This window comes from Trematomus bernacchii, unplaced genomic scaffold (assembly GCF_902827165.1).
Source record: "Trematomus bernacchii unplaced genomic scaffold, fTreBer1.1, whole genome shotgun sequence".
NCBI classification, from domain to species: domain Eukaryota; kingdom Metazoa; phylum Chordata; class Actinopteri; order Perciformes; family Nototheniidae; genus Trematomus; species Trematomus bernacchii.
The window spans coordinates 8,465,757-8,583,882 of record NW_022987547.1 but is presented as its reverse complement, the minus strand read 5'-3'; the positions used below and the strand labels follow the sequence as shown (position 1 = coordinate 8,583,882).

Genomic DNA, 118,126 nt, shown 5'->3' with positions numbered 1-118,126 from the left:
TATCCATTTACAAATAATTTTTCAAAAGTATTGTAGTAATTTTTACATTATTCATTTAAATATTCATGCAGACAGACAGTGCATTTAAACGTGAACATTCTCATGTATACATGTAATTTTTACGGAATGATATCGCATTGAGATGAGTAGCATGAGTTAGATTGCCATCAAAGCCACTGAACAAAACTATTTGGAACATGTCACATGAAGTGACATTGAATACTAAATATTGTTTTCAGTTCAATCTTATTTCTGTATCTTTTACAACCACACTCCGTTCCCTTTATCGCTTTGCGTTGTCATTTTCTCTCCATCAACCAGATTCCCTTGCACTTGTTTTTTTTCCTCATCTCTGGATTTTCCAGGCCCACCTTCCACTTTCCTCATTAGTCCTGCAGACATTGAATCAGTCTATATTGCCACTGACTCCTGGACAGTTTATCATAGTTGCAATGTTTCTTAGTCCTTTCTGTCTTTGGCTTTCAATACTCTGACACACAAAGCCCTTTACCGGTCAGACCCACAGACTAATGCTTTTTTTCACAACTCCTTTGGATAAGTTTGGACTGCCTGACTTGTGATTCTCTGCCTACCTGCCTGCCTATAGTAAGAATATACAGTATGTACCTCCACTTAAATCACTGATCTATCCACATCTGACTCAGCTCCAAAATCATTTATCTGGACATGTGTCTCCCATAGGGGATGATCCCGTATGTTAAGATGAACCTCAGCCTACTGCCATCTTGTCAACGTCATCAGACATCCCTGGAGAATGATAGACCTGAACTGTCAGCATCTACACTCACCTGAATATATCTCAAGGTGGGAGCTTTTCTCTCCCTAAATCTGCTGCTTTGACCGACAAACAGGTTCTATTTTGGTGAAAAAAGCTAACCACAGAGACAAAGGGAGCTTTGTTCAAAGTATAGTTCTGTTATGTTTTGTAGTTCAAAGCACAGATATATTACACAGCATGCATTAATTAGACTAAAGGACTGCAGTGTTATTTAAGAGCCTCCTTGAATTTAAAGTGTTTCAAGACATAAACAGAAGAAATGCAGCAGCAGCTTGTAAATAGATCAGCTGATCCACGTTGTGCAACAGAAACAATGCAGATCCTGATCAGTAATGTTTGGTGATTTATGTGCAGCGGTCATAGTGGCAGACACACAGTGATAGTAATCCCCCATAATCCTTTGCTGGCTATATCTACAGATGAGAGTGCTGTTATTAAAGCCCCATATGTCCCTATACCCGAGACCACCCAGTGTGACTTATCACTCACGATAAAAAAAAAACTGTTCATGTCATCACTCCAACAGATTGTTATCTCGTTATATTATAAGAATAGATTTTAAATTCTAATAAGGACTTTGTGGCTTTGCAAATGACTTGACGTAAACACTTATTTTACTTGAAAGCTTAACCAATTGATTTTTAGTATATAATCAATGATCGAAATAACAATGTTTTATGGTAAAAGTGTCGCTCACATTGAAAATATGCAGAATGTGCAGTTCCCCTCAGCTCTTAAAAGCCTTTTTATCATCTTTCGTTGTTTTGGTTTCTTTATATAACTTTACTGTTTTGCTTTAGTATCGCGTTTCTTATCAGCATTGTTTCCTTCAGGCTATGACACGGTTTGCAAACACATTTCCCACAAAACTTTTTGTGAGTTATTTTTCTGATCATCAACACTAACCTGTTCATATTATTTTACGTAGTGTATTTATTGGACTGGCACATAACAAATATTTCATATTTAAATTTGCACATAATATATATTTGCAGTTTTAACTAGGGAGGGAAATATTAAACTCCTTACTTTTATATATTTCTGATAACTGTAGTTACTTTTCAAATTAAGATTTAAAATCAAAATATAACATTTCCAATTAATAGTTTGGACGTTTCATTATCACCTTTTTGAATTAATTAATAAAGATGTGTGTATGCAAACTTAGTTTCTTCTTATTTCCTTTCCCATTAATCATCAAGTCCTCAGATTAATTTGGGGACCCTTGGAGGGGCCTGAACTTGCTGAAGTGACAGATCTGAGTGCTTCTTCACACTTGGTTTTCTGTTGCAAATCCTTGTCTTTTCTTTCTCATGTTATTGTAGTGTGCTTTTAATACATGTACAGCACTTAGGCTCGACCAAAAATCGTTTTTAAATGTGCTCTATAAATAAAACTTGATTTGATTTGATTTTGATTTGGTAGGTGTGCAGATTGTCGAACTGTCTCCCCTTCAGGCTGAAATGAGTGTAAACTGAGCATCGGTCTGGTGCAGCAGTGATGCAACATGTCCTTGCCCTCTCCTTTAACCTCGGGGGATTGTTTCTATCTCCCTGCGGCTCCGCTCATGATATTAAGCTGCAATGAGACTTTTTCATTTGTCAGCATTCCCAATGTTTGCCTGTGGACGCTGGATGTCTGTCTGTAAAGCTTTGAATCTGATAAGACGCGACAGGATGAGGTTAATCTACCTCAGTGGTTAATGTGTTTGCCCACAAAGACTTTATAGGTGCCTGTTTACCTATAAACCCTTGATTGATACATCCACATTTCAATCTTTTCGTTTTATTAGAAAAAATGAACAATCTAAGACATTATTCTATTGAGCGCTGGAACAATACATTATGTAATCATTTATCCTCAAATCAAAACATTTTAATTAGCATTTTAGATTAAAACAATGTAATTACTGAAAAATGCAATATATCCTGGGGTTTAAGCTTTAAGTAATTTTGCTGTTTATTATTTTTTCTGTTATTATATAAATAAATGAAATACATATTTTTGAGGATATATGAAGCTGGTTGATAAAGTTAGTTTCGGCAATTAAAAAATGATGGCCATTTTTCACTATTTTCGGTGATTTTGTAAAGACATTTTTTATCAAAAGATCATCAAAAGATCATATCCAGATTATACAAAAAATAACATAAATTTAACTTTCAGCCCTGTTCTTATTCAAAATCTAAATATCTTATCTGTGTTATTTTAATTCATTCTTTGCCTTTTTATATTCAACATTTTGCCTCATTTGTCCTTATTATTTCAACCCTGGTTTAACTTTTTAAAGCTCTTTTAAACAGTTTTTTGTGCTTAATATTTAAAATGTATAATTCATATTTTGTTGTTTCTCCATTACTTTCCTACAGCATGCTTTATTTGCATCAGAGCATGTGCAGAAGAGTTTGGGGATCGGGGGGGGGGGTTACAGGAGTTGGTGTGCAGTCCCTTACTGCTTCCTGTTTGAGCAGCTGGGAGCAGCTCTGCAGCAGCGTGGGTTTCATTATCCTCCGTCAGCACTGCTGGTGTGGGTGGGATCTGCTGAAAGATATACTCTGTGACATTTTCTGTCTATGAAATGAAAGTTGTGGTCTGCAGTTGTGGAGGAAATATTCTGACCCTTTACTTTGGTAAAAGTAGTATCAGGATACTGAAAAGTCTCTGTTAAAATTCCTTCAGTGAAAATGATACATATTGTGAGTATATTCAGAGTACTCAATGCAGAACTAAATGTCCCCATTGACTTTTATTCTATGATATATAATATCATTAGATTATTAAAAGTGCTATTATCAAAGCCCCTGCTAATATTTTTTACTTTATTTAGCATAATTTTGTTGCTGCATTTTACTGTTGTTCATGGTTAATGGGGCTGATTTCACTATTTCATTTAATGTCAGTTAAGATTGTAAAAAAATAAAAAAATATTTACAATTTCTTAACATTTGTAGTGCAGACCTAAAAATGATGGAATATTAATTTAGATCTCTTTTAAGAAAAGCAGTAAAGCTTTACATTTGATAAGCCATACTCATATAACATTTGTAGTTTCTCCTGCAGAGAAACACAACATCTGTATGTTTTGTGTTAAAAAATCTGAATCTGTAACGTGCCTAAAGCTTCCAGACAAATGAAATGCAGTAAAGTATGAAGTGGCGTTCCCACCAATCTGAACCTGAGTGCAGTACTCGAGTAAATGTACTCAGTTACATCCCAGCACTGTAAGCAGGTCAGCGTGGAGTCGGGTTAGACTTCATCACAGTAAACTGATACTAAGCTGCCTAACAGATTAGACTGGCATCGTCTGTGCGTGACATTGTGTCTTTTGATGGTGTGATACATGTGTTATCTGTTACACCAGGTCCACCCCAGTTGCATTTACCCGACCTCAGCCAGACCCTGACCTCTGCGACTGGAGGGTTGAGGGCTGGAGGGGGGGTTAATACTCCTCCGTCCCTCCAATCAACCACCACATCATGCACAGTGAACAGAAGTGAAACAGCTCTGTGGAAGCTTAGTAAAAAAAAAAACACGAATGTATGCACATTTAACATCTGTCTCCATGCATTTACACACACACACACACACACACACACACACACACACACACACACACACACACACACACACACACACACACACACACACACACACACACACACACAGACATCTGCTTGTGCATTCAGGCTGGATGTTTCAAAGGCAGTTTCAATACAAACACCCGTCTTCTGAAGCATATCATACATTTACAAAAATAGAAACTTCTGCTTTTGTTCTGTGTGTGTGTGTGTGTGTGTGTGTGTGTGTGTGTGTGTGTGTGTGTGTGTGTGTGTGTGTGTGTGCATGTGTGTGTGTGTGTGTGTGTGTGTGAAGACTGAGAAAGATGCAAAGACCTCTGGTACGCAGGGATATTGTGTGTATCGCAGTTTAAATGACTGTATTTCCAAAATGTCCTCAATTTAAACTAGACATTTGTGTGAAATTGTCATAGTTAGAATTTGAACAATTTAGCTTTGGCCAACATTTTTTTGTGAAGTCGGTGACCCAACAGTTAATGTGGATTAAAGGATATATTCACATGTCTGTCCTAAAACAAAACTCACGTCTATATGATATAAGAGATGGTAGAGTTGCTGTAATCATTTATTTTGTTCATCATGGTCCTCGAGTAATAGGTTTATAAAATAATTTCAATGTGTGTTTTTATCTATCTTGTACATTGTATTAAGCCATATTACATTTTACAAATGAAAAGAAAGGCAAAGTTACTTAAGGTAAGCCTACTATGAACGCAAAGTTAGAAGGAAAAGAAAATTAGGGAGCATCAGATGGCTGCAAGTCAAACTCTGTGAACGAAAGCAATTTCAATTTTAGTCAAAGTTAATATGAAGGTTAAGTAGTTGGAGATAGAAAAAACAAGTGAATGTCATCATACGTTGTTTTGAGATACTTGTGAGACACAAAACGAAAAAGTAATGCACTTAAATTACTGTAACCTTTATTTGATTTGTCCAGCTCAGACTGCTAAAACCTCAAATAAGCTTTAGTCTTCAAAAAGACATTTGGACTGAGACTGCTTTAGAAAAACATTTGGACTGAAACTGCTTTAAAAAGAGATTTGTTTTTGTCCAGTTTGGACGAGAGTGACGAATGCAACAGACAAAAAACAATTGAACAAACAAAAAGCTAAAGAAAATATGTGTATCGCTCCTTTAATCCAACATGGATGTCAGCCAAAACGCCTCACTGTGATACTAGTGTACACTTTTGGCCCCTTCACGCGCCCCTGCACCTTGGGGCGTTCCTGGGCTCGTGCGCTCCTGTGAGGCGCAGCGGCAGGCTGCAGCGACCTGTCTCTTTAAATTGGTGTCAAAGCCGATTACCGTTGATCTCCATCGTGATTCTGTTTTCACCGTCTGTTCCCTCAATCTATTTCTGTTTTGCGTCGCTGCCGGGACGATAAGCTTTCTCGTTTTGATACATTTTCGCAGGTAACTCCTGCAAACTTTGGAGCATGCTGAAGTGTTTCCTGCAGGCTCTGCTTTTTCTGGGAAAGCCGACATTAGAGCTGTAATCTGGCAGTGAGCTGCTGAGTGTGATGTGAGCTGCACCGCGGACTAACTTTTTGTACCATGGTAAACCTGGATTACCTTTCCCTGCTAACGGAGTTTTGAAGCGCGTTCTACCCACGGCAGTGAGCGCCTAGTGGGGATGTGATGTGATGCCTCGGGTTACTGTTTGAAAGTTGGCACCTAAAATAAAAACCTAAATCCGGGTGGACATAAAATGCAGAAGGGCGTGCGGTACAACGAGGGCCACGCTCTGTTTCTGTCTGTGGTTGCCCGTAAAGAGGGCTCAAAGCGCGGCTTCCTGAGCAAGAAGACCACGGAGAACAGCCGCTGGACCGAGAAGTACTTTGCCCTCTACCAGAACGTGCTCTTCTACTTCGAGAACGACCAAAGCTCGAGACCCTCCGGGATATACCTGCTGGAGGGATGCACGTGCGAGCGGGCACCTGCACCCAAAGTCTCCGCCATCAGCAAGGAGCCGGTGGAGAAACAGCAGGTGAGCCCCACTAAAGAGAGCGGGAGACAGGGGGCAGTGGAGATGGAGCACAGTTAAAAATTAAATAAGGGTGCTGTTGTATTTCTTTGTGATTTAGGTAATTAAGTTATTCCTTTTTCTTTTTAAATAAATGTTTCCTCTTGAGCCTCATTTGCTTCCTTTCGGCCAACGTTGTATGCATTGATCTGTGTTTGTTTCCACTTCTACAATAGTATTTCCTCTACATTCAGAATGCACATTTTCAGCACTTCTGTGATTCTGACAAATTCATTTAAGTGCAAAGCAGCCAGGAACCCAACATACAAGAAAAGGACATGCACTACTATAAATTGTATATATCTTCAGTGACAATTATTCAAAAATATTATTAGAGAACAGTTAAAGGTTGTGAAATAGTTTCACTATAATACTATAGGTAAAAACAGAATAATAATGTAAGAAATTAAAGTATCATACAGTTTGTTTATACGCCTTTGTCTTTAAAAGCCTAGAGTTTTACATTTGTAATCACTACAAATATGAATTATTTATAATATCAAAAAGTGTTACGGTCTACAGACTTCAATAAGATATTTTCTCAGCTAGAGTCTACCTGATTATAAACTCTGTGTTGTAGTTTCATGTTATGTTTGGCTTAAAGTCTAAAACCCTAAACTTAAAGAAAATATTCACATCTGAGTGGATTTTTCCTACAAATGACTTCTATCTAAACCGGTGCTGTTTCAGTTTCGGTCCACTGATTATTTGAAAAAACATTTGAGCTCTAAGGTTCACTTGATCCTCCTCTATTGAGTTTATACAGACTTCTCTTATGTACAACTTCATGTTCTGCAGTATAGTCATTTACATAATACGTTCCTGAACATATCACACCAGTCTCTTGTATTGCTGTGAGATCCTGTACTCTGTATCGTGTGCAAAGTAACACGTCCTATATAAAGATTGTCTGTATAGATGTAGACATAAAGGGCCTGATACTATTGATACACTTGAGTTGTCAACACAGTTAGCCCCTATGAAAATATCTGTTCTCTGAGAGCTAATTTTAAATGACCCATATTGTGCTGCTGCAGGCTCTGAAGATGTGTTTCATCTCATCAGCAGCAGGCGTGATATAGATGAGTGTTTATTTTCAAAACTATAATAGCACTTGAATCTAATGTTCTCATCAAAATGCAGGTTATCTGTCATGCCTCTTTGGAGAAATGCTGCTTATGACACCCCGACTCAGTCATGACTTCACATTTTTTAGAGGCAGAATAAAACCATACTATATATACTTTTTGGACATTGTCCGCCTACACTTTGTTCCCATTTTTGGGGTGATTCTTTTGCAAGTATGGAGTTACATTTGTCATTGAAACTGCCCTAATAAGTCTGTTCTCAAGTCTATGTATTTCATTTTATTGACATTTTAAAACTGTGAGAGATCGTGAAGAGAACACAAATACTTTCCTACCTTATTAATGAAAAATAAGACTCTGCCTATCACTACAAAACATATTGCAGTTATGTAATGAATATTGTTTTAAAAATGTCCTTTTTTATTGTTATTGAAGAGAGGTAGTCTGACAAGGGAGTTTCTTTAATTGTATTCCTACCTCATAGTTTTATTTCATTTCAGGCTTCCCCCTGTGAGAGCTGTTTATATAAAAGAGATTACATATTTTTGTGTGCACTACAGGTTATTAAGGTTTTTGTCTATAAAAGAACGATATTCCTGTCTCTGTATCGGAGCTTTATTTTCCTCATCACAATCCAACATGAGGTAATGGGTCCAATATGTCAGTACATGGATTACTGTTAGGGATTTATCACTGCCTTTAGCAAAGAGTGCATCCCTTTTTGAAATTCCCTTTTTATACATATTTAAAATGTGTTGGGGGCTTTATATTATAGTGGAGACTAAGGTACAATGGCTCAACTAGGTGATTTGGATGTGTGCTAAAATGTAGTCTGCATCACATCAGAAAGCAAAGCTGCTGTTACAGAGAAGTTAGCACCTCTGACAATATTTCTCTGTAACATTGACATACTGCTAATTTCCCTCATGCCCCGCCATATTGTGAAAATCAATGTCTCTGCTGAAATTAAATGTTTAAATTGGTAAACACTGTCCAACAGGGATGCTTCTCATCATTGCAATATAGAGGGGAAATCTCATAACTATTGGATAGATTGGCACATCATTTTGTAAAGACACTCATATTCTCCAGTAAACTAATTGAGATGACTTTGGTGGTCCTTACCAACTATTGGATAAATCGACATGAAACTTGACAAAGACAATCAGACACAAAAGGCTTCATACAACAGACATTTTTCCCACATTTGCATTAAATCCTGGAAAACACTTGTACTTGCAGAGCTCCAACATGTTGTTTAGTCAAAGGGAGTGTTCCAAGGAACTAGTAACAGTTGGGAGAGTCCTGCTTCTTTAGAAAGAAAAATAAGAAGTTCAATTCTCCCCCCCACCCAAATATGTTCGTACAAACCGAAAAGGCACACTTTGGGGAAACCTCAAATTCATCTTCTTTTTTTTTCAACACCTAAAAATCCCCTTATAAATTCAGTCTGGGTTGATCGTCTGTGCATCCCCACTTGAGAGCAATCACTGTATTCTCAGCAGAGTCGGTATGTGTCCATTGTAGTTTCCCTGCAGCAACACCTGGTCCTTTCTCCCGCAGAGAAACACTCATCACTGCATCTCTGCAGATAAAGGAGTTTTCAGTAATTGTACTTGGCCGGGAAAAGAACAAGGAGGGCAGTTTTTACTCCAAATACCCAGTTTGCCTCTGGTTGTTTTTTTGTTGCACATTGTCATTGTTCATTTGTTTCATTACAGGCCTTTTTAAAAGAACATTTTCCCAGAGTAGAGTGTTTTGTGTTGTTGGACTTTTGCAGCTCACATGTAAAACCTGTTACCAGAGAGGTATCGTTAGCAGGAGGCAGACGAAGAAGAGTGAAATCTGTCAGTATCATTTTAAACACGCACACTTGTATAGAGTGTGATGTCATGTTTCATAATGCAACATAGAAATCATGAACCATTACGAGTAGAAGTTCTTCCTCTTTCTTCATGTAGATTTCAGGGTTCCTTTTTGTTAGGCCATGTAAAAGATCTCCTCATATAAAGTCATTTGTATTGGTATCTTAAAAACTTCTAAAACAAGTAGAAACCATTCCTCTGTTAATGCAATAAGACTGCCTAAACGATTTTCTAAATAATTAAACTCACTTCGAGAATGTACTACTGAAAATAAAGAACACAGTCACTAGAAACACATGATATGAATGTAGACTTCAGACAACAATTTGATTTGCATTTGGAGTTGCAAATGCTTGTTTTAAGATAATTCAAAGACGGACTTACAGTTTAGGAAATAAGTTTTCATGAGCTACAACCAAAAAGAGAAGGATTTTCAGCATCTGTAACGGCTCTTTTTTTGGTGTTTCTCTATGACAGAGGTGGGTAAGGCTGACCCATGCCATGCAGGGTGACAGTTTGGCATTAGAGGTGCGGGGGGGCTGTCTGCTCTGAGGTCAGCACTGCCAGCAGGAAACCAGAGGGGACAGTACACACAAGCCAGATTCAACACCCTCTAAAGAAGTCATTTAATAAGGCTTCAGGTCAGGTTAGGTTAGAAAAGTACAATGACATGTTGTTTGAAGGCCAAAGTGTTTCACTTCTGGTGGGAGTGAAAGGAGTGATACAAGTTTGTACTGGGAAAACCCAATGAATTGTACACATGAAAAGTGATAGTAGTTCATGTTTCTGCACAATACTACCACTTATGAAACAGCACAGCCCTTCCACTAAATCTAATGCAAACATTTTTCACAGTACTTTGACATATTGTTATTGTATTCCCATTTTTCTACATTTACATTTCCTGTTAACATGTTTTAATGATTTGTTATCTGCTTTTAGTATTCATCTTAATTTGTCTTGTTATTTGTCCTTGTATGTGTAAACCGGAGTTGGTTCTGATTTCTTAATGTATTGTTTATTCCTTAACAATCAGAAATCTGAAAATGTACATCACAATTATTCCTAAACTCCAGATGACTTCATCAAATGTCTTGTTTTGTCAAAGCAAAAGGAAAATAAAATATCTATAAGGCATAATGCAGCAAAAGCCACTGAGGAACCATCAAGTGTTTGGCATTTTTACGATTAATCCATTATCAAAGTAGTTTCATTTTTGAATCAACTAACTGTAGGAGCTACAGAGAATACAGCTGTAAGAACATGAATACTTTAATTAACTTTTAATTGCCATTTTACCATAGTTTGTATGCGTAGAGATGCAGTTCTGTGTCAGAAGAAACTCATAACATCCAGACTAACAGAAGCCTCTCTAGAATCACGACACACAGAGACTCATTGTTTGATCTCCGGCTGATGGAGGCCAGTGTGAGCTCGATCTAAAGCCGGTTTCTAATGCAGCAACATTAAAGTCGGATAAAACATCAGAGAGTATCAAAGTACTCTTGTGAAATTGGTAACTCGGCTCATTTGATGTCCAGTCTCTGCACAGATATGAAATATTCAGTGTCCTGTTCCTGTGTCTGGTCATAATAATGCTGTTCATTAACATGTCTGTGATCAGGTCTGTGATGTCTTCAGTGTTCCTCTCGTCCTTATTTTATTTGCAGTTAGATTTGAACTACTGAGAGTGAGTGACTTTAATGAGGAATTATTTATTTTAGCAAATAAAAGCCATAAAAATACAAATATAATAGGAAACGGTCCACCGAACAGTCAGTTAATCACTTCACAATGGTTACATTTAGAACACTTAAATATTTTATTTATACTCATCTTTGTGAAGTTAAATCTTCCGATTCGGCTTTGCAAATTCAAAAACATGAATCGCAGTATATTGTGAGGTTTACAAATTCAAAGAATTAGATTAAACTATGCAAAAGAAGTTGTCTATTTGAATAGTTGCTGATTGATATTCAAAGTAAAATATTTCATGATATATATATTCATATTATTGTATATTGCTTAACTAAAATACAATTATCATTACCACTCAGTGGAAAATTCTATGTGGTAATGTGTTGTATCTAAAATCAAAGCGACTAAAATTTAAATAAATATTGTTCAGTTAAAAGTACAATAGTGTCCTCCAATATAGTAGTGGAGCTGAAGTATAAATTGGATGTATAATTATCAGTACGTACTCACATTCCACATGTCATTTTAAATTATTATGGCTATTATTTGCTTTCATCGTTTTGTTAAGATAAACGTACTTCTTTTATTGTTCATTATATGAAGCGTAAAGGCACATTTTTGTTATGAGTTCTTCTGGGTAGATGATTGTACAAGACTTCAGTTGTGTTATACGCCAGGTACCATCTTTTTGTGGCAAATCTTATTTGTAAAGCCGGTGAAAGGGAGAGCTGCCATTCTTTGTTTTCACTGTGATGTTATACAGTATAAAGGCAGTATATTTTTGTTGTCTGAGAAATGTTTCACCTCTGCCGCTGCATTATTGGTTTCTTATTAGTGCTTGTGGATATGCGAGACAAAATAAACAACTAAATACCCACAAATACCATAACAAGTATTAATCCACATGGAGTTGTTTACATCAGTTTCAATGTTGTTCTGGAAAGCTACAGTAGTGTTTACTCACTGAACCTCACTCACCACATCCCTCTTAATTGGATTAGTCTGAGATAAATGGGCTGTTGCGTATAAACAACAGTGAGTGACAATATAACTCTCTGCTGTGAGTTGGTGCTTAATTCACTGCAAACATTAAAATGCAGGCTCAAAGTAACTCAGTGAAACCTATGGTTGTTTCTGAGCATGTATTGTACTTACATCATGTCAGAACATATACAGACAATAAGGCAGTGATCTATGTAAGACCCTGAATTATGATCAATTCAAGCATTAATCTAAATGCATAAAAGCATAAATCCCTGTGTTCCCTCCAGAAGGAGTTTCTCTCCCACACACCCCGCCCCCTGTCTGAAACGCCTCCATTGGACTCCTTTGTAAACTTGAGTAACACAATGACATCACTACGTAACACTTGCGCTACTATTGGCAAGCAAAACATTGTACATGAAAGGCTAAGGGGTGGGACATCTCTAAGTGGTTGACCAATCAAACAGAGCCGGCCAGCTAACCTATGAGAGCAGACTGGGCTCTGGTTTCAGACAGAGGGTGAAAAGAGTTGCTGCAGCACAGGCAGTATGAGAAACCTTTTTGAACATTAAAGCATGTCAGAGTTGCACAAAATACAAATATGAACCTGAAACTGAGCATAATAGGGCCCCTTTAAATAAACTGAATTGTTACTTTTATTTTGTAAGGTCTGACCACATTTGAAGTCTTTTGTAAAAAATGTTCTTCCTCCTGCCCACTGTTTTAGCTTTATGCTAATGCTGCTGCCCACTATAGGCTATCTGACTGATGTGTTTCCATGGCGACAAGGGTTGATAGTTGGAGTGGCTAATGTAATTTTGCACTTATATAAACGAAAAGGGGCGATCTGTGATGGACAACATGAGGGGATACGATTATGAGACGTGTGCTAAGTTAGACTTTTAAAATATTGTTTGCAATTCTTTGGGTTTGACAGCTTTACTCTTACAGTTATAGAAATATATAATCTGAACAGCCCTCCATTTTAAGATACAATATACTGCAGTTGCTCATTTATTCATTGTACTTCGTTTTTTTGTTTATTTTGTTTATTTACATTTGGTGTAAATACTTGTCTTTATTTTTTATTTTAATGCTTTATAGTTTTTCAAAAATATTTATTTTGTATAATCGTTATATTTTTGACCTTCTCTTACACCTTATTTCCTCATGTGGTTTTTGTTTACTCCATCATACACTAAAGCAAATTCCTTGGATGTGTAAACGTACCTGGCAATAAACTTGATTCTGATATATGAGAACAGTTGAGTGTTTTCAATTAAAACCAATTATGTTATTGTTAGAAGTTGCATTTAAATGAATACTAAAGCAGGATTCTGTCTGAACATGCAGTCCTGTCTGAGTTTGTAGCTAACGTGTGGCGTGGCTCTGGGAGGCTGCTGTGCTCGACTAAGAATAGCCTCCTTTCTGGTCCTTTTGCCTGCAGTCACTGTCTGAATACAGAGCCAACACCACTGCACACAGACTCCACTACACCCTGCTGGTCCCTGTGCTATTTGTAGCCCACCTTTAACTGTACTCAGAGTGGATATGCCTGTCTATCTGGGAGCAATACTTGTGTTCATCCCTCCAAACAATGGGCCAAATTGGTGTGTGTGTGTGTGTGTGTGTGTGTGTGTGTGTGTGTGTGTGTGTGTGTGTGTGTGTGTGTGTGTGTGTGTGTGTGTGTGTGTGTGTGTGTGTGTGTGTGTGTGTGTGTGTGTGTGTGTGTGTGTGTGTGTGTGTGTGTGTGTGTGTGTGTGTGTGTGTGTGTGTGTGTGTGTGTGTGTGTGTGTGTGTGTGTGTGTGTGTGTGTGTGTGTGTGTGTGTGTGTGTGTGTGTGTGTGTGTGTGTGTGTGTGTGTGTGTGTGTGTGTGTGTGTGTGTGTGTGTGTGTGTGTGTGTGTGTACCTGTTGGTCTACAAAGTGGCCTCTAATCTTGATACTAGTTTCCACTGTACTACTTAAACACACTTGCTTCTTGAATAAAAAGAAAATAAGAGGAAATCAATTCCATAATTCTTTCATAAAAAAAAATTGAACATTGAAATTAACTAAAAAAGCATAAATTAAATAGTTAAGTCTGGTCTCATCTATACCTGGAAGACCCAGGTGCCATTTAGGATACCATGTTTCTACAGTGAGTTGGAAAGTCTCCCAATACTTTCAATGTTGTGGCTTTTCAGATCCAACCCCACTGGTACATACTTAAGACATACATCTTAATAAACTACACTTCAAAAAAGAACACTTAAAAAGGCTCAGTACCTTCCTAAAACAGCTGGGGCCTCATTTATAACGCCTTGCGTAGGATTGACGTGAGAAGGTTGCTTACGTAGTACAAAGCAAAAAAATAGGTACAGAGATTTTCCGACATTTTCCGATTCACAAAACATTGCGTACCGGTGAGGGAAGTGCGTACCGGCACTTCATACGCCTGTTTCCCTTGATAAATCACAATCGACTCGAAATGCGGCGCAGCTTTTGCAGGCTTCACGTAACGCCCATATTTGCCTATAAATAGTCAAAGAAACGCCCATTCATTCATTCATTTTTGACTGACTGCATGAAGAAGATCGCAGGAAATTACGACCGAACAGCTAAAAAAGACATCTCACACCGTGTCAGATTTTGGTTATTTTGGGGAGGTCGAGATAAATCATATTGTTTGGTGGATGCAGTTTGAACCAGAGTAGCAGCATGGAGGTCGGATCGTCACCAAAATAAATAAATAAGTGGTCCGAAAAAAGTTAATGACAAAAAAAATACACATAACCTTCCTCAGGCAGTGTGTTTGTCCCGGGGACAGGAGACACCCCCTTGATGAGAAACTGTAAGAAATGATCGGGGAATCCCTCCGGAGTGGAGTCATGACGACTGGATCTGAATTATTTTGTTGTATTTGGTGGTTTGTGTTCCAGCTGTCGATCAGCAACTATATATCCATAATCCACCAGTTAAAGGAAATACAACTAATGTGTTGTGTTATATTAGCTGTACAATTTACCGCACATGGTGTTCTTAGTTTCCATACCTCCTGTGTTTTACGAGCGACTTATCAAGTCTTGGCAAACGGCATAAAACACGATTAAACGTGATAGTATATAAAACCATGCTCGTATCTACAACCTATAGAAATGCAAAACGGCGTCAGTTTAGACGTTATTCTGTCCTCCTGCTTACCGCATCATTTATGAGAAAACATTTCATAACATTAACACAACATATTCAAGGTGGTTTTAAATAACATATCCGTATTTATTTATTTCCCCAAGTTATGTTTTTGTGTGCACTGAGGAGTCTCAAACAGGCGTTTGTTTAATCATTTTAAGATTGGCATTAATCAATGTTTGAAAATGAATTCTTCATATGATAAATGAGAGGTAACATTTTATTTATTTCCACATATTTCTCTCCATTCTTCCTTCTGCCAACGGTGTCGCAGTTTCTCGTCTCTCCCGTTGTTGTGCTTAGTGCGTACGCATGGGTTACAGTTTGCGTGGAGGACCGCACATTTTCCCGTCAAGTTAGTATTTTATAAATCGCAAACATTGCGTAGAAACTGGCGTACGGCATTTTTTGAGCGTATATCCCTTTATAAATGAGGCCCCTGGTCACTGTAGTCTTGTATCATAGCAGACAGAAGGAAATGTGATGAGGACTATTTTCAAAGTACAGTGTGTGTGAGTTCATGGTCATTCAGGAACATGTCAACCAGTGAGATGTGTTTTTTATAGTTCTTGGACACGGTGCAACTCTATGGCACAGAGGGAAGAGATATCGGGCTTTGATGCATGTTCTTCATGAGTGTTTGTCTTATGCTCTCTCTGTAAGTGGAGGAGATGTGAAGCGAAATAATTCAAAAACAAAACCAATGTCCTGCGGGTCGTGTTGTAAGTGAGTCTCAAACATTGTGAGAAACCAAGCAGGAGCTCGTACATTAGTGTCTGTGCACGGCAGACAGATGAGATGATGATTTTTGTGACGCGGCGTAGTGAGGCTGAGTGCGGGGCGATGCTTGGCTTAAAGCTCCCTGTGTCTGTCTGTCCGTCCCTCTCATTGTTATCCTCTAGCTTAGAGCAGGCTTGTGGCCGAGCAAGCCGCATTAGCAATGCGAGGAGCTGTACGAGCCCTGATGGTTATGTAACCCCTCCCCTCCCCCCAACACACACACAAACACACATGCATTCATGCACGCACACACACAAACAAACAAGCCCTTAAGCCTCTCTGGTCCGTAGCAGGCACACGCTAGCAAGTGTCTCTCACCCGCTTATCGTTACATCATTACTATACAGGCCTACTTTCTCCATGCAGCAGCCTCAGTGTAAAGTATACTGTCAGATGTTAAATGCAATGCAAAAAATATATATGCAGCAAGTTACTGCCTTCAATGCATGGCTTACTTTTCAATAGGCAAATCTACCAAAATGCATACAATTATTTCTTTATCAGCAGAAAAATAGCTACATTTCTTTATGTTTAGCTAACTCTCTATCAACAATTGCAAGTAAGTTTTTTTTTTATTGTATGCTTTTTCCATATAACTTTTATAACTAATAAAACAAGTATTTATACCGTTTGAAATCTGCTGTCCATGCTATGCATGCTCATCTGTGTGCAGTGTATTAGGGAAAAGGATTATATAATGTTTGTGGTGGCTCTTTGTGATGCTCACAATATCTCAGTTGTTGACCTGTCTGTTCAGATTCTGCTGATTCTGGAGAACAATATTAATGTAGTCATTACTGTCTGTGCTTATTTCCATTATGTCTTTGGATGTAGTGAAACATTGTGTGTTACATATATTTGGTGTTACAACCAGCTCTGTAGGAGAAAGGGGAAGTGTGTGTGTGTGTGTGTGTGTGTGTGTGTGTGTGTGTGTGTGTGTGTGTGTGTGTGGTGTGTGTGTGTGTGTGTGTGTGTGTGTGTGTGTGTGGTGTGTGTGTGTGTGTGTGTGTGTGTGTGTGTGTGTGTGTGTGTGTGTGTGTGTGTGTGTGTGTGTGTGTGTGTGTGTGTGTGTGTGTGTGTGTGTGTGTGTGTGTGTGTGTGTGTGTGTGTGTGTGTGTGTGTGTGTGTGTGTGTGTGTGTGTGTGTGTGTGTGTGTGTGTGTGTGTGTGTGTGTGTGTGTGTGTGTGTGTGTGTACTTTTTAAATTGTGCATACCATGATTTAAACATAAGTTGGTAAATGGATGAATTAATGATTGAAACAAAGTCCCTGTTGAGCCTAAATATTGCAGCAAGTCACATTTATCATTTGTTCTTTTTACGTTGAGGAAAGTGAAGCAGCTGGCAAAAGGTTTGCTCATAATAAAACATGAGTATGACATGAGTACTTTTTGAATTGTATAACATGTTACAAATGTAGCTTTAATGTCTCCTTAATCTTTGATTCATTGCTATGTATGAGATTTGTGATGCGCATGTCTTGTTGTTGAGACTCGACAAAAGTATGCAAGGTAACGCTGCTTTGAAATTTGGACTTCTGCTTTCTACCTTGAAACAATATCTGTCAAGTTTCATGATCAGGAAGTGAGGGCTGTCTGCTAAACAACACTGCATTGTTTGTTGATTCTTTGAACAACAAGGCACCAAAGGTATGGCTGTGTTGATCTACGAGGATCAGGTTACTGTATCATTTTAATGCAATAGACATTAATGTTGCAGCAGGAAGCATCGATCCTCACAGTAATCATAATAACACCAAGGTTGTAGTGATGACATTGCACTTAGCTCTGGTATATTCAGCATTTTTTACTATCAGAGTGCTGTGGCTCCACACATGGTATTATAAGCACTATTTAAGTTAATCTCCCATGTTGCTGTGAGTCACTGTTTCATGCATTGTTGATATTGATGTTGGTGATTTTTAAGCTTCTCTTGATCAAATTAAAATGACGGATGGAGTTTTGTTGAATGTAAAATGGGAAACACTGAGTGATGGAGGAGAATACAGTTAGTGTCTTTACTGGAAGTTAAAGCGATGATGGATAAAAGACACTGGAAGACAATAACCCACTCTCTCACTGGTTTTCACTTATAATGAACAAGACTGCTGAGTAAGTCCTTACCCAAGAGGTAATAGTGTTTTTAAAATGTAGAACTCAATAAAAATACAATAAACACAATAAACGGTGTGTATAAAGAAGTATAACCCAACTGTTTATTGATGGTTTAACACTAGATGTGTTAGTGAGTGGTACACTGTGGTCATAAAGGGATGGACATGGTCAGCAACAATACTCAGGTCGGCTGTGTTGTTTAAACCATGCTCAATTGGTACTATTGGCCCAAAGTATGCCAAGAAAATATCCCCCACACCTTTACACCAGCCTGAACCGTTGGATGGATCCATGCTTTCATGTTGTTTGCGCCAAATTCTGACCCTACCGTCCGAATGTAGCAGCAGAAATCGAGACTCATCATACCAGGCAACATTTTTCCAATCTTCTAGGGTCCAGTCTTGGGGAGCCCGTGTGAATTGTAGCCTCAGTTTCCTGTTCTTAGCTGACAGAATTTGCACCCGGTGTGGTCTTCTGCTGCTGTAGCCCATCTGCTTCAAGGTTTCCTGTGTTGTGCGTTGGTTGAAACTAGTGGTTATTTTTGTTACTGTTGCCTTTCTATCAGTCTGGCCATTCTCCTCTGACCTCTGGCATCAACAAGGCATTTTCGCCCAGAGAACTGCCGCACACTGGATATTTTCCCTTTTTTCGGACCATTCTCTGTAAACCTTAGAGATGGTTGTGCGTGATAATCCCAGTAGATCAGCAGTTTCTGAAACAGACCAGCCCGTCTGGCCCTTAAATCACCTTTTCTTCCCAATTCTGATGCTCTGTTTGAACTTCACCAGGTCGTCTTGACCATGTCTAAATGCATTAAGTTGCTGCCATGTGATTGGCTGATTTAGATATTTGCGTTAACGGGCAGTTGAACATGTGTAACCAATACACATGTTCAGCCAGTGAGTGTATTATAGCTCTTGTCTTCCTGGCAAAAAAAGGTTGATCCTGATTAAGTCAAATTATATCCAAAAGTTTAAAAACATTAATGGTGTTGTGTGTACTTTATATCAACAGCACCTTTGCTCATTCTCACCTCATGTCAATATGAATCTTATAAGAAATGCATATTAGAAATTATAAGAAATGCATATTAGAAATTGAATCATTCTCCTGCACATGTTTTATAAAAATAAAATAATTTAACTATGTTGTATTTGTGTCTCTTCTGCAGCACTACTTCCTGGTGGTTTTTGGCCACGATGGACAGAAACCTCTGGAGCTGCGGACGGAGGAAGAGTCCGACTGCAACGAGTGGGTGGAGTCTGTGCAGCAGGCCAGGTAAAACACTAAATAAAGAATTTCACTAAGGTTTAATTTTATAGTGGTGTACTTTTATTCAGTAGTGTACTTGATTTTGAACAACATATTGTATTTCTACCTCAAGATGCAACAACAGTAAAAAGCTTAAAGTTCCAGTACTAACAAACTAATAATAAAATAATCAGACATCAGTAACTGGCAACATTTTAATGCAGAACCAGTACTTTACCTGTAATGGAGTATGTTATGTTATGATATTAATACTTTTACTAAGGTAAAGGATCTGAATACTTCATCCACCATGGTCATCTCCTTACAAATGAAGTGTTTTTCATACACAACACACAGTTATTCTTTATCTTTCATGACATAAGGTGTTGAATAACTCTCAGTTTTTCTACTCTCTGCTTGGCTTTTGTGCTGATGCACGTTTGACATAACGACCACGTGTTATTCCATATTTGTTTAACATCTAAGAGTGTGTGTGTTGTGTGTGTGAACGTGGACGTGTTCTGCTCGCAGCGGTTCACATTTAGGTCACACTGGTGCTGTATGGTTACACCGGTTACATCACAGACCTGATCTAGCCACTCGACCTCTAGTCCTCTCTTTTCACTCTGTTTATTTCTCTATGTGAACATTCAGGAGAAAATATAAAGCAAACCAGCTTTATTTCATATTTCAGGAAGACATATCACACATAATGTCAGGTGTTTACTTTTTGACGGAGAGAAGAAGTTCTCAGATACCTAAAAGTAAATAAAAAATATAAATAACCCTTTAATGGCCAGACCAAGAAAAAAGCGATGGAAAAATTATTTGTTTGCATTTTTGTATCAAATGGGACACAAATAACCACAAACAATTTTAATTTTTTTTACTGACCACACAGTTTTGCTTTTATGAGCCCCTATGGTAAAAGTGCATTTTCAACAATCATCATATACAGTACAGTATTTGTATGCATCAAACTCAAATAAAACACAAACTCAAATACATTTGTTTCTTTTATGGAAAATGAGCAATATATACAATCAGATATATTCATAAAAGATAATAAAAATAAAAAAATGGAAAAAAGTAATGTAAAGTGTTTTTCATAATAAAAAAAAAAATTGCTCATCTTACTGTATATGCTGAATTCATTTCATTTCATTTCAAACCTTTATTTATTCAGGTTGTATCCCATTGAGATCATTGACCTCTTTTTCAAGGGAGACCTGCTCAAGTAGGTTCCACATGAAACATTAAAAACATAAACAGAACAACAAAAGGACATCATACAGTAGCATTACAGGGATTACAAATTACATACTATCCACATGCACAGAATTACATACTATCCACATGCACAGAATTACATACTATCCACATGCACAGAATTACATACTATCCACATGCACAGAATTACATACTATCCACATGCACAGAATTACATACTATCCACATGCACAGAGAGAATTGGCCTAACAGGAAACCACTGGCCTAACAGCAAATGTCTATATCCTGTGTTGGCCTAACTTGCTCATCTGTGTGCAACTTTGGGCTGAATGCCATGCATGAAAGGTGCTATATAAATTATTATCACTCTTTCACTCTGAGACTCATAAGGCAGTACTAGATTTAGTAATATTACCATGAATCTAGCCATTTATTTACCATATTTTATTGAAAAACATCTCTGAAACTCTGAAAAAGTCATATTGCTAGTTTACCATAAAAGGCCAATTCGACCGTTTGGTTGAGCATATTTTCCAAAAAATAATTACACCCTTGTTAAAACTTAATTTGTGCATCAAGTTATCTAATTATGTTCAGTAAGTGCTCTGACACTAAAATATGTCAAAATGATATGGTTACCTTACAAAAGTTGACCAAAAAGAGTGATTTCTTCAGGAGTGATTTTTAGCATAACTTTCTCAGTTGAAGTTAGCTGAAGGGCTTTCTGTTCGAACCACAGTGACATCTAGAGGTTGTTTTGTGCATAACATGTCAACCAAAGGGTAGAGCTGGCTGAATCAGATGGAGTAAAACTTTTTTATTTATTTTTCAACAAGATATCAAGACACAAAATGAGCTCTACCAAATGGTGGCGCTGGCAGTTAAAGGCATAAAGGCATTAAACTGTTGTCTGAAAATACTCATTAAACATAAAAGTCTAATGAACTTATGGTAACCTATCAGAAGTAAAGGTACTCATTGCTCAGAATTGCTCCTTTCATAGTATATCATTATCATAGAATAACATTCCGTTTTTTTTTACTGACACCTTGAGTAGAAGTATAACGTTTCTTACATTTATAAAAACACTCAAGTAAAGTACACTTGGGTCAAAATGGTACTTGCTTGAGTACAGTATTTAGGTAAAAAATACTATATAACATATACAAACATGCATTCAAAGTACAGTACTTGAATAAGTAAGTGTTTTTATTCATATCTTAGTATAATCAGCAAAATACACTTCATATCAAAAGTACTCATAATGCAGAATGTATCCGACTCCTTATTATAATATTTTAAGAGCCAATTTGAGGCATATTATTTATATATATATATATATATATATATATATTTCTTTTAAATAACTAAGTGTTAAGTACATTTAGAGTAGTAACGAGTTCAATCATTCCCTCTGAATTTTATTGGAGTAAGAGTATTGGGTAAAAGAAAATGTAAATACAATTCTAGTTTGTGATAAACATGTCAGATGAATCTCTTTGTTTTATTTATCTCACACACGTCTCGTTTCCCCACTTGCTTGCTGTAGTTACTCTGACATCATCATCGAGCGTGAGATCCTGATGCAGAAGTACATCCACCTGGTGCAAATCATGGAGACGGAGAAGATCGCAGCCAATCAGCTCCGCACTCAGCTGGAGGACCAGGACACGGAGATCGAGAGGCTCAAAGCTGAGGTATGCATGAGTGCATCCACATCTGTGTGTGCATGCATACATAAACACACACACACACATGCATGTGCTCAGACACTCGGATGCAGATCAAAGCATGCAATGCATCTGGCATGATGGGAAAGCACTTGAGTTTGGAGCGCATGTGTCTCTTAAATGTAAACACAGCAGGGCTCCAGTGATTCCCAGAACATTACTTCCTCATCATGCATCAAGATATTTGTTGTTTTCAGCCTCTAAAGCTGTTTCATGAATGTTTTAACCTCTGGGCCCGTGTATTCACATGGAGACTGTTGTTGCCAGATTGTTATGATGAACAAAACCAAGGAGAGGATGCAGCCTTACCACAACAACCAAGAGGAGGAAGACCCAGATATTAAAAAGATCAAAAAGGTACATTGATGGTTTCTAGTGCTGGAATGCAGGTTCCACAATGCATTTCCTCAACTACTGTACTTGAGTTTATATTCAAGGTAGTTTGCTTGTTTATTTCCATTTAATACAACAGAGAGAAATATTTAGAGTTTTACTCTACTTCATTATCTGAGCTTTAGATAGTTAACAGAATAATGTTTTATACCCTTCCTGTCCAGTGTTAACCATGTATCTCCAGATGTGTTGATCTTTATTGCAATATTCTGAAGAATTAAATATTCCTTAATTCTTCTACTTTTTAAGCATAATAAACTATTTAAAAACCTATTTAAAAAATCAGCTCAGTTATGATCTCATAAAGAAATGTTACTTTAAAGGTCGTTCTCACAAGACAGCAACACTACAAACATATGATGATTGTATAGAATATGATAAATTGCCATAGATTTAACCATCTATATTGTAAGTATAGAAAGGCATTCAAAATAGCACAACCTTTACAATTGTAAGCATTAAAATATAACATACACACAAGTGCAGAAGTAATATCTATCCAAAAATGTTATAAACGATAGTTAAATACTGCACGATACTGCCCCTTTATGTACATCTTGCTTACACATACTTTACTTAAAGTGGACCTATCATGCTATATTTGAATAATATAGTGTAGGACCATACCTATATAAGGCATATTTATATATATATATTTTTTCAAAATACCAAACAGATCATGCATTTTAGCCATGCCTCATTTTGCTCAATTTGACATTTTTTAGCTCTGTTTTTGCAAGGGCAGATTCTGTGAGAACAGCACCATCTACAGGCCTGGCATATGTACTACAGCGTCTCCAGCGCTTTCGAACGGCAATGGCCGTGGCTGTCTCCTCCTGATTGGTTGAGTTGGCCCAATAGCCGTAGCGCCACCGTCCTGACGTCAGGACAGTGTTCAAATCTGGATCAGTTTTTATCAGATCCGTTGCAGCCCCTTTTTTAGAGATTTGGGTATGGAGGAAAATAGAGAGGGTTGTGTTTTCTGACACTTGGTGAGTTCCCTGGAACACCGGGGACACATATTCATGTATAAAAGACGTACAAAAGTGCATTTTGCATGATAGGTCCCCTTTAAGTAAGGTTTTGAATGCAATACTTTTACTTGTCGTGGAGATTTTTAACTGTGTGGTTTTATGTCCTTCACTAAAGCAAATTATCTAAATACTTCTGCCACCTTTGTTAACTTCACAAAATAACGAAGACAGGAGAACAAAAATAGATCTTATTGTGCTGTGGCTGTGCAGGTTCAGAGCTTCATGCGAGGCTGGCTGTGTCGGAGGAAGTGGAAGATCATCGTCCAGGACTACATCTCCTCCCCTCACGCTGAGAGCATGAGGAAGAGGAACCAGATCGTCTTCAACATGGTGGAGGCAGAGACAGAGTACGTCCACCAGCTCTCCATCCTCGTCAACTGTTTCCTGCGGCCGCTCCGCATGGCGGCCAGCTCCAAGAAACCTCCCATCAGCCACGATAACGTCAGCACCATCTTCCTAAACAGGTATCTTATTATAATGTACTGTTCATTTGAAGTGAATACTATCTCTAATAGTTGATAGTTACAATAAGGATCTCTCCCTCTGTAGTGAGACCATCATGTTTTTGCACGAGATCTTCCATCAAGGTCTGAATGCTCGGATCGCCAACTGGCCCACTCTAGTTCTTGGTGAGTCCTGCGCTACACTTTTGGCTGATTTAATTACAATTTGCGTATGCATTACAGCCCTGCAAACCCTTTTGACATCACTGATTTCCAAACTTGCTGAATCCACTTCCCTGCAGTATGAAAAAAAAAACATTTGAAAAACATTTGACATATTTATCACATTTAGATATCATCTCACATGTGAAAAAATCCCCCAAATAAAAACAGAAATTATAAAAACTTTACTGTTTTCTGTGGTGGTTAAAGTAACGAAGAAAATCAGTTTAAACCATATGTCCTGTTAAAAGCTGCTTACTTTATGATTATTATGATTTTTTTATCTCAAAGCTAATATTTGAGTTGTTTGTTTTTCACGCGCAGCGGACCTGTTTGACATCCTGCTGCCGATGCTGAACATCTACCAGGAGTTTGTGCGTAACCACCAGTACAGCCTGCAGGTTCTGGCTACCTGTAAGCAGAACAGAGACTTCGACAAGCTGCTCAAACAGTACGAGTCCAACGCTGCCTGTGAGGGCCGCATGCTGGAGACCTTCCTCACCTACCCCATGTTCCAGGTGAGCTAGTGCACACTACATAGTACGTTTACTCATGTACAATACGCAAGTACACATTGAGGTTCTTTTACTTGAGTAATTCATGCATCTTTATACTTTTACATCACTTTTGAATTAATGTATTCTTAATTTAAGTACTTTTGAGTCAACTACAGCTTTAGATATTTTCAGATTTCTATTTTTCTGTCCGGATAACACAGCGTCTCTTCAAAGGTGTGGATTTTGAATGGCATGAAAATGACTACTTCTAATTTAAATTAACTTTTTTTAAACCATCTTCAATCAGCTGGCAAATACATCGCCGCAAAGCTGAAAACCTGGCGCTTTTTTTCTAAGCTAACAGGACAACGTACACATTAATGTAACAGTAACATTAATCCAAAACATAAAATATAAAGACCTGAAACAATGACAGGCAACATATGATTGCCTTCTTTTACTTTTCGTGCTCTATATACTTTCTGTTAAATATTAACACACTTTAACTTAAGATTACATTACTTTTCACTGATTCAAACACCCTCTTATACGATGTTCAAAAAGCAGCTTTCCCTTTTTATCGTCGTCAATTGAGACAAAGCTGACGAAGACAATTGTTGTGTGTATTTCAGATTCCACGGTACATCATCACTCTTCATGAGCTGCTGGCTCACACACCTCATGAGCATGTGGAGCGAAAGAGTCTGGAGTTTGCCAAATCCAAACTGGAGGAGCTGTCGAAGTGAGTGTCAGAACATCACGCAGATAACAATAGTGATGGATGATAATTGGTGATGATGATGATGATGATTCGTGTGTTGTCAGGATGATGCACGATGAGGTGAGCGACACTGAGAACATCAGGAAGAATCTGGCCATAGAGAGGATGATTGTAGAGGGCTGTGACATCCTTTTAGACACCAGTCAGACTTTTGTCAGACAAGGTGAGCTTCTTCTACAGCACCTGTTGTAAAAAAACAACATTTTATTCCACCACCTTCCTCTCACTCCTGTCTGCCTCCATGAACAGGCTCTCTCATCCAGCTGCCGTCCAGCAGCGAGCGGGGGATGCTCAGTAAAGTCCGCCTGGGCTCCCTCTCTCTAAGGAAGGAAGGAGAGCGCCAGTGTTTCCTCTTCACCAAACACTTCCTCATCTGTACACGAACATCTGGAGGAAAGCTTCACCTGCTGAAGGTCAGCCTCATCTGTCTGGATATATTTATCCAAACATGGTTGAAGTTATAGTTTACTACTTTGAAATCACTTTAATTTTCTTCTAAAACTAGTGAAACCACTTCCTGGTGAGATTGTATTTCAGTGCAAATCAAATAATGAATTTGCATTGTAACATCTTCTCTCCCCCAACAGCAAGGAGGCACGTTGTCTCTGATAGAGTGCACCCTAATTGAAGAACTAGAGGCCAATGATGAGGACTGTGAGTATCCTTCATACCAAACCATTTATTGTTTCTTTTTGTAACGTTATTTGTTGTTAACTGAGGCTTGGACCTTTTGATGCAGACAATGCAGCAGGTCAAGGCTTCAACCACCTGGAGTTTAAGGTCGTGGTGGAGCCTCCTGACGGTCAGGCCTTCTCTGTCGTCCTCTTGGCTCCTTCACGCCAAGAAAAGGCCGCCTGGACCAGTGATATCAGCCAGGTATGTCTGACTGTTTTAAAGCTGGTAGCCATCTCTCACATGCTAGATAAAAGAGGACCAAAGTGTCTACTAACCTTTGTTTCAGTGCATCGATAATATCCGATGTAACGGCCTGATGACCAGCGTCTTTGAGGAGAACTCCAAAGTATCGGTGCCGCACATGATCAAGTAAGAAAAAAAGGGAATTCTGATGGTCTAAGAAACTTATAGAACATGAAGAAGCTTACAATTAGAAGCAGTGACAATTACCCAGCTCAATAATCTCTATGTATTTGAGCCCCTTCAAAAGTTGACATTACAAATATATGGCTCACTAAGGTTTCAAATGTGGATGAATCCACTGCTGAAATGCATTGTACCTAAAAAGCTGTTTTATGTAATGACTGAGCCTAAAAGGAACCCATTTGTATGAGAGTTATCTTTCAAGTAGAGTTGAGTTTAAAGTAGAGCTGATTTTAAGAATTTCCTCATCCTTATAACTTGACTTTTTTTTTGCCAAGATCCGATGCCCGTCTGCATAAAGACGACATCGACATCTGCTTCAGTAAGACCCTGAACTCCTGTAAGGTCCCTCAGATCCGGTATGCCAGCGTGGAGCGGCTGCTGGAGCGACTCACTGACCTGCGCTTCCTCTCCATCGACTTCCTGAACACCTTCCTCCACACCTACAGGATCTTCACCACGGCGGCCGTCGTCATCGACAAGCTGGCCGACATCTACAGGAAGCCGTTCACCTCCATACCTGTCAGGTACATAACACTGTGTCAAGCTGTAACACCTGCACATACTGTAGGCTACTAAATATAAGTACTGTACTAAATTACTAAATGAATGAACCAGTACACCATGCAACAAAGTTTGTTCATGTCAAATCTAATTGTTTCATCGTTCCAGATTTATAAATGCAAATAAATCCTTCATTTCGTTTTAGTAATTGTACTGTATTTATAATAACATTGAGGTTTATTAAGAAACATTTTCGCGGTGTCACTTTGGACTCACAATTTTCACAATTTTTAAAAACCAAATGGTAAATTGATGAATTGAGAAAATAAGCAGCATCCATATTGAAATAAAGATAATTTAAGATAAACCTTTATTAATCCAGGAAATCCGACAAGTACATGCTTTTTCTCAAGAAGTATTTTTAATGCAGGACTTTTGCTAGCTGCAAACTGGTAATAGTACTTTAAATTAAGTTAAAGTGGACCTATCATGCTATATTTAAATGATATATTGTAGGGCCATACCTATATAAGGTATATTTATACGTTTCTGTTTTCAAAATACCAAACAGATCATGCATTTTAGCCATGCCTCTTTTCGCTCTATGTGCTGTTTGCTGTCTACAGGGCTGATTCTGTGAGACCACGCCCCCCTGCAGGAGAGGGTAGCCGTGCTCTGATCAAGTCAAGAGGGGGAGAAAAAAAGATCTCCGTCCTCCGTGTTTTATTTATATATACAGTCTATGGTTTTATTATATTATTATAGGCCTATAGAGTCGTTATTCATTTGTTTTAAAGCTCAATAAATAACAAAGAAGACCTTTGACCGGCACTTTTCTAATTTTGTCCGGAAGATTTAAACTTTAACGGACATCTTGACCGGCGAAAGAAAACCTAACTGAAACTCTGCCGCACGGTCCCCTCGTTCCTTGGAAGAGGCGGAGAGGTGGGTGTTTGTCATCTGCTGGTGGACTAACCGGAGAGAATTACAGTGCTTGCCTCGACGGGGAGGGATTGCATTGAATTAAAGCAGCGGGAGCAAACGCTTGCCTAAGGGAGGGAGAAAAAAAGCCACAGCGGAGAATAAACAGAAGGGTAACCATGGTAACCATGCGCGGGAAGTCTTCTTCGCTGCTTTTGTGGCAGACTACAGCGCCATTTACAGGCCTGGCATATGTACTACAGCGTCTCCAGCGCTTTTGAGCGGCAATGGCCGGCCGTGGCCCAACCCCACATTCCCCTGATAGGTGGAGAGTTGGCCCAATAGACGTAGCGCCACTTCTGTGACGACATAGAAGTGTTCAAATCTGGATCAGTCTGTATCAGATCCGTTGCAGCCCCTTTTTTAGAGATTTGGGTATGGAGGAAAATAGAGAGGGTTGTGTTTTCTGACACTTGGTGAGTTCCCTGGAACACCGGGGACACATATTCATGAATAAAAGACGTGCAAAAGTGAATTTTGCATGATAGGTCCCCTTTAAACAATTTTAAATACTTCCTCCACCGCAGCATCACTGAAATTGTCTGGAAACACTGAGTGTGTTAATTTGTTTGCACACATTCATCCATCCTCATTGTCCTTCCCTCTCCTCTCATGTAACGGACTTATCCTGCAGTGCATTCACTCCATCTCCATGTTGTTCTTCATCCTCCTCATTATTCACCTCCTTTCTTCATCTATCTCTCTGCCATACTCCTCCTCTTCCTGTCACTGTCCCAGGATCGAGCGGCTTTCATGTGACCGTCTGTCCATCATGTCCCTCTGTCCTGACTACAGTCTGAAGATCACACAGCTGGCCCTGGACCAGTCCAAGTAATGCCCATCAGTAGAGAGAGAGCTCAGTCAGCGTTTTTCAGGGACACATCTACAGATCCTGTCTCTTTGTCTCTCAGGTCTCTGGAGCTCTTCTTCGCCACCAACCAGGGCTCATGGGGGACGGACCCTCTGAACAACAAATCCCCGAGGCTGATCCGCAAGTTTTCCTCTCCTCCGCCCCTCATCCTCTCCTCCCGCACCTCCTCCCCCGTCCACTGCCGCAAGCTCTCCCTCAATTGCCCCATCAGTGGAAAACCAGGAGTCTTGGATATGTCCCCCACCTCTTCTGCAGCCAACTCCCCCACCTTCAGTCACTGCCCCTCCATCTCCTCCCCTCCTCCCAACTCACCCAGGCCTACCTCTGGCTTTTTCTCCTCTCTGCCCACCGCCCCGCGCTCTCCCAGCCTCCCCCATGCCTCTGGAGTTTCCTCCCCGCCCCCCACCTCCACCAAGGCCCCCATGGACTTCAGCCGCGGTCCCGGGTCCCCAGAGCCGAGCCCAGCTGCCGGGGAGGACGTCAGCGGAGAGCTGCCTCGCTTAGACGCCTTCTGTGGGAAGCTGAGGCGCAGCATCCGCAGGGGTGTGTAGCTGGAGCACAAAGCATATGATTCACACTCTGCAGTCTCATGTGAATATCAGGCACACAACTGTTCCAGAAATATGGTTTAGAAACAGGTAAAAGCAGAGTTTAGGTGGCTCTGCGATCTAGTGCAAAGCTAAGTGACTTCAAAGTCTGCGTTAATACAACTTCTTTATAAGTTATTTTACACTTAAATCTGACAAAGCTCTGATAGTGGCCCGCCAACCCAAATAGAGAGACACAGAAATGGGTCACTGTTACCCAACGGAGGAATAATCGTGCTCTTGGATCACCATCTGGCTCCAGCAGACAGCTTATTCACTATAAAAGCAGCGGCAGAGCACCAGGTCAGAAAATGTCTGACAACAAATTAGGAGGAGAGAAAGAAATGAAGAGATAAACTTAGCTCTTACGTGGCAGCTGGAGTGTCTCCTAAGAGGAAAATGACGTATTGAATGGACGAGCCCTCCAACAAAACCCAAAATACCTCAGATTAGGACCAAGTAGGCCACAAATAGACGTGAGCCAGAGCCTGTTTAAAGTTATATTGTTGAATTGTTTTTTGTATCCACTCTACTGTGAGTTCTCACATTTTCAGAATTTTACCAAACCATGTTTAGAATAAGAATGAAGTATTGTAACATCATGTTGCAAATGTTTGAGCTCTCTCTTTCCTTTACCGTAAAAGTTGTCCTGGAGTCAGTTTCTATGGACAAGTTTCTCCCTGAAACACCGGCCAGCAGCGAGCCGGGCGACATGTCTCCCTGTCGCTCGCCTTCAACCCCGAGACACCTCCGCTTCAGACAGTCAGGAGGTACGACCAGTACAAACACACACAGATACACACTTATTGTATTCCCTTGTGTTTCTAATGTCTGTTATTCCCTGCAGTCACACCCGGGGATAACTCGCGCTGCCCGTTGTCGCCAGCTTCAGCGTTTGCAATCGCCACAGCTGCTGCGGGGCATAGCAGCACCCCGAGTGAGTACGGCAAGTCATTAAGGTCAAAAGATACACAACAGAGGAAGGTCGTCTGTGGTGGAAAGTGACTAAGTTCATTTATTTAGAACTGCACGTTGTTTAGAAATGCAATTTGAGATACTTGACAATTTCCACTTTCTGCTACTTTAAACTTCCACTCCACTATATCTCATAGACACATATTGTACTTTTTACTCCGCTAAATGTATTCAATAACATATCTTTTCTGAAATGAGCCATTTTGCAGGTCTCCTTTTGGTACCTTTATCATATTTTGATATTGCTATACTTTTATGTATATGTAACTATTGAATGCAGGACTACATGTAACAGAGTTTTTCTATACTGTTGTATAGCTACTTTTACTTATGTGTAAGTTTTTTTACTATCACTTTAGGAGTACTAATTTCACCACTTTTCTTTAGACCTGAAACTCCACATATCACTGAAGTCTGTTAATAGAGAGCTAAATAGCAATACTGACCTCAGACTTTTAAAATTGTTGCCCTTATCTGTACCCCTCGTAGGTTTTAGTAATTCTGACAAAGTCTGTGACAAGGAATTCATCATCCGGAGAGCTGCGACCAACAGAGTTCTCAACGTGCTGCGACACTGGATTTCCAAGCACTCTCAGGTGAGTCCACAAAAACAAAAAGTCTTTACATGCGTCCAAAAGATCCAAACACTTTGAGCCAGCCCACCTGAAAGAGTCTGTTGTTGTGTCTGTTATCATTGCCATCACGCCTACCCCCCTCTGTGTGTGTGTCCTCACCTGTCAGTATTTCCCCGATGGAGGTGCTCTTTGCTCTGCGTGTCCTCCTCCCACCCATGAGGCGAGCAGAAAGGTCAGCCTCCTCCCCTGGGACACTAAAACAACTATCACTTTCTTTCAAGATTATATAAGATGCTATTTTTGTACCTTCATGTTTGTAGCCTGAAAAGTGAACATTTATAATGTATTAAGTGGTCCTTTTAATAAACACAGTTCTGGGTCCATGTGGGCAATATTAGTCTGTGTGCTATGACCTTAGGTTTCACCACAGAACATCACTTTGTAAAGAAACAAAACCATTTACTTAGGAACAACGTAACTTCATGTTTTATCAACCTTATTTCGAAGGATTAATGTGTTTAAGAAAATACTAAAGTAAATTACAAATATATATTTGAATGCTTTAGATCTGTGGTTGCTGTTGACAGGAACGTTTTTAACGCAGCTCTTTCCCTTGCCAAATAAGTGTGAACATGATTTTAAGACTGTTTGTGATTTATTTTTTTTCCTTTTTCTTTTTCTTTTCTGTCTGGGATTAAGTAAAAATACACCAATAGATGTGAATTTCCCTCTAGAGCAGTGGTTCTCAACTGGTGAGTCGCGACCCACCCGTTTCAAGTGGGTCGCGGATGTGTGAGTGAAGAACAAAAAGTTGAAAAAATAAATTGGAATTTATTTTTATTTTTTTGGGAAAAAATGCAAACTTTTATTTTGAAGGACCGATTTTCTAACGCTGTGCATGCAGTAGGCGTTGGACTGGAAGTACCGGAGACCATAAATGGTTTTGAAAACTTCTCAATAAAACATCTCTGCTGATGTTTTTTCGAGTCTTCTGGCCAATCAGAATCAAGATTGTTGCCGGAAGTCCCCACGGAGAATAACTGAGGTAGAACTATTCTTTATACATCCATGGGTACAACTTCAGATACAAATGAACACATAATAAAATATGACCCCCGGTTTGATGATTGACAGGTCACAGAACAATGGGAGCTATCTACCCTTACCCACAATGTAAAGTAATTCACACAGAATCTCCTCTTTACTCTTCTCTCTGCAAGCTGTCAGAACTAAGTGAAAAACAAACAATGGCATAAAATATTATTAATATGTCGGGTAGTAATAGATTTATTTATTTTCTTCTTAGAGTGTACCAGAATGCGTAGTTTATGTTAGTATTTCTAAAAATCTCCTGGAGGAGAATCCCCCCAGACCCCCCTGCTGGGGTTGGGTTTTCAGCATGTGTGCCTTTTTATATAGTTCAGCTTTGATTCCATCATCTCATTAAACCTTTTTTAAAAGCATACTTTAGTTCTGTGAAGGGATATATGCACTGTACTTCACTTTTATTAATATTGTATTCTGAAAAGCGTATATATTACAGCACGATTTTTTGTTGAATAGATTTGAGTGCTTCAAAATCTTGAGTCACGATGTATTGACCAAGTAAAAAGTGGGTCCCGAGGCCTAACCAGTTGAGAACCACTGCTCTAGAGGGCATCCTTCTCATGTCTGTAGCTACATTAAGAGGCAGTTGGGATTTGAATGCACTTTAATACAATGAAATCAGTTTGATGTGCTTTTCAAAAGTGCCATTCTTTGAGACTCTGATTACTATATTTTTAGTTTTTTTGTTTGTTGTTTTTTCTCTGGTTCTTGTATACAGTGTACATTTTAGTTTTGCAGGACTCCCTGGCAGAGGAGATATTATATCTCAATGGGACTTTTATGGTTAAAATATTCAACTGTTTACTAAAATATACTCTTAGTGTGTGTCATGTTGATTATAACGCAGATATGGTTAAATTCAAGCAAAATGTCTTTGAATAATCATAACATGGATATCATATAGACAAAATGTGACATTGTTGACCTGAATCTGCTCAAGTCAGTCTTTCTGCAAACATGCAATACCCAAATATTATCTGTAGCTGTAATTTAGTACTAAATGTGTATAAATGTGTTCTCCATCAGGACTTTGAAATGAACATTGAGCTGAAGATGGGGGTGATCAATCTGCTGGAGGAGGTGCTGCGAGACCCTGACCTGCTGCCTCAGGAGAGGAAAGCAACATCAAACATTTTAAGGTACAAAGTCAGCAAGGTGTTATAGAATTGAAAAAATGGTCTTGCTTTTTTCTGATTCACGTATTATCTATCTACATATAATGCCAGCATAATGAAAAGAACATGTATTAAAACTGAAGAAAATGTAGTGCAGTACATCTGCAGTTTATGCGATGTGTCAAAGTGCATAACAGTGTCTGTTTTGTTCTTCAGTGCACTTTCTCAAGAAGAACAAGATGATGCTCAGCTGAAGATAGAGGACATATTACAGATGGTCAGTATGAACACCTATTAGGAGCACAATGTATTAATATACTTAATCATAAGTGCATTTTAAGCCATTTTTGAAATAATTTATCTCCAGAAAAGCTGTCCCCTACTACACTTCATTGTGGTAAGAATAATGATAATGTATAATCATCAGAGGTGGGGGACTCGAGTCACATGACTTGACTCGAGTCGCATATTTTTGGACTTGAGACTTGAGAAAGTTACCGGAGCGCCAAGTAGGAAGTGGAGCACACAGGAGACAACCGTTTCATTGCAGACTGTAATGTTTATGTTGGGAAATGGCAATGCATACATTATTTTAGATATATTTCGAACTCGGACTCTCATTCACTTCATGAAATCGCTACAGCACCAGGAGGCAGCGGGACGTGTAACTCCGCCTCTGAGAAGTGCAGCACCAGCGCGCAAAGAGCTGTGCCTTTTACGCAACGCCTACACTGTGTTTACTTTCATTAGAACAGCTAAAGAGCGACCGCAGGCTGGTACGTTTTAACCACACACACCTCTACACACATCGAGCTGCCCGATTAATCCCCCTATTACTCGTTTTATGAAGGAGATGTCCGGCCACTCAGCTCTGCTCTGTGTGTGTGTGTTCGGTGTGTTTGTGTGTGTCCGACAACAGCATTTGTTTTCAAATTACCATGAACAGTAATTTACACACATGTAAAATATTTGTGTTGTACTCCTGTTATCACTTTAGAGCCCTTTTAGAACTTATAGGCTTATAATTTCAGCGCCCCACTCTCCATTTCTGTTTATGTAGAAAATAAAACTAAACTTTTCATAACCACAATATTTTAACTGATTTAAATGCGGAAACTGGGGTTATTCATCAGAATTTCGTATGACTTGACTTGGGACTTGCTTGACGTGAGCAATGACTTGACTTGACTTGCTTGACTCTCACCACAGTGACTTGGGACTTGCTTGAGACTTGTAGGTTAAGACTTGAGACTTGCTCATGACTTGCACATGTATGACTTGCTCCCACCTCTGATAATCATATAGGTAGCTGTAGTGTAGTTTCTTTGCATCGTGGTGAATTGAGTTATAGGTGCATTCCCAGTATGTGGAGGTAACGTAGTGTACTAGTACAGTAGTTATTCCAAACTACTATTAGGTCTGGACTACAAATAGTTTGTGTGTGTTCCAGGCCGAGAGTCCTAAAGCGGAGTGTTTTGAGTCCCTCTCAGCCATGGAGCTTGCAGAGCAGATCACAATGCTGGACCACATCGTGTTCAGGAGTATTCCCTACGAGTGAGTACATCATACAGAGAGTACAAACATTGCTTAAAACAACACATTTCACAAGGATAATTTGGTATGTTTGTATTTTACAGGTCTGTAATTTTTTCAAATCATATCGGGTTATCTAGAAATAACTGTTATTTGATACTGCAATACTGGGCTCAGTTGGTAGTATACTATATTAGCCAGTTCACATCAGGTCATCTGAACATGATAATCCGATTAGATACATACGGAGAATACTTTTTCCTATAGTGAATCAAATGAAATGACTAATTACATAAGAAATGTAATAAAAGCATATTTTATTGCTGTACTTGGTTGGACATCATTTGAACTACTTTAAATAGTGATTACGGAATATTTGTATGATGATGTGTAGAGTTAACACATGTCAAACAAAAAATACAGTGTGTCTGACTGTACTGTGATCTGCAGGGAGTTCCTCGGTCAGGGCTGGATGAAGGTCGACAAAACAGAGAGGACTCCGTACATCATGAAGACCAGCCAGCATTTCAATGATGTAAGACTAAACAGGGTTTTTTCCTTTAAATTCTGCAAAATAACCAAAGGTATATTGACACAAAATTAAAGCAGCTATGTTGATATTTTATTTAGCATTTTAATATTTTTCAGCAAGAAATGATCTTTTTAAATTGGTTTCAAATGTGAGTATTTGATGCCTTTGTTTGTTGTATATCATGACATTTGAATATGTTAGTGGATCTCACTGTTACATGTGTCAACTTTGATTTGAGGACATTGTAACAGCCATTTAGAGGGTTTGCTGAGATTTTAAAGCCAAATTCTTAAAAGGTTTAGTGAAATAATAATCGGCATATTAAAGGACAATTCATTTCGGGTTTTTTCTTTATTATAATACAGAAATTGAACAATTGTTGTCTTCTTTTTGTCAGTGAAATAGAAGTGTTCCTCTCACCCTCAGATGAGTAACCTGGTGGCGTCTCAGATCATGGCCCACACTGACGTTGGCTCCCGAGCTAACTCCATAGAGAAGTGGCTGGCAGTGGCCGATATCTGCCGCTGCCTCAACAACTACAACGGCGTGCTGGAGATCACCTCGGCTCTGAACCGCAGCCCCATCTACAGGCTGAAGAAGACCTGGGCCAAAGTCTGCAAACAGGTTGGAACTATTTCATTGTTGTTTAAAAATGAACCTACTCTCTCTGCACAAAACCTTTATGATTTATTTGTGTTTTTAGACAAAGGCGCTCATGGACAGGCTGCAGAAGACTGTGTCAACGGATGGACGGTTCAAGAATCTCAGAGAGACACTGAAAAAGTAAATATTGCTTATTAACCAGACATATTAGTGTCTTAATACAGTCCCTTTTTTAATAACTTTTTCATGTTTATGATGTGTGTGTAGCTGTAACCCTCCATGTGTTCCGTACCTGGGCATGTACCTCACTGACCTGGCTTTCATTGAGGAGGGAACACCCAACTTCACAGAGGAAGGCCTGGTTAACTTCTCCAAAATGAGGATGGTAAGGAATGCAATTATTTCCTTGCTCCTCTTCTTATTTTATAATCATTATTCAAGCCTTACCCTGAACAAAAGGCTTTACAAACTGTGTGTTTTATAATCAGTAATCATTAGCTTGTGAGGCTAACAAGCTTACATACAGTAGGCCAAGGAGCACAGCATTAACTAAGTATTTTTAGTTTTAGTATTAGTTTGCGGGGTCACATTTAAATACTTTGTTGTATACATTGCTTATGTCTACGTCTCTCTGGGAGCAGAGACCTATTGTTTGAAAAATATATTTTGGATCGATTTAAAGGGTTCTTGTTAAAAAACAGACCGTGGCATTTTAAGGCAACTCGGTGACGCTTAAATTAGCTTAAAAGCTAGCTGGCTAAAGTTGATTCAATCTGTCTGCTGCAACAACTGCACAATGAAAGGTTGTGTGCTAGAAATAAGGAGCTGCTTTTGTGTACCACTGCTTAAAAATATAACGCTCAATTTTACATTTAGTAAATGAAAAAGGCATTACGATGTTAAATAGGTCGCAGTTATACACTGTGATCTTGACTGGCATAGCAAAAGCAACTAAGGGCTGAGCAAACAGTCAATTCCAGTTGTCTATTAACTCTCTACTCTTTCAGATTTCTCATATTATCCGGGAGATTCGTCAGTTTCAGCAAGCACCTTACAGGATAGAGCACCAGCCCAAGGTGAGTTTAATTTAATGCATTACTTATGAAACATAACATTTGTGTTTTTTCAACTAATAATACAAAATCTTTTGTCTTTTCTGACTTCCTCCAGGTGACTCAGTTCCTCCTGGATAAGACACTAGTGATGGATGAAGATACCCTCTATGATCTCTCGCTGAAGATCGAACCCCGAGTACCCCCTGGCTAACTTCATTACACACAAACATATTCTCTTTACAATATTAACTATAATTAAACACAACTTGAGTTTCTTTCTTAATGGCGGGGGTCGTTTCATAAAACACCCCGAGTTATTGTGCTAAGGAAACTCGGGAGAAAATGTGCCTTGTTGTGTAAATATCTGATGTGTATAGTAAACAGAATGAACTGTATAACATACACAACTCTGCCATACAATCGTACAGTTATGACTGTAGAAACAACCATGTTAACTACTTAAACATGGCACTAGAAATTAACATGTTGCTGCTATCACGTTGTAAATACTAAACAACCTGCCTCTGTAGTCTTGCACATAAACATTGTTAGATGATTTTTAGATGATTTGTATGATAATGGCCAGATTAATCTGCTCAGTCCCCGGGTATCATTTTGTGCAGCATTTACACAGAATACATCAAAGTAACTTGATGCTGTGTTCAAAGACATGTTGCTCACTGGGAGCAAACAGTCCCTTGTTTGGCCACTTGGGGCAGCAGAACAAGCTGGAAACATGATTATGAATTTTTACTTTGAGCTCTGTTTTGGTCTCCACCAACTCTTTAGAGGAATATCAGTTAAAAAGCTTCACTTTCCCAACAAGCTTTTCTTAAAATGTGTGTGTTTGCTACACAGTGTTTTTTATATAGAGATTAAAAAAAAAAAAAGATCAAAAAACAGTTGCCCTCTCCTGCAAGAAGCAAGGTCTATGAGAGCTGTAAGACTCAACCATATTTGTGAAGTTGCGGGATGTAGGCCTACAATCAAAACAATGAGGTGTAACCCCTTTCACATTACACAGTCATTAAACCATTGTTAATATAGTATATAGTCTGTATTTGCTGAGAATTGCCCTTATCAATATTTTAATATTAATAATGCAATATTTCTCTGATGCACACTGTACACTACCTAGTCAGCACCAAACAGCAGACCAACAAAGTTAGCAGTACGCTGCTAAAAAAATTGTGAAGAGGAAGATATTTCCCTCAGTATTTGGAGACCAGAAAAAGAGCAAAAAAACAACCAAACAGAACATAAAGTTATAATATATCGTGGTTGTGTTTGCAGCTTGTTGAGTGGAAAGAAAAACTAATATTGCTGCTTAAAATATATAGTACAAAGAATAATTTGTAACTCACAAAAGTATAGTGTTTTAACCCTTACATGCATAAGTGGGTCTTTTTTGACCCGGTGAGGTGGTATTCTTGAAGTATCTTTGTAATTACATTTTTTTATCATTTCATATTCCAGCTATTCCTCAAAAAACATGTTTTGGATATCATGCCATTCAAATTTTAAATTTACATTTTAAGAAATTGTAGTTTTTGTATTACTACCCCAAGCTTCCATAAGTGGGTCAAAAATGCATGCATCTTCTATGGAATTTCGTTTTTTTTTTCAAAATGTAAAAAAAAATTCTAAAATTCTAAATAGTGAAAAATTAAATATAAAATATTTCTAGTGTAAACCAAAAAGTGATTTTTCTTAACCAAAATGACAAAAATGGCATAAAAACACATATTATTCTAATACGGGTCCTTTTTGACCCACTTATGGAAGAGTGTAGGGTCCAGTCACTCGTGCATCTAAGGGTTAAGGCAGCTTGCATGTGGGGATAAAGTACTACCGGGGGTCTCTGTGGGTGTCACACTACCTGCAGTACCAACTGTGGCCACCTCTGTGATATTGCCTCTCAGGCCAGATCTGATCACAGTGAGAGCTGATTTCAGATCAAGGCTCCCACTGTATCATGTCAGTTTATATTAAGCTTTAATATTGCGTATACCAAAATGATAAGTAATTAAATTGCCAGAGACCAAAATCCCCACAGTAAACCTCAGTTATTGGAGGCTCTAGGTGCACCGCTCTGGGGAATGTCCACTTGACCTGGTTGGTAGGTCAGCTTTCTGCATATGTCTGGGTCCTAGTGGTTTCCTAAACAGCTGGAGTACAGTTAAAATATGTGTATCTTAAACGTACTGTCTTGCCTGTATCTTGGTGACGTTGAGCTCACAGGGGATGACGAAGCATTTTCTTATCATTGCTCATCCGTTAAGGTTTATATTGTTGCAGTTGCCACTTTATTGCATTTGCATGTTACAGCAAAACTCTTTGTAGTTTACACACATTCCAAATCTGAAAATGTACTGCAAATGTCATATTTATTCATGTTTTTGACAATCAAAACCTGTTTCAAATTATATTTCTTCAGTTTTGTAATAGTAGTGATTTTGTGCACAAATCTTTCTGATTTTGAATAATCACATTCCTGCTCTTGTCACCAGTATCAGCCTGAAAGGTTTCTTACATGATACAAAGCCCCTACAGTTACATTTTATTTTATGTGTACCATTTTCTTTTTATAATTCCATGTCAATGTGATCTTTAAATCATATTCATATTTTAAACCTTGTGGACTGTTTTAGTCAAATAGGAATAGCTTTGCGCTATGGATTTCTTATGAATGTCAATAGACTCTAAACTTGTTTATAGCATGATTATAGCATGATGTCCTTTGTGTCCTTGGGATGACTGTTATCCTTATTGTTGACTTTTACTGAGTTTTAGATTTATTCATTTATTTTGGCTATTTCCTGATGTCAGGAATCTTCAAAATATTCGCTGCGTTAGTATTGCTTTCTTACATTACTGTATACTTTAAATTCAAACTTTGCTGTTGTATTTTTCCATGCATTTCTCGGTTTAATGTACAGATATTTACACACAATAAAAGCAAAAAAAGCTAATTATGTTGTTACAAATGTTTTTTATGGTGATTAGAGGGAGATATGGTTGGCGCTGAGGACTCAATGCCTCACTAGAAAACACAGAAATGCACTGCAAATATAGAATACCCAACTGAAAAGAAACAAAAACCGTTTTTCTACGGTATTTGCATTTTTCTTAGTTATTTGGTTGCCGTCTTTATTTATACGTTCCGTAATGCCTTGTGGTTTTTGTCAAATTTGTTCTATTTGCATTTATTTTTGGAAGTTTCTCTGTGTAGAGCTCTAGGGGTCAGAGTGTGTGTGTGGTGTGTGTGTGTGTGTGTGTTGGTGTGTGTGTGTGTGTGTGTGTGTGTGTGTGTGTGTGTGTGTGTGTGTGTGTGTGTGTGTGTGTGTGTGTGTGTGTGTGTGTGTGTGTGTGTGTGTGTGTGTGTGGTGTGTGTGTGTGTGTGTGTGTGTGTGTGTGTGTGTGTGTGTGTGTGTGTGTGTGTGTGTGTGTGTGTGTGTGTGTGTGTGTGTGTGTGTGTGTGTGTGTGTGTGTGTGTGTGTGTGTGTGTGAATAAACGTGTAAGTGGAAAATATCAAGGTCAGACAGGACGGTGATATCGGACCCTCTGTGGTCATGCTTAATCGTAGCTCAACTTGATCGGTCTGTACCGGTGTAGCTCATGTTGGTGGCCCTTCATTGGTTTGTTCCTGAACTTATGATTGGCCTCCACTTTTTAATCCTGCATGAGGGGGCGGAGTCCCCTGAGAGAGGAGAGTGAAAAGCTCTTTAACAAGACACCTTAAGCAAGAAGGCACAGAAGCTTTCCTACAGGTATGTACCTTCTTTCTTATTTGTCTTGCAGAACAGCTCGACTAGCTCCATGCATCGCAAACTGTTTGTGGATTAATTTGTAAAATCTGTTTCAGAGAATATACAGACACACCATCTTGACTTTGATCTTTTGGCATGCTTTTGACATTTTTAGTTTACATACGCAGGCTTACCAATTGAGTGCATGATTTAAAAGTTATGCTTTAAATAGGGATGGTGGATTGAAGCCGAAGTAATGATGAGATGACAAATTCAAGCTGATGTGTAACAGAAAAAGTACTGCAAAGATGCAGAACTTGATTTATGCATATGGTTCAGAAACTTTTGCAGTCAAAATCTCTCCAAGCAGTTTGTTGTTGCACTTTGCTTGAAAATATATATTTTTGACATCCTTTTGAGGTATTTTACTAAATTCAGAGTTGATGTTAACTCTGCTGTGTCCTCTGCAGAGGACGAAGCTGCTCTGACGTCCTAAACAGACTCCCGCAGAGTTAAAAGGTCACAGTGGTCAGTGATTTGGAGTAATCCTTACCATAAGACCCTAGATCCACAGGGTCAGTTTGCAGGGAATGCTTGACAGGATGAGATTGCAGATTGGCATGAAGGTCTAAAATTCTTGCATTTCCACGTCTATGTTAGTTGCGTCACCTCTCACCTCATGAGGGTCCCATCTTGTGACCAGATCATAATGTCACTATGTTGTCAGCCAGGGATGAATGTTTCTTGGCACTGTATCCTGGCAGCATAACCTTTCTCCAGTGATCTATAAATAATATTACCACTGACCCAAAGAGTCCACTGTCATTCAAATCAAATCAAATCAAGTTTTATTTATATAGCATATTTTTAAACGATTTTTGGTCGAGCCAAAGTGCTGTACATACAGTAAAAAATACCCTACAGTAAAGACACTTTACAGCTAATACAACAGCACAGTTTGTGCAGAATATCAGTATGAGAAAAAACGACACCCTCTGTCCTTAGATCCTCACATCGTACAAGGAAAAACTTCCGGAGAAAAACCCACAGTTTAAAGGGAAAAATGGGAGAAACCTCAGGGAGAGCAACAGAGGAGGGGTCCCTCTCCCAGGACGGACAGACGTGCATGATTCACCTCTAATCATTAAGAGGAGAGTCATTGAGATAAATTCAGTATAAAAAGTCCTGTGGTGTATTGGGGGAATGCTTTACTCCTCGGTTACTAGTGCAGTTCAGATCAGCCATCTTTACTTTGACAGGATTAACAGGAGTAATGATGTCCTTCCAGCTTCCTTCTATATTAAGACACAGTCTCGTGGACTCTACTTACCCTCTGTGAAGGAAAATGAGGACTGGCAAAGAATCTGACCTTTCATTAGGAACATTTATTTCAAGTATTGCATTTAACATTTGAAATCCATCTTGATGGACATTTAGACAATATTAACAATACTGAAAATATACTTTGTTCCTTACTGACTACTACAGACGGATTTCTTCCTGAGCTGTCTCAAGTCCCACTTTTTCCTTTCAGCTTTAGACAGACGTCTGTTCATTAGCTAAGCCTTAGTGGATGTATGAGAGCTGCAGGTGGGAGACTGCTAATGCTAAGAAGCTAAGGGGAAGAGCTGTCCCACCTGCCACCCACTCTAAGCTTGTTACTGTTCAAAAGGAAAAACCCAGGGGTCTTAATCCCAGCCGGTGTGATTTACCTTACATGTGCTAATGAAAGAGTCTATCCATTGGTATGATAGGCAAGGCAAGGCAAGGCAATCTTATTTATATAGCACTTTTCAGCACGTGGCAATTCAAAGTGCTTTACATAGCCATACAGGTACATGTTGGCGCTAGTGGGCATACCTCTCCGTTTTTCATTGAGCTTTTTTATTTCCAGTTCTTGGTTGTAAAACTCCTCAGACATTTTGCTCTCAGGTTTTTACATCCTTTGGATCTAATAAATAATTACTGATGAGCAGTTTATACTACCACAGAAGATTTCAAATAAAAGTAGCTAGTACGCCAAAGCTAATTAGCTTTGCTAGCTTCTGCCTATTCTTTACTGTTCATTACTATGAAGACAGTTTGATATTGGTAAGGTTACGATTTACGGGTCAAAGTTCACAAAAGTTGAATTTGAAGCTAAATAAAATATAATTGATAGATTTTTTGCTGTGTAATGTTTTGAAATGCTTAAATGCTAGCATGTCTGGCCATAACCGTGAGAAGTGTAGGGTTACGGCAGTAGGCCTACTGTACACTGGATATCCAACCTGAATATGATCGGACAATATTATTTCTGCAGGGGTATGAATGAGCAACAGATTTTTCATCAATGCCAAATAATGAACTTGAATAATAGGAATTTATATTTAGTGGGTTCTTTTTTACATTTTTATTATGTCTTTCTTTTTCAACAGCTCATTTGTTTCTTATAAAGAGTTACCTACTATCAGAAAGATGGCTGGCTCTTTCACACGTATGATCGCCGGACGCAACGGGGCTGTGCTGTTGGCCAGCCTGGGCGCGGGAACCATGGGGACTGGTTTCCTGATGAGTGATAACACCCTAGCTGCTGAGGCCAGGACGAAGCTCTACCCCCCTAGGTAAGACCAACACCACAGGGCTGATAGAAACACACAGATAGAGGGGTGACATTGACTTGTCAGTGAATACTTCAAGCTCTATAATTATCAACCTGTTAAGACAGATATTTTAAAAACTGACTACATGCTTTGCAACATCACTTGTTCATTTCAGAACAATGACTCATTGCTTTGCGTTACCACAACAGAAACAACTAAGGGGAATTGGTGGAATGAAACTTATTTATATACACATATAGACAAGTACATTACTTAAGTACAATTTTCAGTTATTTGATCTTTGAGTGTTCACATTTATGAAACGTTATACTTTAACTCCAACACAGCTAAGAGGAAACAATATGTATTCTTTACTACACTACATTTATCTCATTATTTTTTAAGTAATTGAAGGATAAAGTGTTCCTTTAAATTCTCCTTCTTCTAAAGCTAAATATACTAATATAGAATTAGCTGGAGAATGCAATGTCACAAAGCAGAAAGCAGGTGTTTTTTCTGAGATCATTCAAGTAAAAAATGCATACTTTCACCACCTCTTGTCCATAATACTCTACTATTTTGTGGTATGAGTCTGTTTACTTAAGTTAAGGATATGAATACCTTTTCCACTGCTGCTAAAAGTTGACATCAGAAGTGTTAATTCATTTATATAGTAAAAGTGTTATATAAAAAACGGTATGTCATCAAAACATTTTGAGTGTGGATTGCGTAAGTGGAAAACTGAGAGTATTAAAGAGCAGAGAGGTCATACAGCGTGATTCTGGAATCATTTGCCCTGATCTCTGACGCTCTTGAGTTTCATCTATGTTACCTTTGACTCACTCCCTCCCTCTGTCCAGCTCTTTCACAGAACTTTTCCCCCTCTCACCTTCTCATCTTTAGCACCACTGCGTACATCGTAATTGATACATGAGCAGAGTAATGACAAACACACACACTGTTGTTAATTGCTTTTAAATCGCTTTAAATTGAGTTATACTACCTTTACTTATAAATAGACTATATATATTTGTATTAAAGTAAAAATGTTAAAGCATTTTTCTCTCTTAATGTGGTTTCTGGTTGAAACAGGATGTCTCCTTTGCAATTGTAAAGTTTCAATTTATTAACTAAGAATGTATGTAATGCAAAAGATGTTGTTGATACAGAGACAATAAACCCTTAGTCTAAAGTTTTCCAGAGTTCTGTTTTATTCAGCAGCTAAAGCACCATCAATTTCCCTCAGGAGTCGGTAGGGACCAAAAATGGAGCTAAAAGAGTTCATATTTGTCCGACATTAATCAGTTGGAAACAAACACAACCTTAAATCGATGACAGGGTGGCGCTGTGTCTGGGTGTAAATATATATATATATATATAATCAACTTATGAAGGGTATAATATGTTGATGTTGTGAGTACAGCTAGTTGTTACTTCCCAAAATGGCAAAAAACAGGTAAATGCCGACTTCAATGTGGACACTTGTTCTTGTTTAAGGCAGATTATTTTCACAAAAGATTTCTTCAGGGCATTTTGAAACATAACTTGTTGAAAAAGCATGATGTAACCATAGTTTAGGATCATTAATAGACTGAGTACAGCTTCTTTTTACCCTACAATTTCTTTCTTTCCACTTCTTCATTTTCCTGCAGCTCTGATTTCCCCGACCTGAGGAAACACAACAACTGCATGGCTAAGGCTCTGACTCCGGCCATTTACGGCAGACTGAGGGACAAGATCACCCCCAACAACTGGACCCTGGACCAGTGCATCCAAACCGGAGTGGACAACCCCGGACACCCTTTCATCAAGACCGTGGGCTGTGTGGCTGGTGATGAGGAGAGCTACGAGGTATGAGAGGTCAAAGGTCACGTTGTAATTACCTTTCTTTTAACCATGTCCTCTGACTGACCAGCTGCACCAAATCCAGATGAGAGAATATATGAGTTCATAAATGTTTTAATTTGCTGAGTAATGAGCTTAATGAGCAGCAGCTAGCCATGCAGCGAGTGCTTAGATGGAGGTCATTGAGACTGAAGGCTTTCAATATCCATTAAAATACCATCTGAAAAAACGTAATGGTTTTATTGTAATGGATCTCAACTTGGTATTATAGATTTTGTGGTACATTTTACTTATCAATTTTATATTACCACTTAGTTTTGAAACTTTGATTAATTATTATTTTATTATTTTTTTAAGGTATGACTATTCATATTTCATTGTCTTTCTTTATAGTGGTTGTGGTTTTCTTTGTATATATGTGCGAATATATTATTTTTTAAACATTCAAGGAAGGCTACATTGAAGTCCCTTCACCTCCTCTGTTGGATTACAATTTGAAACAAATGTCAATATTTGATTTACCGGATATATTCCTTGAAAAGAGTATTTACCTTCATCAAGGACACTTAACATGATTTTAATTAAAGGTTCAAAGTTATTTTTGGATTTTAGAATTTTATATTGTTTGAAGAAGAAAAAAATACACTTTACTCTGTCCTCTGTTCCCCCCAGGTGTTCTCTGAACTCTTTGACCCCATCATCAAAGACAGGCACAACGGCTACGACCCCACCACCATGACTCACCCCACTGACCTGGACGCCTCCAAGGTGTTTACACCACTGCATGATCCCTGCATCCACCTGCTGTTCTTTAATGTATTACAACTATTTTTCTTTCTCTCCTCTTTCTCCAACCTCCAGATAACCAATGGCGTGTTTGACGACAAATACGTCCTGTCGTCCCGTGTCCGCACTGGGCGCAGTATCCGCGGGCTGAGCCTCCCCCCCGCCTGCTCCAGGGCGGAGCGCCGTGAGGTGGAGCGGGTGGTGGTGACGGCCCTGGCCGGCCTGCAGGGAGACCTGGCCGGACGCTACTACGGCCTGCAAGACCTGACAGACAAGGAGCAGCAGCAGCTCATTGACGTGAGTTTCATCTTTGTTAGACACAGAAACTATATTCATATTTTGATTACAATACCCAAAGTCATAATTGGTCATCATTTTCTTCTGAATATTTAAAGAGTTGTCCCAGTTTTATATTCACAGAGCAGCTTTTTTAGGAAAACCTGACCACTTATCACAGTTTATATAGTCTTGGTTTTATACTGTGGACATCATTTGTGAGAAGTTCAAACTTTTTCCCCCTCTTGATTAGTATCATTTTTAAGGATTTTACAAGCATGAAGAGGCGATAGTAGTTGAATAATTAAAAAGGTTACCCTGTGTTTCCGGTCTTTATGCTAAGCTAAGCTAGCAGATATCTGCAGGCTCCAGCTTCATATCTACTCCACATCTAGCACAGTAATTGTACTGTTCTTCTAACTTATCATTTTCTAAAATGTAAAACTATCACTTTAAGTCCAACAGAATTACCCTGAAAATGTATCATCTACTCATCTTAGAGTAGCTCTCTTTAACCTTCAAACTTTTTTATTGACCTTCCTGTTCTGATTATTTCCCACTGCGCCACAAAAGGATCATTTCCTGTTTGACAAGCCAGTCTCTCCGTTACTCACTTCGGCCTTCATGGCCAGAGATTGGCCCGATTCCAGGGGAATCTGGTAAGAACTCCCCATGCTGTTAGTGCTGCCAGTAATGAGAGGAAATGCTTTGCAATGCATCGAGCCTCACCCTCTCCCGGTCTGAGAAGTCCTCCCTAACCCTTATTCTATTCTCTCCTCGGGAACACAGTTAGTTTTAGAAGTAGTTCATTTTAACGTCCTCCTCCCTCTGTTTTCTACCTCTCTTTACCCTCCTTTCCCACCTTCAGGACCACTTCCTGTTTGACAAGCCTGTCTCTCCTCTGTTGACATGTGCCTTTATGGCCAGAGACTGGCCTGACGCCAGGGGCATCTGGTAGGGTTTATTCAGCTCTCCTGCATGTCTGCTGTGTGACTCTATAGACAGAGACTGACCCATGTCAGTGATGAACTCGGTGTTGGAAAGTCACTTAGTACACCTTCTTATACTGGCAGCTTTGTTACCTTTTGATATACAATTCTTTTTCCACTTCCTGTTCAATGAAAACCATGTATCTCCTGTTTTGGTGCTTCAAATGTGAATGTTTGTGATGAACTAGTATAGAAGTGTTCCTTAGTGGGTCGAGAATACACAAACTTCTTAAGCTAAATAAACAATTAAAAAATATCTCGGATCAGCAGGAAAATGCATAACAACTCATCTGAAAACAGGCCTTTTTTTCTGAACGTGTGAAAAGTAAAAAGGTTTTAGAGATACATGGTGCTCACAGGACAGCAATGCAAATAATAATCTTATAGAACATATCTTTTTTAACTGTGTGTACATTGCTGTACAATAAACCACCCAACAGTATATAAAGTAGTTTAAATGTACACAACCTAAAACATCTCAGCAGTTAAATGCGACACTGTGACGCTCAATAAGTGTTAAGATATTGCCCTGTTTTTGATGCATGTTGCTGGACAAATATACCAACAGGACATTGTTTTTGTGTTTTATATTTGGTGTGTATTATGCTGCTATAAATGCATGTCTCTCACATATTAATGCAGACAGGCAGCATGATTATAAAATGTTTCGACCATGAGTCGTCTCCTGTAATGAAAGGAGTGTTCTACCTTGAGAGCTCTTTAGTGAGACTCTTTAGCTGTTTCTCTTCAGGCACAACAATGAGAAGACCTTCCTGATCTGGGTGAATGAGGAGGACCACACCAGAGTCATCTCCATGGAGAAGGGAGGCAACATGAAGAGAGTGTTTGAGAGATTCTGCAGAGGACTCAAACAGGTAGAGTGGAGCCTGTGAAACAAACACAGACATGATGCAGCAACGGAGCAGCCATCTTACTTTAGGGATAGTGGGGTTTGTCTGCCCAGAATTATGGTCTCACAGAAAAGTCTAAACAACTTTTGGAGGGGTTGCTATGAAAGTTTGTACACATGGATGAATCATACACACTTGATCCTCTGATTTTTCCTCTAGTATAAGGTTAAGATTTTTTGTTTATAGTAAAATATTTAGACACATATTGGATATTATCATCATTAAGTCAACAGTTTAACTTGTCTAATAACAGTTTTTTTTAACCAAGACACATAACATAGTGCAGAAGTTCAAATCTAAGGATAAAATGAAAGATACATATAGTATAATAAACTATGTTTGTATTTGTGGTCGACGGGTGTACAGTAATTGGAAATTGAAGGAACTGTAATGTTAACAGGAATGTAGTGAGTGTAATTGCGTGATAAGATTATAGGGAAATATATATGTATTAAGTAAAGAAGCTAAATACATTTCCAAAAATCTAGGGTGTCACCAAATACAGCAACAGTATACAGTATAACTCAACTCTTATTATGGGATGTCTCATAGGTGGAACAGCTGATCCAGGAGAGAGGCTGGGAGTTCATGTGGAACGAGCGTCTGGGATACATCCTCACATGTCCCTCCAACCTGGGCACCGGACTCAGGGCTGGCGTGCACGTGCGCCTGCCAAATCTCAGCAAGGTATTACCCTAACACACACACACACGCACGCACGCACGCACACACACACACATAAGAAATACAGATGGGATCTTGTGGTGGGATTGATTTGTCCAATTCTTGTTTCTGCAAGATCAATGATTAACTTCCAATCTTCACTTATGCCACAGCTTTCACAGATCAATACAAATTGACTTTTGCATCTGTGGTCTTGAAATTAAGTGGCATTTCACTGTAGTTATGACCGAAATTATTCTGCAGGACACACGTTTCTCCAAGATCCTCGACAACCTGCGGCTGCAGAAGAGAGGCACAGGTGGAGTGGACACAGCTGCCACTGGAGACACCTTCGACATTTCCAACAACGACCGTCTGGGCAAATCTGAGGTCAGGAACAGTAAATCATATTGCATTAAAAAATATATAGAGACAATATTTTGTTGTGGAAATGAACTTTGCTGTGTGTTTTTAGGTGGAGCTTGTCCAGATGTTGGTGGATGGCGTCAACTACCTGATTGAATGTGAGAAGAAGATGGAAAAGGGACAGGATATCAAAGTCCCGTCTCCCGTCACCCAGTTCAGGAGGTAAAAAGCTGAACTCATCACAGCACCGGTGTTAGTGGGGGGCTCTCTGCTCCGAGCTCCCCCCAAACCTCAGAGCCGTCTGTCCGCTGCTACAGGTGTTTCTTTACTTCTCCAACAAAGATTTATGATAACCTCATTTTAGTCATGGACTGCAGTTAGGGGGGATTCTACCTCAAGTTCCAGGTCATCACTATTCCTGACTTCAATAAAAACAACAACAATAAACACTTTGACCTTTCTGTGATTTCTTTGACTCATCTATGGTGGCCTTGAGAGCTAAACGCATTTCAATACAGAGTTGGAAAGTAAGTAAGTATATCTACTCAAGTACTGTTCTTAGATACTTTACTCAAGTGATTTTATTTTCTACTACTTTATATTTATACAAATATTTTAGCTATTTCTTACTGCAGTACATTTTTTTGATTACTTTGGATACATGTAACTCTGCACTTTCAGATTAATAATACAAATGTAAATGTACAATCTAGCATGGCAACATTTTAATCCTTCATACACCTCCCAAAGCATTATGGGAACTGTAGTTCCAAGAAGTATTGCATGATTATCCCTTAAAGTATATGACAAAATGATTATTATGTTGCCCTATTACCCGTGTTCCAGTGCCTGTAAATAATGTCAAATCTTTATTCATTCATGTCCTTTGGGTTCTCCATTGCCTTCTCATGTGTAACAGCATGAGTCTGCTGGTGTGCTCTGCATGGTCAGCCGTCAGTCTGTTTCCTGGCTATAATTACATTTTGCTTATGGATGGAGAAAAGTCAATTAGATCCGTTTAACTGCTGCCCACAGCAATACTGCAGGTTGAACACTATATTGCAATGCTAGAACCAATCAGGCCTTTTCTTTATATATTAATATTGCCAGCATTTTGATGAGTGAGGTAAGCAGGGGTTGGTAATAATTGAAGAGAGGATATTCTCGTATTAAATTCAAATTCAAATTTTCTATTGAATTGGAGGCCAACTTCCAAAATGAAGGAGTTTTAATTATAAGAGACTTTCCCCCAACATTTCAAAATACAAAAACGTATCAAGGAACTCATGGATGTTTTTTCATGTTCACAAAGATTGAATGAGGAATTCTGCATCAGTAACAAACTTTAATTTTTATGTACTGCAACAGGTGATTTCACAAAGTACAGTGTATCGTAAGGGAAAGTATAAACAAAGAAAGAAAAACAGATATAAACAACAGCTTTAGATTAACTGGGTATTTGTGTTGTTGAAAACGAAGTTTAAAATCTGTAAACAGGTCTGCAATAACTAATTAATAATCGAAAAAAAAAAACATTCAACATCCAAGTAGGCAGAACAGCACTTTTTATCCTTTTCTGATATTTAACTTTCCAGGATGCCACCTCTGACAATTTTTCTTGTTTTTATCTAAAAAGAAATCAGTAGAAAGAAGTCAAAACAAGCAAAAGGTGACGCCTAGAGGCCAGCCTATCACCTAAGACTCCAGATTTTTTTTTTTTTGCCAAAGTGAAACGGAAACACAAGCCTCTATTAAGGAGTGATTGAAGTGCTAATAAGAGCAGGTATGCTAGAACAGGGCATCTCTGTGTAGTTTAAGGGTTAGAACAGGGCTCTTTGACGGGACACGGAGAGGAGGTCAACAGCAGCGAGCGTCAGTGAGGGGCCGTCAGTCAACGGGCCGCTTTTCACTGTGTTTCTTTGTAAACTCCTCGGCATTCTTCATGAATTTAGCACGGTCTTTACTGTACTCCTCTGCCAGGTCGGCCCTCAGCGGATGCTCCGGCTGGGGGCTGTTCACCAAACCGACGAGATTGAGAATCACTGGAGGAGAGAGGGAAACATAATATACATAAGTTATACACAACAGTCTTTGATTAGATAGCTCAAACTGCAGGGAGGAAACTTGTCTTGCATTTTGACACCATAATAGTCGGAATCATTATGATTTCCGTCTTTCAGTGGTGGAGAAAGTATAATAATACTACAGTTAACATGAGTAAATGTGCTTAAAGTTACTTTCCCCCTGAATTCCTGGTTGATTTGGCGCCACCTGTGGTTACAAGCGGTAACAGCAGGTGTTTGTCACAATTTCTTGTTGGTATGCCAGGGGAATTTCTGGCTTTCATTTTCTGTTCAGTGGAAATCATTTCGATGTAATGTGTCTTTGTTTGCACTATAGAGGTTCCATCTGTTGTTTTCGGTATGTATGCTTTTTTTAAAACGACTCCCAACATGTTTGGTAACAAGTGGGCTTCTTAATATAACATTTGGTAACATTTTTGACAAGCCCTGATAGTCCAAAAATTTACAAATAGAAATGAAGCCTTCAATCCATAACTTTTGCTTTCATGTTAAGACAAGAACTATGCTAAAGGGTTTTAAACATAACTGAGGTAAAATATATATTCAGGCAAGAAGTCAAAATCAAACAATCTTTCCGAGCAAAGAAAACACTTTTTTTGTTCCAACATATCTCTGTATAGCAGCTCATCTCACATATGTGTTCTTACATGATCAGCTTAAACAAGATGAATGAGCTTCTTTGAAATGTGGTTATCCAATCATCATGCTCACCTTGATCAGTTTTGGTGGCTGGCTTCCAGTTCTCCACACTAATGATGGGCAGACAGACCTGACCCTTCTCATCAATGTTGGGGTGGTAGATTTTTGTCTTGAAAGTGACCTTAGGTGGCTTAAAGGGGTACTCCGCGGGAAAGATGAGCTCAATCCTAAATGCTCCTTTGTCATATGGAGCAGAATCCTTGAAGAAAACAAGAGTTTGTAGATGGGGGGAGACAGAAAAAAGTTAATAAAAACGTTAAAGATATAACAACTACTAGCTACAAAAGAGCAATACAAAAGATATCAAGTCGATACTTACAGGAACAAGGAGCCCTTGCCAGTTCAAAAGATTTGTTTCATCCACTTGAATATTGCGGAAATGCTTCGCTCCGACATTGCGCATTTCGTCAAGCTCCTGAAACAAAACAATTGATTTTATATGGCATCAAATCATAGGATTACCAGGACCCCAATGATGCATAATGATTATGCTTGTATACGTGCACCAGCGGCGAGTGTACAGTCTGATGCAATAATGTGTACTTTTGTAACCATACATTTTGAGTTATTGCTTATTATTATTATTGCATTCGAGATTTATTTCACACCAAAACAATCTACATTGATAAATAAGCCCGGCTAGCACTAAAAGTTAAGGGGAAAATATGTTTTAATATCTGGGTAAACTGTCCCTTTAAGTACTTTCTGTAGTGTCACTTAAAACAACATAAACTGAACAGTCTCACCCGAATGCATTCCTGTTTATCAAACATGAAGGATTGGATGCCTCTAACTTCCTATAATTCAGCAGCAATAAAACAGATAATTTGATCTTTGGTCCGGAACATCATAAACTACAGACACAGTCTTTCCTCCCTGCCAATTTAAAATCTATGGCAAAAAAACAGGGATTTTTCAATGAATAACCAAAGTATCTTTTTAAACTCTCTTAAAGGTGGGGTAGGTAATTTTGGAGAAACCAGCTCGAGATCGCTAGAATTTGAAAATACACAGCCAGAAAAGATCTGCCACTTCCTTATAGAGCCCCTCCTCCAACACACACGAACGCGCACATGACCAATGAGAGCACAAGATAAGTTTGTGCACAGATGGAAGGCTGACAGGCAGGTAGGCCATCCAGTTATTTTAGCCGGGCCGGCTAAAATGATTGGTCGTACTTTTTACAGTACTACGGCTTCCACAGATGAATTTTTTGTAAGATATTCATTGCTATCGGGATGTTAAGAGCATTCCATGGAATATAACAAAAAGTGTATCTCGAGCCGGTTTCTCAAACTTACCTACCCCACCTTTAAGTAATCCAGAAGCCATATCATTAACAAATATGTTTGGCATATGTTTGTAACCTGAAACATCCCAGCCGCCCCAGTAAAATCTTCTGATCAAAACTTCTTTCACCAACCAGACTGAAAACGTGGTAAGGGTTATGATCTTTACCAATAGAGCATCAGTTAATGTTTCCCTTTTTTATTATTACAATGTTCGTGAATTCTTTTTAAATACATCTCTGCTCCTCTTCCTGTCAGGAGACACTTCCCTGTTATATACCTGTAATGTAAAACTGGAATATCAGGGGATTTCAGAAAGTATTAACAAGACATAAGTATCCGGATGTCGTATCATACGCACAGCTAAATCAAAACCAAAGTGAAAGTGTAAGTAATCTAGGGACAGCCAAAGAGAAAGTAAAAAATAAACTAAAATGAAATTATTTTTTTTTAAAACAGATTTAGATATTTGTCACAACACAAAGGTAGAAGTGAAACAACCAATACCAAACTGTGAAAATCCTATTTTACAAGTAGGTCCTGAATTCAAACCACCACTTAAATAAGAGTAAAACATTATGAGAACAATCTACTTAAAATAGGCCTTATAATCTCCCAGACTTTCATTGTATTAAATGGCTGTGTGGTCACTATGGTTATCCATATCAAAATGATGTATCCCTTTGTTAACACGTCTGGGGATACATGTATTTAACAAAGAGATGATCAACTTGTATCATTAAAAGCAACTAAAGCTGTAAAAAGAAACAAGTACCTCTAAAATGTAAAAGTATAAAGTAGCCCAAAAAATTGTAAATAGTCACATAATACCTCAAATGTATTCTGAATAACAATAGCTATGAATAAATGTACGTAGTTACATTCCGCTATTGTTTAAAAAAAAGAAAAGAGATTCCAACGTTCATCAAGGTAAAATAGATTAAATCCGGTTTTATTTCACAATACAATCATTTTCTGTGAGATATTTTGCCTAGAGGAGGCTTGACGTCAGGTCCCAACCCCAAAGTCTCCATGTTTTCTCTTCAGCCTTCAGACAGTGACAGCGCGTAAAAAAGAGCCGCCTCACTTCTCACCGTGAAGCTGTTAAATAAGCTCCCCCAATTCAATATTTATGTAAACTATATTGTACGTCCTCAAGCTTTACCTGACAAATGTCCCTGCTGTGTGCTGTGTCACGCCACACCGGCGTCTCAAACTTACAACTAGTTACCTCTCAGTCACCGTGTGTCGGACGTCATTATCCTCTCATTTTTGTCGGACAGATAAACGCTAAAGTATTACGTTAAATTAACTTTCTCTTGGTCGACAGTGGTGTATGTATATTCATAAAGCCGAGACAAGTTATTTAAGCCCTCGCTAGCGGCGTAAAATCAATAATTATAGATATTTTAGTTTACCTTCAGTAGTCTCCTATTCATTGTGGTACCGATGTTGTCTTCTTCTCCTTCTTCCTGTTTCTTTCCGTTCCTGATCGACTTCTTTACATTTGGGCGCTGGGTTTAAGGTGGCGCACAGCCTGCGGGCCGGTGAGTTAGCGCCACCTACCGGCATGGAGGGCAACGTGTTAGAATCAGATGAGGGCAAAGTTTCTTCTTTTACACAGATTTAAACAGAGACAGATAAAGTACTCAGATTAGTTACTTAATTAAAAGTAGCAATACAGTGTAAACATACTCAGACACAAGTCAAAGTCCTGCATTCAAAATGTCACTAAAGCAAAAGAACAAAAGTATTATTATCAAGATATACTTAAAGGTCAAAAAGTAAAAATACAAATTTTGCAGAATGGGCAATTTAAGCACCAGATATTTTTTATAATGGTATAATAATTATTGATTAATTAATGTGTTGTAATGTGCACTTGGTAAATGTGGGTTTATTTGGATAACTTTCCTACTGGATAGCTTAACCTTTAATTTGTAGATCCTCGCCAATAAACCTAACCAATATTAACTTCAGTTTTTAGTGGAGCATCTTTTTTTCCCAAAACTTTATTTATTTACAACAACAAAAAATAGCAACAATACAAAAACAATAAAAGCATCTACACGCCATGTAGTGGAAACGTATTTTTTGTTTCAAATAAAATAAATGTTCTTAGAAAAATGTGTGGGGCGTCTGTCGATGAAGCAACCTTCTGTGGACTATCTTGTTGCAGAGGACTGATATGATTCTCAGGTGCAGCAGACTGCTGTGGAGCCTCTTTGGACGTAGCACCCTCTTGTGGTAGGTTACAGGTCCCTTCATGTGAGAAGGGTTTTGTTTGGGGTCTCAAGTGGTTTTACCTCTTCAGACCTTATTCTGATGCACTGAGTTGAAATTGTTTTATTTCAGAAATGAAAGGTTATTGATATCTCCTCCTTTGACTGGAAAAAAAGTTTGTACTTTTTTTTGTTCTTGCCACTTTTATTTGTTTGTCTTTGCTTTTCTTTACTGTGAAAATGTAATTTTAGCTTGCTCTTTTTAATTCTGAATGCCGGGTACAAACAGTAACTTTCCTTAAATAATAATAATGTTATTTAAGCGTTACTTAATTGGCATAATACATACTTTTTTAAAGAAGAATTAAGTTATTTTGCTATGATGGTGGATTTTAGAGTAGTTTATTATTTCACCTTAGTCGGTAATCCCTGTATGATAAATTGGTAAAATTAGAAGGTTTCAAATGTTCATATAGTGAAAGTCCCGCATTTAGAATGTTACTCAAGTAAAAGTATTAGCATCCAAATATACTTAGAGTATCAAAATAAAAAGTAATCATTATGCAGGTAAAGGTGCAAACATGTCTAATTACTTTGTATGCAGGGTAGCTTGTTAATGTGACTCCAGGTGTAACTAGAGTCTTGAAATGGTTGTTTATAGTTCACATCATTACCCACATCTACAAAGTAACTTCAGGTATTACATAAAGGTAGTAGAGTAAAAGAACACTATTTAGAAGTACTAAGTAACACAAAATGTAATTCAAGTAAAGTACAAGTTCCCCAAAATTGTACTCAACTACAGTACTGAGTACATCTAGTTAGTTACTGCCATGTTCATGTCCATAGTATGATACATCTTAAATGTAAAGTAATTTCTTCAAATACTATATAATACGTGTGTAAATATGGATATAGCTGCCATAAAAAACTAAATTACTATCCCTTATCTGCACTATCATCCCAAATAATTGCAGTTTTGCATACAGGGAAATTACATGGCAGTCTTCCTGACACTGTGCTGAGCAGATCCTGTGACCTCCCCCGACAGTCTGTTCAAGATGGCCGCTTGAGTGGAGAATTTACACATCTCCAATAAAACTAATCCAACAGCTAGCTTCCCAAACAACTTTATTTGCTCTAACTGATAATGGGACGACGGTACGGGCGACGTGTGTTCCTATTTTAAAACGAAATATGAGAATAATTGTTGAGGACGACGTCGGAGTTATGGAGTAAAAACAGTGCTGGTAAGGAATTCAGAAACAAAATCAGGTTAACACACAGTAAGCTAGCTACTTTAGCCAGCTAACGCTTTCAATAATAATACTAACAGGCTAGCTTTGGCTAACGTAACACCTGCTTTAATCACGTTAATTCCAGGTGACAAACAACAGGCTGGTTAAGGATGCCTAACGTTAAAAAGTCATTAACAATTAGCTACAGGCAGCCCTATTATTAACACTCAAGCTAAGTGTGTGTGTTTGTTGTGGTGAACTGCTAGTTGCTAACGTCAGTTGTTTCATATGTTTTGTGAGCTAACTGTTGTGTTGTTCGGGTTAGTTAGCCTGTTTGCTAAACGTTTAGCAAAAGGTGTACAGAGTAGGCAACTGTTAGCCTTCATGTTAGCTTTTTTTGCTAGATGGATTAAGCTGATTGTGTACGTGACACTGAATGCTCTTTAAATGACAGGTAAACGTTGTATTAATGATATATAGCTGGACACCGGTTACCATCACTGTTACCACGGTATCTATGACCAAATCAGGGATGTCAGCAGTTATGCATCTGTACACATCTCTACCAGGTTACCTGAGGTAGAAGATGTATTAAGATGTAATACTATACCTTAATAGAAGCACTAATACCTCACTTAAATAAAGATACTTGTAAGAATGAAAGTGCAATAAGGATGAGAGTGATAACACTGTAATGACACTAATGCTGTCAGACAAATGTAGACTCGTAAATTATACAGTATTTGCCCCTGAGATTGCCAGCAACTTTAACATAAACACATATTACTGTGGCATCACTCTCATCGCTATTAAAGATGACTGTTGTTAACAATTGGTAACTCCAAATGTATGGAGGTGCATATTTTTTCTGTGATTATTAACCTAAGATGTGTATTTAGTAAGGCTGACTTCCTCATTCCCATCTATATTTAGCATCCATTGTTAACACTGTGACACAGCAATACAAAGAGAGTTACTGAAGGATAAAGTAGTCAAAAATGTTGTTTGCGACACCAACCAACACAATTACACTTTTTGCAGACTTTAGTATTGTCTGTGTTGTGGAGTCAGTACAGCCAGTTTTCTCTTTATAAACAAAGTTTAAGAATCTTCTACATCTGTGTATTTCTATGGAAAAAAATACTTATTTTCTACTGAGCTGCCAAATATAGTCTTAGGGCTACATCTGTGTATAATATGGATTCAAAGGTTCTTTTTAAGGCACCTGCTTGTTATTTTTGGAAAAGAAGTGGACTCATTTTATTAAGCACCTGCTATTGTTTTTTTTTTTAAAGTTGCTTTCAGTTTGAAGTTATTTTTAATCATTCTACAGATTTGCTTTTCTAAAATATGACCCATTTCCATTCACAGTGATATTTATTGAGTTCTGATATTAATGTTATAAAGGCGTTAAAGTCTATTTGATCCATGAGTGGAACTCACAGGTAGGAGAATTAGCTTTTTCCCTTTACCTCTAAGTGATCAGTATCAAGCAGACTCCATTGTTTATTATCAATAGTGCCATTCAGGCTGTACTTTGTGGGTGTGCCTGTATTATGGGTCTGTATTTTCAGAGACTTACAGTAAAGTGCCATGGGTGTTGTTGTGTTAGCAGTATTTGTTGTTATTGCATGCAGTTAGCTGCCTGACAGTGCATCAGGGAGTTAGCCCCAAAGCACATTATCATTAGGCCTACACATTTCTCTCTTCCTGTGAAAACAATCTTGCAGGTATCTTCCCTCAGAACAACCATTACATAGAAAATACGCATTTACCCTCTTACTGTACCTGTAAGGCTATTAATAAATCTAGATTGTTTTGCACTACAATTAAGAGTTTTATTGTAAGTGTTATTTCACTGAAGTTGAGATTAGGGCAATGGAAAGTATTGTATCACATTGTTTTCCTCTCATTAGGCGACAAAAACACACGCATGCTGCTGGCCATCGGAAACTAAACAATATGACTGTGTAACATGGAGAGGGAAAATCATGACATCACCCCCGGGTGGTAGTGATCAAGCCTCAACCTTTTAAAAAAAGGGAATCAATAGAAGTTGTTTTCACTGCATACAATGAGAAAAGTGGAAAGATAATACACTTTAATAATCAGAGTATAAATAATGTTTAACCCAGAGGAAGTGAATCAGTTGGTGTTGGCAGTAATCTCTATTACTCACATGTTGACTGATCACATGATGTGACATAACATGTTTGCTGTGCAACTGGTCTGTGTGAGGATAATGGCAACAGTTCCTTTTTAATTCAGGTTGTATAACATACTTATAGCTAAGATGGTGTTATTTCGTTAGTTTTAATTTGGTCAGCTTTTCAATTTAGAATTATAAAATTATATGTAGGGTAGACTCTTGCTTTGAAGGAGAATTTTTTCGCTACCACCAAATAAACCATAAATAGGATTTAAAAACTAAGTGTTTTGCTTTTTCCCAGTATTGCAACAAGTCTTCTTTATCCCTTCAGGAATTGGAGGGGGTTGAAGGCCCTTTGATTTAGCCCAGCATGGACAGCTTCTTCAAGGCAGCTGTATGTGATCTAGACAAACTGCTTGATGACTTTGAGCTCAACACTGGTAAGATTCAAAGTAGGCTGTACATTTCATATTTAGAAATTATGATTAAACTGTTTACTGATTGCTCCATTAATAATGTCATTCTGTTGAATGCCAAACCAAGAGAGATAAAGCCCAATTTGACATGAATTGTCCCATCAGTTAAAAAAAAAAAATGACGAAATTGAATACATAATAATACAGAACATAGAAAAGCATATATTTCACCTTCTTTGCCTAAAAAAGAAATAACGAAATGAAATAGTCAATAAATAATGCTGGAGTAAATATGTAATATGTATTGCATGACGTTGCTTTATATAAATCAGGTAGGTGGATATGACGGTATATACAGCATGCTTGCATTTCTATTTTAGAAATTCATCTGTGATGATATTCAGAATTTAAAAAAAATGGTGTGTATTTACATATATAATCTACATAAATGTGTATTTATCTGAGTTTAACATGATTTGTTGTTTTTTGTATTACAGAGGAACATGAATGCAAGTCTGTTTTCCTGAAGCCTTCTGTGTACCCCTTCTCCTCACTGGGCTCTCAGTGTTTATCCTCCGAGGCGTCCACTGTCCCTCCAAACCTCCCCGACCTTAACTCTCTTCATTATGGTTCTGCCACCAGCTGTCCTGACCGCCCCAGCAGTCAGAACCGCAGTGCTGATGACAGGGAGGTAAAAGGTCAGCCTCTCACAGGGGTGGACCTCCTTTCCTCTGTGGATTGCAGGCCGGCTAAAAGCTCCGCACCTCCCTGCCCCGACAGAGCTCTGAAGCCAGTGTGTGACCTTGTGAACGACACAAGCTCAGCCATCCTGGTCAGGGCCAACAGCCACGATGCTTTCAGTGAGCTGGACATGGTGGAAAAGCAAATGGAGGAAGAGGAGACGCTGCTTGTAGACTTTGAAAGCCCTGTGGTGAATGAACATAAAGAGGATCAAGGACATTCAAGCCTAAGTGCTGAGTGTTCAGACACATTGGAAGGAAAACAAGCCTCTGGAGGGATGGAAGAGCTGGGTTTGGATTCCCAGGAGCAGCAGAGCGGTGGATACTCAGCCTCGCTCAGCCTGCTGGATGTCATTCTTCCTGCTGCAGTCGAGAGAAGCTGTGAGTCCACGGATGATTCACCAAGTCCCACTGAGTCAGCAGAGAAAGAGGAGAGGCATTGTGAGGAGGAGCCGTGCACAAACCAAGCCGTGGATAACTCCTTAGACCATTGTGAACCGGAGCCCACTCTGCCTGGCGATTGCATTCAAGAACCAACAACAGCCTCAGTGAATGAAGAGGAAGCCTCACAAGAAGACTTGGGTGAAAATGAGTCCTCTGTCAATGTAAATTCAGAAGAAATTGAACCGGGGAGCTTATCATGCCTGCCTTTAGCTGTGTCCATGTGTGGAGCTCTCGTGAACATAAACACTGAAGAAGATGAGTCGGGGGAAGCTGCAGAGCTGTGTGAGGAGGCAGCGATCACCTCTGAAAGCACCGAGGCAGACTCCCTGTCAGCCTTGGAGGCCAGAGAGAACAGGTCACGTTTAGAAGAAGTTGTTAACTCGCCTGTGTCCGTGCAGGTTTCAGAGGGCCGGGTGTCGCCAGAGGGGCAGCATCTCGCTCCTGAACCTGCTCCTCCTGCTGTCCCCTCTGCAGACATCGCCTCCTACGATCTCCCAGAACCCAGCCCAGTGGATCCTCCCGAGTTTGGCTTTGAATACCTGCCTGAGAGCGACCAGGCCGAGCTGCTGGTTACAGACGAGGAGTTGGATGCTTTCCTGCAGGCGCACGCTGAAGCAGAGCAGGGTGGAGGCGTCTCTTACTGCAGCAGCTCTGGAGGTTACTCTCACCCTGAGAGTCTCTCAGGGTCAAACGGAGATCTGGAGGGCAAGCTGGTGGGAGAGGAGCCGAGGAGCTGTGGTCGAGGGAGACGGGATGATTTAGAGCGTCTGGCTTCTCCAGAGAGCGACAGAACAATGTATGTGTCTGCAGAGGAAAGTTTGAACCCCAGTGCTCCATCACAGGACTCAAACAGACCTTGCCAAGAAGAGCCAGAACTCTCCTCCGGATTAAGCCTTTCTTTGAACAGCAACACTTTCCAGTCCCAGCACAGCAGTAGCCCCGATCAGCAGCCCTCCTATGGAGGTGCGAGACCTAAACAGCTACACTGCCAATCTGCTAGATCTCCACCAGCAGGGGAAGAAGGAGAGGAGCCTTCTCAGACACTCACTGGTTCTACAACAGATCCGAGTGCAGCAGAGGATGAAGACAGCTCACCAACCAGTCTTACAGAGGAGCATTGCAACATCAGGGATCTGAGCCCTATGTGTGCCTCCCAGGAGCATCATGAGTACAGTATGGGGTATGAGGAACTCTCAGAGCCCCCTCCTTACCCCGGGGAGTCGCCCACTGAAGGTGCCAGGGCGGTGAACTGGAAGAGAGAGGGGGGGGAGGAGCTGGGCAGCAGACTGCCGGCCTGGGTGCCAGACTCTGAAGCTCCCAACTGTATGAACTGCTACCAGAGGTTCACCTTCACCAAGAGGCGGCATCACTGTCGAGCCTGTGGGAAGGTATGTTGCTCAGCTTGAAAAATATAATAATATCATGTAGTATATGAATTTATATAAATATATGTATAATTATCTTATATTCATATACTTTAACTTTATTTTCTTCATTATGTTTACAGCAGGTTTCACACTTCTAGCCAGCTGTTAATACTATAATAACCTTACATAACCATTTTTCCCTTAAATATACAAATAATCATTTTGTAATATGTAAAAAGTGAACATATTTTAAAACAAAAAAGGAAATCATAGCTTAAAGTGGCATGTTCAAATTGCTATTGTCTCTGATATACTGCCCAATATCCCAAACATATTCAATTTATTATCAAAGAATATATTTTTCCGGCATTTGGCTTTAAAGACTCCTGAAGTAATTACCAGAATTGCTTTTTTTTTTTTTCATCAACTAATTCATTAAAGGTAGGGTAGGTAATTTTGGAGAAACCGGCTCGAGATCGCTAGAATTTGAACTCCTCCAACACACACAAACGAGCACATGACCAATGAGGGCACGAGATAAATTTGTGCACAGATGGAAGGCTGACAGGCAGGTAGGCCATCCAGTTATTTTAGCCGGGCCGGCTAAAATGATTGGTCGTGCTTTTTACAGTATTACGGCTTCCACAGATGACATTTCTTTATGGATTTTTTGTCAAAGCACTTCAGATATTCATTGCTATCGGGATGTTAAGAGCATTCCATGGAATATAACAAAAAGTGTATCTCGAGCCGGTTTCTCAAACTTACCTACCCCACCTTTAACTGACATAATCCTCAGGCCATCACACTTCCTAGAGGCAACAGGGACGTTATCAGAAGTTGTGTAAGCAAGAGCCCAAAACCACAGAATATATATAATAAAGGATCATGTGAGAGGAGTTGAAAGGTTCAGCTCTGTTAAAGTGCTCCGCAGCCTTTTGTTGTTGTTCCAGGTTTCATTTCGTCCTGGGTAATGGTTTGGGTTAAGAGCCTTCATGTTGTCTATAAATCATTTATCAAATGTTTCATATATGTCTAGTAATCCTTACTTTTCTGTTTGTTTTACTTTGTTGCTTCAGATTCTAGATGCATTTTCCGCACTGATATGAAACAGTAAAAAGTTAAATAATAATGTAACATGCGTGTCCTGATATAATTAAATAAAAGGGATTACGAACCGAGACCAAAAATAGCACGGTGGATTCACGGACGCAGAGAGCATGAGTCAGCATTTCTTTTTTTAGCTCCTCTACTGAGCCGAGTATCCTAAAGATGGAGCTAAGTCCTTCAAAGGCCGGTGATTACATGGAATTAAAGGGGTCTGTTTGTTGTCGTTCACGCCATGAGTGCTGCACCTCCAGGAACTAGAGGGTTGTTGTAGGGTTTTTTATCTGCAAGGTGCTTTATAGTATATGACTTTAATCCCATTTCTCCTTTGTGACAGGTTTACTGTGCCGTGTGCTGCAACAGGAAGTGTAAACTGAAGTACCTGGAGAAGGAGGCGCGTGTGTGTGTCGTCTGCTTTGATACCATACACAGAGGTAAGGCCCTGGTTCTGTCTGATCAGAGACTCACTTCCACATTGTTTTCCACAGATGTGAACAAAGTTCCTTATCCCAGTGCAGTGTTTCCCCTAGGTTTACTGCTTTGGGGGGGTGCTGCCTGAGCGGGGGTGGGGGGTGTGACATTGAGATATATATATTTTAAATCCTCTGGAGCAGAGAGAGGAGCTGTGGATTATTGTTATTGATTAATGCATCAGTGTTTCTTAGGGTCAAAAACACTAAGCTCACAATTTAAGATGAAAGCGTTTAGTTTATTTAATAAAAGAGCACATGTTCAATGTGAAAAGTGACAGTAGATATAGATTAGTTGCAATTTGGTGCTATATATATATATATATATATATATATATATATATATATATATATATATATATATATATATATATATATATATATATATATATATATATATATATATGTATTTAAAAAAAAAAAAAAAAAAAAAATTATAATATTTTTTTTTTAAACACCTTAAATTTCAGGGGGGGCGCGGGGCTCCGTTGGCGGGGTGCAGCGCCCCTCCAAGACAATGGTAGGGGAAACACTGCAGTGTGCAAATATGAGTGTTAGCAGAAATGCAGAGTCATTCATGAGTCGTTTGATGGCTTAGAATGATTTAAAAACAGTGGAGATGCAGTAGTTGTGAATTGTTGTCCTCTGGAACAGGAAGAAGCTGTGATTTATGTGTGTGCATCTCCTGTAGGAAGATGTCCTATAGCTGTAAAAGACTGGTTTTTGTTGGGATTGTTTTGTAATATAGTGATCTAAATTGTCTTTTTTTTACTTTTTAAGTTACTTATATTTGGAAGATCAGGTAGAAATAGTTTGCCATAACAACTTCATCAGGTGATGTGCATGTTTACAGCATGATTTTCTGCCTACAAGTGACCAGAAAAATCAGCTTTAATATTCAGATCAGATATCTACAAAACATTGTTACTGCATCTGTATGGAGTCAGGGCAGGGGGGATAGATTTGAGTATTTCCCTCCCCCCTCAGAGGAACAGACTAACCCCAGGAGTTATTTTTAAATAGACTGAATTCACAAGTTGACATTAATACGTAATAACATCACAGTAACATTTCATTATGCAGCAGATGAATATTTAACCCACAGAACACAAAAAAGGTCCCGTACGACGCGGCCCAGGGGCTTTCTTTCACTTTTGTCTGCACATCCATTAAAAATGCAAACATTTATATCTAGAATCATGTCTTTTTATGTAAGTAAACAATATGTCTGTGTCTCAATGCACACAGTGAAAAAAAACCCAGATTGTTTCTGCTTCGGTGGTTTACATGTCTGCTTTGATGATAAAAGGCAGAGAGGCTTTTTATAGTTAAAGACTGCAGCATGGACAGAGAGAAAGAGAGAGGGGGGTGGGGGGAAGGAGAGGGAGAGACGGGGAGGGGGAAGATGGATGGAGAGGGCAGGACAGGAGGAGGAGAGTTATAGCAGGACACTGGCATTTGTCCTTGATTGTGTGAGCTACAGGACCCGCCTAACGCAGCGGACATGTGATGCTAACACATGGCGTCTAAATTAAGAAGAAAGAGGTGATCCACTTCTGTGGCGGGTGGATGCTCGGGGGTGTGACGTGATCCCTCTCTCCTCTCCGTCACCCCCCCCCCCCCCCCCCCCCCCCCCTCTCTCTCTCTCTCTCTCTTGTTTTTTCCTCCTTATGCTGCTCTCCATCTCATAACAGTGTGGGGAGCTTGCATGTGAGGCATACTGCACTCACACCAGCCTCCAGCTAAAAGGCTAATACGGCTAACAACAGACAGAATATAGAGAGGACAGCTGTGATGGGAGAGTCTAAAGTCACACTGAGGAATAGGCTTGCAGTGATTTGGACTGGTTGAGTTTTAGCAGAGGGGAGAATGAGGATGAGGTAAGATGCATATGACTTCTTCAAAAAGTCGATTATTGTTTACTGCTTCTGTGTTTTGTTTGTGAGTTTATAATCTGTGCCGAGGGATTTATGTTTATATTGCTGCTAAACTTAAAATGGGGTTTGCAAATGTTTTTTTACTTACTTGAAGTCATTTAGAGGAAATCCTTGATGACTTTTTTGTGCGTTGTCATCCTTTCCTTGCAAAACAAAATGAAACAACTCATCTGCCGTGTGACTGACAGCAGAGTTTATTTTCCAGGGTCTGAATTAATGTAATGTATTTGCTGTGTGCTTCCCCTCGGTGTGGTTCCTGTGCTTTTGTAAGGCACACTGTAGTGGCTGTCAGTACACAACGGATTGATAAAGATCTATGATGCTTAATCAATATAATGGAGACGAGTGCTACATCAGCATTTTCTGAAAGGCTGCAACCAGAAGGCATTCAGAAAGCCTCGCAGTCACTGCATGCTTTCCTGGGAGCAACAACTCATGTCTGTCCTGTTTTCAATAACCTTCATTCACTCTGCACTACATACTGCACTGTAGGGGGAAGAAAAGCTGTCATTTGATGTTAAATATGTCTGATTCTTCCAGGAAAACAGTAAAAGCACACCTAAACTATATTTTCGAAACCCTTTTAAATAAAAACAAAAAAAAGGAAAACTGGAATGTACTGCAGTATTGCACTGTGTTAGACATAAGCTGTTCCCAAGAGCAAATGACTCATTACAGTAATCACAAATCACCGTCACTGCCTTATGGTCATTGCAACATGGCTTTTGCTCTGCGGGCTGCTTTTCCAAGGTTTTCTGTACAGCTGCATGTCCTCTGAGTCCGCCCAGTCATACTCATGCTCCAATTCTGCTTCTTATCTATCAGACTTTGATATCTGATCACACACAGGATCATTTATAAGTTGCTTCAGGCACACCTTCATTTTTGCTTTGACAAAAATCCTCCAATATCAAATACATATTTTCATCTGGGTGAAGGCCTTTAATAATAAGTATTTTTAGATGTTGTATTATCCCCAAAATACTTGCGGTAAATGATACCATTTTAAGACCATTTTATGCCAATGACATAATAGCATATTAAGCATCTTTGAGCGTTAGGAAAAGCGCTATAACAATTCAAATTATTAATATTATTATTATTATTAATGCACCCTTTTTAAAGAGCAATTGTAATGATAATTATAACTGAAAAAAATATTGTATTATTGTGATACTTAGACTTAAATAGAATAAAACCAAACAACCACAAAAACATTGTATCAATAAATTAGCTATAAGTTAGATATAAGTAACAACAACAACAACAACAGCCCTCCTCTTCAATTCAGCTGAAAACCAGAATAATACGACAGCAGCTGGGGACAATAAGTCAAAAGCGTAAAAATGACCAAGGTCATGTCCATAAATTGTACAATAAGTCCATAAAGTAATTATAGTGACAGGCCTATCCTTGTGTCCGCGTTGATTTATAGTATTAAACTGGAAAACACAACCTTACCTGCTATTCCCTGCTACTGCACCCGCATACTGTGACATATCATGACGCTACTTTTGGTGTCTTAAGACCCTTTAAACCTTGACACCACACAAATGGTAAAAAGAAAAGAAGAGACTTGAGGGCTGAACTGAATTCAATAAAGGAATACAAAAAGTGTATGATCTGGTCCTGTAGCTGACATAAATGTTGCTGGTCCAAATGAACCGACCTCAAGCACTTCTGCTACGGTACTTGTATGCTGCCTTAAGCTAAACTAGGTAGGAGGTAGAGATTACACTTCTTAATATCATAATATATACACATGTTTTATTTTGTGTTTATTTGATAGGTTTCCTTTTTTATTTGCAGATTATTGGTTATATTTATTGCATATTTTTGCACTGCAGCTGCTGCACAACAGTTTCCCTCGGGCTCACCAAAGTCTGTATGGTTCATCCTGAGGGGACCATGAATGTCGGTAAACAATCGTGACAATCCATCCAATAACCGTTTCAGAGTTGACAGGAGATCAAAATTAGTTAATTACCTTGTCATTTGTGCTCAAATGAACCCGCGGTGATGACGTCTTTCCCCTTGTAGCCCAGGCGCTGGAGCGGATGATGAGTCCTGCTGGTCCCAGTCCGAACCCCAACGTCCCATCTGAGTACTGCAGCACCATCCCCCCCCTGCAGCAGGCTCGAGCCGCCGGCACTCTGAACTCCCCTCCACCGACCGTCATGGTGCCTGTGTCCGTTCTCAAAAACCCAAACAACGACAGTACGCTCACTCTTAACTACTGTACACTCTCTGTGTTTAACTGTGGGTGGTGTTTTCCTGAACTCTAGCCATTTAAAAGACGTGTGTTTCCTGTGTGTTACCAGGTTGTCCTCGTGAACAGAAGCGCGTGTGGTTCGCTGATGGCATCTTGCCCAACGGAGAGGTGGCAGACACCACAAAGCTGTCGGTGACGAGCCGCAGGAGCTCGCAGGAGTTCAGTCCGTCCTCTCCGGACCAAACTACAGTAAGATACATCATCGCAGTCTAGCTACAGGGAAACACTCAATCCTTCATTTTTATGACTGTTTTATGATTCATGATTTTTTGTTTTCAGCTCATTTTCACACTTTTTCTAAGAAATACGGCTGCTGAGGTTTCTACAAATAGATTATACATATTTAATGGAATGGTTCACAACAAAATCGAAAATACAATTTCTTCCTTATCTGTTGGGCTGTAGTTTCTTGGGGATTTTTGCTGGAGAGATGTATGCCTTGTCTTGAATATAATTAACTAGATGGCCCTCGGCTTGTAGTGCTAAAAGAAAAAGTTCCAAAACCATGTATTTGAAAAACCCAACAGCCATGTCTCTTTCCAGAAAACATGACCTGGTTGCTCAAAATAATCCTCAGACCTCGTTGTGAGCAGTTTTTAATGAGGGAACTACTTTCTTTCTACCATGTAACTGCACAGAAGAATGCATCTACTCATGGATGAGAGTGTGGTGCTTACTCATTGGGGGTTGTATATCAGTAGAATGAAAATAGTTTCTACATAAAACTGCTCAAAACAAGGGGTTTCGATTATCTTGAGTGATCACGATTTCTGGAAAGAGACATTTACGTTCAGATCAAATGTATTGTTTATTCGTACCTCAGTGACTGACCCTCTCATATTTTCAGCCCGGGTCAGAGGTTGGAGTCGGTGGATCCTGCTCTCCCGAAGCCTCCGGGGCTGCGGAGGTGTTCCGACCCCCGGTGTCCGGACCCTGGGACTACGCCCTGCTCTCTGGAATTGGTTCCTGCGTGCAGAGGGTTCCCAGTCTGCTGCCGGATAATGAGGATGAGCTCCCTCCTCTGCTCATCTCCACCGGAGAGGATGAAGCGGGAGGTAGGTGTTTATTTTAGTATATTTGAATGGTTCTGACAGTTTTATAGCGCTCTTCAGACCTCTTTATGTAAATGTGTTGGCAGCTTTACTATTTGGATCTATGCCAGGTTGCTTTTACGTAAAAGTCATATGGCAATGACCTTTAATTCTGCCATAAAACTTTCAACACTGCACGATCTGATCTAAATACCTCTTAGATTAATGTTGAGGCTGCAGCAGCACAAGGTTAAATACACAGAGGGATTAAATGCCCATTGTTTTCCTGATTAGGGTCGCCGTAAAACATGTCTCAAATCAGTAGCACTTCCTCTGCCTAAAGGAAATGCCACATAATGAAACATTGTGAGCCTATTGTTGTTCATGTCGGAACAGTCCATCAAAATCAAGGTGTGGAAAAATAGGTTGAAAACAGCAGTATTTAGTCAAGGTGTTTCCATACATTCATGAATAAACTGTATGCAGTATATGAGTATGAATACTCTTATAGTATTTTCTTTGAATATCTAATAAAAAAAACTTGGATGTTATTTGCCAACTCCACATCTTCATCATGTCATTTTGTCAAAATTCTGCTGCTTACCTTTTTAAAGTAAGCAGCAGAATTTTAAAATTAAATAAATGGAATTTTTAATTAAAGACACATTTTAGGGAGCAGCATATAAATGTTTTAAGACAAATGAAAACAATGATCTTTCTTTGTGTCATTTTATGCTGGTTACTTAGTAGTATTATCGCTCCTTCATGAACCAGATGCAAACATTTGCTCAAAACGATGCTGTCCTGTCTTTAAGAAAAGCTGAAAAAGTCATCTATATCTCCCTGACAAATGCAATCACACTTTTGCTACATACCATTCATGTAGCTTGAAATGTGCTCTGCTGTGTTTTATTTTCAGATGCTTTGGTTGAGGAAAGTCCTGCCCCCTGCCAGATTCGGCACTTATTAGAGGAGGGAGGACCCCGACCTCTGACCTTTGTTCTGAACGCCAACCTGCTGGTCAATGTCAAACTGGTTACCTGTGAGTAGAACATATCTCAAACATACATACTGCATATGCTGATAAACAATCATCATGGATAGGCCTGTCACGATAATTAATTTTGTTGGACGATACATTTTCCCGGAAATGATTGCGATAAACGATAATATTGTCGGCACCGTTGTATGACCATTTTAGACCACTGACATAATGATAATATATAATAATAATTCAAGTACATCCTTTCAAACAGAACTTTTTTTATTGAACATTCAACATTTCAAATGAAATGTGAAATAATATTAAAATATATAAATGATATATAATAAATTAACAAATAAATTAAATTATAGACATTTTATTAAATCACACACAACCAAAACCAAAAATTAAATAGACTCAGGCTGGAAAACAGAGCTCTCTCTCTCTCTCTCTCTCTCTCTCTCTCTCTCTCTCTCTCTCTCTCTCTCTCTCTCTCTCTCTCTCTCTCTCTCTCTCTCTCTCTCTCTCTCTATATCTATATCTATATATATATATATATATATCTATATCTATATCTATATCTATATATATATATATATATATATATATATATATATATATTTATATTTATATTTATACAAATAAATAAATATGAGCACACATTGTCTCACAAGCAAAAGAAAACTCAACAGGCCATATCCAAATCTGTATCAATCAAAGTTTTCGAGCAAGGAACACCAACATGTTTGCATTGTCGGGCAAATGCATCTTTGATTGTAAACTGTCGGAGTGTCCTGACCTGGCTGTGTATGTGAGCCCCGCCCCTCACGGCACGCCTGGCTAAAATGCTGGTCACATCCTTATGTAAACAAACACGCATGTAAACGGCAATTTATCGAGGTCAGAAAAGTTATCAAGTTCATTTTTATTTATCGTACGATAAGTCAATTAATTGCTTATCGCGACAGGCCTAATCATGGATCTCTGATCATGCTCTCCCAAAGATGGACTACCTGTAATTCTGTGTTTTGGTTTCCTCTCTCAGACTCCGGGCGGCAGTGCTGGTGTTTCGGCTCTAACGGGATGCAGGCTCTGGGACAGAGGGAGTTGGTGTTTTTGTTGGAGTGTTTGCCCGAAGAAAAATCCCTTCCAAAAGACCTTTTCACACTCTATCTCAACATTTACCAAGAAGCCCAAAAAGGTAGATACATCACACACAGGCCATCTGTTTGCCTTTGTGTTTAGCAACACGATCACCAGAGAATCTTCATTATCTGCTGCTACAGGGAAGTTCTTGGAGGAGCTGGATAATGTGACGTTCACCAGCAGTTTCCTGGGCAGCAAGGACCACGCTGGGATGCTGTTCTTCGCCCCCACCTGTCAGCCTCTCGATGACCTCACTCTCCCGCCGCAGCCCTTCCTGTTCGGCCTGCTGGTGCAGAAGCTGGAGGTTCCCTGGGCCAAAGTCTTTCCTCTCAGGCTGCTACTGCGGCTTGGAGCTGAATACAATGGTGTGTGGTTTTCTGAACGTTACTGTTGTGTTACCGGGTTAGTTTAATACTGTTTTGAGCTCAAATCATTTAAAAAAGTCATGTATTACAGTTTTGCTATGAATTGTTCCTTTATTATTAGAGATAAGACAATATTTGATTAAACTGAAAATATTTTATATGCTCAAAATGATCTGATTCCATCTTCTAATTCGTAAAAATGTACTGTTTTCCTCCATCTCATGTGGTAGTTACTGATTTTTATTTATTTATTTGGACGGTCGGACACAATAAGATATTTAAATAAGTCAAATTTAGATGTAAAACATTGAGATTTTATTTTTTTCTCTCACATTTGCAGAACAAAGGACTAAGAAAAGTATTTTTGGTTGAAACTGAAAATGTGATTTAATCCAAATATATTTGAGCAGAATTCTTATCCCCTAATGAAATATACTTTTTCATATATATTTTAGGATGATTAATTATAGTGTCACAACCAGTACTTTTATGCTTTTACTGTATTTAGTGATAACAACTACATTTTGCTTTTGTTTTCAGTGTATCCCACTACATTGACAAGTGTCCGTTTTCGGGACTCTGTGTATCGAGAGACGGGACACACCATAATGAATTTACTGGCTGTAAGTACTAACACAAGCTAAATGATGCCTTACTTGTCTTCAGTCTTACAAAGTGTTGTCACAATAAAAGCCATGTACTTTAAAACTTAATCCCATTGAAACTATGATTATAGACTACTTTTAATTAAGTAGCAGAGGAACTCCTGTCTGCTGTTAATCATTCCCTACAATTCCCAAATCACACTGTAAAAGTGTTGATGTTAAGAGAGTTAAAAGAAAAGGAATTTAGACTATCTGATTCTTTACTGTGTAGTTACTACAGTTTTGTAGCTTTAATCGACTACTACTACAAAAAAACAGCTTTAATACAGATTATACATTACATTACATTTAGCTGATGCTTTTATCCAAAGCGACTTACAATAAGTGCATTCGACCAAGAAGATACAAACTTGAAGAAAACAGAATCATATAAGTACATCAGGATTCATAGAGCCAAAACATTTCAAGTGATACTCAACTGGCTTTAGATAAACCAGTCCTTTGTTAGTATATAAGTGCTTTGTTAGTAATTTTATCGCTCGAAGTGGAGTCGAAAGAGATGAGTTTTCAGTCTGCGCCGGAAGATGTGAATGCTTTCTGCTGTCCTGATGTCAATGGGGAGCTCATTCCACCATTTTGGAGCCAGGATAGCAAACCCACGTGTTTTTGCTGATGGGAACTTGGGTCCCCCTCGTAGTGCGGGTGCAGCGAGCCGTTTGGCTGATGCAGAGCGGAGTGCACGTGCTGGGGTGTACAGTTTAACCATGTCCTGGATGTAGGAAGGGCCAGAACCATTCACAGCATGGTACGCTAGTACCAGTGTCTTGAAGTGGATTCTAGCAGTTACTGGAAGGCGGTGTGGTGTGGGAGAATTTAGGAAGGTTGAAGACCAGACGAGCCGCTGCATTCTGGATGAGCTGCAGAGGTTGGATGGCACATGCAGGTAGACCAGCCAGGAGGGAGTTGCAGTAGTCTAGGCGTGAGATGACGAGAGCCTGGACCAGAAGTTGCGTCGCTTTCTGGGTCAGGAGGGGACGTATCCTCCTGATGTTGTAAAGAGTGTATCTGCAGCAGCGGGTTGTAGCAGCGATGTTTGCAGTGAAGGACAGGTTGTTATCTAGGGTCACACCCAGATTCCTTGCAGTCTGAGTCGGGGAAACAACAGAGGGGCCGATGTTGATTGCTAGGTGTTACGTGCCGTAGTGTTTGTGTGTGTCTTTCTCTCTCTCCCTCTGATTCCCCAGGTGCAGCCTGATTGTCTCCAGGTGCAGCCTCTCTCCCAGGTGCTCCAAATCCCCAATCAGGGCCTCCATATAGGACCTGAGGAAGGCTGCAGTCGCTCTCCCTTTCTCCTCTGGCTGCATGGGTGCAGCACGTCGTCTTGGGTCTCTGTGTGGGACCTGGTTGTCTATTATTGTTGGATTAAATCTCATGTGTGAAAAAAGAGATCAGTTTCCTCTCTTTTTTCTCGTGCTGGTCGTTCTGTGTTTTGTTACTCCCCTTCGTACCCCTAGATTTTGGAGGGAACGTAACAAATGGGGATCCCGGACGAGCCCCCATTTGTTACGTTCCCTCAAATCTAGGGGTACGAAGGGGAGTAACAAAACACAGAACGACCAGCACGAGAAAAAAGAGAGGAAACTGATCTCTTTTTTCACACATGAGATTTAATCCAACAATAATAGACAACCAGGTCCCACACAGAGACCCAAGACGACGTGCTGCACCCATGCAGCCAGAGGAGAAAGGGAGAGCGACTGCAGCCTTCCTCAGGTCCTATATGGAGGCCCTGATTGGGGATTTGGAGCACCTGGGAGAGAGGCTGCACCTGGGGACAATCAGGCTGCACCTGGGGAATCAGAGGGAGAGAGAGAAAGACACACACAAACACTACGGCACATAACACTAGGTCAAGAGTGGGACAATCTTTTCCCGGAAGAAAAAGCAGCTCAGTCTTGTCAAGGTTGAGCTTGAGGTGGTGAGCAGACATCCACCGAGAGATGTCTGCTAGACAAGCAGAGATGCGTGCGACGACCTGGGTTTCAGAACGGGGAAAAGACAGAATTAATTGGGTGTCGTCAGCGTAGCAATGGTATGAAAAACCATGCAGGCTAATGACCGATCCGAGCAAGTTTGTGTACAGAGAGAAGAGGAGGGGACAGAGCCCTGAGGGACCCCTGTAGTTAATTGACAAGGGTCGGACTCGGACCCTCTCCAAGTTACCCTGTAGGTGCGGTCTTTGAGGTATGAGGTGAGGAGGGAAAGTGCAGAGCCTGAAACTCCAAGTTCTTGGAGAGTGTGAAGGAGGATCTGATGATTCACCGTGTCTAATGCAGCAGACAGGTCCAAAAGGATGATGACAGAGGAGAGGGAGGCTGCTTTAGATGCCGTTGCAGTGTTTAATAAGACAACAGTGAACCCCAATGCTATAAAAACATCCACTCTTGTGACCTGAGAACATTTGACGCAGTTGATCACAGGATGCTTGGAAAGAGCTAAAGACGTTGGCTCAGCTGTATCAGCAGGCTCCACGTCTTCAGTAACAGGGAGAGAGTGTCTTTGCTCTCAGATGAAAGGAGTTTGACATTTTCTACGTTTGCCTCGAGGGTCAGTTTTTGAGTTCCTAGAATGCACGGCCTTATTGATTTCATTTGGAGGCATGACTGCAAAGTCTGACAGAAAGACCATTTATTTATTTTAATCGTTTATTTGGCAGGGACAATGCACAGTAATGAACACTTAAAACATTAAAATGTGTCAAGCGTAACAGTGCCAGATTTAGCTTTGAGCTAATTTCCATCCGCAGTCCCTCACATAAAACATTTAAGAAGTTTACATTTTACAAACATAGCAAAAACAAAATACATGATATGCAAAAAGTGCAAAAGAGCAAGAGCAGCATACACAAGTATTTATGACATGGTAGTACACTATAGCAGCAACGACATATAAAGTGCAAGAGAGGATACAAGAGCTACATAAAGTGCAAGAGGAGATACCCCTGTGTTAAAGTGCATTTAGCGGGGATTGCACGGATGTTTGTTTCTCAACCATTCTTTGAGTTGACCTTTGAAGCTATTGAGAGTGGGACAATCCCGTGTCTCAGTTGGGAGGCTATTCCACAATGAGCTGCCTTTAATGGAAAGTACATTTTGTCCAAAAGTGGTCCGTCTGCGGTGGACCTAACAGTCTCCTCTGGTTTCTGACCTAGTGCAGCGTCCAGTGTGTTTTCTGTGGATGAATTCCCCTAAGGGAGGGGGGGGGGGGGGGGGGGCAGTCCATGTAAACATTTATAAATAAAGCACATACTTTTAAAAGACTTAAAATTGTCAAAGCTCAACAAATCGTGTTTCTCAAGGATGGTACAGGGGTGGTATGAATATGGCTTTCTGTCAAACACCTTGATATCTCTCTTGTACAGCTGTTCTATAGGTTTCAGGTTTGTGGCACAAGCAAACGACCAGTTTGTGAAACAGTATTCAATGTGGGATAAAATCATACAGTGGAGGTATGACTTTAGGCAAATCATGGTGAGGGACATTTCCTCAGAAAGTGTGATTTCCACACCAACACAATCAAACTCAATATTAGCTGGGAGTGCAATCTCCCTACAGGTAATGGTATTCCTCACATAAAGCAACACACCCCCTCCTTTTCCCTTCAGTCTGTCCTTCCTAAACACATGATATCCTGACATAGATACAAGAGTGGATGGTGACGACTGTTTTAGCCAAGATTCCGATATTCCCAAACAGTCAATATTGGACTCAAGGAGGAGATGTTCTAGCTGTTCATGTTTATTACAGATGCTGCGGAAATGGAAATGTCCACCGAATAGTCCCTTCGGCTTGGCTTTTATCAGATATACTCTTTGTGTTTTGTTCTACGTGACAAGTTTTACGCATCACCAACATCAATTACAAATGGCATTTTCTAAGCCACCATTTAATTGTGTGAATAATCAGTCAAATAATACTTAGTACATCCTTTGGTTCAGTATTCCTAAACTGTAAATGCTCCACAGGACCTGAGGAACTACCAGTACAGTCTGTCGGTGGTGGAGGGCCTGAGGATCCACATGGAGATGGGCCACAGCTACATCGAGATCCCCAAAAACAGCTTCAATGAGGTAAGAGAGCTGTAAAGGAATACCATGACATCTTGGGCAATAAATACATATGAATCCAAACACAATAGTATAATAGTAAAACACTGACGGAGAACATTTAGCTGCACAATTAATGTTTTACTTAGCACTTTGTAACAGTAGTTTCTCCTAAAATAATTTGTACGGTTTTTAATGCAATACTTTGCTCGTAGTAGTACGTGTATGGTTTTTCAGAGTGTGGTTTAGAAGATTGTACAGGATTGAATACTCCTTCCAACTCAGCCAAATAACAAAGTTCCTCTTTGTCTGGTGAAGTCCAAGATTAGATTGAAATTGATTGAAAGAGCCTTTCCATAAAACATAAAACACGTGCACTGGGAAACACGCAGCTCTGAGACACTGTGAATGTGTTCTGTCTCCAGATGCAGAAGGTGGTGAATGCATCCAACGAGCACGTGATCAGTATCGGAGCCAGGTTCAGCTCGGAGGCCGACTCTCACCTGGTGTGTTTCCAGAACGAGGAGGGGAACTATCAGACGCAGGCCAACAGCAAGCCTGGCAAGACCCGAACAGGTGAGAGCGCTCAGTAATCCTGCCTGCTACTGCATCCAATCAAACTAAAGAAGACCAGTGAGCAAAACATCAACAAATCAAAATATGTGTTGATTAAGTTTCTGTTTTATGTAAAGTGTTAACCGTCTGATGGTCTGTGTTTCGTTGCAGTGACTGGAGCCAGTTTTGTTGTGTTTAACGGAGCACTGAAAGCCTCCTCTGGATTTATTGCCAAGTCCAGCATAGTTGAAGGTAAAGTTGAACCCTTTTTCCATTTTTTAGCTTTCAAATGCAATGAAAAGAATCTGCTGGTAATAAAACATGTTTGTCCATATCCCTGTGCATTTGATTTATTATATATTCACTTCAACTCACCTCACATAGCACTGGGCTTTAAAAGAAAGTGATCCTGTTAACTTGGGTGTCATGTTTCCATCGATCAGAGACCGATACCATCAGTAACCACTGCAGTCATTTGTCCCGGGAAGTAAGGCAGATTGAAGACAAAAGTGATATGTTTTATGGCGTTCGGTTTACTTATTGGTGGGCGCTTATTCTACAATGCTTTCAGTTTAAACTGAACATGGAGAAGCAGTTATTATGCTCCAAATATCTGGAACAAACTCCCAGAAACCTGCAGGTCCGCTGCAACTCTTACTACTTTTAATCCAGGCGGAAGACGCTGCTTTTAATTGAAATATTCATATCTGACAACGCAGTGTTTACTTTTATTCATGTATTGTATACCTGTGTTATCCTATATTGGCTTCTTTAATGTTTATTTGATTATTTTCTGCTTTTGAATGACTCTTTTTAAATGCCTTTTGTATAATGTGTTTACGCTTCAATATTTGCTTAATGTTCTTCATGTTTGTAAAGCACTTTGAATGGCCTTTTGTTGAAAGGTGCTGTATAAATAAACTTGCCTTGCCTATTGTGTTTGCGACCAACACTAAATGGAATTAATTTTCTCTACATGTCAGATGGCTTGATGGTGCAAATCCCCCCAGAGACCATGGAGTCCCTGCGCACCGCCCTGAGGGACCAGACAGACTTCCAGATTCCCTGCGGCAGGAACGATGGAGGAGAGGTCCGAGAAATCGTCACTGTCCGCTGGGTCGACCTGAGTTCACCCGTCAACACAGGGTAACGGCACAAACACACACAAGTGTTTACACACAAGTGTTTACACACTGTTGTGCAATCTGTCCTGCACCGCACTACGAACAAACCTCTCTCTCTGTTTCAGCTGGTCTTATGTGAGAGCCTCTTTGTGTGTCACGGATTTTGGTAGAAGCATTATATGTTTTTGCTCCTTTTCTAAAGTTCTCTTGACTTTACAGTACAGGTGTAACGATACACGGAAGACACGCTTCAATTCACCCCCAGGTTTAAGAGTCAAATCAAAACACAAAATGTGTCACATACACCTAAGCTATGTCTAAACATTCAAAGCACACAATTATAAATGTATTATTGCGTGGTTATAAAACGGTGAAATGTTAAACACTCATAACCATATAAACTCCATAGCACCGTTCTTGTCTTATACATAACTCCGTTGGTGCAATAGCTGACCAGGACTCATTTTAGTGACTTAAATGTATTTGAAATCTTTTCTAAAACATTTTTTTCTTTCCTCTTGCTCCTCTGCAGCATTACCAGCGGGGTAGATGGCAGACCTCTGGATGGGGTCCGCAGTGTGAGGGTGCAGCAGGACACTGAGTTTGAGTCTGACGGACGCACCATCAGTTGCACAGAGGTGAACTTACATACTGTCATCCTTTGCACCCATTTGATGCACCGACAGTCCAGGTGTGTGAATCTCTGAATGTCCCTCCAGGTGTTCTACCAGCTCAAGACCCCGGACAGCAGCTTCTCGTCGGTGCTGTCGTCCTGCAGCGTGTTCCAGAAGGAGATGGCTCTGGCCGCCTGCAGCGCTCTGACGCCTCACCTCGCTGTGCTCACCTCCAGCGGCATCAACTCGCTCACTCTGCGCATCTCTACACAGGCTGATATGGTAAACATCAATACTTGGTACAAGGGCTGCACCATTAATCTAAATATGATCGCAACATGACCTACTGTAATATCCAAATCATTGTAACTGCACTCTTTGGTAAAGGCAAAATATGTATATGAAGTGTCCCGGCCAACAAATGGTATTTTAAAGGTCACCTATTATGCAAAATGCACTTTTTCATGTCTCCTCTACATCAACACGTGTCCCCTCTGTGTGAAGAGATTCTGAAAGTTTCAGGAAAAAAGATTCTCTCTCTTTTTGTCCTGATCCATTTATATAAACCTGTCTGAAAAAGAGATTTTGGCCACGTTGTGATGTCATAACGTTTTTTTGGCTTGTGTAACCATTAGCCAATCACCAACCAAGGTAACCCCCCCCCACCTTATCACCTGAATCTCCTCCTAGAGCACCATTGTGTTATTTTTAACCAAATCTCTCTCAGAGGGGCATGGGGAGGGGCTCCTTATTTTCATCTAAAGTAACAGACAGAGAATCAGCACTTTTGAAACAGGGCTGAAACAGAGGGGATTATGGGATGCTACAATGATCTGTTTGGTGTTTGGAGCCAAACACTTCAGGGGACCTCTAACGGCCCGTCCACACAGCAGCGTTAAAAAAATCTTGGAGGTGGGCGTATCTGAAGCTTGGGGATTTTTTGCGAGCAAGGCACCAACAACCAATCACATGAATCTCCCGCCCCCGACATACAAAGCAAAAAAGTTTGAAGTAAACTGGATATAAACTCCCCAAACAGGCGAAAACATACCACTGTCTCTGCCACCTCCCTCCATGCCTGGCTCCTCCGGTTTATATCCCGGTAGGTAAATAGGGACTGGTCATAAAGCACTGGGTGATTCCCTACCGCTAATTTCTCCTCCATTTTTTGGAATATGAGGAAATGACCTGCGGTATGTCTCTCCCAGCTCACACGCGGTTTGATTGGCTAGCGTTTGAACTGTCAGATTTGCATACACGGGATTTGATTGGCTGACGCCTCCACCTCAGCTTCAAAAGTTGAACATTGCTCAACTTTGAATCCTGAAAATCCTGAAAATCTCCGCTCGCCTGCCCACAATGCAGTTCGGCGAAAAGTGAGGCAAAGTGACGTCACCCCATTCAAAGTGAATGGGCAGAAGCGTTTCAAGATTTTTTTAACGCTGCTGTGTGGACGGTCCGTAATACCTAATAAAAATAAAAATGCCTTCTTTGGTACAGATCCTCTTAAAAAAAGTACTATTAACATGTATACATATTTTTTTCAGTGATGATGCAAATAATGCTTAACAAAATGGTCATTCCCTGTTATATACAAATTACAATTGCAATATCAGTCAAAATAATCGCCATTAGTTATTTTATCCAAATGGTACAGCCCCACATGTTACACAGTAAAGTATTTAGTATGTCCTCTGCCTAATTAAGGAGAGCTGTGTTAAATATCCCCCTGTGCTCCTCTCAGGTAGAGTACCAGGCGGGCTGCGGGGGCCGGCTCCTCCCTCAGCGCTACATGAACGAGCTGGACAGCGCTCTGATCCCCGTCATCCATGGCGGGAGCGCCAGTGTCCCCCAGACTGCCATGGACATGGAGTTCATCTTCTTCATCACACACACCATCTAATGCACATGCAGACACACTAAAACAAGTATTGGAGATGGCTGAGCACAGAGAGAAGCTGTAGATGTTGGCGGGACATGCCATGCAACATGTTTGCACAGTTTGGACATGCAGCCAGTCGCAGCGGCACAACACTCCCCCCCCTGAGGTTGGGAGTGTACTTTCGGCGGGATGTAAACTGATTTTCTGTTATCGAAGTGTTTTCCGTGCTCACCAAAGCTGCTTTAATACAAGAAGCCTAACACTAAACAAGGATTACGCAACATGACCAAATACAACCAAGCTCTTCAGCCCGTTTCTTCTGCTCTGCCTTCCAGGCTCCCTGCTGCCTCCGTCAGCTCGGAGCTCCTCAGTGAATGTTTCCCACAGGCGCTCTATCGACATGTCTCTCATTTGGATGTATTTATTATATTTTATGGGCTTATTGAATGAAATGATGGTATTAAAGCAAGGGATATTACTGACTGTAGTTTTCAGTACTTCGGAGGCGATACGTGTGATCAGGTGCTCGCCCCGCTCTTAAAAACCGCAGGGATGAAAATAAATCGCATCTCATTTCCTCTCAAGGTACTATGCTCTCATCTCATATGCTGGGGTAAGATGACACTGCACAGGAACACTCCGGGCCTCATGCAGGAAAACATTTGGGTCCTAAACTTCTGACATTTTATTAGTAAAGTTTTCCTTCCACCATTGTTTCAGTTAACTATTACCAAACTCAAAAACTCATTTAAAAGTGATAAATGAAACAAAATGTGTGGATAAGCAAGACCACCAAAATCGACTGAAGGTCATGGAGGTGGACGAGAACATTTTACAGTGTTGTAACATTTTACAGTGTTGTAACAGGAATGAAAAATAGTCAAAGCTTATTGTAAATTTGCAGCCATACATGATGGTGATATGTTGATAAGAATATTAACTTACCAAGGAGCTTATTTTGTGTTTAGGTAACGTATTTAAACTCCTCCATAATCGCGATTTTTAAGTCAAACACATTTTTTCTCCTGCCAAACATGTATTGTTCAACAGATCCTGACTATAAAATGAGTTATTGATCTGAGGAAATTAAGTGGATTTCCGGATCCTTCCATGAGGCCAGCTGTGTGTCAGTAACAGGTTGTGTGTCCGGATGAAGCTCAGCTCATCTCCACAGGAGGATAAATGTGGCTTTATAATCCAAGAGGTGATCAGCCATCTCGAGCTTCCTCTCCATGCTAAGAGTGAATGTGGCCGGTGTGTTTGAGCATCCTGTCATGGATCAAACTCAAGTTAATTTAAAAACATTAGCATTACTTTTTGCTTTTCTTATTTTCTGCTTCTGCTAACAATTTCTAAACATGTTTACTTCTGATCGAGCATGTGTTACTTTATGAGCAGCACAGCGTCCTCTTTCACGGCTGAAATACCAATGATTTCTTTACTACAAGATATTTGACGATGTCTCCTTCAGGGTTTGAGTTAAATGATCAGATTTTGCACACCTGATGAGATCTTTACATCACATGATATGGCTCTGTAAGCATTTTGAAGTCATCTCACACTTTTTTGCATTTTTAAAAATAAGCAATTATACATGTACAGGCTTTTGTGAACACTTTTAAATGAAAAGATCACCCAGAAATATCGTTATTGGCTTTCTTGCCAAGAGAAGAGATTGCTCGATCTGTTAGTGAAATATAAAGAAACAGCCAACGGCTTCGGTCTGTAGCTTCTTATCTAGAGCACAGACACCTGAGTGATATCTTATCTAACTCGGCAAAGTGCGTTGATTTCCGGAAATGATTTAACAAATGCTTAAAGACATCTCTTGTGTGTGTCCTGAGGGCAGTAGAAGTTCTCTCATGTTTTGTATGGAGTAGGAACTCAAAGTGTTTTATCAAAATATCCAAAGCGGGCTATATATATTTTGTATTTATTTCATGTATTTCCCATTAGCTTTAAGGCTCTTTCCAACCGTTAAAACACTGTCACATGTAGGTTTTTAATCAGTCAATAACAACAGGGATAACGTCGCCCTTTTTGCTTCAACAGCTTGTCTTTATCACCAAATGTAAAGCTTGTTTCAAATGCCAGTATCCTCGTACGAGTGATGTGGTTAAAGGCAGGACTTATGATAAAAGTATTATCTTTCCATTCAGAATTAAAGAGCGCACACAGGTTTTATTCCTGTAGAATGCATCCAGGTTAGCATGCACTGTTTAAAGTAGCTTTGCAGAATTCAAGTCTCAGTTTTTTCATCTCGTCCCAGAAGCCCCCTTTTCAGTTTTTGTCTAAATGTATAAAAGAAAAACTTTAAGCGCAGAGATTTCGTTTCGTTTTGGTGTTTTCTTTTTAAAACAATGAAGAGTTATTTTTGGAATCATTGGTACAAAAGTAAAAATAAAACAAAAAGAGTTCATATTTTTGATAGGACAATAGGCTACATTCATTTTGAAGTTTGTGTAGCATCCTTGAAGCACTGAGAGGAATAAAAAAACACTAGACAGTTAATCACAGAAATAAAGAAAAAATATATAATTTTGTCATAAGGTGGAAAATGTGTAATCCCAAAATGCAAAGCATAAAGAATGTACAGTAAAGGTGTAAAAATCTAAATAAAAGCAGCTTTACACCAGCCGTAAGCTTTCTACAACTCATGTTCACTTTTTATTATCTTTTGTATTATATACATCCTTTGAAGATTTCAAAATGTCGTGATGATCAGAGATTAGTCTTCATTTTATTGAGTGGCCATTACTCAGTTATAAATCGGATGAATTGGCTTAAAATATATACTGAGGATGATTCTTACTGACGTTTGTCTAGCGCCACCCGCAGGTCAAAAGTGATATGTCAACATCTCCTAAATGGAATGGCACCAAATGTAATGCAGGCATCAGTAACACTTTACATGCATTGGATGGCTTTTATTTCTAATGTATCACTGGTTCTTAACAATCTGTTGGACCCATGTCTGAAAAAAGTGTCAGTGGTAAGCGTAGTGATGCAGGTTGGTATATTTCCACCTACAGCAAGCATTTGTCTTAAAGCCCCCATAATTTTTTTAATATATATTTAAAAGGTCCCCAAAATTCAAATTTCAGGTTTAGCATCAACATTAGGAGATATGTAAATAAGTGTAAAATCCAACTTGACAGTGAACCAAACACACCACCAGATAGATGTTCTGCTTATTTCTGATTGGTGCATGTATCTGTGACATCATCTCTTCTCATCTTAGCCCCGTCTACTTTCAAACATCATATAGCAAGCTGATATAAAATATGTTTTCCGTGTCATTAAGCTCCATCTTCACTATCCTCACCTTCCCACCATCTGATGTATTTTGGTAGTTTCCTGATCAGTCTTTGAAGTAAACACAAATCGGTTTGAGTGGAGATCTGCGTCTTGATGCTTTACATTGAGCAAACGGTGGGAAGGTCAACGTGTTTCACCTGCTGTGCAAATAACCTCAAAACAAGCCTGATGTTATCTGACGGCTGATGGATTTTGACAAAGGACACCCACGTTATTATTATTATATAAACTTTTGAGCATTACAAACAGAGAAATCATTTTTTAGCAAGTTCAATTAGTATTATTTCTTTCTTCTTTCTTCTTGAGTAGTACTTTGTGATTTATGATTGTGTTGCTTTGTGTAAATCATCTATTTATTCCTAAGCACCAGCTTTTATTTGGGGAACCTGGTATCTGGGTCCTAATCATCCGTTTCTGAATAGCTCCTGTATTTAAAGAATAAAATGACTTTTATATAAAAAGAAAACCTATTTGTTTGTAATCTTTCAATCCCAGGAATCTTTGGTACCTCTAATTTAATTCAAACCAAATGTCTAATTTGCCATTTCAAAAATGTCTATGATAATCTTAATAGAGCCATCAAAACCCAACCTAATTTTACTAAGTACTGCACTTAGGTAAACTGTTAAGGTACTTATACTTTACTTGAGTATCTTGATTTTCTTATTGTACTTTTGTATTCAACTATTTATTCAATACTTTTTTTTTTTACAAAATATAATCAACAAATAAATGATGATTGATTAAATCACCTTTTACAAACTGCAACAATAAAATCAATAATTATAATACTTATAATAATTGTTATCCATTAATATAATACACATTGTTCTAGCTATGTGTAACTTCAATGGGTCATTTTGCATGACATCACTTTTGCGGTTTAATGTATATATTAGTTATCAGTAGTAATACAAATCAGATCAAACAGGTTTGACATTAAATAATAATCTACCAATGATTTAAATAAAGTTTGTTCTCAACTGGACGTGTGTGTGTGTGTGTGTGTGTGTGTGTGTGTGTGTGTGTGTGTGTGTGTGTGTGTGTGTGTGTGTGTGTGTGTGTGTGTGTGTGTGTGTGTGTGTGTGTGTGTGTGTGTGTGTGTGTGTGTGTGTGTGTGTGTGTGTGTGTGTGTGTGTGTGTGTGTGTGTGTGTGTGTGTGTGTGTGTGTGTGTGTACATACATACACATGGGGGCTTGTATACATGGGGGCGTGGTGTTTTTTCCTCTACCTGTCAGTTTCCCTCGCCTGCGTTTCATTCACAGTTTGGGACAGAGGCACACAACAACAGCAGGCATGAGTGGACGAGTTGGAGACTTGAGCCCAAAGCAGGCTGAGATATTAACTGAGGTAAACACATTTCAAATCAAGGATTTCTATGATTTCACTAATGCATTGATACCGAACGAGTGTTTCGTCCTTTGTGTGTCTGTGGTTGCTTTTGTTGTGGTTTCACAGGGATTCTATGGTAACTACAACTCTCCACGGTCTGTTTATTATTAGACTTTCTTACCTCTGTGGTACATACACTGTACTTAAACACACTTCTGAGGTGCTTGTACTTTACTTTAGTATTGAGATTGTATTCCAAGGTGTACTTTACCACATTTAGGGAATGCTGCAGTTTTTATTCAGCTTTTTTTCCTCAAGATTAAAACTTTGCACAAAAAAACCATAATAAGATTATGAATAACTGCAGTATTAAATGAAAGAAGGGAAAGAAAAGAGAAAAGTTGCAGAAGAAAAAGTTAAAAAAGGCTTTTTACATGTGTTTCTATATCTTTTATGACTTTGGTTAATATTCAGATGAACATCTTAATATGAAAAATGGGATATTATGAAATTGTATTCATATTAATAAATCTAACTTATACACTGAAGTGAAAACTATCTCCAAATCTAAAGTGTAATTGCCTTTCAATGTGTAAGTAGTGATAATCCAATAACATACATCATTGTGTTACCTTTTCGCAGACTAGCTGTTTTCACCTGTCTTCTGCTAAGCTAAGCTAACTGATAGTAGTTTCATATTTACATACAAACATGAGAGTTGTTTTAATCTTGTTTCTTGAACAATTGTATTTCCCAAAATGTCTCACTATTTCTTAATGAATATATATATATATATATATATTGTGATAATGTTATGTTTCTTGTGGTTTCCTGTGTGTAGTTTCGGGGCAGGATCCAGGACGTCCTCCCCAGCCTCCCCGCGCAGCACGATCACTACCTGCTCCGCTTCCTCCGAGGTGAGACACCTGCAAAGGCAGCATTTAGCATTCAGCCTTTTCTCTGTGTGGGTTCCATGCTGGCAAAACAACGTTCACACAACCAGCCACCAAGTACAAGGTGACTCCTTGAATCCGTATGAGAAACCCTGAGTAGGCTACAGCACTTGTATTGTATTCAGATATCCGTAACAGGACATATCAACACATTTGTAATACTTTTAATACTTTAAGTACACCTGTTTGACACGCAGGACAACTGGCATACTTTTTAAATTGTTCAAAAATATTGGATTGAAAATGTAGAAAACATTAGACATGCAGTAATGAGGGGTTATTGTTTTAAAGGAAGCAACATAGAAGAGGGTGGTGAGTTGAAGAGGATCAAATCAGTTCTCTGACAGCCACTAAAGCCTGCAGCCCTATTTCCCTCAGTCCTGCTCTGAATCTGGCCCTGCAGACATGTGAAAACATGGGAACTGTTTTTTGTGATGATCCAGAGTGAGGGTAGTTTCTGGCATTAACTACCACAGGCAGCTGAAACATTTAGATGAATGGCAGCCAATACAACACCAGAGGAAAGTTCTCTCAGTCAGTGATCAGTGTTATCATGTGAGGTTAAACCCAGGCATGGGGGGGGTTTCAGTTACTTGAAGTAAAAGTATAACAATGTAATTGTTCTGCATTGAATCACTAGAGGTCATATGATACATGAAATAATTAGCATTATTAAAGGGGAACAGGTGTGTTGCCAGGTTCTCTAAAACCAGTCTTATTTGTTCACAGTGGGGTTATAAAGTAGCCTCTTCAGTGGAGTTAGAAAAGTTTCAACTATCCTGTTTCCAAGTGGTATTATAGTTAGCCGCTGCTTTGCAAAGACAAGAGCGTTTTCCATTTTACTTAGAGCGTACTTCGAGTGAAAAATGTAGTATCCAGACCAACAGGGAACAAGTAAGAAATACATATTTAAAGTGGACCTATCATGCTATATTTGAATAATATAGTGTAGGACCATACCTATACAAGGCATATTTATACTTTTTTTTTTCAAAATACCAAACAGATCATGCATTTTAGCCATGCCTCATTTCGCTCAATTTGAAAAATGTTAGCTCTGTTTTTGCAAGGGCAGATTATGTGAGAACAGCACCATCTACAGGCCTGGCATATGTACTACAGCGTTTCCAGCGCTTTCGAACGGCAATGGCCGTGGCTGTCTCCTCCTGATTGGTGGAGTTGGCCCAATAGCCGTAGCGCCACTGTCCTGACGCCAGGACAGTGTTCAAATCTGGATCAGTTTTTATCAGATCCGTTGCAGCCCCTTTTTTAGAGATTTGGGTATGGAGGAAAATAGAGAGGGTTGTGTTTTCTGACACTTGGTGAGTTCCCTGGAACACCGGGGACACATATTCATGTATAAAAGACGTACAAAAGTGCATTTTGCATGATAGGTCCCCTTTAAGTAAAGTATCTCGTACTTAATATCTTATAAATCTAAACACTGATGGTGTCAATTTTGTATAACCATCACGTTGTACTGTTTACTTCGTCACGATAAGTTAAAGCATAACAAATATCTTTCGTTGGTTTACATCTAACAGTGACCACAATTCATCCCTCCCAGATTCGATAACGGCCCTCAGAGCTCAACACACAGAAAGTTGAGAAAACATAATTAATCAGAGTTTAGTGTTTGTTATGAAGTTCTAAAAGTCAGCGATCCATCAGTTGTGTTGGAAAATGAACTGCATTGTGTTTCTCAGTGGAACGATAAGTGTGTCCAAGCCATGTGCATCACTTCTTAAGGTTCCCCTCAAAACAGTTTCCGTTGCTGTCTTTCAAAAGTTACAAAATGTTCAACCTTCATTTGTTTAATCATTAATTTATTTCCTAAAACACTGCCCTCCCCCCTGACCCTGTGGCCCTGAAACATACTGTGTAGTATTGATTGAGCAAAGAGCAATTGAAGTACCTCAGCTCAACCGTCTTATCTTACAGTAAATGTTTGAACTAAATTCGACCTTAGTTGAACTGCAGTGATGTCACTGGATGAACTTTCTCCTCCTTGAAAAATAAGCCTTACTTCCTTAATACAACTTAAAGAGGTTCCTATGACGTACTTTTTACAAATGAAGTCAGGTCCTCGGTCTTCTTACCAGGAATTCTTGTCATTTCTGATGTTATCTCGACGGACATTGAGCTGGTAGTTTGTGGGACAGGACATGCAGGACATGCAGGACTCTGTGCTTTAAACCGAGTACAAAGAGGTTCAGATCATTGGAGGGACTCTGATCAATATTTGCATTGGCTGTTAACCTTGGACTTTTCTCTTTACTTGGCATAAAAAAAACAGGCAATTTATACTGAACTGTGTCATGCTTTCTATTGTGTGATTGTCAGACATTGTTGGTGTTGAGATGTTGCAGGACTTACAGTATGAATGAGTAATGATTAGGAAAGAGGTATGCCATGGTTCACATTTTGTATGAAGTATTTCTTTACTCCTTTATGATCCAGATGTGTTCATTTACAATTCTAAACAGCGTGCTGGTGGAATATTCCAGTCCCAAAGAACCTCATTTTTGTCCTGAGGTATACTTATATGAGGATGTACTTCCACTGCTGCATCATATCTCTGCTTTACTAATGAAGATTGTTTTATTTGTTTTTGCAGCTCGTAGCTTCAATGTTCAGAAATCTGAAGCCATGATCAGAAAGGTGAGCTAACTTTAAACACGGCTCAGTCGTGTGTTTGACCTTGTAAGGATGCAGCATGTGGTTAGTGAGCATGTTTGAAACCTCTCCTCTCTGTCTGCAGCATGTGGAGTTCAGGAGGAAGATGAACGTAGACACCATCATCTCTGACTGGAAACCTCCAGAGGTATGCAGGGCTTGTTAACATACACTTTGTCTGGAATGCTTGAATACATTCATACAACTTATTATACAGTAGATATCTTTCCATTATAGCTAAATATGCAATGTAGCTGATCCAAGAGGGTTTTTAAAAGGTTATCTAGATTAGGAAGTAGAAGTTGTTTGTGTTAAACTCCTTCAGTTTAACACAAACATTCAAAATCAACAAATCTGGAATTACATGTTTTGCATTAAGTACTTAAATACAATACAATTCCACCGCTGGCAATACAAATGAAAATAAATATAGACTGTGTGTGTTTTCCTGTTTTAATCAGGTGATTGAGAAGTATGTGTCTGGAGGGATGTGTGGGTACGACAGGGAGGGGAGTCCCATCTGGTACGATGTGATTGGTCCTATGGATCCTAAAGGTCTCCTGATGTCGGCCACCAAGCAGGACTTCCTGAAGACCAAGATCAGACACACAGAGATCCTGAGGAGGGAGTGCAGGAGGCAGTCTGAGAAGGTGAGGGGGACACTCTCCTCTCCTCTCCTGTTTCCTCTCGTCTCATCTCGTTTCCTTTCCTACTTTCTGTCCTCTTGTTTAGTTGTGTCTCCTCTCCTCTTCTAATATTACCTCATCCCCTCCTCTCTTCTCCTTTTTCTTCTCCTTCTCCTTTCTTCTCTTCTTGTTCCCTTTAATTTCCTCTCCTCTTATACATGTTTCCGCCCCCCATTCTCTCCTACTTTTTTCTTACATCTTACATCCAATTGTTACCTCTCCTCTCCGACCCTCTCTATGTGTCCTCTTTGCATCCTCTCCTCTCTTGTTTCCTTTCCTCTCTTTCCTTGTTTCGTCTTGCCTCCACTTGTCTTGTTGCCTCTCCTATCATCTTTTCTTCGCCAGGTTTTCTCTCCTCAATTCCTTCTGTAGTTTCCTTTTGTCTTTCCTCTCTTGTTTCCTCTCTTCTCCTTGTTCTCCTCCTTGTTTCCCCTCCTCTCTCCTAACCCTCCTCCCTCTCTGTCTCAGTTGGGGCAGCACATTGAATCTATCTCTCTGATCTACGACTGTGAAGGACTCGGACTGAAGCACATCTGGAAACCTGCTGTAGAGACTTATGGAGAGGTTTGACCACACTGTAACACAACATGTCATCACATTGAATTTAATAAAGAAGTATTTCATTATAATGATCAACATTCTCGTGTGCAGGTCCTCACCATGTTTGAAGAGAATTACCCAGAGGGCCTGAAAAGGGTTTTTCTAATCAAAGGTGCTTCGGCAGATCTGAAGACTTGTCTTTACATTTTCCAGACTTCTAGTTAGTGTTCATGATTGTCAGTTTGTGTCTTTGTCCGCAGCTCCCAAAATGTTTCCCGTGGCCTACAATCTAATCAAACACTTTATGTGTGAGGAAACGCGGCGCAAGATCAACATTTTAGGAAGTAAGACCACTTTTATTAAATCTGAAAGAGTACAAAGGCTAAGCGGCTAACATCAGCATGCTAACAGTTAGCAGCTGAAGGGAATGTCATTAGCTTTGCAGGAATTGGGTCATAAACTAAACTTTGAAATGTTTGACCTGATGATAGCACAGGATTGAAAGTTAAAGCTGCCCTGCTGAGTTTTCTAGTACACAAACAATAGTTTACATGTAAACTACAAAATGGAGTCCCATATCCTTGAACCTTAACAAATGTGTCTTCCTCATAAACGTTTGCCAACGCAAAGCCACGCTTTTAAGTATTCTAAATCAAGCATTGTTTAAATCTGTGTTCAGCAGTGGGGAAGGTGGTATGCAGATTATTTGCTGCATTAAAAGTACTAATTAAACTAAGTACTAACCAACCAAATTTCTCTGAGTAAAGGTAACTGGCAGGAAGAGTTACGTAAACATGTCGACCCAGACCAGCTTCCTGTGGCGTACGGTGGAAACATGACGGACCCTGATGGAGACCCTCGCTGCAGAACCATGGTGAAAGCAAACTCAAAACATCGATGGACCAGTAAGTGAGTCTCTTAAATGATTGTAATTTAAATTGTGGATGTTGTTTTGCAGATAAATTATGGTGGCACAGTTCCCAGGTCGTACTATGTGCTGGACTCGGTGAATGTTCAGTACGACAGCAGTGTGACCGTTAGCCGAGGCTCCGTCTTCCAGCTGGAGTACGATGTGACAGCCGCCAGCAGCCTGCTGAGGTACCAGACAACCAGCAGCTGACCATTTAAGCTTTATTTATTGATCTCTAACAGCTCAAAAAATTGTCAACTTGATACTAACTTTAAGGGAAATTATTAGAAACCTGATTTTTAAACACATATAGATTTATGTTGACATATTATTTCATACAACACTACCCTCCTCAAAATAATTTAGTATTTGGACTTAAAAAAAAAAGAAGAAACTATTAATAAACTCATTAAAATTCATCATTATGAATCCTAATTCCTCTCGGTTTAATTTCCAAGAACATCACTCTCTAGGATTTAACAGTTATTTGTCTAAGAAACCGTTTTTTTAATATATTTAATTAATAATTTGGATAATTAATAATTTGGCTCTTACCAAGCAACACCTGGATCAATATAAAATAAATGTCAACAACAATTTAATGTGCAAACATATGCACATGCATAATACAAATTACTATTAAACTGTTACAAATATTTTTCTGTTTCTGGTGCTTTGTATAATGTAGATCCTGAAAAAGATTTCTAAAATATACGTTTTGATATATAAATTACACACTCTGTCTGGCCCCTGTTTTTCCTCCAGGTGGCAGTTCACCAGTGACGGAGCAGACATCGGGTTTGGAGTGTACAGACGGACTAAAGAGGGCGGGGGTCAGAAAGTGTCTGATATGCTGCAGGTTCTGCCCAGCGAGCGCTACAACGCTCACCTGGTGCCTGAAGACAGCTGCCTCACCTGCCCCGAGCCCGGAGTCTGTGAGTCTCTGATATATTATTTGAATATCATAAAAAATGCTTTCCATGAAAATCCGGAACGAGCTGTTTTACATTTAGGGAAATGTGCTTGTACAGTGAATATATGAAGCAACAGCCAGAAGGCACTTGGCATACGACTAAAAACATGGGGAAACAGTAAAGCTGCCTCTGTCAAATTGAATAAAACCCACCTAATTAACAAGTTATGTCTCATTTGATTAACCTGCACAAAAGTGTAAAAACTAGGGGTTTATGGCTGATATACAGACTTTTCTTGGCTGGACACAGTGACTTCCATGAGTAAGGCACGTGTGGTGGTGACGCAATGATATAAAGAAGAAATATTGCACTTAACCTCCATAAAACAACAATGTAGTTTTTTTTTCTCCATAATAAACAAACAACATATTCCATGTTAACTAGTTAGTCTGATTATTACTTTGCAGACATGAATATATAATAACCTGAATAATGGTCGCTGTTGTAACTTAGTGATTTGTCCTTTTTTTTGTGCAGACGTGCTGTGCTTTGATAACAGCTACAGCATCCTGCAGTCTAAGAAGGTGAGCTACAAAGTGGAGGTGCTTCCTCCTGCGGACGGATGCAGCGTTCTTGCAGCAGACGAGGCAGGAGGCTGCGGTGATCGAGAGCTCAGATCCCCGTGTGACAGAGTTCACTGAGTGTTCATCTACAGCAAAATCAATGCTTTAGCATCAGGGCAGCATTAGCCCTCTTCAGGGCCCTAGGGCAAAACATTAGCCATGGCCACCGATTACATTTCTCCCTCTGTGCACTGTGTATGTATAAGGTCACAGTCGGTAATTAGCCTGTGAAAACATGATCAGCAAACTGAGGACAGTCTCGGTTAGAGAATAGCTGGTAAAGATCGAGGAGCATTTATCAGCTGAGTAGACACATATTTACCTCAGAAGTTGGAAGATTATTGTAACAGTATTGATTATAGCTGCTTCAAGTACAAGTCATTTCCAAATGTGTCTTTACGGACAAGAAACTGACTCTCTGCAGAAGAAATCTACCAAGGGAAAGTGAGCTTTCATACCATCTTTTCCATTTACGGACACCAGTTTCTGTGACGTTTAAGAAATCAGTTTACTGGCTGTTACCCAGTTGATGTAAACACTAATGAACTCTAACACTGTAGAGTTCAGGTCTACATTACTGCAGCAAAAGGATAAGTTAAACCACTGGAGGTCCTCAAAGCAGGATTTTCTGCTGGTGTTAAGTTACTCTTTAAGCACACATTTATTTATCATTTCTGCAATGTAAACAATAAAGTACAAGAATGTAGATTTTACCTCAGAAGAGCCAGACGTTTAGGTTGCTGTCATACAGTATATCCATTAAGGTTTGGTTTACTGTTCATTTAGATAGATTACACACATTTCTTTACTTTTAACATATACACAACTAAAATATACCATGATCTTCCAGTTAGAAAAGATATCACTCAGAACAAAGTTTTAAACTTTACCGACAACATGTTTCACAGTTGCCTTTGTAGAAGTTTTAATAGGGAAATATGTACAGGACAGATTGTCCTTTGTTTAATTTGTTTTTTTAGAAGAACATGTCTCACCTGAATTTGAAAACAGAATCCCTAACAGTATAAACTCATAATTTTAAATGTCCCCTATTATACTATTTTTCAACAATATATTGTAGGTCTCAGATATAAAACATGTCTCTGAAGTGTTTGGCTTGTAATCCCAAACAGATCATGCATTGCAGCATCCCATAAACCCCTCTGTTTCAGGCCTGTTTCAAAAGTGCTGATTCTGTATCTGTAGCTTTAAATGCAAATGAGCTGCCATTCCCAATGCCACTTGTTTTTTTAAAACCATGTTTGGTTAAGTTAAAACACAATGGTGCTCTAGGAGGAGATTGGTTGGTGGTGGTTACCTTGGTTGGTTCTTTACTAATGGTTTCACATCCCAGAAAAACTTTGTGACATCAACCGCATCCTTGTGTACGAAGAAGCCAAACGTCACACACAGACTAAGAAGACCAAAGGAGATAAAGTTACTGAATGGCATCATTCATCAAATTCTGTTTCAGATGATTATGTTTAAATAATTGTGCATTATGCTGCTCATATTGTTTGCCATAATCATGAGAGTCAATATCTGTTTAAATCAATTATGTTGATAATGATCTTGCTAAATCTCAGTGTACCCTTATAAACAACATCAAGTCATTATGATATCATTTGTAAATTCATGTGAACGATATAATGAAGTCTAATGTAACACCATTTCTACAACCTGATAATAAATACATATTAAACACAAAGCAATATATAGTTTCTGTCAATTATGACTCATTTATGGCAGATGTTTTGAAAATACAATATTCACTAATCAATCCGGATAAGTCCTATTTTATCAAGTGTTTAGCATGTTACACCAGAATCATTTGAACTGGCCTGACCACCAGGTGGCAATAAGATGGGAAACTGCTTTAGGCTGTATTTTTGACACTAAATATTGGACCCTTATAACAAAGATGGGTAAGAAATATTCCAATAATAAGAACAATTAGTTCAATTCAGGGCTTATTTGGCCAAATAGTTAATGTCTTGCCTATAGGAGGAACTCAAATAAAGTGCTAAGGAGTTATTAGTAAGGGGGAGAAAAAACCCACATACAAATAATAATAATAATAATAAAAAGGAATACAAATAATAATTTGTGCCTTGTACAAATAATAATTTGTGCCTTATATTTATAAAAATAAAATATAGATTACAATATCTATCAGCTATTACAACACACTAGATTATTATTATACGTTTTCTTTTTACTATTACTATTATTATATACAGACAGACAAAATCCCAGCTGCAGAGAGTTCATCTCCGCACCCAGCAGACTGGGCTCTGTGCCAGAGGGATGCAGGATGGTGCAGGATGAGGATGAGGGGAGGTGGGGAGGGGGTGAGAAGAAGTCGGGGGAGGGGGTGATGGGGGTGCACAGATGCCATGTGCCTTACATAACATCAGCTGGCTCCGGATACAATTGGAGGATGTGAAACCGCTGTGTGCCGCATTGCCCCGAGACAAAAACAAGGCTGTGCAGGGGGGGGAGGTGGGGAGGTGGGGGGTGGTGGTGAGTTGAGGATGACCATAGATTGTTAAAATAAAGAGGGGGACGTAGGGTGAATGCATCACTCACTCATGAGTATCACAATAAAGGAGTTGTGTATACGTGTAGGCCTATGTGTGTGTGTGTTTGTGTGTGATGACTAGTGAGGGGAGGAAGGGGGAGTTTGTTTATTAGCTCTACCTGTCGCTGCCCGGTAGGCGGTGATAACGGGGGTGTGTGTGATGGGCGGCGGGGGGCGGAGCCGCTCGGACATGAGTAAATGACGTCAGGCCCTGGGTCGCCGAGCAGTGAAACAAACATGGCGACAGAATGGAGCGGGCAGCAGGGTTATATTCTCACTCTCATTATATTCCTGTGGAGCGCAGTCGGTGGCCGCACGGAGACGGCGGCTGCAGCGTCCGGTGTCAGCGGCAGCCAAGTGCTCGGCATGCGGCTGGAGAGGAGCGACAAGCCGTCCAGCACCAATGACGACGGTGTCATCCAGGTGACTGAGGAGAGCTCCGTGCAGCTCCGGTTTTACGGGGTGCAGCTCCACTCGGGCGCCTGGACGCAGATCCGCTTCACGGACCTCACGGATGTCGCAAGCGGTGGCGCGGATGAAGGTGAGGAGGAGGAGGATGAAGCGGTAAAGGCGGCGGCGAGAGGAGGAGGCAGCGGCATGATGGAGCCGCCGGACAGGACTTGTGTAGATTTCACGAAGGACATAAGCGTCGAGACCTTCTTGAACGTCAGCAGTCGAGGCTCGTCGGGGCTGCTTACCGTTCACATTAAGCCGCTCCGCAAGACCGAGCCGCAGAAGGAGTACGGCGTGTGCATCCGGAGCCGCGTGGAGGCGAGCAGGTGGGTGCTGCTGGGGGACACTGATGGCAAGCTGCTGGTGGTGGAGGAGAAGAGGTCCCTGCTGCCCTTATGGCTGCAGTGCATCCTCATCTCCTTCCTGCTGGTGCTCTCTGGGATGTTCAGCGGCTTGAACCTGGGGCTGATGGCTCTGGACCCCATGGAGCTGCGCATCGTCCAGAGCTGTGGCACCGAGAAGGAGAAGAAATACGCAAGAAAAATAGAACCAATCCGTAGCAAAGGGAACTATCTTCTCTGCTCTCTGCTCCTGGGCAACGTCTTGGTGAACACCACCCTCACCATCCTCCTCGATGACCTGATCGGATCAGGTTTGGGCGCTGTGGTGGCCTCCACGGTTGGGATTGTCATCTTTGGTGAGATCGTCCCCCAGGCGCTGTGCTCCCGCCACGGGCTGGCTGTAGGAGCCAACACCATCATGGTGACCAAGTTCTTCATGCTGCTCACCTTCCCTGTGTCCTTCCCAGTCAGCAAGCTGCTGGACGTCCTGCTGGGTCAGGAGATCGGCACCGTGTACAACCGGGAGAAGCTGGTGGGGATGCTGAGGGTGACGGAGCCCTACAACGACCTGGTGAAGGAGGAGCTCAACATGATCCAGGGTGCTCTGGAGCTCAGGAACAAAACTGTAGAGGATGTCATGACGCCCATAGGAGACTGCTTCATGATCCAGGCGGATGCTGTGCTGGATTTCAACACCATGTCTGAGATCATGGAGAGCGGGTACACTCGTATCCCTGTGTATGACGACGAGAAGAGCAACATCATGGACATCCTGTACGTGAAGGACCTGGCGTTCGTGGACCCCGATGACTGCACCACCCTGAAGACCATCACCAAGTTCTACAACCACCCTGTGCACTTTGTGTTTCATGACACGAAGCTGGACGCCATGCTGGAGGAGTTCAAGAAAGGTGTGTAAACATGTGTCTGTGTGTGTGTCATCTTTTAACACTGGAGCAGGTGATTCCTCTGAGGAACCTGCAGATAAATCACCTGCTGTAGGGTTTGTTTCCGGCCATTATTGCATCCGCATAAACCCTTTTTGTCCCCCCCTCCCTCAAAATGCTCTGTCTGTCTGTATTGATCAGCACTATTGACAGCTGGAACATCACAGCCTACTTTTAAGCACTGGCATGCAACAAAACAAATGTTATGCAAAGTGCAACACAGATCCACATTTCAGACCCTGTCATCCAGCTGTGGTCCTGATGATACGCACATTCCTCTTCTTCATCCTCACCTTCATCCTCGTCAGTGTATATCATGATTTTCTTCACTACATCAAAGTTTATTGTGCCCTTGTGTATTTTTACTTAACTTCAGAATCAATCAAGTCAAGCTTCTCTGTTCTTTTATTATCAATAATTATAATCCAAAAAGGAAGTCAATTGAGAGAAGCTATTCAAACTCCAACATCCTAAACATGTTGACTTATTAATATATAAAAACCAAGAAGAAAACCAGAAAATATTCATATTTGAGGAGCCCATGGACTCATATTTTCAGAACACTTTTTACAGCCAGGAAAAACTGCTGAATCATATTTAGTCTCAGTCTTAGGTAGTAAACAAGAAGGGGAAAACTGTTGACAAAATGCATAAACAACACAAATAATGTATGATGAAGAGGCACTACAGGAGCGTTTGAAGTCTGCAAACTCTGTGTGTTATACCATGTGTTTTTTCTCAAATTGGCATCAGTGTTTTATTTAATCTGGCAGCGGGTTTTTATCTCCTGTAAACACTGCAGCAGCGGATATCACTAATGAGCATCTTCCATCAGAGAGCAGGAACTAATCAGGGAGTGCAGCCTCTGTGCTAATGTGTATGATGGGATCAAAAGTGTGCACGTTCAGGCGCAATGGATTAGTGCTGGAAATATCAGCGCTGATATTTAAACCTTGAACACAAAGCTGGTATCGTGACAATGAAGCACCAGCAGAGAACTGAAGCTTATGTGATGATGATAATGTTTACATTTCAAGATATCAAATGCTTTTCTTCACATTCGTAAAGCAGCCAACACTGCAAATACACACTTGATTATTCTTTTTGGAATCAGTCATCATTTATAAAGCTGTGCATTTGCTTGTATTCTGTGTAAGAAGTCATTGTTGATCTGCGTACATGCACAAGCCTCATTTTTAGACCTATACATGAATGTAGACACGCCCTTAGTGCACTCATTTGTTTTACAGTACTTCTGCCATCTTTCCAGCCTTTCATTTGAAAAGAAGTGCAAAATAAGAACTGCATTATCAGCTGTCATAATGCGAAACCAGCATGAATAGTGGCTATTTTTAGCACTTTTTTGTGCAGGAGCATCATTTATACATCTTGCCTCAGGTGTTGACAGCACCTTTTGTTAATAATGACTGCAAAGATAGTATACCCAAAGTAATATGATTGTTTCCCTAAAACTTAAACTCTTAGAAAAGAGATGATTTGATGAAGGATGGTGAGATATAAATCATCAAAATAGCTCTTAAAGAAACTCTCTTTTGAAAGTCATGTGATCTGTAACATTAATCTTTTTTTTTACAATAGGATTCTCTGCCAATTACAGTATTTTCTGGTTGATATTCCAATTAATTGTACCATGAATAAAAGAGAAGAGGGAACAGTGTCCTTCAAAACATTTTCCACCAAAAGCCTGTCATATGAATTGCTTATATGACAAGGAAACATATTAAATCTTCACTTGTAGTATTATGAGCTGGATAATTGGCTGAAAACAGAAAACATATCTGTCACAAAACAAGTACTTTAAAGGGGACCTATCATGCAAAATGCACTTTTGTACGTCTTTTATACATGAATATGTGTCCCCGGTGTTCCAGGGAACTCACCAAGTGTCAGAAAACACAACCCTCTCTATTTTCCTCCATACCCAAATCTCTAAAAAAGGGTCTGCAACGGATCTGATAAAAACTGATCCAGATTTGAACACTTCTATGACGTCACAGAAGTGGCGCTACGGCTATTGGGCCAACTCTCCACCTATCAGGGGAATGTGGGGTTGGGCCACGGCCGGCCATTGCCGCTCGAAAGCGCTGGAGACGCTGTAGTACATATGCCAGGCCTGTAAGTGGCGCTGTAGTCTGCCACAAAAGCAGCGAAGAAGACTTCGGTGGTGGTGGCGAAGTCGATAGGGACTTGGCTTGGCAACTGGAAGGTCACCAGTTCGAGTCCCGACAAGACCAAGTGCTACCGAGGTGTCCCTGAGCAAGGCACCGTTCCCTACACTGCTCCCCGGGCGCCGTCCACGGCAGCACACTGCTCCTAACACTAGGATGGGTCAAATGCAGAGGAACAATTTCGTTACATAGTACCAGTACTGTGAAATGACAATAAGAGCAATTTATTATTATTATTTATTTATTATTATTATAATTTATTATTTATTATTCCCGCCCATAGTTACCATGGTTACCCTTCTGTTTATTCTCCACTGTGGCTTTTTTTCTCCCAAGCGTTTGCTCCCGCTGCTTTAATTCAATGCAATCCCTCCCCGTCGAGGCAAGCACTGTAATTCTCTCCGGTTAGTCCACCAGCAGATGACAAACACCCACCTCTCCGCCTCTTCCAAGGAACGAGGGGACCGTGCGGCAGAGTTTCAGTTTCAGTTTCTTTCGCCGGTCAAGATGTCCGTTAAAGTTGAAATCTTCCGGACAAAATTAGAAAAGTGCCGGTCAAAGGTCTTCTTTGTTATTTATTGAGCTTTAAAACAAATGAATAAGGACTCTATATAATAAAACACGGAGGACGGAGATCTCTTTTTCTCCCCCTCTTCTGACAGCCCAGCAGCTGATCAGAGCACGGCTCCCCTCTCCTGCAGGGGGACGTGGTCAGCAGAATCAGACCCGTAGACAGCAAACAACACATAGAGCGAAATGAGGCATGGCTAAAATGCATGATCTGTTTGGTATTTTGAAAACAGAAACGTATAAATATACCTTATATAGGTATGGCCCTACAATATATCATTTAAATATAGCATGATAGGTCCACTTTAACTTCAAGGTTGAAGGACACATGCCAGCTAATATTAGTCCTGCTGAAGTGTCCTGAAGTCACTATGTGAGCCTGCTGCAGTGGCCTCTGACCTTCCTGTGGGGGGGACACACACACACAGTTTGCATCAGGTCAGTGTGCTCATGATGATGATGATGAAGATGTCAGAGGCTATTGGCTGCAGAGCGCTGACTGTACGCAGCTCTGTGTGTGACAGTGGCTGATGTTGTTGGATGACTCAGAGCAGCCTCTTTAACACTGCTGCTTTGTGCTGAGTCGTACGGTGTCCCTGAGAGCTCAGCACATCAGAACCACATCATGAAAACACATGCAAAGATGCAAACTCAGTCAGACAAAGAGAACATCTCGTATGCAGCAGAATTTAGAAAGAATGTGAGAGACAACAATTAGACGTATAGTAAGAGCTGTGATGCATTTGAGGGCGTTCAGTATGTCTCATGCTCTTGCTAATTAGCCAGTAGTTTACACCAGGCATTTTTTTGTGTACAGAAAGTCCTCATGCTATGCAGTTGGAGGAACAGCTAAATACTTAATTAGATGTAATATTAAGTATAAATAATATGTTAGTATTTTGAACAAACCTTGGTTGTTGCTGTGTCTCAGGAAGTTATTAGTCAACTATCTGTCAGTGACGGTTGGGCTTGTGCACAAAATAGGGACTTTTTGATAATATCTTTATGTCTTAGTTACTATTAAACAATGCCATTCAAAGCATAGTTCTGCAGTATATATCAAATACACTAGTGTTCTTACTGCTTTTATTATTTGTATGTGTGTGTAGTCAAGGTGGTTCTAGATATTTCTTCCATGAATATTGATTACTAATGTGATGTCTTAGCTGGGTGTAGCAGCCCCCCCCATGTGGTAAAGTATGAGTCCTTACTGCAGTGGCCCCCGTTTGAATCCAAGCTGCGGCCCCTTCTATCTACTAACGACTTTCCTATTGAAAACAAAAATAAAGAGACAAAAAATAAGCTTTAAAAATATCTCACTGCCTTTTTATATATGTGATAAATACCATTTTCAGTCATCAATTAACTAACTCTTTAAGCCTGAAAACCTTTGACAGATACATTTTTGGTGTCTTTTACATTTCACATGTATGCAGGCGCAGCAGTGAGGGGAATAGATGCTGCTCTGTCTTGATGCAGAGCGACTGTGGCAGCTTTCTGACCTGGCAGCCTCTCTCCAGATAAAGTCCCTTTACTCAGCTGTCATTGGCAGCCACCCAGTGATGTCAGTTTGTTTGTTGCCACACTGCAGACCTGCATGCAGTTAGCCAACATGAGCAGGAAAAACGGTCTATACGTTTTTTTTTTAATGAGGAGAGTATTAATCTGTTTTTTTTCCATCTTCCCTTCCACTCTCCCTCCTCTTTATCTTTGTTTTGGCAGTTCTTCCAGCTCTTTTTCTCTGCAAAGCTCTTAGTCCAGTCTGGGCTATATTAAGGCATCAATCTGTCCTCCCAGCAGCAGTCGGCAGGATAATTCCACTGACAGATCGAACAGCAAATCTAAAATAGAAAAACAAGAAAGGATATTTGTATGTAGCTGAATGTGTTTGAAGGCCTCGAGCTGAAGTTTAGGAGACAGCTGCAGCAGTGAGAATCTCTACTTCCTGTTTGATGCTGCCCTACTTTCCTGCCCGTCCATGTCTTAACAGCCCAGTTTGTGGGAATGCAAAATGTTTTTATATTCACTTTCGAGGTGCACTCGTACATCCTGGTTGTAACCTTTATGTGATCTCTATCTCCAGGTAAATCCCACCTGGCCATTGTCCAGAAAGTGAACAACGAGGGAGAGGGAGATCCGTTCTACGAGGTGCTGGGATTGGTCACGCTGGAGGACGTCATCGAAGAGATCATCAAGTCAGAGATCCTGGATGAGTCTGACCTTTACAGTGAGTCAGCGTATGCTGCCTGTGACACAGATACACACTTCACACACACACCATTGAAAGACACTGATATGTTGTCGACATCATGCAAAAGAAACACTCGAAGGAAGTCATTCGTTCTTAAGTGGCTCTTACAGGTGATTTAAAAAAAAAAAACTTTCATGAGACATTCATTCATGTTTCATTTATAAATGTCTTTAAGGTACGAAGACAATTCTTGACAAGTTGCCTTTAGCTTAGCTTAGCATACTAATCGATGGTACTACTAGCCTGGTTCAGTTCAAAGGTAACTAAATGCTTAGCTTAAGCTTAGCATAAAGACTAGAAACAGTGGAGATGGCTACCGTGGTTCAGTCAAAGAATCAGAATCAAGTTTACTGCCAGGTACGTTTACACATACAAGGAATTTGCTTTGGTATCTGGTAGTGCAAACATAAACAATCTAAAAAATAAGTTGCAAAGTAGGTAAAAAAAAATATATATATGGATAAGAAAAAATGAGTATTTTTAAGAAAAAATGTAGCATTAAATAAGGATGTCAAGACAAGTATTTACACCAGATTTAAATGTAACTATACAAATAACCTTAACAGCTAAAAACTAAAAACTAAAACATGAGTGTATTATGGCAAACTACAGTGTATTATATTTTAAAGTGGAGGGCTGTGCTGACATGGGACAAGTCAAGCGTTATAGAATCCACCTACCATGCATCTCTTAAGCTTACGCAATGAACATGTTATATCTCTTGGTTTGCCTTATTAAAAAATCATATCGGGAAAAAAAAAGTAGTGAAAGACTAGTTATTTATTTCAGTAGTATTTATATCACAACGTTGCAAAAACACCAGTTGAGATTTGTTATGTTACCTTCAGATGTGAAATTGATATTTTATATCTTTGTTGTCCACTTTGTATTGTAATTACATGACTAAGGAAATTGTATTCAAGTGTATTCATACAGACTCTTACTAGCGCTCATATTTTTGACTTCATAGTCTACATTCTGTATTTATATGGTCTAATATTACTCTGTACACTGTTTTACGGATTTTTCCACTTCTGGTTTGATGCTAACCTGCACTCCGTTCTGCAGCTGACAACAGAAACAGGAAAAAGGTGGACCCCAATAAAAACAAGCCCGACTTCTCGGCCTTCAAGCAGGAGGGCGACAGCAAAGTGAAGATCTCTCCTCAGCTCATGCTGGCGGCTCATCGTTTCCTGGCTACAGGTGAGCGCCGCTAATCTCTCAGCCACTGATTTGTTTTACTGTCGTTCAGCTGACTGATTCTTCACAGAGATTAACACCTGCTCTCTGAGGGACTCAGAGACCCAGTGACCTTGATGTCAAGTCTGTCTGAACAGCATACACTGTGTTAATAATATATAAGCACAATATTTAGTTCCTGAACAGTTACTAAAAAAGTTCAGAAAATGCATAAAGGAGAGTAACAGCTGACACCTTTTTATAATAATAATTCTCTTTATTTATACAAAACAAAGTGCTTTACATGGTTAAATCATTTTAGGACTGTAATTGAAAAAGTACACCTAAAATAAAACACAAATTAAAGATATCTATGATACGCCAAGGTGGAAAATAATTTGTATATTCACCCCATGGTTTGCCTCTGCTCCAAAATGTAATGGGTCTTTACATTCTGTAATCCTCCATGAAGGATGTAATAATAGAAATGTTAAAACCGATAAGACCTGTTGAAAAAAAGGGAAAAGCTGTTTTTAAAACGTTTTGGTTTTATGGTTATTGTTTTAAATGTTATAAGGATATTTTCAACCAATGTTGAAATTTGGATAGTAAAAATTGATTTTGAGTATCAGCCCACAGAATCAAAGGTTTTTTACCCTTCATTTAGCCGTGAAGGGTCAGTCTTTGTGCTTATAGAAGTAAAAACATTCTGCTTTCTGTAACACAGAACTCATACAATGCGTAATATCTTTGCTTTGTTCTGATTCCCTCCAGAGGTCAGCCTGTTCAGCCCGTTCCAGATCAAAGAGAAAGTGTTACTGAGGATCCTCAGCCACCCCGACGTCATCCTGGAACTCAAGTTCAACGAAAACGACAAACGCTCAACGCAGCACTTCCTTTACCAGAGAGGGAAACCTGTGGACTTCTTCATCCTCATTCTGCAGGTACACTGCCACTTCTTCATCCTCATTCTGCAGGTACACTGCCACTTCTTCATCCTCATTCTGCAGGTACACTGCCACTTCTTCATCCTCATTCTGCAGGTACACTGCCACTTCTTCATCCTCATTCTGCAGGTACACTGCCACACCTGCAATCAGAGGATTCAAACTACATTCATATTTAAATAAAGTAGCAATTTCTGTGAGATAATGAGCAAACCGGTCGAAGAAGTGCTCCGATCTTTGGCTAAATGAAAGTATCAATACAATAGTGTAGACATACTTAAAAACACTCATACTAGATCATGTTTGCATTAAATATATTTAGTACAACATTGCAAGTACTCAATATACAGCTCATTGCAATTACTGCTGGGTTATTTAATCAATAATAAAACATGAAGTTGTTGATCATATTTGGTTCTAATAATCTGAAAGTAACTAAAGTTGTATAATTAAGTGTTAAACAATACTAACAAATACATGAGAAAGTAAATATCTATCAGTTCAAAGAGTGCTGGTATATGTGGACGTTATGGTTATGGTTATTTAACATGTGATTTCTTAAAGACTGGGGTAAAGTGAGGTTATACAACAGGTTTGAGACGAGTGAGAGGTTATTTCCAGGTCACTGCGTCAGTCTGCAGCAGGTATTAGCACCGATGCAGTCGCTAAACTCATCAACTCCTTAAGACAGGCCTGACTTAAGTTAATTAAGTGGATTTCTGTTGTTTACACTAAAAAAACAACCTTGATGCTTTTACCGTCAGAAAATGCAGTGTTCAAATACTGATGATGCTTTATGAATCTTACAACGGCAGGTTTTTATAATAATGGATAAAGCAGATTAAGTGTGGAGCAGTTGAAAAACAACACTTACTTTTTGCAGTTTTTATTCATTCCAGTTTGTAGTGATGGAAAACATATAAAAGCAGCAAATATTTAGTATTTTTATTTGTTAGATGACTAAATTCACTGTAAAATGTACGTAAATTCATGGGCAAAAAGTCCATTCAGCAACTAGTTTAGAGACTCAACATTTTGGTACAAAACTGTCCATACATTTATGTTAACTTCTTCAAAGTAGAACATCCATTTTCAGATGATGTCAAAACAAACAACACGTTTCAAAGTAGAAATATTTAAAAAATAATAATAATTTGATCGTTTTTATTACCATTCAGAACTTGTTATTAGTTTTATTATAAAGTAATCTGTCAGTTATTCTCTAAATTAATTGATGAATTATTTGGTGTAAACAATATCAGGAAATTGTAGAAAAGTGCCAGTTAAATCCTTTTTACATTTTTCCAACATATTAATATCCAACTCAGAATCCAAACCCCCAAAATATGTTGTTTTAGTCACAAAAAGGCAAAATAAACCCTTAAATGATTAAGGAAAAAAGAGCTTTAAATACATGTTATGTTTAAAGCCTCATCAAGTAATTGTATATCAAGATATTTTTGAAATGTCTGTATTGGCACACCATTCCCTTAATTTCAAATATTGACACCTATATATTCAGCGTTATAGACAGAACATGTGTTTTAAGCAATAAATGAAATGTGTAGGGGGTTATAGTTGTTATTAACATGCTTTGTAATTTAAATACCATATGAATAGTTCCTGTGTGTGAGAGGGGCTGGTCTCTGCACGACCTTCACTAATTGATCCTCTTTACGTTTGACGGGGACAAATGGAGGAGGGTGAGGGGATTGAAGGGTTAAGGGTGGTGGAAAATAAGAAGAGCAGATGAGAAGAGACACAGCAGAGCATATGGAGAGAGACACAGACAGCAGAGAGGAGTTACAGATGAAGAGGAGAGACTTTCTGAAGCAGGAGGGGGGGGGGCAGAAACTAAGAAGCAAATCCTTTCACGGTTTCAAAGCTTTCTCCAGTGGTGGAAGGAAAATAAGTAGCATACTTAAAGGGGCCCTATAATGCCCACTTCAGGTTCATGTTTGTATTAATTGCCTCAACTGTGACATGTTTACATGATTTAATGATCAAAATCACATTTTTCCCCCTTTTACTCTTTTCACCCTCTGTCTGAAACCAGAGCCCAGTCTGCTCTGATTGGTTAGCTGGCCGGCTCTGTTGTGATTGGTCAACCGCTTAGATATGTCCCACCCCTTAGCCTATCATGTTCAATGTGTTGCAGCGCTAGCCAATAGAAGTGAGTGTTACAGAGTGATGTCACTATGTTACGGAAGTAAACAAAGCTACAGGAAAAGGAAATCCCCAAAAAGCATAATAGGGCCTCTTTAAGTACAATTTCAAGGTATTGTACTTTACTTGTGTATTTCAATGTTATGCAACTTTATAATGAAACTATTCCTCATCTATTTTAGAGGCAAGTCACTGCATTTATTTGATACATTTAGTTATTCAGATTGTTGGTTCTTGCATTTATTATAGAATTGTTTCTTTGTGATAAACCCCCAACCCAAGCTTGATTCATAGTTTCAATGTCCGACTCCCAGAGTAGTTATTCATATTTTGGACTTTATCTGTATCTTTATCTTAAAGGCTCTCATCTTGTCTATAATACAGAATTAGAATCAGAAATACTTTATTTATCCCCAGGAGGGAATTTAGATTTGTCAACAGTTGCTCAGTTTTACAAGAAGATAAATTACAAATATTTATGTAAATATAAAATGTATTTTTGCTCATTGTTATCATTCATTTTAACTTGCATGCTCTTTATGTGTTACTGTTGCTGTTGTTTTTGAAAGTGTGTGTTTGTACGTGGAGGCTTTGTTGTCGACACCTGAGGTGTGGATGAAGTGACTGCAGACACACAGCATGCAACCTGAGCACAGCTGCTCCTGTTTCACCGTGTGTGTGTGTGTGTGTGTGTGTGTGTGTGTGTGTGTGTGTGTGGGGTGTTTCTGTGTGAGGTAAAGAGACACTGGTCCACAGCAGAATCTGGCAGGATGTAATATTTATAGGACCTCACCTTAACGTGTTTCTGTTACCTGCCACAGGATTTTGCACAAACAGAGCATCCTGACTGATTCACACACACACACACACACATACATACATACATACATACATACATACATACATACATACATACATACATACATACATACATACATACGAATAATACACCCTGTCATATACTGTGCTTATTAATCTAAATGTGACATGTGTTTCAGGGGCGAGTGGAGGTGGAAGCCGGACACGAAAACATGAAGTTTGAAACCGGCCCGTTCTCTTACTACGGAGTCATGGCTCTGAGCTCAGTGTCACTTGGTGAGACAGCACATTAGACACAATGTACACACCTGTGCACACAAGATGATTAAATAGGCACTGTACAGCATGCTTTTGCTGCGACATGACAAAGGATACATTTTTAGATTTAGTTTTATTGAACTAGAGAAATGTTTGTTTTCACAGCCGGTACGCATAGACACATGGATTCAACACATCTCAAATAGACATACAGTGCAGAAAGCAACATGGAGTACAGAAGAACAAGGAATACAAAAATGTCATACATACATCAATATTCTCCTAGCCCCCAGTGTCAGCGAGGCATATTGTTCGAGGCCCATATTGCAGAGTAAAACAACTCCTGCTGAAGCTCTTCTAGATGTAGGTGTCCTCTATCCGCCCAGATAGGTGTAATGTGAAGTATTGTGTCAGTTCAGTGTCCCATTATGATTGGAAGTCTTTTTATATTGCCTAATGAGGTCATTTCCACATTATAACAAGACATTTTGGATGTTGTAGTGACTTGATTTTCCTGTTATAACTACACACAGGAGGTGGAGGAAGTTTTCAGATTCTTTACTACAGGAACAAGTATTAATACCACACTATAAATACTCTGTTACAAGTCAAAGTCCTGCATTGGTGGCAGCTGTCCGTTCACATAAAGACTGAAATAACAACTGTCATTGTTCTTAGTAATCTGAGCCGGTATGTCTCTCTGTTCTCCTCGACTTGCTGAAGCTCCTTCACAAAGTGCTGTGTCAGCGACTTGCTAATGATGCGGTGTGTTTGAAGAGAGCAGTGGAAAAGTCAATAAGCTTAATCCAAATAGGGAAACCCTTTAAGTTCAGAGAGAGTGCGTATTCTCTCTTCCGAGCCGGCAGGTGACGCCTGAGAAATCGACCACAGAGACTAAAGTAGATATTTGTACCCTTTTCATTTATTAATGAGAGCTTGTGAAGGACCAAACGGGAAACGCCCATTCGTTAAACATGAATCTGAACTCATATTTCTTTAGAGGACTGCATTTATTCTGTTGCCTTCCTCAGCTCACTGCAACGTTGTAGGTTACCTTGAGTTGATTTAATTTAGTTGGATCTAAATGGTAATTGGGTTCATTAAGAAATAGGTTAGAAAATAAGCTGAGGAAACCACCATGAGCTTTACTTTGCAGGAGCAGACGTCTTTGAAATTGGAGTTGAAGAACCTGTATGATAACTAAAAAGGCAGAAAGCAAAGAAGATTACAATGTATTCCCCTTGTCTTTCTACAATGTGTGGCTGTATGTACTGTAAAGACAATTCAATATAATCCAGCAAGATTATATTGAATATATTATTATATATATATATATATTTACTTTCTGCTTCAGAGCAGGAATCTCTGTGAAAGTCCTGTGCAGTATGTGAGATTGGAGTCAAAGTAAGACATGTGATGAGGCTAATGAGGATAGCTGAAATGACAGACTGGATGCAGGTTGTTGGCTTTAGACGTGGAAGTGGATGATGTTAGCCTATCAACAGTGCAGCAGGCTGGTGTCGATATCAGAGAGGCATCCTATAAACGACCTCCCTGCCCTGAGGTGACTGGCTCTCTCTGTGTGTTACCCCTGGTGACTCCTTGTGGTTCAGCGACATTATTGCTGATGAAATGTTCTGCTCCTCTTCTTCTTCTGTTTCCCTTCCTGTTGGTCTGTTTCTGTCTGCTGGATAAACTGCTGTCTGTACTTCATGTGCACATTATGCCAGTCAGTGTGTGTGCAGCATGTCAAACACTTGACCATTTCTCATCCTAAAATGTTCCGTGTATAGTTGTGTAAATATAAATGTTACACATGTTTGCATTTTACTGGAAAGAACTGAGATTTAGGATCTATTTTAGGTAAAATATTCCTTACACAGTTGTTAACTTAGTTGTGTTGGCATTATAGGCCGAGTATGTGCACAACAAACAAGGAATTTGATTTAAATTCAAAGAAAAATAAATATAAAAGCTAAAAGCGTTACATTTAAATCTAAATCAATATTAACGAATTATTCACTTGTTATTGGTTACTTTTCCCTTTTTATTTATTAAATTATTTGTAGAGAGAAGCCACGTTTTCAAGCTGGATTTTAGAAACACTGAAACGCTGACTTTTTTTTATCTCTGGTTTTGCCTTATGTCATGTGGTTTATTTTCTTTATATTTAAATTGATTCATATATCTCGCAAAATTAGGTCTTTAAAATATGTTTTCATAGTATTACAAATTAGGATCTATTTTTAAAGACAAGGACAATAATTACATTTGAATTCAGGATAGTTTTGATACAGACTAGGCAGGCGCAGAGGTGCTGGAAAGTTCTTTGACTCAGTCTATCCTCCTTGGTTGAAGAAGACTAAAACCAAGAAAATGTCTTGTAAGTAAAAAGAGTAGACCCCCAAAGTGAATGAATACAGAGAGCGGCAGATGTGATATACACCAAAGCAATAAACCAGCTCCTCTGTCTTCCTCTTTCTTCCTGTCCTCCTCCTCTTCCTCCTCTCTCAGCCGTCACCCCTCCTCTCTCCCCATCAGTGGCGTCTCCCCCTCCACGACGCCTTTCAGTAAAGAGGTTTTCTCTGTTCTCTCGTTTCCCAGGTAAACACTCGCATGGGCCAGCAAAGTGAGGGAGGGAGGGGGGGGGTCCTCTTTTATTCTCTTCATCATTTTCCCTCTTTTTAAATCATCTTCGGAGCCCTGATCCAGCAAGTGCAATCATAATAATAATAATCAAGTCTAGCTAACGAGAAGAGTCATTTTCCTTTTGTTGTTGCTCCTTTGAGTTCCCCCTGACTAACAGCAGGGGGCGCTTTCAAACAAAGTCCTGGATGATAGGAAGAGCTTTTGATTGGTTATTTGAAACTGTTCTATACTAATGTTTATAAGAGTGAAAACTTTACTTCAAAAGTAGACGAAAAGGAAAAAGTTCTCAAATGTTAAATATTGTCTAAACAAGCATATGCAAGAATGTTGCCTATTTACAAAAGTGCCTTAACACTGTATTTACAAAAGAATCCCTTATTCTATTGTCAAATTAGCTCTTTTAAAGCATTGACTCGGAATTTTTTGATTTTGTACTGCCAGTTAAAAAAAAAAACATACGTAAGATTTAAGTTCTGCGAAATTGTAAATTATATTTTGGAATAAAAACGTAAAAATTCAATTATTTGTCCTGTACCAATAATTAATAAATCCTGGGGGGAACAATGGAAAATAATGAAAAAAACAGAGTTCACAGAGTCTTCAAATTGTCATACACCTGTAGATATTTAACTTAAAGGTGGGGTAGGTAATTTTGGAGAAACCAGCTCGAGTGCGCTAGAATTTGAAAATACACAACCGGAGAAAATCTGCCACTTCCTTACAGAGCCCCTCCTCCAACACACACGAACGTGCACATGACCAATGAGGGCACGAGATAAGTTTGTGCACAGATGGAAGGCTGACAGGCAGGTAGGCCATCCAGTTATTTTAGCCGGGCCGGCTAAAATGATTGGTCGTGCTTTTTACAGCGCTGCGGCTTCCAAGGATGACATTTTTTTATGTATTTATTGTCAAAGCACTTAAGATATTCATTGCTATCGGCGTTCCATGGAATATAACAAAAAGTGTTTCTGAAATAAATTACACACCCCACCTTTAACATAGCTTAACATTACAAATAATGGCATTTCTTACATTTAAAACTAGGATGAGTCAAGTTTCTGCTTGTTAAATAACAATTAATTAATTATTAAAATATGTTTCAATTCACTTTATGTTGATTGATTAATTATTGCCTGTTATTTCAGACCTAAAATACTGAAATGTATACAGAATATCAGTATATACAGCTGTCTATCAGTTAGGAGGAACTTGCTGGATGCGGCTCAAGGCCCTCTGTTTTCACTACCTCCCTTTAACCCACTGAGATATTAAATAACTCCCATGACTGTAGACCTCTGTTTAAGAAATAGTTTGGCATTTTTGGAATTGATCCTATCATCTCAAATCTCTAAAGAGTATATACCAACATGTTAAACTATTCCTTAAGCTCACACTCCTGTGCCTCCCACTTGATCTATACAACGCTGAAATCAAGTCCTCTGATCATCGCCAACGCTCTCCTTTAACTTTCATTAATAAGAGAATAACGCCACCCTCCATGACATCACTAAAACAAGCCAATGACAGAGCTTCATCTGAACTCGGACAGTCCTGTTTTAGCCATAAAATGCTCAAACGATGCACTTTGTCTAATCGCAGTCTGCATGTTTGTCGCATTCTTTGCATAACAAACTCATCTCCTCCATTAAACCATCAAGCACATGTGTGATGTTGACATTACTGTACATGCGTGTGATATGTTACTTGGCTCATCTTGTTTTCATGTCATTTTTACTTGTTTGTATTCAATGTTTTCCGCATTTGTTGATGTTTAAGTGTGCATGTCTGCATTTTTTTTATATTTCCTTCCTCACCCTCTAGCTCACTCTCTTCTGTGTTAATCCCCAGAGTTCCGTTCTCCGTCACACAGCGGGAACCTGAACCGCTCGGCGTCTCTGAGCTGCACTGAGCGCGCTCCAGATAACGGCTCGGTCGGGGGGAGCGTCACTCAGATCCCGGGGACCCCCTTCCAGTACACACCAGACTTTAGTGTACGTGCTCTCACACACCTGCAGTTTGTTAAGGTGAGTACCGGTCAGGCAACTCTACTGTAAACAGGGGGGAAAGAGTAACAGATCCTTTACTTGTGTAAAAGTACAAATTAATTAATGTAATAATAACAAGAACCCTGAAATCAAAATCCTACTTTAAACTAGGGTTGGTTGTCTTGAGATGCTTGCTGGAGTACAGTAAGTATTAAGTTCCCAAACTGAAAAACCCAGCCAAGTGTTGTCCATTACAGGAAAGGGGCTAGATAGAAGAACAAGCTTCAAATGCTAAAATCTTGCATAAAAGTTGCTAAGTTGTAAACGTTGACAACCCGTCCTTTCAGTCCTCCCTCCTATGCCACTTCTCTAAAATAATGTTTCTGTACGTAAACATATTATATTGAAGATAAATATCAAAAATGTCTATTAATTCTCACAGCTTCAGGTCAAATACAATGATTATATTAGATGATTACTGTCCTGCCACAGCATTTTATTTCCTAATTGATATCAGGATGCAACACGTGTGCTGTTGTAATTGCTCCACATCAAACTAGTTTGAACTACTTTATATAGAGTGAGCTGATTTAGTCCAGGGGTCCCAATTTAGGGATTGGGTCACCGCACCAGGTCACAATCATTTATCATTTACCTTTTTTGATGTGTGGCTCATTGGTATGAAATAAAAAAACTATTCTCAAATCCATGACTCTGCAGTATTCGAGATGAATGGAATCATCCATGAAAACCGCAAATATCATTGTCCAAAGAACGTATATCATAGTGTGAAACACCCCTAATTTTTCTATCCTCCTATCGTTGGTGTCTTGTATTCCTCAGGTCACTCGGGCTCAGTACCAGAACGGCCTCCTAGCGTCCAAGCTGGACAGCATGCCTCAGTCCCCGGAGGGCAGCCACACCCGCCTGGACACGTCTGTGTCTCTGCCCCCCATCACCCCCCCCGGGGAGCCGCTCTCCGCTGCCGCTGGCCACGCCTCCTGCAAAGCACACGCCGTCTAACATCCAGCCGGGCGCCCGAGCCGCTCTGCCCCAGCACCCCCCCTCCTCCTCCCGCCGCAGACCCAGCCAGTCTCTGCCCCAAGTCACCCCCCCTCCGAGCAACCACATCCCGCTCTCCCTGCCCCCTCCGTCCTCCATGAGTTTAGCGCCGTGCACCATCACCCCCCACTCCACTTTGCCCTCCTCCAAGTCCCAGCCGTCGCCCCCCCCTGGTAGCCCGGACAACGGGCCGGGGGAGACCACCACTCTGCTCAGTGAGCAGCAGAACTGTGAACGTGCCCAGGCAAACCCTCACGTCCACACCATCAGTCACACACACACTGAAAGCACCATCTAACTAAAGTAGGAACTACACTACCTGCGCACTCACTCAAACAACACACTCTCGCACTACTTCCTGTTTCCTGTTTGCTCGTTGTCTCCTGAACTTTTCTGTAGAGTTCTTGGGTATGCTGAGGATCAGCACTTTACGTGTATTTTATAAACGGAGATCCTCTTTTATCCCTTCCTGCATGGTCCCCTCCCGACACTAAAAAAAAGATGCAGTATAGACACAAAGAAGGCAGAGGGAACACTAGTGATTACGATTGGAAATGAAGAATGGGTCTTGTGTTTTTAAAGGGTCAGTTCACCAGGATTACAAAAAGGCTTGCAAATGTTTTTAGTTTTATTTTTTGTCCAGGTTTTGAGATTTCTGCCTCCACTTTTTTAGTGAAAAATTAACTCCGAAGCAACGTGCCTCTACAAAACCAATTGTTCCAGTGTCTGTGGATCATCTACTGACCTCACTGTGAACCGTTTTCACAGGAGATGCATTACAGTGAGGAAATCATCTGTATGACCACACTGGGGTCTGTAGACATCACTTCTGAAAAGCCACGTTGCTGTTCAAATAAATTAAAATGCATTTTTGCTTATAAACTACAAAAATATATCCATGTTACTTGTATAGACCCGTATACTTATCTGCCTATCAGAAAAAATGAAATTGCTAACCTCTTATCCTGCTTTCATGTCATGTCAGAGTAACATGTCTGACTTGTATCTTCAAGTCAACTGCCAAGTTGAAATAATGACTTGTAAAGTCAGATTTTGAGCCTGAAACCAAACAAACATGGATGCCTAACATCAGCCAAAGACCATTGTTCAATGTTTTAAACCAAAATGTAGCAGATGTGTTTTCACAAAAGGTTTTATCCTGTAGAATAATGATCACGCATTAAAGTCCTTTGTATTGAAGCGAAGATATCTCAAAACCTCTTCACATGAAACTAAAACTTTTTAGGGTTTTTTGTAATTAATGTGAACTGAACCTCAACATCATCACTGGTAAGACATCAACAAAAAACTCACATTATAGGTTGGTGTTACCAGATCAGGGCTGGGGTCAGTATAGTTGGTTGACTCTCAATTTCCTTTTTTTTCCAAAGAGTAAAACTTTTGGTTTAAGTTTATGGTTTTATTTACGATAAGTATGACTTTAGTTTTGATTTTGTTCCATGGGGTGACTTTTATTAAGATGGATGAGAACCAATACATTAGTTTGTCTGCTGCTTCTGTCTGTCAGTTCAGCACCAACAGACCAGAGTCACTGTACTGAGTGGAAGCCATACCAGTGATTTTGCATGTTTTCACCCATTAATACAAACTGTGAATACTCTGCATTAGAATAATACACTGTTCAATTAATACAGTGTTTAAAAAAGCAAAATATGAATTGGCAAATGTAATGTTTTATTACTTTTGTTATAGTTTATGAATGCTAATGTATTTTTATACACTACAAAACATTTATTGAAACCAATGGCAGTCTGAACACCCCAGAGTCAACAAGAGAGTACAAAGGATGTTATGCATGCAATATAAAATAGTAATATAATATAAATTAGACATGGAAATACTTCTAGAACTTGCAAAAACATCGGTATGGTCCTTAAAGTCACTAAATCTGGTGATGTGAGGTGGATGTTTATGGCCTCTTGACCAAGGCAATATGTTTAAAATTATTTAATTTCCAAGAGTGATATTTATTTATGTAAAGTATATTTATATATACATATATATATTGACATTTAATTTGTTTTATATTTTAGAGATTCTATTTATTTTTTAGCTTTCTTTGGTTCTTGAAAGCAGTTGAAGTTGAAGGACAAGCTGCATTCTTCAGACACTGTTTCTTGTGAATGGATTCCTCACTGTGATGGAGCTCGGAGTGAAACCAGCTGCTTCTCAAATCACCATGACACCAAGCGCTGACCAAACTGGATCTTTAGAGGTTGTAACACTGTGCGTTCACTGACATTTGGATGGAAGTTACACTGGAATGTTTCATTTGTTATTGTATGTGTAAGCATGCACATGTTGGATAACTCTGACAGAGTGACATGAAGACCAAATAAGAGCAAAGAGAAATGTAATGCTATCTGTTTTCAGAAGCAAGTATGTGCTGTTCAAGTTTAATGAGGATATGTCTCCATGTTTTTTGAGTCTGATAAGATACTCGGGAAGATTATGGTTGTAAGCAGAGCCGCAGCCAGGATTTTAGCAATACTGAATACCCCCCAAAAAAAGAACGTATTTCCATCTTTAAAGCATGAATCGGCAGTTTAATTATGTTTTCTGCTATAGTCCTATATAATGGAGAGGCCTGAGAGGTTTTAGGTGAGGGGATTGATTCCTTCATATATGAGAGGAATCAACCTTTTCGTCTTACTCTTTGCAAGAAAACCAACAAAGCAAACTAAATTCTTTGGGTTAATGTATTCCTTCTTCTTCCCAACATTGCTAGTACCCAAAAGATGAATAGAAAGAAAATGCAGAAGTCATGACCTTGGTGTCCTGAACAGTAGCCCCGGCCCTGATTCAGTCACAACTTGCAAACTGTTTTACGTTTATGGTTTTACATTTTAAGAAATACCCTTTTTAGCTTCCTTACCAACAGTTGGATGAGAAAAACAATACCACTCTTTACATCAAATATGAAGCTACTTTCCGGACACAGTTAGCTTGGCATGGCATAAACATTCTGCCCCACTACACACAAGCTTTCTCATTTAATGGACAGATATGAGAGTGGAATTGATGTGCTCATCTAACTCTCAGCAAGAAAATAAGTGACTTGTGTTTCACACGTGTGTTTGTTAACCTTTGAGCTTGCCGTTAGCCCTGAGTTAAGGATTGACACTTGAATATTGAAAACACTCACAGCACAATAACTCGATGAGATTTAATGGACAACAAACATTCCACTGCATGTCTTCACACTACTGATGTTAACCCTGTCAGGACTAAATGTGGTGTGATAAACTCTCATGTTGCTTTCTGTTACCAGGCAAATTTACGTCTGTTTGCCACTTGAAACAATGTACAGTGAGGTACATTGTACTGTGTGTGTAAATGATACTGAACCTATTCAACCCGTGTTTGCAGCAGACAAGGAGTTGGAGGAAGTTGGGTTGTGTTCCGGTGGAGATAAAGAGATTAACATGAAGACGACTGTAGCAGCTCACTCCTCACAGACTGAGCTCAGATGTTAAAGCTGCTAGCATGTAATCTACCTATTTTTTTCCTATGTATGCAGTGACACTGAAAAGATTTAAAGTAACTGGAGATAAATTATTTTGTTGATATAGTGATTTATTAGAAAATATAAAACAATGAACAACTATTGTATAAGCAAGCACTGATTTGAAAAACACTTTAAACATGTCCGTTTTACACATGAGTCTGAAAAAAGTGATAATCCAAAGCATTTCTTCCTTTGTGGGAAGATTTTCCAAATTTGGATTTACAAGTTACGCTGGGGTCGCCCAAAATATTCCCATATTCACTGTGGTATTTTGATTTATTTTTTAAATGAATGGGTAAATGCAACTCTGAAGCCCTAAATCAAGTTTATTTTCTCACCTTGAGGTCTTAAAGATGTAAAAAATCTACTTTTAAGACCTCATTATTTCAGTTATGTGCTCGCATGTTGATACATTTAATTGTGCTTTACCAAATGACCATACAGCAAACCTGTGTTCAAGCAATGCACAGAGAGTGGGGGAAGGAATGGGGTCCCAGCAGCTCATTTTTACCCCAGGGGCCCCCTATCAGGTGGCTCCGGCCCTGAAGAAAATCGGCACTCTGAAAACCTTAGATTTAATTCAGCAGGACCTTATAGAGTACTTACCTGAGGGGTAAACCTGCTAGTTAAATTAAAATATATAGTGGACTTAGCCTTATTGGATGAAAATGTAGACCTGCCTGCTGGTTCATATAGGTCTCATGTAGCAATTGGTCTTATACTGGTTTCCAGTAAAGCCACTGGTTGGCTGTGTGACTGCCAGTTTGTGTACTGGGAAATGTGCAAACAATGGTTCTACTTATTCATGTTGTATTTATTGTAAACATTGTATTTATTGGTTTTTTTTGTTTTGTTATAGGCACCTGAGGGTGTGGTTCTGTTAAACGGGCTTCCAGCTGTGAGAAGCAGCATTTATTGGGTTAATTTACCCAGAAACACTGTGTTCAGTTCCCTGATTGCTGTTTGTGTGATATGACTGTAAATACTCTGTACATGAAGAGAGCGGCATTTGTGTGATGCTGAAAGAAATGTTTAAAATAGCTCTATTTATAATGAGAGATGAGATGTTATTTCAAGTTTTATTCCCCATTGTTTTGCTAGGAAGGCATTAAATAGCAATAAACATTGCACAGAGTTGACCTCAAATATTAATGTACAACTCCTATCTTCTGTAGCCTTCTTCATTATTAGCCATGATAACCAAAGGTTTTTTTTATCTGCAAAAAATGCTTTCCCATCCTTCCCCTTTCCTGACATCCTTCGCCATCCTTTGTCTCCGTCTATTTGTCTCTCCTCCCACGCTTCCATCTCACTTTCCCTCCTCTCATTTTTCCCGGCCCTTATCTTGACTTGTCTCCCGCCGCTCAAAAGTATTGAAATTCCTGCGGCTTTGACTACCGGTCTCATTTGCTAAGCTTTTTATTGTTCAGACCTTTTTTCTACCATGGGATTGAAGCGGGGGAGCAGGGCTTATCAGCAACTCCTGTCGTGTTGTTTTTAGCCCTGCAGCGGTGTGATGATTAGACCTGTACGAAGGTTAAATATTTTCTGGAGCAGGGTTCTCAGGCTAGTGAGTTTTCCACACTGTGTATCATTCACAAATGGATTGTTGAAATAGTTTAGGGTTTCATGCATGTGGAGCGATGCAGAAACAAAGGAGAGGAGAATGAAGTGCCCCAAAACATGTTTTTGCATCTATTATCATTCTTCTGTGGAGCTTACTTTGTACCAGACAGATATTAGGCCGTATCTATCAACTTTTTCAGAGTTGCAGTGCAGTATTGAGATAATTCAAGCACATAAAGGACACAAATATGTATAGGAAAGCGTTGCAACAAAACTTTAAATAAATCCAGGTGTTGGAATTATGGATTTAAATATGGAGGTAAACTTATTTTCCTTTTTAATATCCCAAGGGTGTATAAAGTCGATACTTGTTTGGCAGGTTTGAATATTCAGAAATGGCTACATGTTTGTATTGGAGGGGAATTTTGTGTTATTGCAATGGCTGAACAA

At 39.6% G+C, this 118,126-nt stretch overlaps 6 protein-coding genes across 9 annotated transcripts; 5 read left to right on the top strand and 1 right to left on the bottom strand.

Moving 5' to 3' along the window:
• Positions 1–5,678: 5,678 nt before the first annotated feature.
• rasgrf2a (Ras protein-specific guanine nucleotide-releasing factor 2a) lies at positions 5,679–38,117 on the top strand. Of its 2 annotated transcripts, XM_034123589.1 has the most exons (28): positions 5,679–6,364; positions 19,269–19,375; positions 22,128–22,275; positions 22,576–22,665; positions 23,946–24,199; positions 24,285–24,364; positions 24,725–24,918; positions 25,530–25,639; positions 25,723–25,841; positions 25,928–26,091; positions 26,266–26,332; positions 26,418–26,554; positions 26,640–26,722; positions 27,055–27,303; positions 29,000–29,092; positions 29,173–29,675; positions 30,364–30,489; positions 30,567–30,656; positions 31,184–31,290; positions 33,403–33,515; positions 33,708–33,768; positions 34,942–35,045; positions 35,475–35,559; positions 35,983–36,180; positions 36,260–36,339; positions 36,427–36,544; positions 37,167–37,235; positions 37,330–38,117. In XM_034123589.1, exons 1-28 carry the CDS (start codon positions 6,086–6,088, stop codon positions 37,423–37,425), a joined length of 3,924 nt encoding a protein of 1,307 aa, XP_033979480.1. In that variant the 5' UTR covers positions 5,679–6,085; the 3' UTR covers positions 37,426–38,117. The 2 variants fall into 2 exon arrangements, with proteins under 2 accessions (XP_033979480.1, XP_033979481.1); XM_034123590.1 differs by lacking the exon at positions 29,000–29,092.
• A 2,849-nt stretch (positions 38,118–40,966) lies between these two features.
• On the top strand, positions 40,967–49,823 carry ckmt2a (creatine kinase, mitochondrial 2a (sarcomeric)). 2 transcript variants are annotated; one of them, XM_034123602.1, is made up of 9 exons: positions 40,967–40,985; positions 43,382–43,567; positions 45,199–45,397; positions 46,064–46,474; positions 47,322–47,407; positions 48,194–48,317; positions 48,906–49,040; positions 49,281–49,406; positions 49,492–49,823. In XM_034123602.1, exons 2-9 carry the CDS (start codon positions 43,422–43,424, stop codon positions 49,606–49,608), a joined length of 1,344 nt encoding a protein of 447 aa, XP_033979493.1. In that variant the 5' UTR covers positions 40,967–40,985; positions 43,382–43,421; the 3' UTR covers positions 49,609–49,823. The 2 variants fall into 2 exon arrangements, with proteins under 2 accessions (XP_033979493.1, XP_033979494.1); XM_034123603.1 differs by lacking the exon at positions 40,967–40,985 and having other exon boundaries at positions 43,378–43,567; positions 46,064–46,159; positions 46,253–46,474.
• Positions 49,824–50,707: 884 nt separating this feature from the next.
• ube2l3a (ubiquitin-conjugating enzyme E2L 3a) lies at positions 50,708–54,978 on the bottom strand. Its single transcript, XM_034123335.1, has 4 exons — positions 54,873–54,978; positions 52,485–52,580; positions 52,178–52,364; positions 50,708–51,424 (listed from the first exon to the last, which is right to left on the bottom strand). Exons 1-4 carry the CDS (start codon positions 54,891–54,893, stop codon positions 51,270–51,272), a joined length of 459 nt encoding a protein of 152 aa, XP_033979226.1. The 5' UTR covers positions 54,894–54,978; the 3' UTR covers positions 50,708–51,269.
• Positions 54,979–56,713: 1,735 nt separating this feature from the next.
• zfyve16 (zinc finger, FYVE domain containing 16) lies at positions 56,714–84,012 on the top strand. 2 transcript variants are annotated; one of them, XM_034123093.1, is made up of 18 exons: positions 56,714–56,926; positions 59,395–59,503; positions 59,977–62,051; positions 63,475–63,571; positions 67,585–67,761; positions 67,866–68,005; positions 68,664–68,871; positions 69,767–69,889; positions 70,878–71,033; positions 71,119–71,343; positions 71,884–71,966; positions 75,973–76,077; positions 76,479–76,629; positions 76,780–76,860; positions 77,592–77,754; positions 78,265–78,370; positions 78,452–78,628; positions 80,091–84,012. In XM_034123093.1, the coding sequence occupies exons 2-18, from the start codon at positions 59,434–59,436 to the stop codon at positions 80,247–80,249; spliced, it is 4,296 nt and encodes a 1,431-aa protein (XP_033978984.1). In that variant the 5' UTR covers positions 56,714–56,926; positions 59,395–59,433; the 3' UTR covers positions 80,250–84,012. The 2 variants fall into 2 exon arrangements, with proteins under 2 accessions (XP_033978984.1, XP_033978985.1); XM_034123094.1 differs by lacking the exon at positions 67,585–67,761.
• Positions 84,013–84,825: 813 nt separating this feature from the next.
• On the top strand, positions 84,826–93,890 carry sec14l7 (SEC14-like lipid binding 7). The gene is made up of 12 exons (XM_034122771.1): positions 84,826–84,897; positions 85,721–85,796; positions 88,450–88,493; positions 88,594–88,656; positions 88,970–89,158; positions 89,663–89,758; positions 89,846–89,906; positions 89,995–90,078; positions 90,502–90,608; positions 90,693–90,832; positions 91,410–91,579; positions 92,096–93,890. The coding sequence occupies exons 1-12, from the start codon at positions 84,844–84,846 to the stop codon at positions 92,257–92,259; spliced, it is 1,248 nt and encodes a 415-aa protein (XP_033978662.1). The 5' UTR covers positions 84,826–84,843; the 3' UTR covers positions 92,260–93,890.
• Positions 93,891–94,999: 1,109 nt separating this feature from the next.
• On the top strand, positions 95,000–117,262 carry LOC117476790 (metal transporter CNNM4). Its single transcript, XM_034123532.1, is given in 9 exon segments — positions 95,000–96,467; positions 101,346–101,489; positions 102,582–102,716; positions 103,467–103,636; positions 106,804–106,900; positions 109,397–109,486; positions 111,383–111,558; positions 112,363–112,479; positions 112,481–117,262. Coding segments are annotated over 9 exon segments (2,796 nt in total). The 3' UTR covers positions 112,880–117,262.
• The last annotated feature ends 864 nt before the right edge of the window (positions 117,263–118,126 follow it).

Excerpts from the sequence above, each read along its gene's own strand:
- rasgrf2a (XM_034123589.1), top strand. The coding sequence starts at position 6,086 with ATGCAGAAGGGCGTGCGGTACAACGAGGGCCACGCTCTGTTTCTGTCT. Across the intron at positions 6,365-19,268 it reads AGCCGGTGGAGAAACAGCAG|CACTACTTCCTGGTGGTTTT; the intron begins GTGAGCCCCACT and ends TCTCTTCTGCAG. Across the intron at positions 29,676-30,363 it reads GAGGCGCAGCATCCGCAGGG|TTGTCCTGGAGTCAGTTTCT; the intron begins GTGTGTAGCTGG and ends TTACCGTAAAAG.
- ckmt2a (XM_034123602.1), top strand. The coding sequence starts at position 43,422 with ATGGCTGGCTCTTTCACACGTATGATCGCCGGACGCAACGGGGCTGTG. Across the intron at positions 43,568-45,198 it reads ACGAAGCTCTACCCCCCTAG|CTCTGATTTCCCCGACCTGA; the intron begins GTAAGACCAACA and ends ATTTTCCTGCAG. Across the intron at positions 46,475-47,321 it reads AGCAGCAGCAGCTCATTGAC|GACCACTTCCTGTTTGACAA; the intron begins GTGAGTTTCATC and ends TCCCACCTTCAG.
- ube2l3a (XM_034123335.1), bottom strand. The coding sequence starts at position 54,893 with ATGAATAGGAGACTACTGAAG. Across the intron at positions 52,581-54,872 it reads TGAATAGGAGACTACTGAAG|GAGCTTGACGAAATGCGCAA; the intron begins GTAAACTAAAAT and ends GTTTTGTTTCAG. Across the intron at positions 52,365-52,484 it reads GGCAAGGGCTCCTTGTTCCT|GATTCTGCTCCATATGACAA; the intron begins GTAAGTATCGAC and ends GTTTTCTTCAAG.
- zfyve16 (XM_034123093.1), top strand. The coding sequence starts at position 59,434 with ATGGACAGCTTCTTCAAGGCAGCTGTATGTGATCTAGACAAACTGCTT. Across the intron at positions 62,052-63,474 it reads ACTGTCGAGCCTGTGGGAAG|GTTTACTGTGCCGTGTGCTG; the intron begins GTATGTTGCTCA and ends CCTTTGTGACAG. Across the intron at positions 76,861-77,591 it reads CAAGTCCAGCATAGTTGAAG|ATGGCTTGATGGTGCAAATC; the intron begins GTAAAGTTGAAC and ends TCTACATGTCAG.
- sec14l7 (XM_034122771.1), top strand. The coding sequence starts at position 84,844 with ATGAGTGGACGAGTTGGAGACTTGAGCCCAAAGCAGGCTGAGATATTA. Across the intron at positions 88,657-88,969 it reads CTGACTGGAAACCTCCAGAG|GTGATTGAGAAGTATGTGTC; the intron begins GTATGCAGGGCT and ends TGTTTTAATCAG. Across the intron at positions 89,907-89,994 it reads AAGGGTTTTTCTAATCAAAG|CTCCCAAAATGTTTCCCGTG; the intron begins GTGCTTCGGCAG and ends CTTTGTCCGCAG.